This window comes from Lonchura striata, chromosome 4, assembly GCF_050655825.1.
Source record: "Lonchura striata isolate lonStrDom1 chromosome 4, ASM5065582v1, whole genome shotgun sequence".
In the NCBI taxonomy this organism is placed as follows: domain Eukaryota; kingdom Metazoa; phylum Chordata; class Aves; order Passeriformes; family Estrildidae; genus Lonchura; species Lonchura striata.
The window spans coordinates 48,073,863-48,195,022 of record NC_140706.1 but is presented as its reverse complement, the minus strand read 5'-3'; the positions used below and the strand labels follow the sequence as shown (position 1 = coordinate 48,195,022).

The window sequence follows — 121,160 nt, the reverse complement described above, 5'->3', positions numbered from 1 at the left end:
GTGAACCTACTTCAGGTATCAGACAGGGAAAAAAAAAACTTATTCATTCCTACTTCTGCTGAAGTGCACATTTGTCACAAGACAAACTTGGCTGTTTTAAAGGCGTACTAAATCTTTTCAAAAGGGGATTTCATTCTGGAGAGAGGAAAATACAGGGCAATACAGCTGTAAGAGGCATAGAGCAGAGCATATAATGACTCACTATTTATCAACAAAGACACAGCCATGAGCAGGATGTGATGGTCTGGGATGGGCTGATGTCACAGCAAGGAGTGGGAAGACAAGACAATGAGACTATTATGACTATCTTTAACTACATAGTACAATCAGATACTTTAGTACTATTATTAGTCACTGCAATTCTGTAATTCTACAAACCCACTCTGTCCATGTACAAAGTTGTGAAAAAATTATATAGTAGATCATTAAATTTTCTTACAAATTCATTCTCATCTAGTTTTTCTAAGAGATGTCTAAACTGGGCAGAGAAGTTTTGGAAGAAAAGCTCTGAAGTTACCCCTTATGGAAGGAGGGAAAAAAAACCCCAAAAAACAAACAAACAAACAAACAAAAAAAACCCAAAAAACCCAAAATGGTATAACCAGTGCAATCCATTCAAAAGAATGAATCAGCCTCCTGGAGAAAAGAGTATTTCAAAACATAGGGCTAACTGAAAAAGCGTCCTCATATTCTTTTTATTTGCTTCTTTTGCTTTGCATGCTTTGGACTTAGACTTTCAACCTTTTCTTTGCAGTCACAGCAGCCAGAAATGTACTTTTTTACAATGGAAAATAAGAATCCAGTTTAATCACACAAATCCCAGAGCAAAAGCTTAAAGGAAAGTTATTTCCCCTTCAGTTTGTGATTTGGCATTGCTAAAGCTATAGCCAGACAGTTCTGAGACTTACAGGGACAGTCCATAAGAGGTAAGCATTTAATAAGCAATACTAATGGGCTCCATAGGTGCAAATTTTCATCCCTCTAAGAACAGCAAGCTGAGAAGTACAATCAAACTCTTTTTTCTTTTTCTTTTCAAATCATGTAGTAGAAAAATGAGGCAGACTGTAAGGCAGGCAGGTGGAGTATACACATATTGCAAGGCTTAGCCCTTAAAGAAAGAGGCAAAGGGCTGTCAAGGGCCACACCTGGGCCTTTGGGGAAAGGGCACCCTCTGTCTTTTGCTCATGCACCAAACCTGGCACACAGAGGTCCTAACACAGCTCCTCTCCTGCTTTTGCTGGGGATTAACACACTAATAAAGTCAGCATCTTCCAGGCCTTGCTCTCCCTTTACTGGGGATCAACAAACCAACAAAGTTCCCTCCAGGCTGTCACCTGGGTAGTACTCCTTTACCAGGGCCAAATCTTGGCTCATGCCCAAGTGAGCAGTCACACCACAGGGAAGGATGGGTCCTCCCAGTCTGTCAGTGACCTGACTCTTAAAGGCTTGTGGGTGTTTGTCTTCCAAGTGAGTGAGGTACAGTCTTTCTGATGAGAAACATTATTGGCTGTAAGTAATCTGTGCTGCCCACTGCAAAAGTCTAAATGAGGTTACTACAATTTGCTTTTCCAATTAATTTCTCCACAGTTTTTTTAGATTGCTTCTGTTATCTTTCATATTCATTTCTATAAGCTATTTCCAGTTAGGTGGCTGATATACATGAAGAAGTTAAAAACAAGTAACTCTTGAGAGGAAGTGGACACAGAAGGTCTACCAAATGCCACTGTGCAATAATCTTGATTGAAACAGAACAAAATCTTAGATGCTTTTTACCCAGTGAACTAGAAATTAGCAGCCCCATAAGCTTTAAAACATGGCTTGTCAATACAGCAAGTTTCTCCCTCTTACATTACCCCAATGACATCCCCAACAGGAAAATAAATCACAAGCCTAACCTTGGGGAAGCACTCTGAATTTAATGGTCAGTGCAGCGCATCAGGGAGGAAACAAAAACATCTAATTTTTCTCTTGCCTTTTCCTTCTGCAACCCCACATACCTTTCCATTCTTTCCTATCCTTGGGTATTATTTTCTGGAACAATAAAAATCTGTAAAACAGAAGCCATTTTTATTGACTTGTGGAGCCACATATTACATCTGCTCCAAACTCCTCAATTAATCAGCACATTTCTTTATCACACCCCCTTTAACTCTGCTTAGTAAGTCACTGGCAACAAAATCTGTTTTACCATGCCTTCTCCCAAACTTCCCTGTCCCATCCAATTGCATACTGGCACCATTAGCTCTGAGGAGACACTTAGGGCATTACATGGGGGGGAAGAGAGAACAGAGACATTTCCAGGCATTTTGAGTCTGCTTGATTTCAGCACAGGGAATGCTTTATGTCAGGGGTACCTGGTGACACTTTCTGTGCAGCTAACCTGTGCAAGCCATGGGAAGCTGTAGCAGTGCACCAAAGCAGGTCTGTCCCACTCCTCCCTGAAACACTTGGTCTGGTTGGCAGGGTGGGCATTCCCAGGACTGGGGGCAGTACAGGGATTGTCTGGCTCTGGTTTCAGCAAATTTTGTTTCATGAAGCACTGGGGCTTTTCTACAGCACACATTCCCATCCCTCATATCCTGTCCTGGCACCAGTAATGTGCCCAGCCAACAGTGAAAGCAGCAGGTTTTCTTCCCCCTGCAAAATTAGCACGTGGTGGCACAGCACACATCCCCGGGTAACAGCACTCCTGGCCTCTGCAAGGGCCATGATCTGCTGTGAGGGCACAAACTGCTGCCTGTGTCTGCTTTGCAGGAAAGCAGCAGACACACGAAATGAGGCTTTTCCTCCTTTTCAATTTAACAGTCTCTTGGTACTACTCAGGTAATTATACCAGTGTGTCTCTTTGTAAGCTTTTTTATGGTCTATAGTATTCCCCCTGGCACAGAACTAAGGAAAACATCAATTTTCTAAAAGCACTCTGGTTTAAGCTGACCGCCAGTGATGTAATGTGGCCATTGCCGAAGTCCAGAGTGTACAGCTATAACCAAAATTAAGTTATTTCTTGTTTCCAGAACAATTTCTTTAGCACTGCTAAGAAAGGTCTGTAGAATAGAAAATGTACACAGAACTGCTTTTCTTTTTTCTTTTTTCCCTCCATGAGTACAAGACAACATTTTTGAGGGTCTATTTTAAAAGGTATTTTAGTAAATTATTACCCAACAAAACTCAGTGCCTGCTATCTGGCCTCTATCAGTGAAAAAATGTATATTCTCAGCCTCAATGCTTCCAGCAGTAGCTTTGGATTGGTGATGAGGACATTATTTTCACCCCAACAAGTCATTCTAGCATTTATTTGCAAATGATGGACAAAAGGGTTTTGTAGTGAAAGAAGCACAGCAAAGCAGCGTTATTTAAGATTAAAGATAGCCAGTTTTGAGATGTCCAGTAAGATAATGATACAGGCATTTGTTTTGCTCATCTCTTAATAGATGTCTGAAATTTCAAGAATGAGTCCTTCCAGCACAGGTACTAATGCTAATGCTAAAGAATAAAATGCATCAAAGGGCTCTAGCTATTTGATTGCCAAAACATCTAATTTCACTCTTCTGAATGAAGCTTTTATTTCAGTTTTTAAACAAGCCAGACATCAAACTGATTAAGGTCAATATATTTGAATAAAAATTTTAAAATGTAACAGCTTAATGTGACCAGAAACAGTATCCTGCAGTACCAGTACATTCTTAATTATTTTTGGTTTTCCTTTTAATAAGCAGATTGCTCCTACTCTTATAGAGTGCAAATAACTCTGGTAAAGTGAAATGAGCCTACTTCTCTTAATAGTACAGCCATATATTTGCAGTCTCTTTAATGCTCCCTCTGACTTTTAGAACTCTTCCTCTGAAGTCATCCTGTTCATTAAAACACTTCCCAAAAAGCCCAGGTAACTCCCACACCTCATCCTGTGGCATACGGAGTGGCTACTCTGAGGGTTACTGACGTTTTTAATAGTTCCTTGGGTATCTTCACCATCAAATCATTTTGGAAGACTAGCTGGGAGATGTGAATTCCCCGCTTCTCAAAACTTCTTTGAGTGAATCTTACAGTGTAGGAATTGGGTATCGACCCATTTGTAAATGAGGATTCACAGTGACTTTGTAGTTCCCACAAATCCTTACCCAGTCTTGGGAGCACGCATGGCTGGTGTGGCTGCTGCCCTGGAATCTGCAGGTGAAATTACAGCCAGCCTCTGCAATCCATCCCACTGCTCCTCTGATGTATCCCACCGCCTCTCCGCAGCCTCCCTGCCCTACACAAACGGCACCAGTCTCACCCAGAGCAACTGAGAAGTGGCGTCCCCGGCTCCTCCAGCCTTCCCGTTGCACCACTTAGGAAACAAATGTCTGCCTTACATAGGGCTCTACTTTTTAACTCCTGCACCCCCCTCCCTGGCAAGTCTCCAGGGTGCTGCTCTTTGGTCTGGTTTACACTTAAGTACATTGTCACTTTCTGCCTATGGGCAGGACACTGTCTCCTTAAGTCCCAGTTAACCCTAAGGGCACAGGGGTACATGGAAAGTTACCGTGATAACAAAAAAAACCCTAAAACTCCTTCTTTCCCCTTTCTGGGATACCTTAACAACCAGTTAATTTCCTTCACACTTACTCAAGAAATTTTTCTTTCCTAGCCTCCCAGGCTTAAAGACACATGGTTTGTTTTCACAGTAACAGGATAGATACAGACGAACTCAGCCCATCCCATCCATGCCAGTAAAGGGGCTTGGGCCCTTCAACTTTTACTCTAAGGAGCACCCTCATTCTGAGCCACGCTCATCCAAGGCCTCTCCCACCTACCCTCTCCCAAAGGCTTTTCTAGATGGTGGAGCTCCCTCTGATAGTGATACCATCTTATTCATCACGTGCAATGAGTTTCCAGCATCATTCAGTACAGAAGGACCTGGATGAGGCTGGGTCCACACTGCACAGCAATGTTGTACTTTGGCTTTCCTCTAGGACACATAAAGCACCACCTGATCAAAGTTACATTGCAACGAAAGTATCTCCTGTGGCAGCCCTCAGGGCTGGATTGTGCTGTGCAAGCATACACTATTTTTCCTGGTGTTCTACTCCATAAACAAATTTGGGGTTGACTCAATTTAAAAACAACAAACAAACAACAAACTAGCAAGGAAGAAACACTATTTAGGTTTGTTAAGGGCTCAGTAGTGTTTCCTTCTCCTAGCTGATTCTTAGATTTTTAAAAAAAGAAACCTCTGGTAGGTATAATGGGTTTAAATGCTCATTTACTCCTTTATGTTCTTTCTCACCAAGTTCTTGTGGAAAATATTAGTCTTTATGTACTCAAAATGCTTTCCAGACAACAGTTGGAAAACAGCCTTTGCTGAGCTGTATTTTCTGTAGCATTTGCATAAAAATACAGTTCAATTCTCACTATATGCTGCAAAAATCAGACTTTTTTATTTCCATTAAGTTGGAAACTGTCCATATTGCCATATGTAGCCATTTTATCTTTCCTTGTTCCTTTCTTATAAAGCACAGTCCTTGATGCCAGCTTGCTTTATATTTTTCCCATTCATAGGGAAGTGAAAAAAATCAGCATTATTCCTGAAGAGACAGCAGCAGAACAATAACTTAGCTTACAATCCAGAACAGCAGAAATTCAGCAAATCTAACCATTTAAGCCGCCTCATGACAAAAACAAGGTTCAAACTCTGTTTTTCTAGTGACTGCAGGTTTGCAAGTGGGCTCTTAAAATATAAGTGATAGCAGTTTCCCAATGCCTCACAAAGTGTGGTGTTTAAAATAAATACTTGATATTCAGTAATTTAACAAAACAGAGCTTCATATTTCTGATCTTATGTGATACATTGTACTTAAAATTGGTGTGACAGTGATGCACTTCTGGCAGCAAAGTGGAATATCTGCAAACATTTGCAATAATCAAGTATAAAGTTGTTTTCCTTGCTGTTCAGGCTGATTTCATTCATACAGACATAGATCATAGCCTCAGCTTTAGCAAAGTTACAGGAAAGATAAATTCAGCCCTTTTAGTTTGTGTTTACAGAGTCATACATTTTTTATAGTTCTACAGGTAGAGAGAAGACTACAGCACCATCACATGATTTCAAGGTGGTTATATATAAATGAAATAGATAATTTGGAAGGCAGCTCCTTGTACTTGTCACAATGAGTGGGTGGCAATGATACAGTGAGTGTTTGCAGAAATGTTGAGCTTGTGAGAAGAGCTGTTTTTACTAATTGCATTGATTTTGGCCTGAATGCCAATTTTGTGTCCAGCTTTACCATCAACAGACTGTACCAGCTCCCCAACTAGTCCCATTTTCCCTGGTTTTACACACCTACTGGTACTCAGGAATCATTAAGTCTAGTCCCATGTCAGCCCTTATGCCTTGTTTGCACTAAAAAAAATAATTATTTAAGCCTTAGAAACGTCTCACCTCTGATTTCTTTGCTTTGACCACACCTCGATGCTAGAGAACAGAGCTCAGAAGAAAACACTTTCATCTGACTCATTTCATTGTAACACCCTTTCTTTATCGCACAGAGGCAGGGTTGGGGGTGGGAAGGGGGGAAAGTGAGATTGGGGTTTTTTGCTGTTGGATTTCTGTTTGTTTGTTTTTAGGAAGGCAGAGAGATGCCTCCTGAACACAGCAGCCAAGTGTAGCTGGAAAATCGGGGGCTCAGTTCAGCGCTGTGTCCAGGTGTGGGGTGATGCTGATTCTGGCAGCATCAAACAGAGAAGTCTGCTTGGTTTTGGACAAGTCTCTGCCAAATGACTGTCGTGCCCCTTGCATGTCTGCAGGGGAGCCCCCAGCTCCTTGCTGCTGCCCTAGGCAAGCCACCAGCAGGCACGGGCAGGGAGGTAAGCTCCAGGCTGCCAGTATTCCCTTGTGCTGGGATGGAGAACAGCTGAGCAGAGAGGGCATCACCACTTTGGAAGAGTGGAATGGTTGGATGGGGAGGGAGGAAAGATGTTATTTCCTGAATGAGTCACCTCAAGTTAAAGTCTCTGGGTTGTGTACAGCAGCTGAAGCTGACGCTGTCACTCAGTGAGTAATAAAGGAGATGCCAACTCCCATCTGAACTCATTTTTTGTTCTGGCACTCAGGGAATTCACTCATCTCGGTAATTCTTTGCAGCTCTTGCTTGTCACACGTGCTGGGTGAGGAATGCCTGTCCCAGAAAGGCAGACACCTCCCCACCAAATGGGGAAGCAAAGCCAAGCCCAAAGGAGATAGGTTTAGCTGTGATGTTTGTTTTGGGATTTCCCATCTCAAGTGCCTGTACAGCAAACCCTTCCCTCCTAGACTTTCACGTAGGCACACTTACACACAGGAGGCAGGGGGGAAAGATAGCCATGACAACTCTAAATTCTCATTTGCAAGGAAAATAGCCATTTGCCCTCTCAGGCAATAAATGGCCATTATGTTTTGGGGTGTTCTCTTGCTGCTGTTCAGCAGCCACCTACTTTCTCTGTAGGCAAGAGCCAGCCCTGCTTTTTAACACTTCTCATTGTAAGAGCCAGCAATCTCACTCAGAACCTGTCCAGCTTCAGCAAATGATGCTTGGATCCAGTGGCACAGTGTGAACAGGGAGCTGCAACTGGTGCCATTTGGCTCCACTCATTTTGGCATTCTGGAGTCTCATGGGCAACGTTCCTGCTGCTGGTACATCTTTAATTTTTTAAATGAAAATGTAAGTGAAACAGTATTCAAACTGCAAAGCTTCCCAAGGAGGCACATTGCCAGTGCTCCTCATTGGCCAAATTGAGCAGAGGAGCAAGAATGTCCCTGCAGCAGCAAAGGCACTGAGACAGGCAGGGGCTGGATGAGGTGGATTTCCCTGAATAACAACAGGTGAAAATGGAGACTTGTAGAAAACAAAAAAGAAACAAGAAAACAAATCCCCCCAGCTAATCAACCAAGAAATACCCCAAACAAAAACCCTAAAACCAAACAGAAACAGGACCAAGGATAAAGTATATGAGCGAAGCTGTGAGAAGAATTACACTGAAATTCTGTCTCACTAATGCCATCATCTTAATTATCCTTTCTGCTTCCTTCAAAACCTGTCAGTCATCACATCCTCTGGCTGACTTCTGATCTTCAGCTGCTCATCTTCCAGCAAATTCTCATGTGATTAACTACTGGGAACAATCCCATCCCAGTAAAACAGAGCTATTAATCTTAGTAAGAGTTAGCACCTAAATTACTATTTCAGGACTAGGGCCCTGGCACATGAAGCTTTCCAGGCAGCAGCTGCCATAAAACTGTTCAGCATCTAAAGAGACCTATACAAGATGTTTAAGCAATGTTAAAACCAACCAACAATAACCCACTGGATTTGTGCCTAGTTGCACAATGAGCCCTTACCCCGGCCGAGCCTCCAGCCCCACTGCAGCCCTTGGGCTTGGGGAGCACCAGCCCTTCCCAGGGATTAATTGATGGAGCTTTTGAACTTTGCCTTTATCATCAAACACCTTGGCTGGGGGTTAAATGTGTTAATATCTTGTGTGTTGTAATTGCAGCACAGCTACAAGCTCGTCTTGGATTTCTGCCACACTGCTGCTCAGGCTTACCTGCATGCTGCATGCTGCCCCGCTCCTGAGACTGAGTGGGTAATGTGAACTTCAGCACAAAGGAGTCAAAGAGGCTTTCTGATCACTCAAAAGTGATCAGAAAACATTTTAAGAGTATTTTGAATCTGCATTTTCAGGAAAATGAGCAAGATCCATAGGTGTACTATACCAACAGAATTGAAGTGGTCTTAAAAGAGGTTAAGTTATGCCAGACAGATCACTAACCCTGGACTCCAAATAAACACAATATAAAAGTACAGAAATCATTCACAGAGAGAGCGACAGAGTGAGCTCATCTTGGGTGCTCATACATGCTTGTGCCCCACAGAAGTTAAGTCAGTCACCCCACTGTGTTGAGGGGGCTGTCTCACATGCTGAGAAACAGTTCACCATTTCCATACTGGCAAAGGGACAAAGTCCTTCCTGGATGAGACTTGGAGTGATTGTACAGCCTCAGAGACAAAAAGCAGCTAAACCACATTTTGCCACAGGGCTAAACAACAAAGATCAGTGTTTAGCAAGTAACTTAGGCAACAGCATCATCCGTATTTCTTTTTCACATGACAGAAGTGAACTCAGAAGAGTGAAGAAATCTACACTGAATAATTTCTCCAGCTGTAGTGTGCTGACTTTGTCAGCCATGCTCTAAATCCCTGAAACCTCCATGCAGAGTGTTTCAAGCTTGTTCCCTTGACAGCATGAGCACACAAGGGATGCCATTGGCAAAGAGGGGTGAAGGAGGCAGGTGAGGGATGCTACTCTGCTGCTGTGATGAGCCTGCAGCTCCCCATGCTGCTGCCACAGCTCCAGCCTGCACCACAGATGCTCACATGCTTTCCTCCACACCGCCCTGGCCTGCCAGGCTTACATCTCATCTCCAGCACTTAAGGGTGGGAGAAGCTCCTTTCTTCACCTCAGGGTGAGCTCTGGTCTCCTTTGCTTGTGTGTCATACTCCCACCACCTAAGTGTGGGCTGGGCAATGGCCTGGCAGCTTGGGGAAGCACACGTCTACTATGAAAGGCACTGGGGTGAAATGCTGTTTTGTTATCCTTCCTTCAGATGAGGATATTTTTAAAGTTTGGGAAAGGATTCAAGTCAGATTAGAAAAAAACCCAACCACTTCTAGGCTTTTTTTTTTTTTTTTTTTTTTTTTTGCCTACTGGTTTATTTTTTGCACAGGCTGTGCTTTCATAATGGGATCTTTTTCTTGTTCTGAAGGATTGTTTTGTTGTCTTTTTTTTTTTCTTTAAAAAGAAACCAATGAAAAAAAAAAATCATCATCCTAGTGGTTAGCAATTTTCAGGTCAGATATGAGGTAAAATTAGAAGCAATGACACAACTTTCTGGAGGGTGTACAGAAACAGAAGTGCTGCTCATTTCAGCTGCTGCATGGTTGAGCATCTGTGGCAGGCTGTGGTCTCGCAGACCGCATGCAGACCTAACAGCCTGTATTTTTGGTATGTAACTGTAGATCATACTCTAATGCTCTGCCTTCCCCTCCAGAGCTGCTAAATGGAGCCAAGAGGATTTTTCCGCCACAGTCTGGACTCATCAGCAAATGGGCAAGATGTGCTTGGGATAAAGACTAAAATTCCCACTCCAGTTTTTTATGTTGGTCCCTCCAGAGCGTTCAATGCACAAACCTGCTTTTCTGAGAGCCTTGCTGATGAGCAGATTTTCTGCCCCAGCCTTAAAGCACACCTGACAGCAAGGACCTACAGCCCTGCAGTCCCCGGGGGGATGCCAAATGATGGCCCAGCCCTTACTCAGATTATTTCACCAAACTAGCCAGTCGTCCCTTTTTGTGGCTTTGCCCCCATCTGAAGCAGCTGCACAGGACACCCCAAGCCCATCGCTCAGGGGGTGTCCTCAGCCACCACACTGTACCTGGCTCCTGCCACCCTAAACACACTGTCAAGGCTTGGGGCAACCTTTAACTGTCTTTGATGAACATTACACATATTTTCAGGCAATGAATCCCTGCTGTGACAAAAAATACAAAACAAGGGAAATAAAATTGCATAGGTTGTTGTTTCAGCTCAAGGTAATGACTCCAGCAGCATCTGCAGGCTGACACTCCGCTTAGATTAATGTCGCTTTCAAGAATGTGACTTGATTTTTCTTCTTAACATTTGTCTTTACCAACAAGCCCCTCACCTTAGCACCAAATAATTGACTCTGCCTTGAAGATACTAGAGCTTGTCACAATGCTTTAAATATTGAGCTGCAGCTCTCCCAAAGCCAAGGAAAACAGCCAGGGAGACAACAAGGCCTCATGTGCGTGTGCCATGGTGTGTTTGGGTGTGCTGGACCACCAGATGCCCTGGTGAGGGCAAGCAGCTCCTCACCACTGCTACCAGACTTGACTGCTAGGCTTTCCAAAACATATCAAAACTCAGGGGTTTCCCCCAGATCTGCCTGGTGAAAGGTACACATGGGATGCACTGCTTGTCCTCCAATCCCTCCCAGTGCTAGGCCAGACAGCTCTTCATTGCTTTCTTCCTTTCTAAAACCTTTAAATATTTTAATTAATTATTTTAATACACTTTTCATTCACTGGTAAAAATGACCAAGTGCAATCACTGTATAACAGAGCCTCATGTTCATTTTCAACCACATATCAACCATCTTCCTGCGTGGAAGAGAACACACAGCAACAAAAATCTTGTCTACAAATCACCTCACCACCTTCTCCAAATAAATGTTTTTCAGTGGTATTTTAAGCACCAAAAAGGAAAAAAGAGAGGAAACTCTTTAAAGGCAACAACAGAAAGGTAAGATCTGTTCAGAGAAACATAAATGTGATGGCACAATTTTCTTTTGTCTTCTTTCTATCAAATCTAAAAAATTATTTTTAATTGATTCTTGAGGCAGTTTTTGAAGTTCAATAAATGCTTCAGAAATCAGTTGGGAGTCCACAAATGTTAATAGTATTTAGCTCATTTCAATAAAAATGGCCTCATTAACATGCCAGCTGCTAAAATGTGTGATACCAACTGTGTCCTTCTGCCAGCCTGCAGGGAAGCATTCCTACTTACTACTCAGTTTTGCTTTAAGAGACCATTTAGAAAACATACCCATTTTACGGTGTGTATGCGTTCAGACAATAATTACTTCACTAGTGCCCTACCCCCAGTAATGGCTTTAAAAGTCCTTGGCAGCTCTTCCAACAAGCTGAGCTCGGGCTGGCTTTCTTTGAGAATATTTTTTCCACAGGCAAGTAAAACCTCATTTGCTTTCTCATCCATCAGCACAGAAGGAGCCAGGTGAGCACCGTGCCTGTCTGAGGCAAGAAGTTTTTTATTATGGCTCTGCTCGGTGGAAATAAATAATCTTTGCTCAGCTCTGCTGCTGTCAAGCCACAACCATTGGCTGCAGCTCCCTGGACTGTGTGGAAGCAGCCAACCTCCAGCTCCAAAATTTGAAAGTCACATTGCAGTTACCATGAGAGGCAAGTGCCTGCTGCCTTAACCCAACACAAACTAAGGATGACCCACATTTTGGCTTTAGAAACATCTTTTGGACTAGTGTTTATGCATTGTGGTTGGATTTCTGAGACTCTTGGAATGAAAGCCATTAGGAGCTTTCAGGAGTGGGGTGTTGCCTCTGTTTGAATGGGCACATCATCCAACCAAGGTTCAGGGCAGAAATAACATTTGGAAGCTCATTTTGAAGCTTAATTTTCTGCTTTAAGGTCCTTAGGTCAGCTACTGCTGCTGCCACCTTTCTGCCCAGCCATGGCACACTGAGGGCTTGAGACACTGCTGTGGTGCTTTGAGGACACACTAACAGTAGCAGCATTAATGATGTGCCAAATTAAAACATGTCATTAGGCCACAAGGTAAGTAGCACTGTATGAGTATTTCCAGAGAAAATGCAGGACACTAATCAATAAAGCACTGATCAAGTCAAAGGCATTGGCAAAAACAGCTCAAAAATGTCACCAACAAGTGGTAACACCAAAAATTTCCACATCTAATGCGTATCTCCAGCATAAAGCTGCCTTAATAACTGAAGATCCCAGCTCAGGAAAAACAACACAGGCCTTTAAGAGTTGGGGTTTGATTCTTGGATGATATGAATGCCTCTTGTGCATACATTTTTAGGTGTGCTTCCAGCTGGCGCTGTACCTGTCAGCACGCTGTTCACACAGTTAAATGGCACTGGAGGTGCCAAACAATAGCCATTTCACCCAAACCAGCTTGGATAGCAACACACGTGCCAACCTGCCTGCAAAGCCCGGTCCCCTCTCCATGGCAGAAAAAAGTAGCGTGTGACTGGCTGTGCCACATGTGTCCCCCAGTGCAAGACCAGAGGAGAGGCCAGCAACCATGCCAAGAAACCCTTTTCTCACTGTTTTAGAGTATCCCAAATGCCTTACTGTGACCATTCTGTCCCATAAGAGCCAGCATAGAGGCTGTGAAATCTTCATCACATTCAGATACACCTTTGCTGGGGAATCACAGAAGGAACTCAGCCCCCCATGGCTGAAGAGCAGCTGTGCAGGGTGCAACCCTAAAACGCAGGCCAGAGTCTGCAAAAGGCAGAGAAATTATAAGCAAAACAAAGCAGCAATGAGGAGCCACTGCAGCAGCAGGTCCTACATGTGGCTATCCTGAAGCTGGGCCCACAAATCCTTGTCATCCTGCAGCTCTTACCCTGGATGCAGCAGGATGCAGATCAGACACTTTGGTGCAAGGATCTGAGTCCATATTGCCAATGAAAGTGGACTTAAACTAAAACACAAGTCACCAAAGGGCCGATTTGGCTCTGCTACTTCATGCTGCAATGGCAAAAAGGAAAAACAGAAAGCAGGACTGTCTGAAGCAGCACAATCCATTTGACTATCTCCCAAGCCCCTTGTGCAAGCAGAAACAGTGTCATACATCTGCCTTCATCCTTTTTTTTACCTACTCCTTCCCAAATGCCATCTAGGACTGTTAAAAAGGTAATGGATTTTCCACTGCTCACATTAGCACCCTGCTGGGTCAGAGGCACAAGAAAAACTTCCCACTCGTGCACCCTCAGACCCATCACAGTTTCAGGCTCTGGCAAACACCAGAGAGACAATCCATCCTACCTGCATCCCAGATGTGCCCCAGCCTCTGAGGAACCTTGCCACTGAAAAGACAAAGTAAGTGCTTCAGCTCAGTGCGCTGCCAAAATCTAGGCAAAGTACAGTGCTCTAAAGCACAGGGGGGGCTGGAAAGGAAAACACGTTCTGCAGCCATGGTGAGTACACAGCCAGCAAATCCTGTCTGTGACTCTATGAGGACCCAAATGCTTGGTGCCTTTCAGTGGAGATCTGACTGCTATTTCCCCTTGTGCAAAATAAACCTCACAGTCCTGTGGCAGGCAGAGTGACCTCCTAGTGTCTGTCACCACCCTGGGCACCCTGTGCAAGGGAGATGGAGGTGTCAGCCCCTCCCATAGTGATCAGAGATTCCAAAATTCCTGCACTGCCTGTCAGTAATCAGTCTCAGGGCATCTCAAAAAGTATAACTAAAGAGAAAGTCAGACAGACCACAGGCAGAAAAAGCCACAAGAAGGCTGAACAGGATATAAGTGCACAGTTCTTCTGAATTCACTGTGAGATGCTGAGCACAAAGCCTGGCAAAGATCCTCCAATGTCACACAAGGAATCAGAGTAAAACCATGGGGTAAAATTACAGGGTCTACTTAAGGCAAAGTTTAAAACACAAACAGCTTCAGAAAGTGATTGGAGATATTCACAGGAGGTCAGCCTGCCTGAGACCATGGGGTTCAATTACTTCTGTGCTGCCCTTGAGGACATCTTTGATGACCAGAACATGGCCACAGGTGCATGTGCAAACACTGGGACCTCTACCATAACACTGGGCAGTGGCAGCCCTTGAAGGCAGGCGAGAGGACACTGGAGAGGCCCCTCTGCCTCTGGCCACCCAAACAGAGGCAAAAGGTGCCCTCCTGGAGAGCGTGGTGGTGTGTGGAGCACATCAGGGTCTACATAGTCCAACCAGGAATTTCAGCCACAAAGGACAATTTTGAAGAGCTATAAACATTTTGCTCAACAACTAAGTATATATCTTTTTTTTAATTTCACTTACCAGCCTCTGTGAAAAGGCATCTCAATAGCTGCAGTATTTTCAAATTTCTCAGCTAAGCTTCTTTTAAAGTGCAGTTATGGGGATTTTTGGCATTACAGACTGGAAGGTGCAGGCAGCAGGTTGGTATTCTCCAGACCTACATGTTCACAGACTATTTATTCCCTGTAAATCATTAAATTATTGCTCCCCCTCCCCGGTGGGATTAGGTGCCCCAGCCACCCCCTTCCTCTCTTGGTTTTATTTTGGGTCACCCGTATTTCACTGGAGAGGTCAGAGTGTGGCAGCACAGCCGCGGCTGAGGCCCTTCCCGGAGGGAGGAAGGGAGCACACAGAGCTTTTGAAGCAATGATAACAGAGAACATCGCAATTAGGGGTTTATAGTTTCTCCAGCAAATTTGCATTTTAAATTACAATTTAGCATAATTGTGTTTCATCTTTCTTTTTAGTCTGACTTCTGTAACTTTTATTATTTCCTAAGTATGGTTTGAAACGCTGTATAAGACCACAACTAAAAAAAAAAAAAAAAGAAACTATTCTATATACATTTTTTTTCCTCAAAAATATTCATTTGAGATTAACCATTGTAGGGGGTGGGGGAGGGGGGGGAAGGCAAGAAAGTAATTTGAGATGAGGAGGTGCAAAATAAGATTCACTCTGAGAAAGGAGCTGGGGGTTCTGGCTCGTTACCCCAAGCTCAGCAGAAAGCACAGGGGACTTTAGCAAGTATTTCACCCCAGCTACCTTCTGGCCAGGCAGACACCCTGACCCCACCATGGGGAATAATCTCAATTACCAGCCCCTTCACTCCAGAAGTTCACAGCTTGGCCCTGAGTGCTAAATCAAATTATCTCTAGGTCCCATTATGCAAAGATACCTTGACAGCTCTGCTGTCAGGATAGATTAACCCATGGCCACAGACCCCTGCATCCCCTCCATGCTGCTGCTGATTGTGTGAAGAGTCAAACAGCACCAGTGTGGCCAATCTGCTGCTCCTTCATTTCCCATCCCTTCCTTACAGCTCTTTGCCACTCACCAAATACTCAGTGCTGCCCTTGAACTGGGAGTGGGAGGCTTGGCCCCTGACAGGGCTACAAACATGCCAAACCCCCACAGCTGGCTGCCCATGCCATGGGGAAGATGTGGGAATTAAGAGAATCGCCTCAGTTCCCTCAATACACAAAACAAAAAAGGATATCTAGATCTCTCCAGCATGCTCTGAAGGGCAAAGAAAAGCCAGTCAGGATACACTTCAATCCATAATAAAACAACACTGCTGCTATTGTCAGTCATCTGAATGGAGACGTGAAGGTTAGATGAGCCTGTGTTATATTTAATGCTGTCAAATACTGTTGGAACACAAAGTCTGGTTTGTGTTATTGCTGCACTCCCTGCCTGCAAGGCTCTCCTGCAGTCTGAAAGAACCTCCAGCAAGTAATGGGCTCATTTTTTCATAATTGCAGAATTCTAGTCAAGAAAATGATGGGGACTTTGTATTTGAATGTCACCTCCAATACGTCATGTTAATTTTCCTTTTTTAAGACCCTCATCTGGATGCTAATGCCAGATGATTATGTTGGTATATGAAACCAATGAAAGCAGGTCTAAGTAAAAGGCCACCAATTCATATCCCATCAGGACAGTGGTTGTGGGTTTATTGGCACAATGGTCCCAATTTTGATCTGAGTTAAGCCAATCTAAATTAAAATTTAAAAAAAAAAATGATGGCTGGTGGGGGAAGGTCCATGGCTGGTATTAATCTGCACATCTCCTCCAAAAGCAGTGCTTTTGCAGAGACTGACCCTGAGTGGACTTGTCCATCGCAGCCAGCGAGGCCACACAGGACATCCCCAGGGGTTGTTGCTGAGGCAGGGGTGAATGCTGCTTTCAGCCTTGTTTGCAGAGCTTTTCTCTGTAAGCTACTTTAGCTGTTTTATGCACACTGTATTTCTGACAGAATGGGAAACAAAATGAGGGTTTCCTCCCTCAACCCCATCCTCCAGCCCATGCAGCAGTTTCACTATGTCCAGATTTTGCCACTATAAAATACTTCCGGGGTTTGGTTTTTTGGGTGAGGTTTTTCTGGGAGGGGAGAGTGTTTTTCAGTCTTTTAAGGCAGAGGAAAGAAACAATTCAATAAATCAGTGCTCTATTTTACTGCATTGGATTAAGACAATATCCTTAGGATACCACTATTAATTAATGATCCAATCCTTATAGCTTCTCCACAGTAGGATATACACTGGCAGAACAGAGAAGCTCCAGATGGAGGAAAACTTCTGCATCAGATAAGGCTTTATGAGTGACAAGTCCCTGCCACTCATGTTTAGGGCCACAGACATAAGCTGCTTGTTATGCTTCAGATCAGCTAAAAATACCATAAATAGAAACATTTTGGTTCTCAAAACCAGCTGTTACATCAGAGGCATTCAGAACATTCTGATTTGTGTGTAAGAAACACCTTGTTTTTTCTAATGAAAGAAAAAGTTTAGAGCAGTAAACAGTAAGAGGGAAAAAGCATGAACTGCAGCCACAGCCCATGTTCAAATGCATCCCACTAAAAGTTCATGGAATAAAAATAACATAGAACTAGCAGACCACCTGCAAGCTCCCACTGGGTGAAATTAAAACTGATTGACTTGCCTTTTTTATTTTCTTCCTGTAAAAACTGGAATTTATTCTCACTTTTTTTGAGAAAGCAGCTCATGTGGGTTTGATGCCAAGTGTGCTGCAATAATTACAGCCCTAATCCAGAAGCCATAGGCAGGAGCACAGAGCTCTTAACAAGAGTTCCAGTTCATGGGCAAGAGACCTCTAAGCCAGCACCTGAAAGGATTCTTGAACCAGTAAAATTGGCTGCAAAACCTTTCCAGAAGTACTATTTTTAGCAGATTAAATGAGGACAGTGAAATGCAATACAGACTGTGACCAGCAATCCATTCCCATAGGAGCAGTACCAGCCAAGCCACCACTCCAGCCTTTGCTTCAGCATCACAAGGACATGCACAGCTGGTCCTGCTCCTTTGAGTTGTTCAAACATTTTGGACTTTTCCTGCGTAAGAGGGGCCCTGGGTGAGCCAGGATCTCAACTTTCACAGTCAGGTCAAGAATTCACATGCACTGACCTCCCAACAGTGATTCAAACACAAACCCCCCACTCAAATGCCCTGTTCCCAGCTCCCACAATCCTGGTTTTCTTAGGCTGTAGTAACCACTTAAACCCTCTCCTCAAAGTTACATAATCTTCTGTATTACTGAAGTGGCTTTTTTTAAACTGATGAAGATTAAGTATTTCATTTTGCCTCTTAAAATCTGTGCACTGTATCATCACATGGTTTTAAAATGCCTGGTAGGATTAAACTCAAGACCTTTCTCCATTAGGACCACTAAAGCTTTTTCAATTTGAATCTGTATTTTTTTTTATAAGACAAGAGGATACCATATAAATCACTGTTATTTTTAAACAGTGTCCCCCATCCCATCTTTAGAAAGGAAAGGATAATTTGAATTTCAGATTTTAAACACTGATCTCACTTGAGACTCCTTCTATCCCAGATAGTGATGCTATGCTTGCTGTCTAATTAGAAGAGATGGATTAAGTGATAGATTTATTGTCTACCTTGGAAATTACCATAACCATTATTATAATAGTAATGTCTACATCCTGCAGGATCCAGAAGTGCTTAACCAGATAAAGAAATCCTGTTTTCATTGGGCACATGTAACAGCACTGGCATCTGGAACATCTGCAAGCTAAAAAAAAGCAAACCAAGACAGGATTCCATCTAGTATGTGTTTGTGCTAGGTATAAAGTACATCTGAGGAGTCCTCACTCTTATTAGTTTTCAGTATAATTCATAAGTTTAAAAATAAATGTGTACAGAAGAAACAATAGCCATCCAACCTCCACAAAGTAAAAGGAAATTAAAAAATAACCTTGCTTGAGATTGGTTTAATCACACAGTCGACTCTAAAATTTCTGGTTTAGATGTTGTGGAAGTTTGTATGTATCGCTTTAAAAAAAAATCAGGGCTCCTAACAAGTCTTCTGGAGAGACAGAAGTATTTCAGCCATGGCAGAGATCATGGTTAGATATTACAAAAAGGTTCTTCACCCAGAGGGTGGTTGGGCACCAGAACAGGCTCCCCAGGGTGGTCAGACAGCATGGAGACTGTTTAAGAAGCATTTGGACACACACTCAGGCCCATGGTGTGACCCTTGGGGATGTTCCAGTGCAGAGGCAGGAGCTGGAATCAATAATCCCTGTGGGTCACTTCAGCTTATTCTGTGATGTTCGTATCCTATGTACACCAAGGCCCAAACAGGGTAACAAAAGTAATAGCAGATAAATACTCACGTACTCAAAGGTGTTGGCTGAGTATAGCCTGTAAAGCAAAAAAAAGCCAGTGCTGGTAGCTGCTGTGGCAAGGAAGGGACCCTGCAAGGGTTTCTCACTAACCTCATCGTTGCTTATCCTTCAGACCACAACACAGCTGCAGAAATACACCACCTTTACCTGCTGTTTTACTTTTCAAAGCCTGCATTCCCATATAATTTCCAAAGATCGTTTCAGAGACTCCTAAAGGCAGCAACTATAAAACTCCCCACCTTTAGAGCAACAAACATCTCGATAACAGCAGGCTGGAAGACAGCACAGGCAGGATGAGGTTTACAGGGCAAGTCCAGGCTGCTTTCATGAGGCTGAGACAACTCTCCACCAGAAGAGCAATGCCTAAAAACTGCTGTCTGCACCTGGAAGGTGGGTGCTCTATGGGTGTCTGTTGTAATGAAGAGGGAGAACCTAAATGTTGCACTTAATCCTCTTAATTCAGAGGAACGTGACAGTGATGGTAGTTTTCAGCCGAGCATGTAAATCAGGGCAGTTTGCAATTGTAGCTGGCTTTATAGAATCGTGTGCTCAAATCAGTAATTCTTCCTGGCCAGGAGGAAGATTATCATCTGTTGTAAATTGTCATACTTCAAAATAGCACATTAATTGCTGTGATAATTTACACCAGCTGAGAATCTCCCCTGGGGACTGTGTTTATTACTCAGCTTTGTGTCTCAGACAATAGCGGTCCCTATCAGGGATGGGGTCCTGTGGTACTTTCATCATACTCATAATAATGGAAAGAGATAGAGACCTTCAGTCTTTCCATTTTGGGTAATAATACATCAACTAAATTGGATTTAATTGCATAACAGTGGAAGTGAAGCCTGGAAGCACTGATGGAAATCATCTTTGGGGGTTTTCTTCCCCTTTGCCCCCCCCTCCCCCGGTTACCTTTTACTAAATGATCATCCACATATTTATAACACTGCAGAAAACACACACTTATGTTTCAGGGCATAAATAGTCAAGGTACATTTTTCCTTTACAAAACCAATTTTAAAATACATGTAGGTAGCAGATGAAGAGGGTGCATTGGGGTTAAACTGTTCAGCACTTGAATTTACCCAAATAAATAGTGAAAACGTTTTTGGCTCACTTCCTCGAAATATGACCTGTCAGTTGTGTTCAACTTGATAAGGTCTTTCAAAGCTAAAAGTAGTTGAGTGGGTAGGGCTGGCAACACCCTGCAAACTTACTTTGGCTTTTCTTTTAAAAGCAGAGCCCTGTGAAACATTTTTTATTAATGCAGTAAATGTTTTACAGAAAAAAATTTTTGACCCAAATAACCAACCTACACTGATACCCCAAGAAAAATGCACTGGGGGGTGTTGCTGAGCTGCCTTTCCATGCATCCTTCCTTCTGGGTCCCACATTGGCCTCACAGTAGGCAGGGGTAGGACCAGCTCAAGGAGAGATGCTGGCAGGGCTGGCAACTCCTGTAGAGCCCTTTCATGTCCCAGGCACCACAGCAGCTGCTCCCCCGTGCTTTTAGGCACACAAGGTTTTCTGTAACCAGTTCTCCTGAAGCTGGAGAACACTAGAAGATATGCAGGAGCTTTTTTTGTTCACTGCATGGCCCCTTTTCCCCTCTCCTAATGCAAACAAGCTCTTAACGATCTAAACAGCAGCTCAGAAATGTTTAGAGCACATGTATTCCCAGTGGCTGGCAGAGCTGTCACTGCCTGCCAGGCAGCTGTTGGAAGCAGGGAAAGGAGCCAGGAGGGGCTCCCAAGGATGGTCAGCATCTCTAGCTTTTAAACATTTCCAGCTTTTCTGGAAATATGGATGGAGCTGCTTTTTTGCAACTTTTTTGCATGAAATTAGAAAAAAAAATCAGAGGAAGTTTGAGGCATGCTATAAAATGCCTGATATCAAGAATATCTCCTTCCAAATTCAGAAAGATAGTAGAAGCCATAATTTGGCCCACCCTCAGTTCCCTTCACTACCATGGTAAAAAACCTTCTCCACCTCCCCAGCATTTGGAAGATTTGTTCTTGAGGCAGACTGGGGGAAAGGACCCCACGGGGCAGTGTTCACTGCTCCCATGTCTGTAAAAAAACAACATTTCACTTGGAAAACACACTGCAAGGGACCTTTGCTTTTAAAAAATTCAAGACAAACAAATTAGCCAGTACCCCTAAGAGAGTAATCATCTCCAGAGACACCAACTACCCCAGAATGGCTGATGCAAAGTCACTTTTAAATTGGGAATTAATATTCAGGGGAAGCAGCACACTACATTCACCCACTTGCTATAGAGCAAGCCATTCCATAAATCCTAATGTCATTCTGCTGCTGATAATCTGTCACCTTCCATTGCAAGTGACAAGGACTAAGTTGCCCCGTGCCTTTGTTTTCAGGAAGAATCAGGTAATTATTAGAAGTTTCACTTACTGTTTTCAGTGCAGCCCAGCATGACAAGAAAATTGGAAATACTGGTGACATTCCAAAGTTTAAAACTTCTAATTTCCAATGCCACCTGCACCAGCTGGTATGATCAACTTCCCCAGTAAAAAGGCTGAGTTGTTCAGAAATAACATTTTGGGGCATGGGAACAGGGAAAGAGTAAGGTGTGAAATAGATTTCACTCCCAGGAGCTACACCATAGGGTAAAGACAGACTTCACCCAAAAATACCTCTGTTAGGGATCCCCTGCCTCCTTGCACCAGCACAGACTCTTCTAGTTAATCTAAGTGACAAGAAGGGGCAGTGTCATCTCTTCTCCCAGCGCAGCACCACCAGTGCCCGTGGTGCTTTGCTGTTAGGAATGGCAGATCCCAGATACCAGTGGAGCAGCTACCACCAGTTCTCACTGCTGGAGCAAGGAGGGCTGAGGCTGATGAGAGATGCAAAGGGCAGAAAAAGCATCACCACCTCCCCTGCCACTTCCAGCTGAGCATGAGGCTGTGGGAACAGCCATTCCCTCAGGTTTGTACATGCCTAGTAACTAGTAGGCTGTGGTACTCAGCAAATTGTTGGTCTCAGGCTTTTTACTTTCTCTTTTTTTTTTTTTTTTTTTTTTTTTTTTTTTTTTTTTTTGAAGCACAAATCATTCCCTGTGAAAACAGGTGATTTTGTTCTCAACCTGTTGGTTCAGGAGGTTTCTACTCCCAGCACTGCCTTAGCAAAAGGCTAGGAGGGAAGGAGAGAAGTGGGTATTAAGCTGCAGAGGCCTTTGATCTGGTCTATTATGTTTTACGAGGCTTTAAAGCTGGACAGAAGTTAGGGCCTGCACGTCTCATCATCTTGAGAGGTAGAGCAGCAACAAATGCAGCTGGACAAGCTCCCCCAGCCTATCCTATGGGCATCCTTTGGCATCCTTAAGTTTCTTTAGAATGCACTACAGTCAGCCTGGGGACACACATTAGCTCCGGGAGGGCAGGGCAGATGATAACTCTACTCCATCCCAGCAATGCAGCATTTCTGGCAGGACACTCTCATCACCTCCGCAGAGGAAGCTTTTGGGGGCTGCAAGGGAAGGAAGCTCAGGACAAGGCAGCAGTGCTGCCAACAAGCCTCCCTCTGGCTTTTTTTGCTTGGGAGGACTTTTCCACCACATGACTTGTCTTGAAGCTTGGTTCAAAGACAGCATGTCTGACCTTGCCCGGATGCAGCCCAGCCATCTCATGGGGTTGATGACACACTTTAATACAAACTGAGTTAGGAATTCTGAATGCATGGCAGGGTTTCATTCTGTACATACCTCTACAACACAAATCTCTTTAGGAAAACTTACTTTCTATTTAGCAGAAAGTTATTTTCAGGAGACTACGTGGCAGAGAAAAAAAATAACAGAAAGGTGTCTTCAAAATAGCCCTGACTACTGGGACAGCACTTTAGAAAACATGACCTCCTGTGGGCCAGGAGAAATAATATGGTGAGCACATTGCAGCAAAGAGGTCAGAGAATGTGTCTTTTTTCCTTCCCTTTTGTTTGGAACACCTACAAAAGCAGCTGCTGGTTTTTCTCACACATTGCTGTGGTGTGCTCAGCCCACGGGCGTGTTCCAGAGCTGCAGAGGATCCCGCCAGGGCCTGTGGGAAATCAGAGCTCCGCACCTCTGCGAGCCAGCGCCAGAATAACCGGCCTGATGCACACAGCAGCCCTGTTAGAGGCGGCTCCTGAAGGTGTGGGACTAAGGGATGAGGCTCTCTGCCACAGGGAGCCATAAAGTCACAACGAGCTTGGAATGTATTATAGTGGCCTCATCAAAAAAAAAAAAACAAAAACTCCACTTTTCTGTACAGGAAAGACAAGGCAAGCCCTCTCTGCTCCAGGGAGATGCTTACACAGAGAAAACTCAATCTCTAACATAACATGCTCACAGAGTTTAAGTGAGTTTTGTAGCATGCAAAAATACCCCAACTATGGTTATGTTAAAAACACCTGCAAAAGCAGATTCGATCAGTCTGATAAAAGGCTTAAATAATGCCCCAAGTTAATTTTAGTGCAATTACAATTTCCTGCAGCAGCTCATTAATGGAGATGTCAGTGACACTCCACTGCATGGCATGTCTTGCAACAGCTCTCGGTGACCCTCACTGCCCCTTCTCACACCAGTCTTTGCAGCAGCAGCAAGTCTGCATTGAAGCATCCATTCCCCTGTTTTGGATTCCACTAAATAACAAGGACAGCATCTGAAAAAGGCCTGAGTTCTCTTCTACTTGACAGTCTCATGCTAACATTATTGAGGATGACTCTTGCTCAGACTGTAAACTAAGCCAATAAGATGTGAGGTTTAGCTGGGGTAAAGCATGTCCTACAAACAATAAAAATCCCAGCCAGCTGTCAATTAAACAGAGCAATAAAAAAAAACAGTCCCTTTCCAACATTAAGCATATTAGTCCTGCCTCATCAAAAAGCATTACTGATCTTGGAAAAGGGAAAACATCCTGTGGCTGTACCTGCCCTGGCTGATTTCATTGGCAGGGAAATCCTCTGCATGTCCCTAAGGTGCCCATCCCCAGAAAGGCAGAACAGGTGCCTGTCTGCAGTCAGCCCTGCTTCCTTGCACTGCAGTGCCTTGATGAGAGTGTCCCCATCCACTCCTCTTCTGTGGCCTCATTTTCCCATGCTGGAGAAAACCAGACCAGCACCCAGCTTGACATCCCTACCCATGCCCAGCACTCAGCTCAACTCTCCCAATGTCTCAGGGGAAAACTCCTACTCCAGTGCTGGCCTGAATAAACCCATTTGTCTTCTCCCTATTTAATAATAAGGCAAAGGACATATTCCTTGATTGAAGGCCACGGATATTGAAAGCCTTGCCATACATCCCAGGAAGGAGAGGTGAACTCTGTCCATTTTCCATCTGAATTGCATCCACCAGAGCCAACTCTGTTGCCTTGGAGGTGGGGGTGAGTGGTACTGCTTCTTTGTTACTGCTTGGTGTCAGTGAAAAGAAAACTCTCATATAAAAAAAGAACATTTCCCCATGTACAAATAAAGACTTGGCTGAAGTCTCCGGGTAAGATACATCTGTGGAAGTCTTTCCAGCGGATGTAGAAATTTGTTAAACATTTCCATCTGCTGAGAAGTCCGGCCATCAATTTGTCCTTCTAAATTCCTAAGTGGCATTGGTTTGCCAACATTGAAAAATGGGAAATTTTATTTGTGGGAATATCTAAACCAATAGATATTGCACAAACATGCACACATGAACACAGGGGGACACAAAAAAAAGGGTGGCAGGTAATGCACAGGCTTGCTCTTGCCAATTAGTATGAGAGGTTTAGGAGTACTCACAAACTCTTCATGAAAATGGCCTTTTAGGGAGGCTGACATCACCCAGATGTTTTTAATTACAATGACTGTGGGACTAATTTCTCTGCTTATCTGTCACTGCCCTCCAGCACTGGTTCCTGTTGATTAAATCTGCCTCAGCAACAGAGTACAACGCTGGCTGGAGACATTCAGTTTCCTGGTGATTGGGTGTCAAGGCTTCACTGCGTTTCCACATAAGTGAACACATACACGGGAGAGCAGATCCATAGCAAGCTGCCTCCTTTGCCCTGATGTATGTTCGGAGCATGTTCCTGTCCCTCTCTCCACAAAACTAGCCCTATTTGTCCTCACAACACCTCAGGCCAGAAGCCAGTGGACATGAATTCCAGAGGGGCCCAGGACCCACAGCTTCATGTTGAAGGGAAAGATCATCTTTGAGCACAAGGTCCTCTGCCCTCGGTGGTAGAAAGAGTTCATCCCACAAGCCCGTCTCCCTTCCACAACAGGAACCTCACAGGGATACGTGAGATTCCACAGTCTGAGACCAAGCATGTCATGCCACTCCAGCCAGTGAAGGTGTCACCATTGGACTCAGCAGGGTGAGAGAAGGTTTAGGGACTGAGGCCCCAGCTCCAAACTGGAATAAAGCAGCTGTGCCAACACAGCCTGGTGAGAAAGCAAAAGCAACATGAATCACTAGCAGCCCAGTGTCCCAGCAGCAGTAGTTTTTCTTCTAAACCCTTAGAGATTCTCCAAGTTTCAGAGCACTTTAAAAAGCCCTTATGAGTGTAGAGCAGGATTTGCGCTTATTAAATTAAGTGCAATTTATTTTTTGCAAATCTCTGGGAGGACTTCACATCAAAGCCTGGTCTTGAGAGATATTTTCAGTCATTAATTTTCATTGGCTTCGCTGGAGAGGTGTATACTGCATACAGCTTTAACTGTTTCTCTGAGCCACTTAAAGAAGCTACAGGGAAGAAAAGCCTCTCCTGTGGTCACCACACAGGTGACCCCTTATTTGATACCCCTATTACATGGAATCCAGAGTAGTCTGTATCTCTGTTTTGGTCCAAGAAGCCCCTTATCAGGGCAACACTATTAGCTTTTATTAACTTCTCTTTACATATTTAAAGTGACCATAGTTCCACTAATGGCTATAATTGTTCCAGACACCCATTAATTTTGATTTATTAACTTATTCAATTTCCCATATTGTAGTCTTGCCCACACTGTAAGTAATTTACTGTTTTAATATTGTGGGTCAATACTAATCATATCATCTGTAAGTTTTTTAATTAATAACAATTAGCACCTCCCATCAAGAGCTCATTTTTCTCAATGAGCACTGTTAATGTGATTTTTCAGAATCATTACCTGTACCCACTCCCAACTGACTATTCAACATGTTTCACCAGTAAAGACAGTTTAAGCAGCTACAATAGCTTGCCATCTCCCATGATTTTATCAAGAATCTTGTCATATTTACTTTTCTTAATGCCTTGGCCCTTCAACTGAGTAATATCATGTGCACCTCATTTTCCATGTAATAAAAAAATATTGATACAGCATGGGTGTAGGAAAATAGCTTACCAACACAAACAGCAGCTCAAAAGCCAAAGGGTAAATAAGAACTAAAATGGCCTCTCCATAGATGTTTATGAGTGTATATTCCTTTCCTTCTTATGATTTTCACCTGGCATCTCTTTTTTTTTTGAGCCCACCATTACTTTTTAATACCAGCCACTGGCATTACTGTGGTGTTTAACAAGGAATGCATGGGTATATCAGTATTCAAGTCCCTTTAATAAAAATCTCTCTAACCCCTCTATGGTGTGGCCACTTAGTCTTTCATGTCAGCAATAAACACAGAAATTAATATTCAAATTAGTCAATACCTATTTGCAGACCAAATACTCATCTTCTATCAGTTTTTCACCAGGAAAAAAAAAATTTCTAGTTTCTGAATTTAAACTGAAATTAACCCCCCAAAACCTTCACATTAGTATGCAATGGCTTGCCCAGTGACATAGCAAAGGCAATGAGCTGTCATGCATCAACAGACATGGATTGGTCACACTCACTTTAACATAGGAGCTAAGCAGGAATGGAAAACAACTAACAGGCAGTGTGCTGGAGATGGGAAAGAAACTCTTCTGCACAGTGGTTGGCCAATCCTGGCAGCACAGTCTCTTGGGTACTGGAAGCTTACATAGGTTTGAAAGAGGTTTAGATGAGCTCCTACAAAAGAAATCCCTCCAGCACCATTATGACATTAATGGGGAAGTTTTGCTGGAAAACCCCACCACAGTGGGCTTTCCCCTGGGTGCCCATCAGTGCTTTGGCCACAAGACAAAGCAGAGCCAGAAGCTACTACACCCTACCTATTCCTGGGCATGTGATTCCCACCAGCAGGCTTCCCCTGCAGGGCTTTTAAATCCAGAAGTGAAGGCAAGGGATCAAAAATCCTGTCAGAGGATGCTACCTGAAGGGCTCAGAAAAGCACTGCTAGCACAAAACCCTCCAGCACCAATGGAGCAAAATAAAAGACAAAATATACACACAGCAAATTTATATGGCATGATCGTAACCCAAATGATTGCTTCTCATCAGACTTCCTACTCGATTTCACTATGACGAAGGTATCTGCTAGGTGTAACCAGCTTAAGTCACTCACAAACCACACATTGCTTTTTTGCCACATTAGCACAAACCCATACTTTCCATGTGGTCAGCAGAAATGCACACACAGGACAGCAGCTCTTGTGTTCTCACTACCTTCCAAACCACCCCAGGAAATGTGGTTAACCCCACATGAAGTACGGCAATGCTAGCAGTGACATACCAAATGTGACATGGGGAAAAAATATCAATATTACTATTTTTACACAGATAAATAATGCAAAGAGAGGTGAGGGAGACCTTGAGTAGAATGGGAAAACCCCACAACAGACCTGAGCCAGGTCCTTCATCCATTCTTCTTCTCTGTGGTTCCCGGCATGGGATGGTCACCACTCTGCACCGCATCCTCACATTTCCTCCCCTGAAACTGGCTCTGTCGTGACAGGTGCCCATTCCAAGTCTGCTCTTTCCCAAAGGAAAGGGAGGCAAGGTAACAATTAATACAAATACAAAGTTTCAGAAAAATACCAGACATGGGGGGGTAACATGTCAAATGCTGTCAAAAGATATTTACCCCAACATTGCTGAAAAAGGTGTTGCAATGCAATCCTTGACAGTCACTTTATCTTAATCTTCTGTGTTAAAAATTAAAGACTGTATTAACACAATGTCAGGCTAACTTAATAGTACTCTTTTATCAAGTTGATATGATGGTAGCTAATTATTAAATGAGTTAATGTATGTCTTGTTATTTAATCTACCATGACTGATAGAGGACTGTGTCAAATATTAGACACTCATTCCCTTTACACCTAGCTGACACTAACATAGCCCACAATTAAACACCCGTGCTCCCTCACTGACAGGCACAATCACACTACCCAACATGAGCCCATTAGATATTCCTTGGTCCAAAATGGGAGTCTCATTCTCCATTTGCCTTATACTGACATTTCTTTATGTGGTTCAACATCAGCCTTTTCATTAAGGTGGTGGCAGTAATTCAGAAACAGACAAGATCCTTAAGAAACTCTAGGGTTCATCAGGCTCTAGAAACTTAATTGGAACATGCTTGAAGCTTCATTGCAAGAAGCTGAGCTGGAATCCATTCAGATGTGGCTTTTGGTCACAGTGCTACCAAGGGAGATGATTCTTTTGACCACAAGAGGTGTTGCGCTGCCAAAGGACGATTTTGGAGACAGCTGCCAAAAGACCACAAGGTATTGCTCAGAGCAAGCAAATTTCTTCCCCATCCCTGGAAGTGTTCGTGTTCAAGGTAGACAGGGTGTTGAGCAGCCTGGAAGGTATCTCTGCCCATGGCAGAGAGAAGGGTTGGAACTCTGAGATTTTCACGTTTACTTCCAACACAAACCATTCTATGATTCTTTGGCCACACTCTCATTGCTTTTCTGCACTGTTATTCCATCCATCCAGCATCAGCATTCAGCTGGATGCAAAAAACCCCAAAAGGAAGCCACCTACCTACTCTCTTCTTCTGCCAGATCCACTGACCACTCCTTTTGGGGTTACTGTTAGGGTCAAACTAAGCCTCAAAGTAGGAGTGGAGAATGCTGTTGTACTGGATCAAGGCTACTGCTCTTGGGACTTGGGAGTGGAGAGGAGGAGGAGGAGCAAGATTCAGAACTCAACATACCTAGTTTGCTTTAGGTTTTCTCAAAGTGCTGCTCTTCCACCACTAAAAGAACAATTGCCTGTCAAACCAATAATCAACCTAATACTGCATTCACTTCAGACATCAAAAAATACACCCTTCCTTAGCAGAAACTTCTCACAATCACCTAAAGCCACCAACAGAGTGGGGCGATTTCAGACAGACAAGCACTTTCTAAACACCTGCATGAGCCATCCTGCTAACGGCCCAGCCTGCCCCCTCACTTTGGCTTTGTTTCAGGAAGCTGAAGATGGGATAGCAAATGCTTGGCTTTATCACTCCTTTATGGAGCTGGCTTCAGCTCATGTCCGCTTTCAAACCTCCTGGCCAGGACAGTGTGTCTGCAAGCAGCCCTGAAGCTCTGACTGCATGTGTGCTTGCGAATGGGATTTAGGAAAGCGCCTCTGTGTCTGTTCATACCTCTGGAAAACATCCCAGTGGGCTTTCAGAGGAATCTGAAGGCTAGGAAAATGAATGCTTTGAGTTACTCACACACTACTCTCACTTCTCTGGAGAAGTTTTCATAACTTCTAGCAGGCTTAGGACAAATCTTCGCCTGGGATTTTGGCTTCTGTATTGTAAGGTGGCCTTGCAACATGCCAGGGCATTTTGAAGTTCTCTCTACTAGAAAAATCAAGTGTGAAGCAACTGGGTATTTTATTTTACTTGCTGACTTACTTGGAGGAAAGGGCAGAAGTCAGAAAGTATAATATTAAAAACCTGTCACAACTCAGTTCATATACAGTCTCAGGAAAAGGCTTAGTCCTAAAAATGGAAGAAAGTTTGCTCATAAACAAGTCAATTGAAAATAGATTAAAATATAGACTGTATAGAAGAGCTTCCCACCTGCCTGTGAATGCCTAAGGGAAATTACCTGCAAATGCAGAAACTGTTATACAGATCAAACAAAAGCACTTATCTATAATTACTGGACTTATCTGTTTGTCTCGGGACTAGCAGCAACAGCTCCCATTGTCAGAAATAAATATGGTGCCGTGATTTGTATTCTCTTCTTCTATCTTTTCCTCCAAGATCACTCAGGAAGAACTTGGTTTATAAAAAAAAAAAAAGTTTCCTCAACTTCACTAAATAAAGGCAGATTGAAGAGATTTGGCCAGATAAATAAGGGAGGAAAAGAGAGCAAGAAGAATAGCCAAAAGCTCTTTAGAGAGGATTTTCTTTCCTTTTATTAACTTTAGAGCTGGACCTGCTAGTATCTCAAAGACTTTGTAAAGTCACCTGGGAAACTCCTCACATTTCTGCTATGTCCTGGCTCTCATCCTACTTATTCAATAAATAATTATTAAAGTTTTAAGTATTCACAGAGGAAACTTCCTGTTCCTTAGACTGAACCGGCTCCTGCCAACTTGACAAGCCAACACTGCACTGATGATACCGAAGCCAAAGGATAATTATCCGGTTTATATGAAGCTGAAGGAAGTGAGTGCCCTGCTGGTTTGTAATCATTCGCTGTTGGCCAGTAGCCATAGGGACTTGTCTCCATCACACGCCCTCAAGTTTACAGCTTTCTTCTGGGAAAAGGTGTGCCTGTGCAGCTCCCACTCAAAGGTGAAAGTGGTCAACGATGCCCTACTATTACAGTTGAAGAGGCAATTTAAAATACAATATAATAGAATACCAGAAATGTGTCTATTATGTCCTAGGTATGCCCAAAATGCATCTCAGTGGACAACACTGACATCCAGACAATCTGTGCCACGTTTGACCCCACACGTAGATGGAGACCCTTCCTCCATGAGCAGTCACACCTCCAACTGCAAACTCTCACCACCCTATGGCTGCTGCAGGACAAGTCTCTCCTGCCTGAGCTACTGCCCAGCACCGCTGCATTCCTAGTGTCACCAAATGCTGAGGTTCCAGATGAGAAACGGGACACCTGTGCCCCAATTCCTGCACCCCTGCATCTTCCAACACCTCCCTTCCAGCCCCCCAGGCTTCAGTGCCCAACAAGAGACCAGCCTTTGTGCCAGGGCCTGTTGGGAGGGACAGGTGGAAGCTGTTTGCCATCTCTAGGTCACATTTACAGTGTTGGCAGGAGGGTCTCATGTGCAAGTGGGCAACGCAGAGCATGGGGCTCAAGCTGTGGAGACAGACAAAGCTGAAAGGATGGGGATGTTGGAGGGATGAGGTGGGACTGCCCCAGGGGCGTAAACTGCGCAGGCTTGGTGATCAGAGCAGCTCCCAGTAACTTCTAAGCCATAAAACTGTCATTTCAGAGAGGATGTAATTGCTAGAGGAATTACTTAGTTAATCATCAGGGGATATATCTATTATAAAAAAAGAAAAGCTCTATCCACAGGGCTCCCAAAAAAATCAATTACTGGAAATGGTCTGCTGGGGCTCCCTGGAACCACTATTGGCTTAACTGATTATTTCTAATTTAATACAAATCGCACACTCCCCCTCACACTTTCATCCACCCACTTCCTGGCAGCCAACCTGATGCCTGTGCCTGAACAAAATATTCAATGAATTCTGAACCAGTGTTGCTGCAGCCTTTTAGAGACGAGAATATAACTGTTAGATATTTTTGAGGACTTGACTGTGCCTTTAGGTGCAGCACTGAGCTCCTCCTCCAGCCCTCTGGACAAGAGCAGGTCCCAGAAAATGCTGAGCCATTTCCAAGGACAGCTCCTCCCTCTTTCTTTCTTTTTCTCCAAAGATGATAGAAAATTGGTACTATTGGTGCACCGACAGCAAACTGTGGTGCTCTTCCATGGAGAAAAGTCCAAGCTCTGGTCATCTTCCTACCACTTTCTTCCCAGAAGAAAGGTGTAAGCAGACAAACACATGTCTGGGCACTGCAAGTCTTCAGACGAGGGTTAGGATGAATTTCTGAATCAAACACACTTCCGGGAAAAAATTAGGTCTCCCACCAAGCAACTTTTTGCAAGCCTTTGGCAGCTTGCTTTTTCAATAAACCATCTAAAATCAGAATCCTTGGACAAGGAGGAGGAAGAAAGTAAGAAATTTTGGCTATAAAGGTTTGTGTTTTGAATCTCTCTCTCCCAGCAGTCCCTCTCATGCTCCCTGGACAGATTTTCCATCATAAACTATCCCACACATCCCACCAGTAACCCCAGAGGTGATGCACCTGCTTAGCAACACAGCGCTGTACCACCTAAGCACAGGAGCCTGTGCAGAGAGGGAGGTGAACCCCACAGGTCCCTTTAAGGAACCCCAGTTTGCCAGGCTGCAGCCACCATCTCCTCCTGCCTCCACCAGCTCTGAGCCCAGCCTTGGCTGCTGAGGAGGAGCATTTCATCATGCACCACAATCAAGGAGCTGACAGGGAAAAAAACATATGGGAAGAAAATCTGGATCCTCGTAGCTCTGGAGACTTTCTAAGCAAGTATTTTTGTATTTGTAAGGAAACCAGCTTCTGTCTGCAGCAGCTGTAATGGGTATTTGGGCCAAGTTGTGGCAGATGGAAAAGCCATCAGTTTGCCTCTGCACTCTCCCATCCAATGGTACCCAGCCACTCACCCTGCTTTCTCCAGCTTCACTGCAGCTCCTTACAAGTGCTGCACACTATGAGACAAATTATCAAAATTTAGCCTTTTCTGTTTTGTTTTTTTTAAACAATGGCTACATTCAGAGGCCAGGTGTATTTGTATGGTGAGAGAGCCATAGGCTCTGTGATGTCAATGTTTTCCCTTTCAAAAGCAAATGAGACTGAAATTAACCTCTTCTTAACTTCATCTATTTTTTGCTAGCTTTGGGGTTTTCTTAATATGCAACAGGGAGTCCTTTAGGAAATGTGTTCTCTTCACAGCTTTTTTTTTTTTTTGTCCTACAGTTACCCTTTTTAAAATGCTGAGTATATGCTTGCTCAGATAAATGTGTATCTGAACACACAAGCAATTATCCTATTTTCATATAATTAATTTTTTTCAAGCTTCTATATGCATTTCCTGCTCATTTGACCATGCAATAATTAATTAGCATTAATTATCTTAGATTATACCTCCTCCATCTACACACAAATTCAATTAGAAAGGCAGGCTTTTTACAGCCCACTTCAGAGGGAATACCACAAGCAGTGAAAACATATCCATGGTGAGGACATATTTCACACCTGCCAGATTATTCTGAGAAACTATTACTATTTTTCAAGGAACACTAAAATCAAAATCAAACCCAGAAACCCACATGGTCTCTGCTGCATCCATGCCACAGACAGGACCTTCCCCCTTATCCTTCACTGTCCCGCTTTTCCACAACCATGGGAATATTTTCTTCCTGGGAGAAAGGGTATTTCCTTCCTCTACATAGATATATCTATACTTTGAAAGTTCTCTCGCTGTCTGGACCAACCTCATAGCTCTTTGATGTTCTCTTGTCCATCTCCAGCTGGTGCTTGCTAACACCCAATTTAGAGCCCTTGTGCCCCCCACTCTCATCACTTCCAGCAGCTCTTTCTCTCCACTTCAGGAGCCAGCAATTACAACTGAGGACTCATATTAAACATTGCTGGCAAATTAAGGGGTTTCACCTCTGTGCTGCTAAAAGCTGAATATGTATTTTTCTACACTGGGTGAGCATTCTGGTTTCCTTCAAGAGGGACATGCCCACTCAGTCCAGGGAGAGGCAGCTGGGGAGACTTTTCTGGTAGTGTAAGACATTTTCAGCCAAACCATTTCACCACCTTTAGACCAAGTCCTGCAGGAGTAAGACTGGAGGATGCTGTGGTAATCACTGCCCTCCTAAATTATTAGGCATGAGGTGGAAGGGAAAATTATCACTCCTGGATAGCTAATGCTATCTGGATGCTACAAAAAGCCAACCATAAGTTAACATGAAAGGAAGGAGAAAAATGCAAAAACCCAGACAGCGGCTTAGCACAGAGAAAGGGAAGTGGTAGCAGTTTTCTTTACAAGACCAACCACATAACACAGTGCCCCTGGGACTGAAGCTTTTGAAGTACTAGCACAAGGAGATTAATCATCTTGCCATTAAAAAAAAAGAAAAATATAGAAAAAAACACATCTAACCTGAGACAGTGCAGATGAGCATCATACTGATGCAAGAGATGAATCATCTGCTACCTGTGCTGACTCAGAGCAGCACCATGGGAAGCAGCTGGTGCCAAAGGCAGTGCTGCTGAGCCCCTGAACCCCCACACTGGGTGAGAACCCCCTAAAGCTCCCAGGGGGGAGGGAGGGAGCCAGGGATAGTGGGGAACATGTGCCATGACATCTCTGTGCCACTGAGTCAGACCCCGTTCCCTGATAAAAGCTTTGGGTGCATGTGCCACACACATGCATATGTGCACGCATGTAAATCTGCATATATATGCACATATATATGCATGACTGCCTATGCAGTCACATGTATATATGGAAAGAGTACACATAATTTGGCAGCTGTTGGCACTGAGGGATGTTTGTGACTTCTGAGAAACTGAGCATCCTTCAGCCACATGTCATAAACCTGTCACCTGGAAAAGGGAAAGGAGTTTCTCCTCAGGGCATGTAAGCAACTTCTTATCCTAGCCTTCCTAGCAGGGCTTGGTCCTGTCACCATCCCCTGTGCAGTATGTGAGTAGAGGATTAAGTTCCCTGGAAGTGTTTGGTGTTGCTTCTGAGATCTCTGCTTCTTTGGAGGGGAGATGGCAGAGACATAATGGCCCTTTGCCCCCCACTTATGAAGCCCCTTTCTGTGGCAGGAGCCAATTCCTCCCGAACAGATGCTACAGGGAACAAACGTGGTCTCCAGGGACGGTGGCAGGTGTGCAATCACCACACCTGCCCACACAACTGGAGGCTCAGCTGTGGCAGGGAGAGCACCACCACCACTCTTTCCCAACAAAGCCATGAGGAGACGGGAAGGGAGGCTACATGCAGCAGCCTCTTTTCCTGTGTTTTGGTCTGGTCCCTTGCAGAGCCCGGTGAGGACGCAAGAGATTTATGGGCTGCCTGAAAAGAGCATGTTGAGGCTGTATTTTGGAGTGCTGAGCCTGCTGTTCAACTGGTGGTCCTAGATTTGCCCCTGGAGCACTTCAGAGCATCTACCAAAATGCCCCTTGGTTCTCCTAGCCTGAGGATTTTTAGCATGTTATTCCCTGGCAGTGCAGTCATTAGGCAAGCCTGGCACTCATTTATCTCCTCAGACTCCCTTGAGCTTGTTTTTGGCAGAAGAGATTAAACCAAACTGCCCCAAAGCACCCAGCAGTTCTTCCCACCACACACATGGGGACCAGCCCCTAGGCCAAGCCTACCCCTGTGCACAGAAGTGAAGGAATGAGGAAGGATGGTTTTCACATGTCGGCGGAAAGCAGGTCAAGGGATGTGCCATCATCAGCTGGCATGTATCTGCATTTTGTGGCTTCCCAGCCCACTCCAAAAAAAGTATCTTCCATGGAGGAAATATGCTCACCAAAGCATCCCTCAAGTCCTTGAGCACAGCTTAGGCACATGTGATGATGCTCCTCAACTGGGGATGTGTGCAGCCCTCTCTCAGGAGGCAGACAACAGGACAGCTGTGGTTCATTACAGACAAAAATGAGGTTGTCAGGTTTTGTTTGCTTATAGAATTTAGTTGTGTAAAGCAGCACCAAGGAGCTAAACTTAGCTGGGAAAATTATTTTCCTCACACTAAGTTAATTATTTGTATACAGATAGATATGCCAGGACATGGTTACAGTTCATTATCTCATGGAGCCACGACCAAAAATTAGAAAATACTCTCTCAGAACAAAGTCTCCCAAATCCAGCAGCTGGGCAGATAGTGTTTGTAAGAACGTTTTCCACTTCTAAGATCCTTCCCACATAGCATACCTAAGGATGCAAAAGCTGCCCTCAGGGTCGGCATCGCAGCCAAATCCTACAGGAAACCTCCTGAACACCTTCACCGTTGTGCAAATGAGAGCCTTACACATAAGTATTCAGGAGGGGGAATTCATGTCCCTGCACATTTTAAATCCTGTGGAAATGCCTTGCCCGCAGCTAAATGGAATAAATGAATTAGTGTTTAATGCCACCGCAGGCTGTGCCAGTAGCTGGCATCCCCCGTGGTGTGTCACGCCGAGCAGCAGCAGCCGCTCACCTCGGGCACAGGGAACTCTTCCGTGAGACTGAAAGGCGGCCGCGGGCGCCAGCGCTGGCGGGTGTCTCCGGCAAGGAGCCTTCCATCCAGGCAGGGCGGAGGTGATGGCGGAGGGTGGGAGGCTCGGGAGGAGCCCTGCTCGCTCAGGCGCTGACTCCCGCAGCGCTGGGATGTGGCCCCGAGGGCCAGGATCGCACCAAGGGCTGCAGGAGGGTACGATGGCAAGAGGGGGCTCTCCCTGTTCCCCCGTGTTTTCTGTCGGGAGGAGGAGGAGGAACCTCCTGTTCACGTTAGAACAACAACTTCTCCTCAGTCTCCCGAGGAAGACTTAAGTTTATCCTTGTGCCCAGCCCAAACCCCAGCTCCATGACACCTAGCACCCGTGTTCCTTGTGCTGTCTCCTTGCAGCACAAAACCCTGAAAAAGGGCTTTTGCCTCTCTGGGCTGTGGCATCACCTTCTCCCATGTCTCCTCGGAAAATAAATCCAATAAGGGACAGGGACAGAGGATGAGGGCGGAGGTGGGAGCAGCACAGTGACATCTCCCACACTTAACAAGGCTCACCTTTCCTCTCAGCTATGGAGTATACCAGCCCAAAAGCAAGCTGTTGCTGTTCAGCCCCAAGGGAGATCAAGCCCTTCCCCAAGCTGCCCTCTGGTACCATAACATTTTGTCAGAACAGGAAAAAAAGCCAGAGAAAAACCCAAATGTCCCAAACCAAGCACTCTCAGATTTCTCTAAATGACAATTTAAATGTCTGCCAGTCTATCAACCAATAGCAGAAAGCAGATTGCAAGTGTAACAGGATGCAATTGAGTCAGATAATTCCAGGAAGAGCACCAGAAGGCTTAATATTAGGACTACTGGCATTCACAGTCTTTGCTAATGCTTAACGATTATTTGTGCTGATTTGGGCTGGCTTTGCAGTGCAGGGTGCAACACTTTCTGTTCAAAGCTGAGAGAGAACATCAAAGCTTGATGGTCTGACTATCTTGGTGGCTGCTTTCTTGTAAATATATTTTTTCCACACCTTAATGTGAAATAAATATGTCGACAAAATTAACAAACAAAAGTCAACTCCCCAGATTGTAATCTCAAAGAATGGACATTTTGTAGGCAATTTTCCAACCAACACCATTACCTCAGGAGAAAAAAACACACCTGCAGGACTCAAAGGGATTTAAAGCCATTGAAATCCTGCAAAAAGCACCAAAAGAAGACTAGAGGTTTCTGCTGCCTAGGGCTACCCTTTTCTTTAGGGAAATCCATCTCTAAATTGCCCCTGTTGCAACTGGGAGCTGTGCTGCTCTCTTCAATTTGGTGTGTTAAAGCCCAGGCAGGCTGGGTCACACTGTCACTGCCTAGGATTGCTTCCCTGACTTTGAAGTGCCTGTGCATTTAAATGGAAAATATTTCTCCATGCTTTGGAGGTGAGTTTGGCTGCTCACTGAGCTGCACCGGTTGGTGCCCATCTCTCCTCAGGATGCTCTGCCCTTGAGGTTCATCCTGTACAGAACAGGGGTACTTTGGAAAGATGTCCCAAGCTCTCACCTCTGGAGAAGGGGCACCAAACAGAGCAGGCATGTGGGGTGGCCAGCACACACAGGACTCCCCAGCCACACGTGTGAGACTAATCAGCATGTGCAGACAGCTCAGTGCCTATTGCTGAGCACCTAACAGCAGGGAGAGTGTCAACACCTTTTTGGTGGCTTGGAAATAGATGTTAATCGTTAAATCTCATTTAGTGCTTCCCATGGGATGAGGCCTGGCATACTGTGAGTGTTTTTTCTAAATCCACTGGCAGAAGGAAAGTCCAACAGTTAAGTAGGAAAAAGTGGGGGGATATTTTTTTTTTACCTGAATTATCTTGAAAGCCACACAACAACCAATTAATCTATTAGAAGAAATAGCCCCATACCCTCAGCAGCCTGTAACATCCTTTCCAGAGCAAACCAAGGTTTGCTTCTTCCTTCATTGGGCAGTAGTAGCACTGGCAGCATCCTGCAACTTGCTTTCCCCACACTCAGGCCAGCCAAAATTTGTGATACCTTAAAACAGGGCTGGTTTTACAGCATGAGGAAAAGGAGATGAATGCAGGCCTCCTGCCCTGGGGAGAGGGAGGATGTACCTTAAAGAGAAGCTTTCCATGGCTGCATTCTGTGGATGCTGCTACAGCCGTGGTGATGGGGATGCCAATCAGTTCCCTGCAGAAAGAAAAGTCTGTTGCTTTCCTGTGGGACCACAGGGTGGACTGAACAGGTGACTGAAAAAAGGGATGGGAAGGAGGAAGGAGGAAGGATGAGGGGAAGGATGAGAGGAAGATGAGCCCAGGACAAGCCCTTTACCTGGCAGGTTTCATTACATGTCTCATTTTATACCTCAGTGCTCTGCTGAGGGGCAGCTTCCTGCCTTCACCACTGCCATACCTAAAGACAGAAAGCAAACCAGGAAAGCAAGACAGGGGACAGGCAATGAGGGCATTGTTCAAAAATGCCAACTCCTTGCAGCTGCTGGATCAACCGAATATGCATACAAGGTCTCTGCACTCCCATGCTGCTCTTCTCCACTCTTCCCCACCCACAGACACCACCCAGGTGTGCACGGGCCAAAAGGGCCTGGAGGCATCATTAAAACAGGCTGTCACCTCCATGCACAGGTGAGGCACGTCAGGTACAGCGAAGCCATGAGGAGGCTTCAGATGGGGATTTTAATCTCCCCGTCACTGCTGATTTGCACATAGCAAAACCATGGAGTTGGGAGAAATGTATCAAGGAGTTTAAATGGACTGAAATGCCAAAACCATCAATTCTAGGTGATATTCAGCTCCCAGATCAGATCTTGCTCTCCTTGCCTCAGGAAAGTTTGTCCTTAGCAAGACTCAGACTCTGACCTGCAGTTAAGCCTCAATGACACAATTCATTGCTCAAAAGCTTGGCCAGAGAAGAAGAGTCTGAAAGAGCCAGCACATTGTGGGAGAACATAATAAATATTATCTGGTGGGAAAACATCACGTTCAAAGTGCAAGAGGAGCAAATGAGAAATTAAGAGATTGTTTTTCAACATGCAAAGTGGGGGTCTCATCTAAGTTTGGAGTGAAGGGGCATTATATTCATCCAACTTTTAAGCTATGTTTCCTGAGAGTATTTATGCATACATAGGTTTACATCCCTGTCACTAATCTAGTACAGACACAATCTAGTACAGGCACTGTCTACCTTCACTTGGGATCAGCATCTTTGCCCTCAGTGCAGCTGACCTGGTGAAATCTCCCAGCAGATGCCCAGAGCTGTTACAAACATCAGCCTCCGCAAACATCAGCTCTGCTGCCTGTTCATTCTCTCTAATGCAATTAGGACAGATTAACATGGGTGACTAGATGTGAAAGACAACTGCACCTCACCATCTCCATCCCACCCACATTTATTAATTTGAGTCCTGCCCTTTCTATAAACTTGTTGCTCTCTTGACCTCCCTCAGATGGAGCACCCTTATTTTTTTGTGGCTTGAAAATTAAGAAAGTCTCTGGCAGGGAAGCACAGCCAGCAGAAACAGTCAAAGCCACAGGAGCCCCACAGCAACAGCCCACAAAATTTCTTTGATAATCAGGACACATGTGGGAGCTTCACAAGCTCTCTAGGGGGCTAGCAGTCACCTCTCTTGATTACTCTCTCAGTCCCTGGTTTCAAAAGTCCTGGAAGGACTGTGAAATTAATACCATTACAACTCTTTTGCATAAGACATCTTGATTTTATCTGTTCACTTTGGAATGCCAGGCATCTGCTCTCTGCATAGACCTCCAGCAACAGGGTAGACATCTTCAGGTTTGTGTCATGCTTTAGTCACAGTAACAGCACAAATGGCTTAAAAGTGTGATCCATTGACTAAACTGGACCACACAATCATCTTTTCTGACTTTTCACACAGAACAGCCTTTAGGTGACCAACAAAAGTACCATAATGTATATTTTTGACGAACCCTCTGGCACTTCCCCTGCTAAATTATTCCACAATTTAAGAAAAAAATGGCACTTGCTCTTAAAAATGAGAACCTTTCAGGCTGAATTTCTCTAGCTTTAGGCCTTATCTACGGTGTTTTGTTTTGTCTTTGTCTGATTCCAGGTTCAGTCCATGCCCTGGCATCCTAGCAAAGAGCAATGTAAGGTGTGCCCCCTCCTTCACTTGTGACAATGTGTTCTGTAACTCTCTAGGTGTGGACAGCCTAGCAAATGGCACCTCTCCACTATCTTACTCCAAGCACCCAGATTTTATTTTCTGCATGGTCTCCAACTGGGACATTATTGTTCTTCCTGAGTCTCATAAAAAAAGTCCGTCATTTTCTTGACATGATGCAAGCCTGGGTCTCTGAAGAACTGCAGATGGTTTCTGGGCCATCCTTGGCCTGTGTGGATGTTTCCTGACAGGCCTTACCCTGATGAGCCTCTGGCATAATATCCTTTCCAGGCAACCTTTTTAAGTGCAGAACAATCTTTACAGTCAGAATTATTGTCCTGGCAATAGATGTGCATTGCTGCCAGTTAGCCCAGGTTTTTCTTGCTTTATTTCCAGAGGATGTGAAGGGCAGTTGATGCTCAGCATTTTAACAGAATTTGACATGGAGCAGATGACTTACCATGTCCTCACAGCTGCCAAAATCCCAATTCAGCAACTCCAAACCCTTCTGCTTGGGGGAGAGCTTTGCTGTATAAGCTGTCATTCCTGTAGATCACCTCTGAACTCCCTCATCTAATATATTGCTGGAAGCTCTCCAGCTGGCTGCATTTCTCCATCCAAAGCTTCACCAAGCTGTGAACACCAGAGGATACCTCCCTGTGGGGCACATTTTGCCCTTGGACAGAACCACGGGGCTGCTGGCTCCAGGCAGCCTGTTCTGCTGATGCCAAGCCTGTGCCCCTCCTGGGGACCTGTGGGCAGGGGGCAGGTGTCCTTCCCTGCCAGGGGGAGACTGCTCAGCAGCTGCTTGTGCAGCACCTTCCTAAACATCTCCCATCCCACCAAGAGGGCTATAACAACTCTCCTCTTGACACCCTCCTCTCTTTCCTCTTTATCTGTCTCCAAAGTCATTCAATAAATCTTCCTCTTGCTTCCTCACGAATGTCAGATGAAAAACAGCCTTTCCTGGTATTTGTCACAAAATTTAACCCGTTTTCTCTGCTTAGTTTTCCTAAATCAGCCATGCCCTTCGATATCTGTCTTTCCAAGCTGTAATCTGTCTGCCAGAGTCTCTGTGGTGCCTGGTAAATCCTGGTTTGCTTCTGTGCTAAGTATTCAAATACTTCCTGTTTATTTTCTGTACTTCTGGCATGATTTCTGAAGGAATTAAAACCAAATCTGTTTATCTTTGCTAAATCCCTCTGCTGATAAGGATATTAGTGTTCTTATTTACAAATGGAAGAGTAAGGCAAAGTAGGACTGGAAGTAAAAATCTCATAAAGTGAGTCCCTAATTTGAGATGTCCTGAAAACATCTAGTAGTTGAATTTTTTGAAAAATGACATAAAATATCCTCTACAATTTGTGCCCCTTAAGGTGCTTCAATTTAAGGGCCTCAAATCAGTGGCATCCCTACTCCCTCAGTACTGAAGAAAACTGAGGATCCTGCCACTGAGGTGGAGAGCTCATCCACAGCTTTTTTTGGTGGAAGGAAATAAGATAAGTACATTGCAGGCTATGTGGCAGTCAGAGTCCTCAGTCACAGATAACCTTCTTCTATTAGAGCAATTACTTTTTAATATGTCTCCTAATTTTTCAGAGATGGAGTTTGCAAGGCAGACATCATCCCAAAAGCTATATATTTTTTTTTTTAACTTTTTACCAGGTTCATAAAATCATTCTTCTCCTTGTCTCTCAACACCTTATTAAGGGAAGCAGAAGACAGGGCATGTTGCCACCACCAAGAAGCAGTACAGCTATTTTTCAATTTGACAGTGGCATACTACATAGGAGGCAGTGGCTGCATGCAAAGTGCCTATTGCCAGTTTAAGGCTGACCTCTGAACATGTTTTGGACTCCAGGCCTCAGCCCTGCCTGAAGTACCTGCTGATGGCAGGGACCAAAAGCAAATCCCACCTGCATCACCCTGCTGCCAGCCAGAAAGGGGCACATATTGTTACATTTTGATGACAGAGGAGACATTGTGATAATGAAAGCTGCCCCAGTGAGCCAGGAGGGCAGCTGCCTTTTCCTGAAAGAAGAGAGAATTTGTGGGGTTTTTAAGCTGCTCAGGGTGGCAAGGGCTTCTGCTGGTGCCTTACAGCTACTGAGCTCTGACAGTCTACTCTTCTCACTCTTCAAATCCTGAGATAAAAATGTACCTTTTAATATAATGCAGTGACTGTGACTCTGATGTATGCTTGTATCTTTCAGCAGAGCTTCTCAACAGCTCTTTGAAGAAGGGCAGAAGGGCAACTGTATATAACATCCCCACTTTCACCCAAAGAAACAAGATTGAATGCACAGCTCTTTCCTCGAGCTGCAACACCCTAGGCTACTGCCAGTTCATGTCCAAATGGGTGTTCCTTGTGTGTCTTGCCCCTGAGGAGATATGGTGCTGACTCCCTGCCTAAATCAGTAGCAGGCATGTAAGAAAAAATCAAAGCAAGCTGACAGCTCAGCTAGGACCACAGACAAACTGCTCTGCCAGAGAATGAAATCAAAAGAGACAAAGACAGCTACAACATTTACCTTCTTTATACATTGCTTCTAGATTAGAAAATCCACGCTAAAGAGATCACCGGCACACGCACATTTACATTGATTTTGAATACCATTTAGCTGCTTAAATGCATGCTGCAAAGCAGTTAGCTTTGCATATAGCTTTCATTTACAGGGTAAAATTGATTTAGGCAGAATTTAACTCAATATAATTGTGCCTGCACTAAGGATATGAACAAACATGACACTTCTGCTCAAGGGCTGAGAATTTTTGAGTCACAGGGTAATGGCAACCCCATTAAAAGGTTTCGGTTTTTCATCTGGATGCACTGGGAGAACGGCAACCAACAAGTAAAGTCCTTCTGAGCTTGTTAAAATGACTAATGATTAAAAATGAAAAAGTAAAGCTCTTTGAGTCACACAACCTTGCAGCCCCTGCCTTTCCCAGCTCCTGCCCAGACACACAACTAAGGCTCCTTCCAAAGGCTGCCATTTGCTGTATCACATCCCAGGTGTCTGTATATCAGCCTGTTTAACTGTTTCATCAGTCCCTTCTAGTTTTCCCTTGGCACTTCTCCCTTTGCAAGACTTTCTTAGGAGCCAGCTTTCATTATATGCCAGGAAATCACAGGCTACACTGCAAAAAGTGGCACATATCCTTGACTTCTCTCAGTTAACAGCAAAACCTCTTCCTTCCTAATTGGGAGATGAACTGTAGAAAATTACCAAATTCCTGATACCTAAAGCTGTATGTTAAAATATATACATTGGAAAATATCTAACTGAAAGGGACCAGTACTGATTACTGAGACTGTCACTAGTGTCACCAGCGGACATCAAGCTCACCTGGAACAGAGACACCTTTCTTCAGTGCTACAGACACGGGGAGCCTGTTTTCAAACATTTTCAAACCTAATTTGGAAATGTGGTTTCAGGAGATCAGTGCCCAGTCCCTCCTTCATTTTCTACCATGATGTTCTAAGGCACAGTGAACACTACTGATTTCCAGCAGCAGAAGCACCAAGCCTGCACCCTGCTTCACACAGGCTCTTCTCACACTGCTGCTGAAGGCTCATCATACAAAAGGGATTCCCCTCCATCACTGTCACCAGCAGAAGCCAGGAGGAGCACACAGGAGACTCCATGGCCTCCTCCACCTGCTTGCCCCCTTAACGCTGCTGCGGAGCCTCAGGGCCAGAGCTGCCAGCAAGCGAGGGGATGCTGAGCAGTGCAGCAGACCCCATGGGCAGCATGGAAGGATCCATGCCAGGATGCCACCCACAAGGCTGTGGAAGGCTTTGAAGATAAGGAGAAAACCAAACATCAGTAGAGAAGGCAGGGGGAAAAAAATCAGTAGAGGATTTGGCAGCTGTAGCATGCCTTTCCTGCCCAGTCCACTCAAACCCCAAGCTATTCATGCAGCTGCAAAATGCTCACAGTTCAGGAGTTATCAAAGGATTTTAATTCCTCCAACAATCAGAGAATGGATGGATACAGCTACCAAATGTTGCTCTAACCCAGAAATTCAGTGAGAGATGTACACTGTCACATACAGAACCTGACACTAGTGCAGCAGTCCTGGTCGCACGTCATTGCTCAACGATTCTGAGGAGGGTTAAAAGCACAGTTTTCCTCCCCAGAGCTGGATTGACTGACGGTGTAGCTTCAAGCCACCTGATGGCTGCGTAGTGCACTCCACAGAAACAGCACAGCTCACCACACTTTGCTGTGACAGTCATTTGCCTGTGGGAGAACATTCCACATTAAGCGTGATTGATGGAGTGAGACTGGTTGCTCTCTCACAAGGAGGTGTTTTGAGGAAGGGCAACTGTCCCACTGTGTATGTTAGTCTGTGGTACTGGGTTTTCACACTTGTTTTCCCAGCTTTGCTGCCTTTCCCAAAGGTGCTGCAGTCCAGGAGGGAACACAAATGAGCAATGCTGGCAGGCTGGGGAGGGGGATGAGCAGAGCAGGAAGAATTTATTTTGATCCTGAATGTTACCAACTCAGTCACATCTATGATCTAGACACACTGCTGAGTGCTCTTCCTTTGCAGGTCAGCTTCTGGCTCATTCTTGGAAGGTTATTACCAGAAGTCAACAAAGTAAAGTGCCACTCCTCAGGACTAACCACAGACCTGGTTGTCCATCCCTCAGCCCAGACTTTTCCCTTCATCCCCTAAGTAGAACTTCTTGTGTAGAGGATTCAAGATTTTACTTCTACAATGATGAGAAAGCAAGCTTGGGATCCCAAAAGGACAAGCTACACCTTCAGGAAGGGTCCTCCCGCTTCACCTCTGTTTAAGCCTCCCTTATCCCTTCTCTTCTGCCAGGGGCTTCCTTCCCCTAGGACATTCATCCCAACCATGATCCTGGGGGAAGAAATTGCATAGCAGATGTCTAGGGTGCCAAAATTCAGGCTTTCCAGACATAAATGCCTTAGCAATCACAAGGCTACAGCCACCTCAGAGCCACACACACTGAAGAGTACCACAATGACATCTACACCCACTGGCAAAAGCCAAGGGTTTAAAAAGTGAGCCATTTACAGCTCTTAGGAAACACATATCTCCCACCAACAGAATGACAGCAGTGGGCAGGCAACTCATCACAGCATCCCTGCAGGCATTGCAGCCACTGGGCACCTCACTCCCAAACAGACAAACAGAACTCCTACGTGTCTTCTCTGCAGCAACGCATCTGTGCAGCCCTAGAAAAGCCCCTTCCTGTCAAGGGTAGGAATGTAAAGACATGACAAATAGTGATCTTTGATGAATTTAGGGGAAAAAAGTGAGGTGGCGTCCTGTTATCAACATGAGTCTGGCAGGGCCACCTCCTGCTGCCTGCTGGCACAGCTGCAGCCACAGCATCAGTGTGATCCCTCAGCTCTGAGGCTGGAATATCAAGCTCATGGATGAGCAGATGTCTCAGGACCTGAAAAAGCCCTGCTGAAAGTATAAACCAAAGCAAAACAACAGTTCCCTTTCCCTCACCTTGCCCCTCTAGGGCTTCTGGTGCATGCTGCTGTGATCCAGACATGGGCCCATGAGAAATCAGTGTCCCTCGGGACAGAGACAAATGTCTGTGTGGAGAAAGGACACAAGAGATTTTCTGCAGGACCATCATGTTACAGCAGACAGTCCTCTGGGTTCCAGAGGTTTGCTTGAGGAGGTGAAATGGGGTACGTAGCAAGTTTCTTTCCCTCACCTCGTGTAGCTGTTCACACTTTATTATGGGGGAAAGACAACATGAATAAAAACAACATGAAAATTTGAAGTCACAGAAACAATTGAATTATGGCTCTGAACTGGTTATTGCACAGAAATTCAGAGTTCAGTTTGTTCCTGAAAGCTATGTGCAGTGGGTAGCTAATACAAACCCACTTATTCTGCAATGTGGGGTACAGGATGAAATATTATCTGCACTGTACATCTCTCTGGATGTTTCATTTGGGGCTTTGAGGAGGCCACGTACATTACATTCCTTCAGAAAGTCAGGTTTGCTCACTGCAGTAGGAATCTGGCTGCAGCTCTCATCCTGGCCACCCCAACATCCTACACAGTGAGCAAGTTTTCCTCTAGGACAGGGGCAAAGCCCACACTCTTTGAAACCGCTGGATTAATTGTGTGCAATTACATGCTGTACACACAGATGCTTCATTGCAGGATGCTTTTCACCTGACATTTTGCCCGTGAAAAATGGTGTGGCTGAGATAGTTCTAGAAACAGCTCCAGAACATTGTTTGATCTAAGCACATTTCAGCACACTTCCAAAGAAGCTGCGTATCTGTTTCTTTACAGCAAATATTTGCTTTAAGGAATGCATACAGCTTAACTCAGGGAACAGCATGTTTGAGAGGTAAAAGACTTTTTGCCCCCAACTCTTTAAGGGTGAAAAGTGTGTGTGGGGGTGTTTTATGTCACTTCTCACTGTGGTCATGTTCAGTCATTTTTCTTCCTGTTTGATAGATACGGCAAAGCAAAATGGGGCAAAATGTCTCATTCAATAAATACATTGAAGCAAACAGAACTACTCCAAGGGAGAATTTAGGTTCATGTCCCTCCCATCAGGCTAACAGATACCAAGTAACATGTACTATAGAGCACACTATATTTGACAGGGGTATGCACAATGGAAAGCCATTGTCTTGGAAGGCAAAAGATCCTGGCTTGTCAAGATGCAGCAGGATGGCACTGGGTCACTTAGGAGGTTTGTTGGAGATAGCTGAGCACAAGCTGGTGGTGCAGAGGAGGCTCCAGTAAATGTGCCTTGTGCTCCGGCAGGCAAGACAGTACTGCTGGTTCAGCAGGACTGCAACTGAGTTTATTGAGCCTCGTGATTACAACAGGCTGTCATTAGGGCAGTAAAGTTTAGAGAGAGAGTGGGAGAGAGCAAAGAATAGCGAAGGGAACCACACCTATGTCAGGAAGCATTTAAAAAATGCATTTCTCACACTCATGTGTGCAGGTAAAACTTGCATGAGCAGTCCCTTATCTTCAGCACAGGAACACAGAAAACAAAAGAACCCCAGCTCAGTTTCAAACTCCTGCTTGTAGCTTTTGGGTTTGGTGGTTGTTGGAGAATCTTTTCTTTTTCTTTCTTTCTTTCTTTCTTTCTTTCTTTCTTTCTTTCTTTCTTTCTTTCTTTCTTTCTTTCTTTCTTTCTTTCTTTCTTTCTTTCTTTCTTTCTTTCTTTCTTTCTTTCTTTCTTTCTTTCTTTCTTTTCTTTCTTTTCTTTCTTTCTTTCTTTCTTTTCCTTCCTTCCTTCCTTCCTTCCTTCCTTCCTTCCTTCCTTCCTTCCTTCCTTCCTTCCTTCCTTCCTTCCTTCCTTCCTTCCTTCCTTCCTTCCTTCCTTCCTTCCTTCCTTCCTTCCTTCCTTCCTTCCTTCCTTCCTTCCTTCCTTCCTTCCTTCCTTCCTTCCTTCCTTCCTTCCTTCCTTCCTTCCTTTTCTTTCCCATTTTACTCTCTCCTGCCAAAACCAGCCACCTGCCTTTTCCAGCCACAAAGGGCTCACGGGCACGGGAGGGATCATGTAAAGGATGGTCACCTCTCCCAGCGCAATGCAAATTGCTGGAGAAAAGCACAGAGAGAGGCCCCGCCAAACCCTGTCAACGCCGAGCTCTGGTTGGGCAGAACAGGACGGTGCAGAGGATGGAGGTGTCTGCAGTTAGAGCCGCTTAGAGCAGCTTAGGGACGAGAAAGCTCTTTGAACCCACTGAGAGGCTGAGCATGTTCGTTCCTTGTCATGTCAGCTGGATGTGCCACACCAAGGGATAAAGCAACTCCAGGCTTTAATAAAACAGGCAAACCTAAAAGAGTTTTAAATGCTGATTAAAGCCTGCTGGAAATCAAGCAAGTTGCTGTGAAAGCACCAAAAAAATGGCAAAACTGACGCAGACCTTGAGCATTTTTTGCATCATTTACTTTTCCAAGAAAAGAGAGACCTGACTCTATTTGCACAAATTTAGGCTGAACGAAATGCTGCTGAAGTCAGCTCTGCAGAAGTAAACACAAAGGTCTTTGTCAGAAACCCCATGTATTTTCCTACAGGATAGGGCTAGCCAGCTCCAGCACGTTTCCAAAGGCTGAGGAGAGCGAGCCTTCGCAAAGGTACAGAAGTGACACTCTGCTACCAGCTATTTTAGCAAGTTGTAAGGGGCAAACTTTTATCTCTAGTGTACTTCTGAAACGTTTCACAGAAATTAAAGTAAAACCAAGACTCAGAAAACAACCTGTGATATGAAAAACAAATTACTCAGTGATGATCTGAACTTCCTAGAAATCACTGATCTGCATCAAATGCACTGGATTTGTCATCTTTGTCATCTTGAAGCCCTTTTTCACCAGCCTGTCTTTGCCAGGCAAGGGACAGATGGAGATTCAGCATCTCTTGGGCACCACTGTTGAACACAGTGCTTGTAGACCTTCTCCTGGTACTCTCTGGGGTGAAGGACACATCGGAGATGGGGAGAGGGCCGGAAAGCGAATGGTCCCCTAAAATCCTCCCGAGCCCCGCACGCGTCCCGGACAAGCCAGAGGAAAGCAGCCTTGGAGCTGCTCTACTTGGCGCAGTGGGAAGCAGAGGGACCCGCTGGAGGGGCGGCCCCGGGATCCGTCCGGCGCTCGGAGCTCCGGGCGGTGTTTCGGCGGTGTGAAAGCCCAGCGCCGGTTCCCAGAGAGGCGATTTTGCATACTTTTACTTCTTGCTCCCCGCAGCTGCCCAGCTGGAAGGGCTCCAGCTCCGCCGGTGCAAGGCGGCGAGCGGCGCACGGAGGGGATGGCAGCGGGGAGCTGTCCCCCGCCGGCGGGGCTGGCAGGCTCGGGGGCACCAGCCTCCGCTCCCGGGGCTGCGGGGCTGGCACCGGCAGCCAGACCTCCTTCCGCGGCTCCATCTGTCGCGGGCACGACACCGTTTCTCCTGCGGCGAGCCACGAGCCCATAGTTTGGGAACGGTGCCGCTAGTCCCGCTCGTCACGCACCGAGCCGCGGGGCTGCGGGCGCTCCCGGGAATGAGTGTCCAGCTCACCCCGCGCTGAGCAATCCCCGCTGGCAGCCCGGTGTCTGCGGGCACAGGGCTTCATTTTGGGAAAGCCTGAGGAGATTTTATTTATTCCCCACCACCACCCACACTTTTCTTTCTTGGCTTTTCTTTTACTCTGTCAGCCGGCCACCGCGCACTACCAAGCCGCGCTCCCGAGCCTCCCGCCGCGGCCGGGGCAGAGCAGCCCGCCGCACCGCAGACGGGCTCCCGGGGCCGTGGGAAAGTGCCGCCGGTCCCCGCGGACGGGAGGGATGCGGGACGGGGGATGTCCCACGGGGGGCGGCGGGGGCTGGCGCTGGAGGGCGGCACCCTCCGCCCCGCCGCGTCCCGCGAACCCACCGGCGAAAGCAGAAAAGGCGGAGGGGTGCAAGAAGGCGGGGGTGGGAATCCCCAAAAGGCCAGAAGAGCGTCAGCAGCCGGGAAAAAAGCCCCGCGCGGTCGGGGACGGGGACGGCGCCGGTGACGGTGCTGGGGGCGCCCCCGCGCCGCGCGCTGGGGGGGACCGGGGGGAGCCGCGCCGCGCGCGCGGGGCGGTGCGCGGGGCGGGCACCGACGTCAGGGCGCCGCGCGCATATTGATGCGGGGGCCCGGCCGCGCTCGCCAAGGAGCAGAAGGAAGCAAGATGGCGGCGCTGTAGGAGCGGGGAGCGCGGCGCCCGGGCTGTGCGTGCTGGATGTCGGCGAGGCTGAGGGACGCGGCAGAGGTCAGAGCGGAATCCCCGCGCCGGCCGCCTTCCCCGCCCGGCACCGCCGGGAGGTGCCGCGGGGCAGCGCCGCGCCGCGCCGCCGGGGGTCGGCGAGGAGGGGGCGCCGCCGTGGGTCCCCAACATGGCTGATTGACAGAGGCTGCGGGGGCGCCGCCGCCCCCTCCCCGCGGGGCCGGACCCGGGCTTCGCCTCGCCGCCCCTCCCCGCGCCTTTGTCTGCGGACGGGGCACGGCGGCCGGAGGCGCCCCGGCTTTGTGCCGCTCCCCGGCCCCGGGCGGACACAAAGGCGGGCGCAGCCCGGGGAGAGAGGCGGGGGGCTGGCGGGGCCTGGGGAGGGCACCGGCGTGGCGAGCGGACCGCGCTGCCGGGGGGCTCGGGAGGGAGAAGTGCGTGCGGGCGAGGCGGGGGCTCGGAGCGGGGCCTCGCGTTTTCCGTGCACTGATCCACACGCGTGTTTCGCCCGCGTTGCTAAACCCCGCCGTCGGGGCACAATGTGGCCACGGGAGGAAAAGGAGGATCACTTTCCCGAGAGTGCTCCCCTAAAATAACGCTTTCGGCGAGGTCAGGCTCGTTCCCCGCCAGATGACAGACAAGAGCAACAACCTCGCCGCGCCCGAGTCGGACGCGCGGCAGTGTGCGCTCGCTCGCTCGCTCGCATCGCGGCGTTTATCGGCGCTAAATCACCCTCTTAGACACCAACACTGATTCTCTTGCCCAGAGTTAAAAGGGGGCTTTTCGGCTCGAGGTCTGAGTGTTGGAAATTCAGCAGACTCTTTTCTGCTAAGTAATTTTCCTTTTCGGAGTGAGGTGAAGGGAAAAGTGATGTGGTCTAGCGTGCTTTCACCGAAACGCTGCAGCTAAAGATCTCATCACAAGATTTGCTTTCCATGATGAGCAGCATGCCAATGTGCAGGCTTTGAGCAGTGATCGGCAGCTCTGAATATATGTTCAGCATAATTTTCTTTTCTTCTTCTTCTTTTCAATGTGAAGTCTAAGAGTTTCAGAGATGAGCAGATAACACTGTCCCTAGTGAAAGCAGGTCAGTGGGTGTTGTTTGTCGGCTAATGAGGCCGTCCTATTCGCGTGTTAATGGCAGGTTGACTTACTGCAGCAGGGGGTGAGTGCAGTCACACATTCACTTGTGTATCTGCATGTGTATTCCACTATAGCACTTTGGAGGTTGTAAAGTGCAAAACGGGACGTGGTTGCCGAAGATACTCAACAAGGAGATGTCAGTGGTCAATAGTTCTGTCTAAACTCGAGTTACAGCGGGATCTGACGGCTGCTGTTAACTCTCTGAAACAATGTACCCATCTTGGATTTTATCCCGCAGAAAACCACCATTTGGAACCAATGAAAAAAAAAAAAATCTCTGTTGGGCAGTATTTTGTCTCTCTCATGGAAAGCTTAGAATGAGCCCTGCCAGTTAAGTCAGGAAACATTTAAATCCAGAAGCCAGGGTGAGGGGAGGAGGGAAAAAAGGGAATGCAAAGCTGTGGAAAACAACAGTGTTTTGGTAGTGGCACTAAACTGCTGTTAATGTGACGTGAAAACTCAAAAGTTATCTTTCAGTGGAAAGCGTTTTTACATTTTGGGAAGTGGCATAAAAAAACTCTTTGTGAATGCATACAGGGAACCTCAGAAAGTGGTTTTGTATTGCCCATTCCGAACAAATCTTGAAAAGAAAACAAGGCTGAACAGGAGACACTGAGGCACCAGAATCTACAGAGGTATCACTGTTGGTAGTAAGGTTTTTATGAGAACTTTGGCATTGTGGTGATTCATTGTGGTGGCTTTTAGCCAGGAAAACTGGTATTGTTTTTATATAGTGCACATGGTCTTAGACTTTGGCATGTCAGCATTGTTTAAAGAACAAGAAACGTGCGCTTGTTGTGGAGTTATTGAGTTACTATGATGGACAGATTTCTGAGGTCTCTTGTTGGAACCAGTGCTGCACTGGGTAGCAGAAATACAAGGTTGTAAATGTTTTGGCTTTTGCATGCAGAATTGGGAGAACCTGTAGTTGCAGCTGAAATGGACATTTCAGCTGCCAGAGTTGGACGGGACTGTTCCTTCTTGCCCAAGCACTTCAGATGCTGCTGGTCTGTGTCTTCCACAGTGTTCTCTTAAATATTAACAAAAGCCAGACAGCCCTAAAGAAAAGGGGGGTGGGGGGAAACCCCCTAATCATATTTTGGAGCAAATCTGCTACTTGAAAATACATGAAGGTCAGGTTGGATCAATGCTACTGACCCTGGTCAGGTTTACAGGGAGTGCCTCAGTCCTACATTACTTGCATGGACAGTAGTGTTTTTATCAGTGTGCCTAAGCAGTGACTTTAAATCCCTTGTTCCATTTAGTTCCAAGTGGAAGATGTATTCTGTGTTTTGACAGAAGCCAAGTAAAGTCCTTTTTAAAAAGCCGACAATTTGTCAAGGTGGAATTCCAGAAGAGCTGTCATATTTGGCTGGTCACAGGGAGTGACCCCTCTACCTCTCTCACCGGGCTGCTGCACAGTAGTTCTAGACATGCTGCTCATGGTAGCAGCATCTGTAAGCTAGCTTCACAACTGGAGCTTGAAAGTGGTAGAACAAAGTTGCCAAGTTTCAAGTAGAGTCAGTGGTTATCTTGGAAACTGCACTGGAGAACACAACCACAAATTATTTTGGCAAATAATATACAGTATTTATTTAGTCCAGCTTTCTGATTGCTGTTAAGGCAGTCAGCCAGCAGCATTAAGTGTTGTGACATCATTTTGAAAGGCAATGTGCTGGTTCTGAAATGGAGTGGGATGTACTATGATTCATTATTTAAAAAAAAAAAAAGCTGTACTCTGACAGAGATAAAGCATATGACTGCATCATGGCTGAAAGCCAAAAAGAGAATTGTATGAATCAATCACACTTGCAGCATTATTCCCATCCCTTACTTCATAAGGCAGTGAGTACCATCTTACTCATTTAGTGACATTCTGCAGCAGAAATATGTTTTTGAACACTGAACAAGTAACTACTAACAAGTTGCCATAGTTCCAGTTGCTACTTTATCATCACTGCTTGCATGTTCAATTTGCATACCTCGTCCCAATAATCCTAGATAATAAAACTGTACAAATGGAAAGCACCGTGAGTAATCCTCTCAGTCACCCATTGAAAAGAAATCACTTCTGCTTACCTCAGGGTAGATAAGTTTGCTTTAAAAAAAATCTATGTGTGTGTGTGTGTATATATATATGTATGTATATGGAAAATCACCCATTTTGCCAAGGAACTGTTCAGTGGGTGGATGCAGAGATGATGGGGTTGAGGAACAAAATTCTGAACTTCCAGCATCAGTTGGACTAATTCCAAAGAGAACTGATGTTTTTTGGGTCAGATGACTGACCCAAAAATGTTGTTTGGATTAAAATACTGGGAATGTGCCTTGCATTACATGGCAGGGAGAAAAAAGGTAGAGAAAAACAAGGTCTGAGAAATAGAAAGAACAGCTAAGTAATCTTACTCGTGTATCTCACATTGTTTTTAAAATGAAGGAAAAAACATGTCCTAACTTATAGGTGGATCAGAAAGTTTTCTACTTGTTTTTCACAGTAAAGAATTTTAAATCTGAGGTCACTTTAAAGACAATTGCCATGCTTTGAAAAACACTTAAATAAAAGGCATAAAGATTTAGATTCCTCTCTGTCTTTTCAAGCAGGCTTGTTCATCTCTGTAAAACACCTTCCAGAATGCTGAATCATCTTAGTAACCTGAACAAAATTGAACTGTCTTTAAAAAGCTAAGTTTTCTGTGGAGGTGGGGATTCCAAGTTGGAGTGTTGTTGCCTTGTAGTATACATATGGCAAGAAATCCCAGAAGGATTACTCTTACAGACAAATAAAGGCTTGCAGTATTTGACCTAATTCTTCGTGTGTGTTTTTTTCCTCTTACTAAAACAAAAATAAAACGTTAAATACAGGAGACATTTCTGTTGCAGTGTGGAAAGGAATAGGCTTGTTCTATGCTCAACTTCAGCAAGAAAGGAAAATTCAGCATTTTAAGCCTAATCAAGTACGAAGTTTTGTTAAACCACAACAGACAGTTTTAAAGAAGTGAGAAGGTGAGTGTTTAGATAGCTAAGATAACCAGGAATAGCTCAATAACCAAATATCCCTTGGAAGTGTCTTCCCCAGGTCCAGGGCAGTACCATCCACACTCTGATTAAATACTATGGTGCAATTTAGACAACATGAAATAATCTTCACATGTTCTACAGCATTACCTCTAACCTCAAATATATTCCACATGTTTTCCCAGCATAGGAATATTTGTTTTACCAGGTGTATGCATGGGGGAGGGGAAGTCTCCAAGTTTAAGTTGAATTTTTGCAGCTGTATAAAGGACATCTTCAGCGCTCTACATGAGCTACCCTGTCCTTAAACTCACATTTCAGTGACTGAAATTTAAACAACTCTTCTGCCTAATCTCCTTTCCAATAATGCATCAGCAGTCCAAGTTTGTGTTCCAGTGTCCTGGCGTGAGCTACTCTAAATCACAATGTGTTGGGAAAGGATTTGGCTCCATTGCAGCAAACCCCGGCTTACCAAGTGGGTAGGTTTAGGTCAGGACGATGACTCTCCATGTGGTTGCGTGCACGTGGTTTGAGTGTTTACAAACAGTGTCCCAGCATCCTCGGCAGCTGCCTTGACGCAGCAGTGAGGACAGAGTTCTAGGAATGTCCCTAGTCCTCATGGACAGCGGGGGACAGAAATAAAAAAATGCAGAGTTTTAAGAACTCATATCGTAGCTGGGTTTTGGCTGAGCTTTCTGCATCTGTATTGCATTCTAGACTGCGGGATCCTTTGTTGAACGCCGTTGTTTTTTTCCTCTGCTCTTGAGCGCAGTCTGAGCTGTGTTGATGGATTTGTCTGGAACAGACTGACCTGAAGTATGAGATGGGGGTTAAGGGAGTTGTTGCAAAGGTTTCAAATTATTTTTGTGCCCCTCCTCCCCTTTTAAAAATGTATAATTAATTCAAGTCCCAAAAGCTTTTATGGCAAAACAGCTCTTTACAATATAAGAATCCCACTGTAAATGGTTATATATTTTTTCCTTAATTAAGCATGATTCACTGCCTGTTAGAATACTAGAACAATTCCCTTTTTAAAGAACAAGAAAGAAATCGTGAATCTAACTTTATGAGTAAAATCAAATAGCTGAAAGTCTTTATTACTTCATGAGACATGTTGACACAAAGAGGCGTTGCCGTTACGAAAGCTTATACCACTGCAAGGCAAGTTTAATTCCATTAGATGTAAGACGCTTGGTGGAATTTTCTGCATTTACTCAACCAAATGAATAATGCCACCAATCTGTTGCTCAAAAAAAAAAAAAAAAAAGGAGGGGGGAGAAGTGGTGTTAATTATTTGGGATACCTTCCAGAGAAAAATTTTGTGATTCTGTGAAAATGCACTGTAGCTGGTCAGAAGCACCCAACTGACAATGTGTTTCATACTCTTATCTGTGGACCTAAACCAAACCTGTCAGGCCAGTTCTGGTCTTCAGAGACACTTGAAGCCTATGACCTGCATGTGCTGTAGGACCTTATTATCAGAGGTTCTAACGCTCCGTATCTGGTCCCATGCACAGTTCCCTGACTTTCTTAGGCAGTTTTAGAGGAAGCACTCAGAACCTTGTGCAAAGCGCATTACTTGCTTTACAAAATGAATCCTAAGATCTGTTTTCTCCCCATAGCGAGGAAGCAGTTGGTACAAATGCCTCTTCCAAGTTCTGAGTTTGTCTGGATGAGTCATGGTGTTCACTGCAACAGAGTAGGAAGGCTGATCACAGATCTTGTTATACACACGGCTTCTGCTAGCAGTTGTATGTTCACATTGGTCGCTCCCATTTTATGTTGATGTCTATTACACCACTGTAATTTTGTAATTACACTGCAGTGGTGTCTTCTCATTTGCAGGATAAAATTATTTGTGTCATATCCAGAATCTGCTTCTGTTTCAGTAAGCTCTTTGCCACCTTTCATTTTCTTTTCTGGCCTTTTTTTTTGACCTGCAGTTCCCATTACTCTTGCACTGGCTGGGTAGCAGAAGGTAGCAAGCAAGAGTAAATAATGTGAGAGAATACGTGACAAAGGCATTCCTGAGTTTGTGCTGACTATTTGTTCCTTCTCTTGCCACTTCTAGCACTGTTATAGAGATCAAGGGTAAACATTAACCCTGGGCCTGATTGTGGCGAGAGAGTTTTGCCCTCATCTTCTGTGTCCTTTAGTATTTTTCCATATTTGTCTCTTTGAATGAAAGACAACTGTTCATGCAACACTCACCCCCATTTCATGCTCCTGATGCTTTTTTTTCATCTTTGTTTAATCTGTTTGTTCTTTCAGTGCTACTTCACTTGTGTTTGAAGTCACATTCTTTGAAGTTATAAAATTTTTATACTTGCCAAAGGACACAAAACTCTTTTAGCTCTTATGTAAGCAAAAATGAGAAAAGAATGATTGCATATTTTCTCTTGTGTGAAAGTAGCATTGGACTCTCCTGCTCACAGTAAAATGAGGAAAAGGAATTGTTGCAGTGAACAGGAGTTTCTACAGTTTTCCCAAAGTTAAAGACCACAGAAGTGAGGTATTTCCATGAAGCTCCAAGTGCATGTACAGCTTGATACAACAAATGCAATTTATCCCTAAAAGAGAACATATGAAAGCTGGCAAATACATGGACTCAACTCTTCCTGGGATATGGAGCAGTGGCAGTATGTGTGCACACATATTACAGATTTTAACATACTTTCTGGTTACCAAGTTTCTGTTCCCTCTGCACTCCTTTGCTTACTTTTCTATTTAATTTCAAGTTTGTCTGCCCAAAACGGCTCTGAAGTATTATTTAAATGGCAACAGTAAAAACCAAAAACATGAAAGCTGAACAATAGGAAAGGGCCAGATTTAATACTTCTTTCATTTTGTGTATCTAGTAGACATTTTGTGGGAGGGAAAATGTATGCTAGTGTGTTTCCCATTCCATGCACAGGTAGTTGCAAATGTACACATCACGTACCTAGAAGCAAGTGAAAATACAGACTAAATGGGAGAAAACATTCCTGATATTCATAAAGATGAAAACCACACAAAGCAGAAAAATACAGCCTTTCAGTTCTCTGTTGTTTCTATGGTGCTTTTCATACTTCACATGGAACATTTATTTTTCCTAAATAACTTCAGACTCATACTTTTCTGCTTCCCTGTAATCCTTAATGCAGAGAAGCTTCTGTAGGTGTGAGAAAGCAATAAGAAAACCAAGAACTGTGCTGATCTGTTTTCTTTCTATTACACTGTGTACTGCCTGAGATGTGAGAAATCAGGCAGGAAAATACAGATTTCTGTCTATTTTTCCACTGTGTCTATGTTGTACAGTTGACAATACATTAAGTATAGGTGGGTTTTTTTCCCCAGTTGTCAGCTGACTTGTGATCCTGCAAACTGCCATTTTCACAAAGCCTTATTCATTTTTCTTGGGCTCGCCAAGCTGTACCAGAGACACTTGGAGCAGTGAGGGGCCTAGTCAGTCATATACTTTGTATGAAAAATTAAAAAGAAAAGTAGTTTTGGGACTTTTTTTCGGGACAAGGAGAAGAAATGGATGGAAAGATTACAGGTATAGAAGCTAAAAACCAAATTTTTACTTGAAAGCACCAACTTTTCAAAGCAGTTGTAATTTAACATGTATTTTGGTATAAAATGTAGACTCTAGCTGATGAATAAGAAGTTAGGCTTCTGGAAGAGTGCGTCTAGCTACTAACAGAATAGCTGCTTTTTCTTGAAACAATGAGCTGGTTAGAGATACTTTGTTGGACAAGCTGGAGCATGAGTCTAATTCAGGATGGCATCTCTGATGCTTCTAAATATAAGGAAAGTGGATAAAGTGAAATTAATAATTGCACATTAGGAGGTACCTCATATCCCAGCCACAAAACAGAATCCCACTGTGCTTGGGCCTGTATAAACATAAGCCATTTTTGTTCTGTCTTACTATTTAATTCAGCAAAAGAGGCAGAGAAAAGGGGTCTGGCAGCACACAAGAGGCCAGAGTGTTAGTAACTCTTGTTTATAGCAGAGGCAAGCAGTTCCCTTTCAAAAACCTAAATATTTGCAGTAAATAAAGCAAAGCTGCTATTAGTGCCTGTTCTGTGTGTGTCTGTGTGTGTGTGTGTGTGTGTGTGTGTGTGTGTGTGTCAGAGGAGTTCCTAAGCAGAATTGCTGCAGCCTTTTCCCCAGGGTGCTGATGTTAATGAGCAGGCAAAACATGCAAAGGAGGAGAGAAAGGGTATAAAATTAATAAGCAACAACTGAGAGCCAAAGCACATAGAGATCATGCAATGCAGTACAAATCCTGCTGGAGTCATTCATTTCTGTGCCTTTTTTTTTTTCTTAACCCTAGAAGACCTACAGGAAAGCTGTGGTATAGCTGGGAACTGAACCCATATCTCCTAAACACCAGAACTTTACCCATGATACCCTCCTTCCTGCTCATTCAGAAGTTTACTGATCATTTTCTCTGCTTACTAAGATAACAGAAGTATCAATTTTAAGAAACAGAAACTAGACGCTTTTCACTTTTTTATAGAATTTGGTTTTCAGTACCATTTTCTGTTGATTGACAACATGTTCTTGTTTTACTTCACAACCCTTTGGACCTCTAAATCAGCAGTGCTTATCCAAAACAACTCAGCAAATTAAATAAATCTTCTCAAGAAAAAGGATGACTTTTTGCTTTGTGGCACTGTTTAAACCCTCCACTCCAGTTGAGAAAGAATGCAGGGAAGAATGTTATCTCCATTTTACTGGCATTGTAGGCGTCTCCATGTACCTCCAAACAAATAATTAAAATAACAATAATTAAAAGTATTAGGTTGTGTCAGTCAATCACAGTATGTGAAACAGTTATGACATTTATATAAGTAGGTACTCCAGTTAACTCCCTTTAATACCCTTGATCCTCCTATTCATTCAGGCAAGATTTTCCACAGTCTGCAAGCCTTTAATGTACATCAACTCCAATCTACCACACAATTCCCATTTGATCCGTTTTATCAATTAAATGTTTGTCACAGTCCACAAACCATCATGTTGACATAACACTTAGTAGCAGAGCTCAAAGGAGGGAAAAAAAACCAAAATAAAACCAATTTTAATTTGTTGTAAGAATTTTCTTTGCTGGAGATGGGATGCACAAACCTGTATTAACTTGACATTGACCATAGCAGCATTCATAGCTTTCTGTTCAAGAGAAAAGGACATCTTTGAACTGCTCTCATCTCCTCGACCTGAATTGGAGATGGTAATCTTGAATGACTCTGGCCTTTGGGAATTCCTTTGCTGTGGGTCATAGTCATAGCTCAGCCTGCCTGGTTATATAGTGAATTTAACCAAGAGCCCACCCTATTTAACTTCAGTATATTCATGGACTTGTGATACAATCCATGATGAACTGCATTTGGAAATAAAATCCAATAAGTAATTTAGCTCATGCAGCATCTCTGGATGCTGGCAGATGCAGCTGACTGTGAAGGACACATAGATTTTTCCCTGCCATGGTCAGAGATACAATACCACTGCAAATACTTTGGAAAAAGATGAAGCGGAGCAGAGCATTCGGACTTGCTTCCCGCAGTTGCTCCTGTCCCCACAGCAGTTTGGAGGTTCAGCCAGCCCAGCCCCACGTGGCTCACGTGCACGTGGCCATGCTGTTTGCAAACACCCTCCTAGGTCCCCGGGCACCACTGGGTGCCACACTGCAGCTTGTGAGAGCTCCCGTTTTTCACCACAGTCTTGGCTGCTTGTAGCAGTTGTGGCTGAGGGCAGGGCTATGATGGGCTGTGGAGCCTGCTAGCTTGTTCAGGTTTGCTCATTTTACATTGAAGCAATATTCAGGCCAGGGGTTTAGAGCAAGGTCGTCCACAGTGAGTCAAAAATAGAAACTTCATTGCTCGATAGCATAGTAGCACTGGAGAGTGCTAGCTAGATGTACACACAACAGTGAGGAAGGTACTTTTCTGCTTTCCAGAAACACTACCAAGGAATTGGGTAACATTTACAGTAGGGCAGGATTTGAAAAAGCCTGTGGAAATGAATGAACACTTATTTTTTCATTTCCTACTAACAAACCAGGGACCAATTCTTGTCCAGTTTTAAGAGATGGGGCTCAACAAAACACAAGTAATTTGGAGCAGCTAGTATTTAAAACCAAAGTTGCATTATCACTCAGAGAAGACTGCCTTAGTTCTGCTTTGTTTTAGCACGCCACTGGCGTACAGTAAGAAAGAGGTTTGAACAGCTGTGTGTTGCAGCGTTAAATGGCCTCCCATAGCGGAGGCACAAAAAGACAAAGCATGTTTCTTTCCAGCTGCTCGGCTAAAATTGTATTCACTTACTTTTGCTACTCTCCTCACCAGTTCAGAGTTCAAGGACTCATATATCTACCATACATTGAGTTCAGATAACAAGATACAACTACATGGAGGGAAACAAACAGAAAATTTCCCGTTCTTCAAAGACAAGCACTTTTTCTGTACTTGTTCCCCTGTTTTGTTTCGGGGTGTGCACAGTTTATTTTTCTCCTTTTGTTTTACTCCCTCCCCGCACCCTCTCCCGCTCACCCTCTGCTGCTTGCACACCCTCTCCCAGCCGCCTCTCCGGCTTGCCTGGCCGAGAAGTGCAGACTCAGCAGAGACTGGTAACACTTTAACTCTTTGTCCTATTCTCAGCTCTCCCAAGAAAGGTCAAAGCAAATGAGACTTAGAGCTGCGCTTGAAACAGAGCCCCTATAATGGAGAGGGACATTGACTGTCCCTCCCGGTCACATGTTTTATTGGTTTTATTTTTTCTTGAAGCATATAAATATGTGGTCAGCACAAGATGAAACTTTGCATAAGTTTCGGTGGCTGGACCTGCTTATTTCTCGTTAAGAGGAAATTGAAGATTTGTGACTTTTGTTTGTACTGGCCGTATCATGCAACTTCTACTGATAAACAGAAATAATTTAGGAGCTACTTCCTCAAATGCCTGAAACGTGGTCTTAATTTCATCAGTGCAAAGCCAGCAAAAAGCTATTACAGACACGAAGTCTCTGTTATGTGCCTTTGAAGTAATTTTGGAAACTTTGGCAATGTGCCCTTATACAGTTCTTTTCCCTAAGAGTCACAATTTTGCATTGTGTTCTGGGACCATGTGGGCTCCAATTTTAGTGACTTAGGGCAGAAAAGAGTTCCATTTTTCTTAAGAACAATTCAGCACTGCCATTTGCTTACACTGACAGACAAACCTGCGGGGCCCCGCCATCAACATTACACATGTCCACCTGTGCCACGTACAGGGAAAAGGTTCCCACTTGTCCTTCAAACACCCCGCCGTGGTGTCTCACAGGGCTGCGAGCAGTGTGCACCGGCCGGGACGCTGGCACTGGTTGGCTTAGCGACATCACACTGGCGCCAAGCTTTACCTCTTGGTGTTGGCACTCCAGGTCATGCTGGTGTCTCGCCACGTGCTTACGCGCACATGGCAGCAGTGTTTACAAACATGACCCCAGAACTCTTACTGGCAGTTATGAAAGAGGCAGCGAATGCCACATCCCACGCGCCAGGCTGACCTAGATCGCCAGCGCTAGGAACGGATAGCGAGGCGCTCGTACCCACACCGGCTCTGACAGACGTTCAGAGCAGATGATTTTGCTCCCAAACTCTTTTGAAATATCACTGCCACCATGAGAGCGTTTTCCACCATAAACTAAAAATAGATACTATTAGCTAGCAGGAACAGTGGGTAAGTGATTCAGCAACTCAGGGATAGAAGTGACTGTATTCTTCGGCACTCTGAGTCTGTTTCTGCATTGAACTAACTCAGCACATAAAATTCTCACAATGGGAAAGAAATGCAAAGCTGGATTATTTTGGCTAAAAGAAAAGGACACTGCATGATCTTGTAGTTCCTGACTGACAGTTCCTTTTTTATTCCTTTATTAACACTTGCACTCAGGCACTAATGAATGCTTTGTAGTCAGACTATGACCATCCATTTAGGAAAAAGATGCCTTAGTAATTTCAAATTAAACACTTCCATCTACAAAACATGAATACCACTACATGGCTGATTTGGTTTTTTGACATGGGCCTCAAGAAAAAAAAGCATATGAAAAATGCTGCTTCAGCAAACTAAGCACTCAGTGTTCAACTGTCTATTCAGTGTCCATGTTCTATCTTCATATGTATATTTTTTACAGTACACATCTACTGGAAAAAAAGAAACATTCCTTCCTCATTGTTGAAGCTCTTGAAAGAAGTTTGTATTGTATGCCAAAATACTCCAAAGTAGCTTGCTTTCTAGAAGTTAGCAGTTTATAGTAGAGTGAAGTACCTGATCCAACAACTCATTTTTGACAGATTCTAGCATTCTTGAAATTGTCTCAGAAATAGCCGTATGTGGAGGAAGACAGGTACTATAATTGTGAGTGATTGCTTAAGATAATCAGAGTTTTCTTGAAAAAGCTGTGAAATGAGCAAAAATAACCCATCCTTATTAAAAATAATTTCCAGTTTTCACTTTTGGAATTGAAGAATTTAATCTTGGCTTTGCAGACTTCTCCTAAATTATGAAAAATTATTTTCCTCCTCCCAAATAGAAAGTTTGACTTTTCAGAAGCAGATGAGATGGTAATAAGATGGTAGTTCTCTTGCAATACATTGCAGTGTTTGTAAATATCATTATAATAAAGCCTATAGGAAAGACAAGTTATGAGCTTCTCCATGACTCTTCTGCAATACAGTTCAATCCCACTATTGAATAAAATTCTTCTAAACATAGATGTCATCTTTTCCAACCATACCCATGGCAGCTCTACATTAGAATTGTCAAAATTCCTGCAAAGTTTCTTTGCTATGTAAGCAAAATGAAATAAGAAAGGGTGACACATGTTCACTCTGGCTTGGTCACTAGCTCATTTCATGTGGTCTCTGACAGCTCTAACCTGAGCTGGGGAACCACTCTGCTGGTCAGCCCCTGACCCATTGCCAGTTTTGTCCAGTCTCCTAACTATTTTTAATCTTGTATTTACAATGTGAGCAAATGTACTTGGTACTGACCAAGTAAAAGTATTGCTGTCTTTTCACTGCTGAATGTTCATTACGATGTTGATTTCACTGTATATAACAGACATAGAAATAAGAATGGAAGTACTGAAAATAGGTCAATGCTATGTTCTTATTTTAAGAGTTTTTTGTAGTATTTCTCCTACCTGAGGAAAGCAAATCCACCTTACTGTGAAACTGTACAGGTATGGGCAGAGTGGGAGAATGGAGAATTAGAGCCTTGATGTAAAATAATTCCTTAATGTATATAGCTTTCCTCTTGGGTACATCATTGTACATCCTCTGGATTCTTTCTTCAGAAACCCTAAAGCACTTTTTAAATTGTTCTGAATCAGAGAGTTCTGAGGTTTACAGGGACTAGTTTATTAGTATTTATGATGTCTGTGGGCTTTACCAGTATGTTTTACTTGACCAGTGTAATGACTATACAGATACACAAATTCTATAGGGTGAAATCTCTTACTCAGAGAATGTTCTTATTGTTTTTTTCTTACACTATATGAAGAGCTTCTTCTAGTCACCCAATGAAGAGAATATAAGGGAAGAAATGCTGCTTATGATAAAAATTATTTTATTCAATGCTTTTAGCTGGGGGCAAGGGGTAAGGCAACAGTGTAAGATTACCTTTGTATGCTACAGGGTGAATACCACCATTGTGTCAGTTTAGATGAGTATCTCAAAATAAATACAGACTCTGTCATGGGTTTGTCCTCTAGGTAAAAAAGGAGTGGAAATCTTGTTTAACAAGTTCAGCAAAAGGCACACCTAAAGTTTAATTATGTCTTCAGATGCACAGGTACTTCAGATGCAAGTCTTACTAAAGAGTGTTACTCAACTCCCAGAGAACACTTAGGACTTTTGATTTTTCTTATACTTAGATGGATTGATCTACAGTCATGACAGTGCACAGTTTGGGGAAGAAAATCCCTTGGCATAATAAACAACTATTCCTAGCCACAGCTCTCTGCCACCTAGGTGTTGGGGAGAGAGCAAGAGATTATTCAACAGTTCATTTTTTTCAGTCAATACTCCTCTTTTCTCACCACTCTGAAAAACCTACCTACCAATAAAAAAAGCAGGGGAAGATGGAGAAGAGATGAAACAACAGTTCTGGTATTTACCTGAAGGTTTTGTATTAATGTTTCTTGGAGTTGGGAATCTTGGATAGGATCTGAATTGCACATCAATTGTGCTCTGAATGAAGCAGTGAGAAGACTTCCTGACCTAGGAGGTAGACGAATGAGTCAAATTGTTCCTCTGTCTCTCTTGCTTATTGTTTTCTCTGCAGAAGATGGTTCTTTGATAGACCAACTGCTTATTGATTTTGTGCATAGAGAATAAAATGTACAGAACACCTGCTGTACAGTGCATTAAGTTACACTAACAACTGCTTGCAGCACTCAAAGGCAAGGTGGGAATATGCAATGGGCCTCCTAAATACATGTTCAGCATAAACCACTGGCAGAAAGTGTTTCCCATCACCCTACTTAAAAACATAACAAGTCCTGTAAATTCAAGAGTCACAAGAATGTGAATATGTGAATAAGAGAACAAAAACAATGAAAGGAACAAGGAGCATTTCAGATTTTTTACAGTACTGGGGAAAAGTGCCTGAAGATGTTCTTAGGAAACCAAGAAAATCCCCCCTTATAGAGTGAGGTTAAAAAACAAAAGATGGCTAAGCCATACCAGCAATGGCTCTCTTCATATACACAGGATTAAACCAGTGAGGTGCTGAGGTATCTTCCCATGTCTTTCAGTCCTACAATACTACTGTGCTTTGCCCACCAGCCTGACTTTGGCCACGGCCAACCTCCAAAGCTTCAAAATATGACAAAAGCCCTATTTCTAGTAGTCAAGTTATATATCAATGAAAGAAAGCAGCTGCATGTATTTAACAACCAAGCTGCAGAAACCCTGATTCATTCATTCAACAGAGATACACCAAGAGCGGCAAAATCAGACCTTCTTTTCTACTCATGTTTCAGTATCCTGGCAGCCTTTTTTTTCCCCTGATTTTTATCCTTGCTGCAGGTTCATAAATGTGGAATATGCTTGTCTCAAGAATGGCAATTTTCATGAAACTCCATGCAAAAGAATGTCATACTTCAGTGTAAAGTTCTGATGTGGACAATTTGGGTTTGTTTAATTTTGAGGGGAAGAGTGATCAGTATCTTTCCTTTGTGAAGTCCTTTTTGGCCTGTTCAAACTTGTTTGCATACTTATCCAGGAAAATTCTCATCAGGATATACTAAATTTCCCTCTACCAGTACACAGCAGTAAGAGAAATGGACAAGCTGTTTCTAAAAGTTGTATGAAATACTTATGGAAGAGATTATTTGTTCTGTCATCTTTTCCCAAGTCAGCCAAATCATAAAACTGGCACTTCTGATAAATAGGTAGATAATCTGCTCTAGAAGACCTCTACTAATAGTGATTCTGTACTCTTCCAAGTTTTCTCATTTTGATGAACATTTTTGCCTTTCAGACAGATAAAGCATTCCAGTTAAAGCCCTGCCAAAGCTTAAGAAGAAAAGTAATTTAATGTCTGACAAAGCCACAAAAAAGAGCCTTTGCAAAAATTGCTTTTTGTTTCTCAAAAAAATGTGACATAACCACTCAGTTTCATGTTCACTCTAACTCCAGGAACTCTTGTTCCTCATTCAGTGTTTTTGCTCATGACTGTTCCTGCCTTGAGACATTGCCCTCAGGCTACCAATACAATAAACACCCTAAGAAATTCATAAAAAGAGCTAGTGTGTGAAACAGAGAAATTGGTGTCATCAAGAAGGAGGAACTGCGTAGTGGGGGGATCTTAAATAATTATACATTTTTGTGAGGGTCTGGTGATCCATTAGAATGTGCATTTCTTGGCCAAGGACTGTGCTCCATCTGGGCACACTGCTGCTTTTCTGTGCATGATGCAAAGAGTTCTTTGCCATAGAAGAAGATCTGGACAATACAGTAAACAGCTTAAGTGTAGGCACTTGCTCAATGTGGCAGTAAAGAGAAGTAGGAAAAACAGATTAACATAGTACTTAATCTTAGCAGTATGTATGCCTTTGTTAAGCTGCAGTGAATGAAGACAGAAACATGATTCAGAGAATGCAAAACACTAGAAAATATTTCTCTTGAGCTATAGTGCCAGAGGTATATGGTTTGACCATGGGAAGATCTGAATTTTTCCCCTTCTTTCTTGTCCCAGTGGGATTTTCAGATGAAATTTGCAAATTATGAGTGTTCCCATGTATTCTGACTCCAAATACAATAGCTTGTGCTGGGTCAGGGCCTCAAAACAGGCAGCACAGAATGAGGGACCAGGAAGTAAAGTGCAGTGAAAGTAACTCTGGCGTGTGAGCTAGATAACATACACTGAAGACAGAGAAGGGCTCTGAGGAGCTGACTTTGACTTTCTAGTGGAATTTGAAGAAAGACGGTATTTAAAGAAGATAGCAGCCAGCTTATTTCAAATTGCTGAAAGGAAACAAAGACAGTGGGTGTGCTTAATCTAAAGACCTTGCCATCACAGCCTGTCACTTAAGCAGGTTCCTTTGTAAGTAGCAGACATTTCTGTGAATTAAGACCATGGCTAGGGTTCTGCTCCTTAAGAATACAGTCTGTAGGGGGTTTAAGTCTCATGGTTTTGGCTATCAGATGGAGGTTGGCTGAATGTATTACTGAGTGATTATACATTTCTCTGAGGCATTTGCCCTTTAGCAGACCATGATAAAGGCAGACAGTTGTTTGCTTCAGCGTGGCACTTCTCAGCTGCTACTGGCTGTTTCCCTGTGTGCTCCTTCCTCTAAAGATTTCACCACAGTATGCCTGAGACTACTGCTGCAAAAACAGGGTCCAGAAAATCTCTTTATCAGGAACATGTACAGACTGTCCGCCTACCCCAAGAAGCTATTTTCTTCATTTGTTCGTTTTTTCAACATCCCAGAAAGTTGTCGTTTATGTCACCAGCAGCAAGCGTGACCACTTCCACAGTTCTTTGCAAAGCAGTTGAACTGCTTTAAATTAAAACTGTTAAATTATCTAAAAAGAGCAAACAAGTGTTGGGTTTTTTCAAAGATTAGATTGAAAGAACAGGAAAAAGCTCTCTCCTTTAGTTCTTTTCTTTTGTTTCTAGTTTTAATATTTAATGAACATGTGATATCGTTTTAAGCTAGTCCTGATGGTCTTGTGAAGTTAGTATTTAAAGCAGATGGCTGCAGTGCTTTAATAAGGTGGTTACTATAGAAACATAGCACTGTGAAAGCAAGAGCTACTGTAATGCATAGTTCCCTCACTAAACATTTTAAAGACTCTTGATCTACATGTAGCAGGCCCAAAGAATACTAACCAAGAAATGGAAAAGAGAGATAATATGCCTGGAGTACTTCAGCTGGAGTCCACTTAAACCTAGCTGGATAGCTAACATTTTTGTGGCTTGCTAAAGAGCTGCTTGAAACAACATGAAACATGCAAGAGAAATAAGCAAAAATATTGATGGAGGACATGACTGTGAGCAGGAGAAAGATCATTTCAGTTCTCTTTTTTCAGAAGGCATGTTGAACTCAAACCTTAACACAAACAAATTTAAAAATGCAAAACACCCCCAAAGAGTTAGCTAATACACCCAAATATTTACTTCATAATTCTTGGACTTTTTGTTTACTTCATCCTTGCATATATAATGTTTACTCCATCCTTGCATATCTAATATCTATCAACACACTTGTTGCAGCCTAATGGATGGGGAAGGACACATCATGTGCTTTCAAAGATCTGGGCTTTTTATTAATGCCTCTGGTTTTCTTTCTTTTGCCAAAATTGTTTTAACCTGAAAGCACCTAAATTCCTCTGCATGTGCCTAAGCATTTTACAGGCTATGACACAGACTTTAGAAATCCTTTTAAAATGTTAATTATATATATATTAATATGATTTGAAAGTAAATCAGGATATTCAAGGGGGTAAATGGCAGTCCTTTTGGAAGGGTTACAGGTTCTGTATTCAGAACTGAGCAGGAAAGTGCTACTTCTGATTATGTCTTTCCCTCCAGGGAATTTAGAAGTAGTTTTCAGCAGTCTCAGAGGGTGAATACATGGAGATATTGGTTGGAGAACTGTAGAGACTATGAAGCAAAGAAGGTTTAAAAGCAACACTGGATGTAAAGATAGCACTTGTGAGAAATAAACATCCTTTCATATAATCTGGGCATCCTGCAGAAACTCCTATCTTGCACTATAGTCAGCAACAGTGCTGACCTGGACATGGTTCAGAGGGAACTGGAAACAACCAAGGCCTTTTCTTTGTTTTATTCCTTCTTTTGTTTCTTTCTATTCTCCTAAACTCAGCAGGTATTTGTGCTTGCTTGTTTTCTGCTTCCCTCTGTACCTTAAAACACCTAAACTGTGCAGGTTCAGTTGCAGAGGTTGCCTCTGTTAGGGAGCTGAACATCATTTTAAAAGCAAAAAAAGAAAAAAAAACCTGTGAAAAACACTCAACTTACTTTTTCTATGACTTAAAACTTTCAGAGAAGGAAAACCACATGTGATCTAAAACGCCTCTCACTATTCTGCTTTGTCACTGTGACCCTTGCCACTGTCATCCTCTACACACCAGTCAAGGTACATCTTACCTACTTTGCTCTGTCCTTTAGTTTCTGTCCTTCCAAACATCCCTGTTGTATACCCCATCTCACTTATGAGGCTTAGCCTGCTTCATTGGTCTTTGTATTTCTCTCATGCCTGAGAATTATTATTGAGAGCATCACTGCCCACAGCTTTGCAAGTTTAGCAAATCTTGAAGTCAGAGGTATTCCCTGCTCTACTTTACATACTGTCTGCCTTTTACAGCGCAGCAGTAAAGCTATAGACAGATACTCAGAAACAGGTATCAAGCCCTTATCATGATGCTCACTGTTTTAAATAATCCTTCAGTACAGCATTTGCTCTCTAAGGATGACAAAGCTCACCCTCAGACTATCTCCACGTGCCCTTTACAGGTACATTAAACACACAGGCACAGCACACAAAAACAGAGATCTCTGTCTCTATTTTCATAACAGGAATATTTTTAGGCATGACAGATACTATGAAGGAACTCTGCCTGGCTGCACTCAGGATAGATGGGGCAGGGTATTTTAGGTTATTACATAGCAGTTCTTAAAAAAGAAAGCTTTGTAATTTGCAGGCAAAAGCTGAGGGAAATCTGTCCCTCAGACACCAGCAAAAGGAGCCCTAGTGGAATGGGTAGCCCTGTGGTCTGTATGTAGACTTAGCCCTGGACCCATTTGGTGACCTCAGGAGGACCTGTATGATCCATGACCACCTGTTTCCAGTTCTAGTCTTTGACTGCTGGTCCATGTAGGACTGTAGTCTCTGTACTGAAAAGCTTCTTCCCCTTTCATTAAAAAGAACATGAACATGAGTGCTTTTCCACAGTGGCAATTATTTAATCTCACAAATAATGTCACTGACTGCAGTGAGATCACATGTGAGAACTTACGTGCATTCATGGAAGAACTCACTCTATAACCCTTTGGGAAGAAACATGTAACCGTGAGGGGAGTCAAAAGGATATTTTATATTCTTCCAGTATCTAACAGGAGGCCCCCTAGCTCAGCAGATGCATGAAGACATGCCTAGGATACATAAATAGCACATAAATATTTTTTCTGTATAACTTCTTTATTATTTTTAAGTGCAAATATTGGGTAGAGGTGTAAAGCTTGGAAGTGTATTGAGTGAGATGGTGTAAAGTTGGGAAAATCCTTGCACCCTAGACTTTAAAGTTCTGCTTTTATGATAGAATATGAGACAGAAGAGGCAGAAAGCTCTTTGTAGGAAGATAACAAAAAAAAAAAAACAAAACAAAAAAACCCCAAACGAACAAACAAAAAACGACAAAAAAAACCCCCATGCTTAGTATGACTTGCAATAGAAACATTCTGTCATTGTCTGTGGTGGCAGTGGCTTATCTTTCACACAAGCAGAAGTAGAAAAAAGTCTGGTGATCACAGCCTCTGGGAGATTAGCTCATAGCACTATCTGAGTTATTCCTAAAGGGCTGGAAACCTTTTACGTTGATGCAGTCATAATTAAATGTGATCCAATTGCATTTGTGGAATTAACTAATCACTGGTATGAGTAAGGGGCTCACAAGTCAGCCAGAAGTTACTGTGGGAAAACCTCTGTGGGTTAAACCAAAAGCTGTTGAGAAATGCTGATATTTAAATGGCAAACACAGTAGCTCAACAACATGGGGAATAAGCAACTCTGCATCTAACATTTCCTGGCATATGACAGTTTTGTAAAGGGGATTACTCTAAACAAAATTCTCAGTCTCACGTATGTTCATAGCTTTAATTAGACCAAGCATAGATGGAAATTCACAGTCTACTTAACCTATTTAAATCTCTCTGATATGTTCCCTTTGCACACCTGTTTGAAATAAAGTGTGAGTGGAAAGAATAACCTCACGGTGCTCTTTCAGGCTTTTATTGTACAAGATAGGTGGCTTTGTCTGCCTGAGTTGCCTCAGTTCCTTACTATTTAGAGTATTTTTTGGTAGACAACTGGGATCTGTGTGTGGAGAATGCTTGTTGGTGAGTGCAGCAGGAAACTGCAAGGAGCAGGCTACAGGAGGATACTGTAACCTAAGTAGCATGAAGACTCCACTAGCTAAGTCTCATAAATGGCCATGATCATGTGCAACTAATACATAATCCTGTCCCAGTTCTGCCTATAAATTATATTTTCTTCAGTAAAACTATATTGTTCACTCTTTCAAAATCACAAATTTGAATGCTACAAGCTAAGGGAGGGGGCTACTGCTAGTCAGCAGAAGCTACCCTCATAGGTTAAAGTGTGAATATCAAGTCTCTATATGTGATTTTACATCAGCTTTTCAAAATATTTTGTGTTTGCTAAAGGGGATGTTAGGTCTGTTTCATTTTGAAAAAAACATATGTAAAGGGGCTGAAGATCCTGACTGCAAAATAAAAAATCACTATTGTGTGGTAAAATTAAAGTGGCAGCTGACAGATGCCAGCCTCATAAGGATTACTCAGCTATACCCATCACACCTATCAGTCTGACTCAGGAGACCACAACCTGCAAACTATGTTCTGAATTACAGGGTTGCATATGTGCTGACACTCTTTTTAAACCAAAATTCTAAAAAGATCTTCTCACAAGAAGATGTAACCACATAAGAAGACTCTAGATTTTTTTAAAAAAATTAAAAAGTATGCTCTGTGAAAGTCCCTGCCACACCCTCATTGAAATGGTGCTTTTTTTGAACTTCATTCTAAACTCACTGAAGTGAGTGAAACAAATCTAATTTCAGTGATCTTGGGATCATATCTTTAAGTTTAATTAAACAAATGCTGATCAAGTGCCCAGATGCAAGGCTATGAAGAGCTACATCAACTTTTCATTAGAAAGCTTTCATTAAATTCACACCAAATTGGATTGTATTTCTAAAGAGTACACCAACCTTTGGGATCAAAGTTCCTGATGATTTATATTATAGCAGCACGCTTGCCTGAACACTTGAGTATTCTGGGGTTTTTGCCTGCTGACTTCTCCCCTTCTCTCTCCCCCTTATTTACTCTGTTCTTTTCCTATCAGTATGAACCACTGTGCTGTACACAGTGCAGTTACATTAGGATTTATCTGGTGGGGCTGAAAGTCTAGATCTTTCTCTGTAACTTTTGTGAGCCAAATTTTAAAAGCTTCTCCTTCTTTTCCCCCTCCCAGATCCCTGCAGGGAAGAAGCAATATGAACAAGAGCACGCACAGATCTCTCAAGAATACAAATTATGTTCTGAACAGAAAGTTGGCTCATGCATGTCAATTACTTGTTATAAAGAATAAAACATTCACCTATAGTTAACCTTTAGAGGGAATGGAAAACACAAAGTTAGTGCTTGCTATATGCATTTTACTGAAGTGGCAACTGGCAGAATGAACTGTGAAGGGGGCAAAAAAAGTTGCTCTAGAGGATTCCGGGAGAGTAATTTTGAGGCAGCAGAGAGAAAGTCTTGCAGCAAAGGACTAAATTGATTTGTTGCCAGGATGTGCAACATGGGAAGAAGAGACATGCTCAGCAGTGGTGCTCAATTGCCCTTTTTATACTCATTGCACTGTGTATAGTCAGAAAATAAAAAACAGAAAGCCCAATCCTGAGTCAGATAATGGAAATGCAAAGGAGTTTGGCCTGCCAGATCCAATGGACCTCCTTAAGCTCCTTGCTTATGTGATACTAAAACACCTGTGGTCACTAGAAGATGTGCCATGAATTATTTACCATGCTTGTTTCTGGTGTATCTATTAGTAGGTGCCTTTTCAAAATGCTTTTGCTTTTTCATTTTTGCCCTCTATTACATGTTCTCAAAGCAATAGGGTCTTCAGGAGAAGACTGCATTGGACTGTAGTGGCACAGTTGTAAACCTGTCACTCTCATTAGACAGGATCAGCATACTCTATGACTTACTAATGTAAATGTATGGAAAAGTATAATTAGCAGGGCAGGAGGAATAGAAATTGCTTGGCCAGAGTGAAAGCATCAGAGCTGATGGACAAGGTAGTGAAACAAACTACTGAAATCAAATAATTTTTATGGATATGCAAAACCACAACTAGAGTACCTAAGTTTGATTATTTTTTTGTCCTCCAATATTAATAATAAACTGGACCTCACTCACTTCTACCCTTGCCTCAAGTCCATGCTGCTCCACACTATTAGGGAGAACAGACTCACACCCTTCACACTGAAGTGTTGTGCTAGAGACTTCTTCATACATTGCAAGGACCAAAATATCCACTACTGTTTAGTGGATAAAATAAACTTCTTAGGGCACTCCAGAAGCTACAGATTAATACTGTTTTTCTTTAAATAATAGAAATATTTCCTTGGGATCTCTCTGGTGCCTGCGTATGGGTAAAAAGTCTAGTTTCATAGCATAAGCCAAAGCTTCTCTGTTCACAGTTCAGATCCAAGTAGGAAGTTGACGTGTGAGGTAATTCAGTAGTCTAGATCCTGACCTGATGATGTGTACCTCAAAAGCCACGAGGAGTAATTCATCTCCACACTTGCTCCAGACACTCACATTCCTGACAGAGAGAGGCTGGTGCATACCTGTAATACTATCCTTGCTGACAGTCAGGTGATGGGGTTGCGGCTGGGATTTCTCAGGTCTTTATATTACTCTTGACTTATGGTCACCTTCTGGAGGTGAAAACAGAGCACTTAAGCCAGGCATCCAACGAGACCATCAGGATATAAAGGGGTACTAACTACATTAAGTCATTCCTGGTTTGTTTGGGGTGGAAGGTGTTAATCAAGGGCATTTCCTTCTTTGGGAAATGGGCACTTGCAATAGAAAGCTATTTTTAGTCACTCTGTGCTCCAGGAGTTGATACACAGAGCCTTGACCTGTCTGCTGATAACACATTACCTCATTTGCAGCTTCACTGCTGACGTGTGCTCCAGCATGTCCTTGCTTGAACCTGGCAGGCACAGAGTGGTACAGTTGTCATGGCATCGTCTGAAGCATTAAGCTGCAGCAAGGAGGTTGCTACCTTTCAAACCGATGCAAATTCTCAGTAGCAACATATCTTAACAGGAATACTTGAGGGACAGGCTGACATCTGTGTTATACCAGGAATATCTGGAAACACACCATTTTACAGGAGCGCAGTAAAGCCTCACTGTGTAATGCCATTGCTCAGACCTTGAGCCAAAACTCAACCAATATGACTGCTGAATTCAGGGGAGCTACCCTGACCCACAGTAGTGCAACACCTGCCCTCGTCTCCACTATTTCTTGCAAAATACCAGATATTTTTGGGCAAAGCTAACAGGGCACCCTCAGCAAGTGTTCAGTCTCTGTAAAAAGCTTGTCACAAACAGTGAGTGGCTACCCAACAGATTCTCTTCCTCCTCTCTGCCAGGTTTTTACTGCTGCCAGCACAACGCCACATCCATCTGGACAGGCTGACAAGTCACACTTCTTTGGAGGCAGCCCGACTGCCTTTCCATGAATTGGCGCGGGGACGGCATGGCGGTGTGCCGATGGACTGGAAGCCTTCCGCCGGGAGCGCGCGCGTCACCTCTGTGGCACGCTCGACATCCCTTGGCCTGAGGCCCGTGGCCTGCAATCATGAGTCAATGCTCACACTGAGCTTGTCACCCAGCTGACAGTGTAGTGACCTTATTCCAGGACACAGATTTGGTTCCATGTGCTGTATAAACCATTTTGAATGGGGCGTTCACAGCACATCTTGTGAACTTAACTAGATAGGTAAATTCATCCTCCTGTATTTTTGCCACACCAGAGACCTTTTTCTCATCATGTCCATCATTGTTACCACTTGGTCACACCACAAGAGCTCTTAGAAGGAAAGAACAACTTGCATTCACAGAAAGCTGAAATCCACAATTCTGTTAGATTAGTTTTAAAAAACAACAGAAAATCCTATTTCTTATCTCATTTCTTGCCTCTATAAACTCTTTTTCACCTTTTGCTCGCTCTGTTCACTTTCTGCAAGTTGAAAAATATCACTGCTTTATTTCAAAACATACTTTTGTAAGCTTTTTCTTCCACTATCCAGAACCTCTTTTTTATATCTAACCTTCTCCATTTCACATTCTCACTCATCCCTTTTTGTCCTTCTTTAGGATCCTTCCTTTGATCTCACTGCTGTTTTTCCCATAGAAGGCCAGACATCTGGATAATCTAACCAAGGTCTGCATCTGTATCTGGATATATACAGCACTCCCCTTACTCAATTCTTGGCAGCTGCATGCTCCCAAAGCACCTACACATTTTCTGCCTGCACTGACTACCCTGCTTCCCTTCACATCCTTTAAACTTCTCTCTTCAGTTCCTGTGACAAAACTTTGCAACTACCTTCAACTGTTTCCAAAACAGCTCCCTTCCCAAATTAAAAAATAGGAAGAGACTTCTTCTAGCACATTCCCAGCTTTCTGTCCTCTTTAGTTCTGAGGCTCTCCAGCCTTTCATGTGTGTGTCACTTTACTGTGTGTGAAATGTTCTCTGGGAAAACTTGTTGACTGGCACAAATTTTGTGCAGTTGCATGAATTAGTATGCATTAAAACAGCACAGAATTTTTCTGAACTGTACCACCTGTCTGCCCGACCCCTTTCTGAAGCATTACTCCAGGCTTTATTTCTGACTTACCTTCCCCAAAACATTACTTATCAAGCTTCTCTTCATAAAAGACAAAACAATTGTAAATCCAAAGTACTGTCCTCTACCCAAATTATGGCAAGTCTGTTGCTTAAAAAAAGCCTGGTCAGTTTTACTTCTTATCTTCTCACCTCGCTCTGTGATCCCAAACACAGAGTGTCTTCCTGTGAAAAGCTTCCTGAGAAAAGCTTCCTGTGAAGCAGGAGAGTTTCACTGCTGAAACTCTCAGTCACCCAAGAAAAGTAAACCCAGGGTAATTTTAATCTTCCCAAGGCTTTGTGCTCCTGAAACTACCTGCTTGGAAAGCATGCCATGAGTCCCAAATCAAGAATAGTTCCCACTCCAGCGATAATAATTTAGTTAATAATAAATATTAATATTAAATATTAATAAATAATAATATTAATTTCAGGAGTACCAAATATTGGTTCACAGCATGTGTTCTTCATGCTCAAAACACAAGTAACAGTAACGGTACTGAAATCCCTGGAAAACGCCTTACCTTGTAGGTTTGCATTTGGTTCTAAAAAGCTCTGTAAGTAACTCAGGATAATGACAGGTATGTACTGATTCTGGAGCTGGATTCAGTCTGTTGGGGTTATTGATCTACTAATCCTCATGTTGTAGCACTTCTACTTCTTCAGCAATGAGGTTTCATTATAACCTGCTCACTGCAGAATTATCTACTCCAATGGGCTAGAGGTACAGCTTTATAGGATCCTAAATAGAAGTGTTTATTCAGGTGAAACTTCAAGACAAACTGTGAGGTCTTGAGGAAGTCTCAGATTACATAGTATTCATGCTGAAATATCTACCATAAAAGGCAAGAAAAAATTCTTTTACATAGTGCTAAAGTGATTTAGAATAACCTATGCAAAGCTATAGGGAAGAAAGAAAACATATGGCTGAAAACATTCAGGAGTATTCTGGCTTGCACACAGTGTCATGCTCACACAGTTATTCATATTTCTATATATAGCTCTGTGTATCCCCAAGATTGTCAAAGTATTCTGGATAGTTTACATAAATAAAAACACAACATGTAAAGATCACTCTTTCCAGTTCCCGCCCTTTCCTTACTCTGAAAGCAAATGTAGTTAATTATTTCAGAGGAAGACTGACTTTTGTGCCTGCAAATCAGACTACTTCATCTTTCTGTGTTGAGGGTTTGGAGCTCACATAAAGGGAAGGTGGATTTACGTGTGGAAATACAAATCCTACTTCCTGTAGCATTTGGCTTTTCCTTCTAACTAAGTTTATATACCTGCTTAGCAAGGGAGGCCCAGTATCAAGGTAAAATTGCTACTGCACTTTGACCTCAGCTTCATAAGGCTGATTCTGGCAACTGTCCACATATTGTCAGGATCTTGTGGAGGTCAGCAGCAGTTCTACAAACTACATGTGGGACTGCTAACTGAATGGCACAGGCTGGTGTTATGGAGAGTGGGCTAGCAAAACACCAGCAATCTACCGCAGAGCTTAGGTATCCTGTGGGATAGTTGCATTCACAAGGATTCTGTGGTCACCAAACCTGCATACGTGATTTCTCATCAAACAGGCCCTAAGGACCATCTCTCCATCAGCATTCAGATGTTTGGATAGTCAGACTGGTATTTCTGTAATTCCATAGAGTTTCTATTTATGTTTGTAAATCCCCAGGACATGTCCATCTGCATGTCTGTTTCCTTAAACACCACTGCACGCTTTGGCCCATCTTTCGCTCAGTTCTTCAGTCTTGCACTCAAGTTTTGCTGAGTGCCATGCCGCCATCTCTTCATAGCCTCAGCAGGAATAACCACGGCTTCCCCTCCGTGTCCTGTGCACTGCGGGCACTCACCCAGCAGTCTGGCTGTGCGTGGAGAGCTGCTTCCTCAGCAGCTGGCTCACACCCAGCGAGCAGGCTGCCTCAGAAAGCACGTGGATGCACATGCAGCTTTTTCCAGCACAGCAAAGCTGTTCCTCTCCAAGTCTTGAGATCAAGGTCCTCAGAAGGTGCCAGCTTGTTTCTCCCTTAGGAGTTTTTCCATTCTGCCTACAGGAAAACTCTTACATATTTGTAAGTTTCACAGCAATTATTCCCAAGTTTAGACAACAATGAACACACGTGCAGTAGAGTAGCACTGAAAGCAGTTCTCAGTGTTTCATGCACACACAGAGCTGATGTTAGTCACGCACAGCAGCCAGATAAAAATCCAGCCTGTTGCATCATGATCTCTGATCACTCTGGAAATCATTCTGTTGCCTGCTTTGCAGCAGTCACCTCACCACTGCATTCTCCTCCTGCATTTGCTGGTTTTCCCCATTACACAACCCACTTAACTATTTTTCCTGAATTAAAGTTACTCCCATTCCTTGCATGTTTCCATGATTACTCTATCATTATCTATGATGTAATTAAGAGCTCTGCCATTTGGCATGGTGTATGATTTCTGGAGTAATGTAGCACTCTGCACTCCTACTTAGTGTCTTCTGGTTTCCAAGTAAGGCCATGGGAGGACAGACAGTCAGCTGAGCAGCAGAAGCCAAAGGGTTTCTCACTGAGACCTAACCCTCCTGGCTTCATGGAAAATCTGTTTGTTCTCCTCACAAATACCCAATAACAGAATATTATTGTTTTGGAATAACAGAATTTTTCAGCTTAAGCATATTTCCTCCTTTTTCACTATAATTAAGAATTGCCTGGAGTGACTCACCTTTCCCCATACACCCCCTCTTGATCTTCTTCCTGGACTGTATCCTCCCAGCAATGCTGGCAGCCATCGGGGTGTGAGAGAAAAAAGGGACAACCACCCTTGGTATTTTCTTCAGGCAAAATTGTTCCTGAAGTGTTCTTATTTCATTATTGTTGTCCATAAAATAATGAAAGGAAAAACATGACTATGTTAGCCTGTCAAGGGGAGGAAGCAGGGCAAGAGGCGTGTTTTTAATTAATCATTTTGTGAACATTTGTGCAAGGACAGAGATTGCTGCCAAACAGCATCTCAATTAGCATGTCCCTGTGGGCAGACCTTGCTTGGATTGATCTGTGACTTACAAAGGTGACAGAGAAAACATGCAGAAAGGATTCATTTGCTTTATTATTACCACCCTCTTTTTTGTTGCTAGGAGAGGAGACTGGTACAATCTAACTGGGAGTAGTACCCAGTTCAATAAACTTGGCTTGGCTCCTGTTGGATTGGAGTGAGACAGTGCAGAAGAGCAGGCTGGGACCACACCAGGCACAGAGCAAGAAGCTGTTTCTAGTGCTTTATTAGGGAAGAGAGGTGAAACATGAAGCAGTAAGGCAAGGATGAGGAAGAGTTTGAGAAAGTAAAAGTACACTGAGCAAAGACACACAAACCCAGAGAGCAGTTTTTGTCACTGGTTGGTAATTCTTTGCGAAGTATTTACCAAGTTCTCCAAACTTTGAGAAGATTTTGGGGAGGGCTGGAGAAGAATTGAAGGAAAGGAATACTTTTTTCTTAAGAAAAAGTTAATGAAGAGTATTTTTTCCTACTGAAAACAAGGTGTGTATCCAGGCTTTAAAAACCCATGATATCTCACCAGAAAGATATTTTAAAGGTTTTGGTGTTTTTGTCACACAGCAGAACAGTGTTTTGCATCACTGAAACTCCCTGAGGAGTGCAGCAGCATTTCTCAGCATGTTAATTATCACATAGTGCAGTGGATAGCTTCTGCTCAGGAGAGGGGGGTGGCAGTGAAGAGATTAAAATGATGATTCAATCAGGAGACTCTCAGAAATCTGCCTAGTGACAATTTTTTTTCTTTTAAAGACTCAGGCTCTGTGGCATAGTTACAAAGGAGGAGTCTTAATTAAAATTAGCAGGCAGATGAAGCATTTGAATGGGCATCTTTCAGTTATTTTTCCCTTTCAGCTCACAGTAAACCCTCTTCTCCTTTTTTGTCTTTTCTCACAACAGCTTAAGTTTGCTTGAACAGTTTTGCTTGTCCATTTTCTTTCCATCACAAAAAGAAAAAAAAAAAATCCTTTAAATTGTGCTCTCTCTAGAGTGCCACACAAATAACTTGCATTTCTATGACTCCTTTCAGCCAGGAACAATTTAGAGGCAGTTCTGCTTATGGGCCCGTGAGTTAGTCTGTATATCACTCACTATCCCGCTGTAGTTTGTGAAACAGGCACAGAAATTAACTTAGGATCTGCATCACAAATAGCTTTTGCTGGATGTCCATAACAGGAGTTACACATGGTTTATTTTCAAGTGTAGCAGATCAGAACAGAAATGTTGTTCAACTCTGGCTCCAGCTGCTTCTGTTTCTGACACCTGTTGACAGTTAGGGATAAAATTTAATGCACTATGACAGACAAGCAGAAACTCCAACTGTGGAGATCCTGAAACTAACATGAGTCCTTGAGCTTTCATATACATACATACACACACACATACATATATACCATGCATGATTTCACTGCTACTAGCAAAAGTCATGTCATACTGCATGAATTCAGATATAGGTGTTACAAATTACAGTAATCAACAATTTAATTTGCACCTCCTGTTTCACTACCCTGTCATCATGCAGGAAAAGCAGGCAAAGCTCTCTTACATGCTTTCACCAGAGAAATTAAAACCCAAACCCATTTCATATCCTTAAACCAAATTTTTCTGACCAAGCAGATAGGAAATAAAGTGTGTACACTTGCGTAAGTAACAACATTTAAAGGACAGACACATGAAATTATATTTTATTATCATCATCATATGGTTAAACAGAGCACAAGGCCAGGTAAATTGGCTTTTAAGTTTGTTACATTCCTAGATTCTGGAGCAGCTTTCAGCTCAGCAACTTGCTGTGTATTTACTTTGCCAGGCAGAACAAGCCAGCTTGCTGTATTTCTTGCTAGGGTTTGGAATTAAATGTAGATTCAAAGCAGATGGAGATGTTTCTGCAGCAGCTGAATAGAAATACACAGAAAATGAGAAAACTCGTCCCTCCCCTCCCCCTCCCAAACAAAGTTAGCTATCATCTCCTTCTGACAAAGGCCTATTCTTCTGCAGACCACATAAAATTATCTATCTGGTGAAGATCTGAATTTATGTACTATCAGGGCCCTTTGTGAAGTGCTGGTGAGCCCTTGGGCCAGCAGAGCCTCACTGCTCGCAAGGCCGCTCTTGGAGAGGAGCAGAGCGACTCTGTTCAGGAACTCCTTCAACGCTCGTTTTACATACAAAGGGAAGGGAAAACAAAACAACGAGAACCAAAATCAGCGAAACAGAAAATGATTTCCTAGATGGCTGGTACCTCCTCGGCACTCAGTCTAACCTGCTCTGTATTGGAGCAGCACATCAAAGCCATCCTCCTGGATTAGAGGCTAGTAAGCACAGACAGCTGGTCTCCCGTTGGATCTCTCCCCTACACTGACCTTGCACAGGGAATCCCTCCCTCCTTTATCCTTAGATAAACTCCTGTCATCCCTGAAACCTGAATAACTGTGCCATCTCACAGTCACATTGTCTCTTGCATCTGTCAGGCATCATTGTGAATCACCTTTTTTTTCAGCAGGGAGTTTCAAGTCATTACCTGCCTGAAACAGGATTCAATCATTGTGTTAGTGACTGAGAGTTTTCTTTACCAAGGCACAGGAAGATTTCTTGTATTTGGATTTTTCTTTTCTTGGCTATGAACTAAGCATTTCATCAGATGATGACTTAAAAAAATAAAAAAAGAACAAATCCAAAAAACACCTCCCCCCCCTCTTTTTTTCTCTAGAAAGTCAGTAAATCAATTCAGTTTCAAATCCGAATGCTAATCTCTGGCATTTTACCCTCGGTGGGTGCATTTTACTTCTACAAGCTTTGGATTCCCCTCTTCACTGTTGTGGTTTTTTTTCTTAGTCTTTTCAGTGTAATTAGTCTCAGCTGTGATACTACATATTTCCTTCTTCCCCTGGGCAAAATTTTCCCCCCCAAACAGTTTCTGTCTGTTCTTTCCCTCCCTCTTTAAATAGTAATTTACCTTTTAAGAAACACAACTGCCTCCCTCTGTGACACTGTCCTTATCTCCATGCACAGCAAGAACAAGAATTTCTACTTCTTGAGAAAACACCCATAAACTCAAGGAGAGAAAAGGTCAACTGTGACAATAATTATGCATTTCTGAAACTCCTGCTAGCTACAAAGATTCCTGTTTTATATCTGAACTACAGAATTAGGGTTTATCTTGCAAAACCAAAAATCTTGCTATATCACTTGTATCACCTTATACAAGGTGATGATACTGTTCTTCATTTTTCAAACAAAAGCTTGTTTTTCTGAATTGCTAAAATGCCATTTAAAGCTAGGAAATAATCCCTTTTCTTTACCCCTAAAGATAGCCAAGAAAAATTTTAGTTCTGTTTTACAACTGGAAGAAATAAAAGAAGAAGGAATATAGAACTTTTTCTGTGAGACAAGAAGTATAAGCACAAGATTTTCCTAGATTTTCTTTCTTCCTCAGCAGCTCTCAAATACAGCTAAAGTTGAAATGAAGTCAATAAAAGCAACCAGCTGTGAGGACTGTAGAAGAACTGAGGAAAGAAAGATTTCTTCCCATCCAACACTGATTCAGTTTTCCTCTGCGAAGAATTTCTCAGTTCTGCTTGTAAGACAGACTGAACAAGGATCGAAGTCAGATGGGGCATTAATTTACATACTCCTGGGTGTGGGGAATCTTTCAGAAATATCCCTCTTATCTAACACCTTCTGCTGTCATTTTGACTTTTTGGGGCTCTGCCTCAAATGCTCAGATGCTAAATATGCATTCAGGATTAGGGCAGGAACCTAATGCATCTACTTTGTGCATTTAAAATCACCAAAAAATTTGTGTGAAGAAGCACAGTTTCCCATTTTTCATCTGGATGACTTGATTTTAACTAAGCTTTCTGTCATGAGTGGAGATAAGAAGTGAGAGAACTGTGTAAATCTTCCCAGCAGATGATCTATTTGACAGCCTAACTTTGTCAAATGCACTGTCTAATATAACATTGAAAGAGAAAGCTGATGATCTTTGCTCTTTTGAGGTGTCAGTTACTTAATATCATCTGTCTTCTTCATTCAAATACTATAAATCTATTTTTTCCTCTTTAAGAAAAGACAATATTAGGATGAGATGAGAAGATGGGAAATACAGAAACTAGAGTTTAAAAATAAAGGGGGTTTTGGTTATTTTTTAAATGGCTTACAGAAGATCTTCCCTTCAAGCAAAAAATACAAAGAATGCAAAAAAAACATTGTCAAGCCATGAAACACGCAGTGTTACAACAGAAGAGCACTGTGGGAGTTACTGGGGCATGACAAATATACAAAATACCACCACTACTTTTCCTGTAATCAATGGTAGCGCCTTTAAGTTACTAGAATCTGTAATGTTTCAGCATAAAAAATCTGATATCTGGCCTAGACAACTGCAATTTTTCCATCCATGCAGCAGATGCAAAAGTTTATGGTCCTCTTTTCCATGTATAGTCCACAGAAATGAAAATATTAATAAAGTAATAAATAATTTTGCAGTTATGTAAGTTCTTGTACCTAAAACTAAATCTAAATGATGATAAGGCCACAAATGAGAAAAAAAAGTTAATAACAGATTGTTACAGCTGCTCCTCTTTTCAGTCTGCTTACTAAAAACCTAGTAAGTCTCAACTCAAGCAAGTTCATTTAAAACTAAATGGCTTAGCTCTTTGTTTTACAATTCCTATGAATAGTTCATTCCTGAGTTTCTGGTCAGAAAAAACACCCTATATCCTCTCCTGTGTGTTCAACATTTTTCCATGTGATGATGTACACAGTTCATGGCCTATGACCACTATTTTACAGTGTCTGGCCACACCGAATCCTTCAGGGAGAGTTACTCAGGTATGCTCAGCATAACATGCATTAGTTACTGTTCATGTTTTCATGTGTGAAATCTGTGGTTGTGATCTATATAAATAACTGGCAAAGGCTGCTGCCCTGTTCCAGCTGGAGCATAAAGGAAGTGGTGTCAGTGCGAGCCCCAGCACCATTTGGTAATCTCTGTGGGGAGTAGGAGGGCTCTCCAGAGAGCCTCAAAGAAGTGGCTTCAAAAATCCTGCAGGTGGGATCTCAGTGTGTGTGCCAGTGCCAGGCTAGATGGGAGGAGAGTACTCCAGTGCAAATTGGCAGAACCGGGAAGGTCTATAGAGCTGCTCTGCACTGGGAGGGGTCAGAAGGTTGCACGGGCCAGTTCCTATAAAGACTGATTAGAATCCAAGTTATTGCAGTTACTTGGAAATGAGTGGCATAGTTGCAAAGCAGGAGCTTAAACTTTCAAATAAGTCAGTGTAAATTCTGCAGTATGTTCCCAGCGAGCCAGATCCAGGGGGAAGCCTCTGTAATTAACACCCAGCAAACATCACTGCCTGCTGATTCCAGGGTTCACAGGCCAACCCCCACAGGTGCTGCAGGGGCATCCCAACAATGGAAACTTGAAGACTGTTGGTTGGCAATCCTTTGTAATTTCATCTCTAAAAACTACTGTCAATGTTTTTAGTCATCAAAAGTTTTAGCCACAGTCTCTAGTTGCTGCAATGCCTTCCTCCAGCTTCAGATTCCTGCAGTTCTGTGGAGCACATTCCCTCATCCCCATCCACTTCCTCTTGTTAACCTTGTAATGGAAAATCTCTCTCAAAATCTCTTTCTCTCTCTTCCTTGTTGCTATCTGAAGTACACCAATCTTTCCTCCAACACAAATACAATCTGACACAACAAACAGAGAAAGAGTTATTAATGCAGACCACATATTTAATCTTGCATAGCAATTGCCTCTGTAATCCTGATTGAGCTTTTCAGTATTCAGTAGACACAAACTCTTCCCAGTGTGTCTCTTGTAAAGGGGACTGCAAATCCTTGAGCTTTGTATTTCCCTCTTTTAATTTAAAACTACAGCAGTAGTTACCAGCATCTAGTTATTTCCATGATAGTCTATGTGACCAAGTCAGGATTTAAAACCAAATTTCAAAGAAGCATCTTCTATATCATGGAGGTTTGATTAATTTATAAGGCTGTGCACATTTTTACAAAGCAGTTCCTCAGCCATTAGCCCACAATACCAGACTGGTTTTAGCATAATCTCAGGATCTTTTCTCTAACTCATTGGCAGCAGCACCACTAGAGTTAAAATGTTTTGGTGTTCTGTTAGCTTGAACATCTTTTTGCTGATTTCTGAGTATCTTGTTTTACAATAGCCTCCTTCAGGCAATAGAGTCCAGAGCAAAATTTAATCTTCTGCAAGCATAACAAAAGGAATCAGCCTTAGTTACCAAAAGATCATTAAGTAGTACCAGCTGTTTTCAAGACATTGAATTTTTTCAATGAAGACAGAAAAACTGAAGTGCAGAGTAAGACTTTTGCGGTGCCTGGTTATATTGCAGCGTATGAGAAAACATCTAACAACTCTGAAGACATCTCTGCCTCCACAGCTCCAGGAACAAGGGTTGGGTCAGGGAGCTCAGGCAGGGGGAGATTGAGAGCTGCTTGAATCCCCATCAATTTGCAGGATGGGACTGGGGCCCTGCTGGATGATGCTGACATATGCCCTGTATACACTGCTTGCTCAGCTGGCCCCTCTACTCAGAGAGAGGAGCATGGTTTTGTTGGGACCTATTGGTGACAGGACTTTAAAAGTGCTAGAGGGAAAAGGCAGGAAATAGGATGGGCTTGGAGCCATCAGCATCCCTGAACATAGAGTCCAAACTTCTTTGTGATATAATTTCTCTCTGTCATGCTGCACAGTTGATGCACAGCAGTATGGGGACACGTTCTGTCTCTAGCACTCACCTGATTTGCTGAAGTCCTTCACATGCTTTTTTAAAGGTTAACTGCAGGTACTCCAGGACATTTTTTTTTTCCTATCTTGTTTTCAGTTCTAATTGTAGGTGCAACTAACTTTTTGGAACATTTGCTTAATCACCAATACCTACCAAAGACTTTTAAGGCAATTTTGGTTTGGAAAGCTGAGACACACATCTGATTTATTAAATACCATTTCTGCAGAAGCTTTTGTGAACCCGATGAGGCTGTTAGGAAGGTTTGTTTGCTGGGGAGTGTAATAAGCAGATAAAGTTTGCCATTCATCCTTGTCCCCCACCCTTCCCACAGTAAAAATATTAGCTCATTTTCTCATAATCAACCTGGCTGACCCTCAAAGGTTAACAAACCAAAGATAAAGTACCCTTACATGCATTTGACAGTGGCATTCATATTAGCTTAGCTGACAGCATTAGACATTGAGTATTCTGATGGATGTCTCCTCTCTTCTCCCAACTCCTCCTTCATTTTTGTAATGAAAAAGCAGCTGTTCACTGTCCCCAGAGGTTGTATAGAAGTAACACTACCAATCACAGTCTGCGCTGTATTTCTTCTGAGTAAAACCAGTTGCATTATATCAGAGCTTAATCCTTGCCTATAATCCTTGCTTTGCCCCTAAAACTGTTCTCTTCCTGCTGTGTTTTGGGGGAGCACGGGTGACAGAGGGACCATAGGTTTGTGTTGGCAAGAAAAGCAGAGACTGTGCTGTGCAATCCACTTGGCGCATGAGGACGTGCACACACTTACTCAAGCACACAATGCAGGGCGTTCTCTCCTACACCTGCATTCTTGAGCTCAAGACCACCACAGCTATGAGGCTGCTGGCTGAAGGACTAGCCTGGCAAACACTCTGCATAACCTTGCCAGGTAGGAGCAGTTCTGCAGGGCTTGTGGGATCAAGTCTTCATTGCTGGAGGTGTGGATTTAAAGAATGAAAAGTCACCTGATCCTTTTGAGGAGACTTCCCCTGCTTAGGTCCTCTTAGGAAGACTAAAGAGAGGCATTTAAAAGGCATCCATTAACTTTCACTGTCTGTAGGAAAGATGTTTACTTAAGCTGAAAAAGTCTCAGCTATGATTTATGAGTTTCATTCAAAGTAGTCTCACATCTTAGATTTATCTGTAGTTCCCAGCTTTCTAAATCCAGTTGAGTGTGTACTTTACAATGGTGAGCCTTTCATCCACACTGCTTCTTTGTGCAGTAAGAGCATGGCTGTGTTGGGGACAGACAATAATCAATTAGTGAAACGGTATCTCATGACTGAGAATATGAAGTGGGCTTTGCAGAGGCTGACAACAGCTCTTTTAACTCACCCATTTCTGTATGTCTCTTAAATATCCCGAAATATCAAAGGTCTTTCATTAGAGCTTCAAACTCTCTCAAATCCATGCAGGCCACTAGATACCTCAGACGACCATGAACTCATGTGAGCCAGCAGCAAGTGGCAAGTTGCCAGAGCAAAGAACAACCGACTGTTTTCAAAGCTTTGAAAATATTTGAAAAGGAAGGACAGAGAGAGAAGTGTTGCACTTCCCTTCAGGACTGCTCAAATGCTGCTCTTCCAAGTGTCAGCTGTGTGAGTCTAAAAGTCTTAGTGAGAGTTAAATCACAATCTGCCAGTTTCCCTGTCTCCTTTTAGCTTGGCAGTGAATTTTCTGCCTCTTCATGTTGCATCCCGCCACAAAAAGAAAAATTTCAACAGGAGAAACAGTGTTCCTTTGAATTACTGGAAATTAAAGAAAAGCAGGAGTGCCAGCTTGTTCTCAGGTCCCAACTGTTTCTCAGCACAGCAATTCCAAATTTTATCCAGTCTTTTAATTTGGTTAAAGGGAGAAACTTTCATGTTAGAGCTGTGTTTTAGGCAATCATCTCATTCACAAAATCTAGACTTGTTACTGGTTTCCAGTTTCTCTGGAATACCTAAATGATATTCCACAGAAAGAAAAAAGCCTGTATCCTTGTAATAATCTTTTTTTTTCTAGTAGTTTTCTTAAATGTTTCTTGTCACAAAATACATAGAACTCCCCATATACTGCCCATTTGTGCTTAAATACTAAGAAGTTTTAAATGGCTATACATAAAACCCACATCCTTTGTAAGTGGGGATAGAACAAGATAAGAAGTAACTGACAAATGGCCTTGGTTGTGTGGAAGCGCAAACTGGAGCCTATCGCTTGATCCTCAGAACAAGATTAACAGCAACCTTCTAAAGAAAAACCTAAATACTGTCTTGGAAAGGGATATAAAACTAAACTTAGAAAGGGAAGGAAAATACTGTAGCCAAGATGGTAACTACAGAAAATATGCTTTTCAAGCCAGGCTTAAGAAGCTAGGCTGCAACTCCTCAATAAATGCTGCCATGATGTGAAGTTGGTTTGGGTCCTGAGCCCTTTTATCTAGGAAGATCAATGACCAAGTTCTTCCCAAGCTTCTATATTGAGTATTCAACATGAAAACACCGTCCTACATCTTCATCTCAAACCTAAAGCTGAAGGGGATGGTAACAGTACCCATGCCAAGCTGTTTTGTGGGCTTGGAACTGTGGTACGGCAGCACTAGCTCACATTTTGTTTCTCTCCCAGAGTTTTGCTTTTATCAGGATTAGACCTCAACTGTTCTGTTCAGAACCAACTGTTGTCAGCTGGCTCTGGTCATCAAAACCAACTTGTCTTTCATCTCTGGTACATCTGGAGAGGTAACTGTTTTCTCAGATTTGGATTTCAACCCAATAATCCATGCCATTGTTCTGTGTAGATTGCAGTAACCCACATGAATACTGCTCCTGAAGACCACACACAAATGCAGAAAAGCTGAGTGGCAACCATAGCTTCAGGGAGCATCTTCTCAATAGATCTCTAAAAATGCATCAGATTCTTATCTTCTGTGCTGCCTCAGCAACAGTGGAAGTCAGAAGAGATGTTTGTGTGAGTAGATTGAAGACTTTAGCACACTGAAAGGTTTTAAGGAAACAACCTTTTCTATAAAGCTCTGCTAGGAGTAACAAGCCTATTCTGCTGAATTCAGTGTGATTTATACAGTGAGGGAATAAAACTGCTTAGTTACTGAGGGGAAAGTCAAGGTAATTCCTACAGGTTTTTGGAAGATTATACAGATACACGTTATAGCTGCTTATATATCAAGCATCTGAATTTGGAGAAAATCTAGCAGAGTGTAGCATGTGCATTATGTCTCCAGAGAACAGACTGTGGATTTGCTGTGTGACCTCCATGCATTTGGTCAGGGAACAAGCGGTATGGATATAGATCCACCCAGGGAGGAGATTGGATGTCATGAACTGGGTTGTTTATTCTGTCTAAGGGAGGAGCATTAATGACATCTTCAATTACATGGGGAGAAAGAAGCCATAGCACAGAAGGAAAAAAACCTGTTCTGCATGTCTGTGGCAGATGGGATGAGCTGATCTAAGGTGATGTTTTAAATGGTACAAGCTTTCTAATGAGTTAGATTAATTACTGCATGTAACTGTGTGTTATTATGTAACCCTCAGCATCAGAGACTTTTGAAAACAGGTTGGAGTGGACTGGCACAGGTCTGGCTGGTGTTTCCCTGAAGCCAAGGAACAGGGCACCAACAAACCTATTTTACCCATGTGTTTATGAGAAATTGGTCTGGTTTGTAAGTCACGAAAGGCACAAATTGGGAGGAATAAAGCTAAATCACAGGTGGAAATTAAAACACATTTTGAAATTAAATCATGCAACAATTAAAACAGTGTAAGATGTTTCCAAAGCAAGTACCCTTGTTTTGGCTCAACTCCTCCAGCTCCACTGTGTGGAAGTGGAGCCCCAGCAGGACATGCAGGGGCAGACAGCATCTCTCACAGGGACACAGGGCATCTCAAGGCTCACTGGCCCTGGAAGGGATCCCCAGAACCTGCCCCTTGGCTATATCGGCACGCACACAGCATGCTGTGTAGTGTGGGAGCTGCCTCTTTGGCTGCCTCTCATTTCTCAAAACACAGCAGCCAAAAGTTGAGTTCACTACAACATCCCAGCCTAGGTGTGGCAGAGCCATGAGAAAAACAAAGGAAGAATGTGTAGAGGGGTGTAAAGGCTACTGTAGTGAGGCCAGTGAAGGGACTGAAAGTTCTGCTTTACCATCTGGACATGCAGGAGCACCAGTCAGAGCACACACAACCTGGAGCCATCAACCTTCTCTTTGCATTCTCCCCACTCTCCTCTCAGTATGACCTTCAACTTTTAAAAAGAAATTTAAGAAAACTGCATTTTGTAAAAAATACTGGTTTCAACAGAGCTGTGAGACCAACAGGATTTTCTACATAAAGTTCAAAGGATAATGGAAGCCAGAGCTGTGTAAATAGGTTTCCTGAAGACAATGCAGCCCACAAGGTTTTATTCTCTTTTATCAGTTCTTCCGCTCATACATCTATTTTCTAGTGTTACTGACCCAACAAAATGAAACCTTGAAATTTTTAGCTTGCCAGTGTTTCTTTTTTCCATCCAGTGGTTTTTCACTCTGCCAAAAGCTGTGATGAAATCATCATGGATAACTGACCTTTGAATGGTGCTAGGAAGTCATCAACCGAAGAAATCCGTGCTATATCCAGGTCTGAAGCCAAATGGACAAAGATCACAGAAACTGGAAGATAATGATGACAGTGACCTCTTGGTAACCCTCCCTAAACAGCAGGTTGATAACATCAAGTGTGCCTTGAGGAACTGTTCAGCCACCAACGCTTGCTTATCCTGGCGTGCTCACAAGAGGCTGCACTGCAGAGCTTGGCCAGAAGAGCAAGAGAAGTCAGCTGTTGCTCTCAGGGAGCTGATTTTAATCAGCAGCCTATATCACCATTGCCATTTGACACATGGAGTAGCTGAAGTACTGAGAGGAAAATCATCCCTCAAATAACATCCTTTCTCTAGACATCAAAAATGGGTCAAAGCACCAGCTGTGCACCTGATTAACACTGATCAACACACCTAGCCTAGCATAATGGACTGAGATGAAGAAAAAGAGACTGTTCTGTTTTCCAACACAAACATCTTTGCCAGTGTTTAATTCACAGGCACTGCGAAATTACTGAATTATGTCCTGTGTGGGTCACAGTTTGAAATAATTTTGCTGGTCCAGACTTCACAGAGAATTCTCTCATTATGCAAAAGCATCTCACTGAACACACACTTATTTGAACATCCCTGAGATTTAAGGCTATAACTCTGTCTGTCGGATACAAAGATTCTTGAAAAAACAGCAAAGATGAAAGGATGCTTTAGTTCAGCTTCCCTGTATTTGTTAAAGACATCTAATAGTTAGGGTGGTGCTCAAGAAATTGAGCAATACTGGTCTTAGAGTATGTTGGCATCCCAGCACCCAAGGTAGTACCAAACAAGCTAACCTGGGGAGCACTGCAGCTCTGTGGAATGGTCTGTCCATACAAACCACCTGGATCTGCCATACACCAAACCTAAACTACAGAAAAGAGCTCATAACTGGCAAGAACAGACAGAGATGGCAACCTCACCTTGAATGATCTGGTTATTGCAACAGGAGGGTCCTTTTGTTTCTTAAATTCAATCTGATTTTGAAGTTTGACTTTTAGGGAAATATTTCTTATCTGGTCATACTATGGTGGCATTTAAAGCAACCACTTTAGGGCTGTAGTGTTTTGCTAGAAGAACTACAGAGTACAATTAGGTACAAAGTTTGTATGGAACACAAATCACAAAAAATAGGAACTGGAGAGCTGTGTGATACAACAGTATAATTTCTGTTTACTCATATTTTATAATCCTGAATTCATTTCCTTTGCATAATTGGTTTTTTCCACCCTTATTGTAGAGGCATTTAATTTTTACTTCCCTTGAATTTATACAATTGTTAAAATAGTACACTTTTTCCACATCTGGGTAGAAATTATGCAGTATCCAGTCTTATTGATGGTTATGTAATGTAGCAAGGAGAAATCACTATTTAGCTTTACTATCATGCCCTCTGCATTGAGTTCAAAAATCAAATTGATTCAAGTGCTTTTGCAATTATACCATTGTATCACTGAAATGGAGGAACTGGTGTCAGTAAATTGAGGGGGGTTTAGCACTAGTTGATTTTAAAAATGCATGAATTTTGAAGCGTCTGGCTTGGAGAAGATTTAATGAATTATTAATCCTCATATGTCACAAATCCCATGCTCTTCATTCCTGTATGTCTGCTTGTGTGTATATTCGCTAGTCACCATTTTCCCTGTAAATTAAGGGTGAATTAGCTATAAATTAGGCAACAAATCTTATCCATCCCACATTTTCTTTTGTTTGACACAGAATATCATAGATTTAAATGCCAGAGAAGACAATTATATTCATGTAATATGAGCTTCTGCAGAATACAGGCACAGTGTCATTGAGGAGTTTCTAGATTAACCCCTTAACTGCTCTTTAAAGTTACAATAAGAAAGCAGTATGCATATTTTAGGAAGAAATATAGATTTAACTAAAAAAATTCAAGGGACAGGCAAGGCATGGCATCCTTACTCAAGTTTTTTCCAAAGCATTGCTAATGCCCTAAATAAATAAACTATCCAAATGAAGAGAGTTGAATGTAGTGCAAAAAGACCCTATTGTAAGCCACAGATCTCAGCTAACAACAGAGTGTCCTTGTCCTTCTGGGCCCTCCTTTACATCTGCCTTGAAGTTTCACTGTGTTTTGCTCAGCCATCACATGTGCAGTGGGGCAGCACAGCAGTGCTGCTGGTAAGGAGCAGAGCAAATCCTTAGGGGATGTTGTGTTTTGAGCTTCAGTTCACCTTGGGTATGAATGCAATCTCTCTTGAATCTGTCCTGTCTTGCCTCTCCTCTAAGTTTCCATATGGAAGTTCACATTGTTTCTCTCTGTATAAACGACAGTACCTTAAGTGCAAAACATGTAAGAAATCCTTAAACTATACCACACATGTTCAACTTTTTATCCCAGCAATAATGGAAATGTCTCACCAATAAGGAGTTTTGATGTGTTAGCTATCACTCCTTAGCCATCTGAGTTCACTGCACGTCTTTTCTCCTCTAGGGACACTGGCAGTTGCTTACAGGTTTGTTAACCAAGGGCACAGCTGCAAATTGGTCTTTAGCTATGCCAGGGAAACACATCCCATAATATCAAATCCTGGTGTTAAGCGTCTCTATAACTGCTTACACACCTTGTTCCAATATTAAAAAAGTGAAAGCTTTGTCAAAGGGTTAATCAGAAACAATTTTGTTTGTAAGCAAGTCCAGAAGATTTCAGGTTTTAGAACAGAAATTGAACTTTCTGACAATGTTATGCATCAGTGCCCTTACCTAAGTAATAACCACTCGTGCCTCTTCTCATATTTTCATTTTTTAGTGAAATAGGAAAAAACCCAAACCCCTAACTTCAAGAGCTTTTTCACGTGTTGGAAGTTCAGTATTTGGAATTCTGCCAGATGCATGAGCTTCAGAGGAGAGATGCAACTGAACAACAGCACATAAGGATAGGTAGCCAAAAGTGAAGCCAGCTACCGTACACAGACAACAGGAGCAGGAGAGTGTAAGCAGAAAGTACAACTTACCAAACTGGAGTTTGGCAAGGCATACGGGCAAATTCACCTCCTGTCAAGAAAGTGCTAGAGGGGTTTCTTGTCTGGGAGCAATTTAAACCTCTGTGTCATCTGGCAGTGGCAGAAGGGTGCCAGCAGGATGGAGGCTGTGGCAACACCCCTGGAACAACCCAGTGAGCCATCAACAAGCTTCTGGGTATCTGACTTCTGCTTTCCCGAGTCTCATAGCAATAATCAGTTGAGCACAAGTCAGCTGAGGCTATGATCTGAGGATGTGTATTTCTCCTGGGGAAAAAATCTTCTGAGGAGATAAACGTCTATCTCAGCTAATGCCAGAAGGGGAAACAACCCATCTGACCTCGCACCTTTTGGTCCTTTTAGGTCCGCGAGTGCTCTACCACAGCTATTCCCCCACCTACATTTTCTTCTGGGAATCTTGCCCAGTTTTGCAGAAGGCTGTACTCCCCTGCAGTGGGTGTATTTATTCATTCATTCATCTGAGCTGCTTTGCATTCACAAACTCTCCAGATACAGGTGCTATAGAAAATAAGCTATGAACCTTCAGACCTGGCTAAAACTAAAGAAAGATTTTCTGTGAAAGAAAATGACACAGCTTCTGTTGGTGCAGAAATGTCTCTTCTCCTTGTAACAATACCTTTCACAGTATATTGATAAGAGGTGGCAGGAATATGCCAAACTTGTCCATAAAACAAACAACAAGAAAATCTCAGGCTCTCATTCAGTGCCTAGTTTCCAGTTTGTGCCCTGTGTGCAGCAAGAAATAAATGTACTTACATCGATTGCATCTGAAAAAGTCAAACAGTGGTAATCTGAATTATAACTTGAATGCATATTGGTGGGATGAGATGCTGATCCATTTGCACAGTAATGTGCTATATTTAAGTCATGCATCGTGGCATCTTCAAAGAGTCCAGTCATTATGATGGATTAGACTGCAGAGTCAGTCCTAGATGCAGTAATTGTTTCACAGATGCTGATGATGTGACTTGAATTTCTAATGAATTATAGCTGAAGAAAAATATGTGGAGCTTCTAAATGGTCTGGATAAAATACAGCTATGGGAAAGACAAAAAAGTCTAAATGCTGCGCTTGTGGGAAGGTAGATTTACTTTTAGAGGTAGAGTGTTCACCTCTGTAAGGACAACCACAAAGACTTTTTAAGATGCAAACAAGTAGGAGTACTACTTCATGGTGCTCCAGGTAAAAACAATAATAAAGATATTGTGGCCATTTATTTTTTGCCAGTTCTACATTACAAATCATGTTACTTTAGATTTGCTGTGATTTGTAGTTGCTTGAGGAAGATTTTTACTCAGTTGTGACTTGAGGATAGTGAATAACTTGAGTGTAGACAGTGAGAGAAATAAGTATAATGCAAAGTTACCCCCATCCTAGATGCATTTCAAAGAATGCAAATCTGGCACTTTTAATGCATGAATTAACTTTGTATTTTGAAGAACCAAATGATTCCCATGTTCTTTGCAATGTCTAACACCAGTGTCTTTTACACTGAAAGTGGTCTGAATTTGGGACAACATACTATAAGATCTTTGAGAATGCATGAACAATAATTCATCTCACAAGAGAACCTCATGAGTTTGGAGAACAGCATGAACTTAAGACTCTTTTCTGACCACAGATGTGCTCATTTGAGGGGTTTGCAAGCTAAGTTTAAAGAAATCAGGGAGGCCTCACTTCTAAAGAAAATGGTGGGTTTATCTGACAGATAGTAAGGAGTTGAGAAGAAAGATTGCCTGGGAAATCCCAGAAGGAATTTGGTTGTAACCCACAAAGTACACCAGAAAAAAAGCTGCAAGGCAGATTTTGAGGGCCAGACAAAGTTTCTCACAGCTTAGTTGCACAGACTAAAACTTTTTTAAAAAGAAATAAATCTTTTAGAAGCAGCTTGACAGCACAGTGTTAATCACTATGGTGCCCTTTATTTAATTTCATTTCATACTTATGAAAATCAGCAGCCTATACACTCATGTCTGTGATTCACCTGCAGTTTTTAGGAATGAAACTTGTGGAGGCAAAGAATGGCTTCCAAATTAGTCTGGCATTTTATTTTTGAGACACTCTGGGAGCATCTTTCTGCTGCCTGGCCTAGAATGACACATCAGAGGAATCTTTTCCACACAGATTTCTGCTACGCGTAGAACATCGTCTCTCTGGGAAAGCTGCAAAGGCTCATGTCTTGTGGTACTATAAAGCTAGGGTGGGAAATACCTCTAGAAGGGAATAAGCCTACACTACCATGTTAAAAAACCCAGGCAAGACTGACAAACATTTTTTTCCATCTTTCTGTTCTTAGTTTTCCCTGCAAAAATTCTTTTTTAAAGTATCATTACCTGCAGCAAGAACTTATCTACTTCTGTCATAAAAAACCATAAATTGAGTAAAGAAAGAAAAAAAATCAAACTTCAAGAGTAAATCTAAAAACAAGTATGGCATTCAGAGGAAATGAATACAAGTTATCATATAGATGCTTGCTGGTCAAAATGTGCATTTGAATTGTCCTGCTACTGAATTCAGAGCTGCAAGCAGAGAGAATTCTGCTGGATGCAATGTATTTAATGGATTACTATTATTTATAAAAGCATTTTAGGATCATATTATTAAACTGAGTAAGGTAATACAGCACTGAAAACTAGATAAATTACATTGAAATAATATTTTAAATTACATTTTAATAATATAAAAATAATAATGTAGGATAAATACATAAGCAGAGCAATCATGATGGGAGAATTTTTCCAGTATAATAGTTCTTCCTATGTAGTGACAATACCAGCCACGTGTAATGCCTCTCCTGACTCTGCAATCTGAGCAGAGCTGACCTGGTAATAGAGAACCCTTCAGATTCTCCTTTATGAAAACCGAAAATAAAAGCTTCAGAGCAGACGTGCATATATATCCAAATTTTCTCTGTGCAACTGCAAATCTGTAAGACCCACTGTCAGTCTGCCTTCTGTCATTTGTGACGAGTTGAGAACCATAAACCAACAAAGAATAAATTATAAGCAGAGTCAAACAAGGGCTTTATCTGTGTTAACTGGGTCTGTGAATTCTGGGAAGATGCATGTGAACAGGATTAGCTTGTTATTGTACGGAATTTGCTCACTGCACATTGTCAGTACTTTTATCCAGCTAAAATCTTCACTTTGTAAATAAAGAGTATATGAGAAAATGGGATTTCCCACCCCAACAAAGAAGAAAAAAATCCAAGCTCCAAAGCTGCAGAGCTCAATTCAAACCCCAAAGCATGGTTAAGCCATGCTTGGTGTCTATATGTAAATCTGAAAGGATATTGATACCTGAAAAAAACCATTTCCATCAAACCTTTCAAAAATCACCCTATTTCTGTCAACTTTACCGATCTGATGATGAACTGTAAGAGTTCCTGTAGACAGCAGTCAACCATGGCTTTGTCCTGTGTATTGTGCCACTTGCATGGTCTTCAGGAATGCCAGTTTTAAAAGACCCTGTTAGACAGCTGAGGACAGAAAAAAAATGTTTTCCCCTCTAATTGGAAACTTGGTGGCAATACTCCTTCAAGTCAGACAAAAGAGGTTTGGCACACTTGATCAAATTACAGGATTAGCACCAAGTCTGGGAACCACAGTTTCAACATGACTTTCTGCCTTACCAAGGGCAAAATGTAATGACAGAGGAGTTTATGCAAATCATTCAAAAGCAGAGAATACTTTTTGCTCCACTATGAGAGATTTCTTCTGGTAAAATATCTTATTGTGTTAAATGGGAGTAAGGAAGTCACTCTGTATTGTCACTCTCTTTTCATCTCGAAGAACAAACCTTTAAGAAAAAGGGAGACCTGGAGGTGCAAGATGCACCAGGATAGTGAAACACCCCTTGGGTGCACTTGCAGGCTCATGCTGTGTGGTAGCTGTCAGGGCAAGGGGTGTTTGAGTGCTGCAGGAATTGTCAGTAACTGGCTGTCCTTCAATGGAAACTAAAACTGACTTAAATTCTCTCCCATTTCTTTTCTCTTTCAGATACGTTCAGAGGGTAGCCTTGTGGATGGCCTCAGAGCAGGCCAGATGGAACAGGACAGAACCAACCATGTTGACGGCAATAGATTGAGTCCATTTCTAATACCACAGTCTTCTCACATTTGCCAGGCAGAGCCTTCTGCAGTGAAGCTACAGAATGGGAGTCCAGCAACAGAGAGATCTGAAGTGGAAGTAAATGGAGACCATAAGCCACTATTCAATAAAAGCAACTTTGGAGTGCCCCACCAGAAGGGAAGTCCAAACAACTGTGTTAACCCAGACCCTTTACAAGAAAAGAAAGTATATTCCAAATATATGCAAAATGGTGGGATCAAACGCACTTTTAGCGAGCCCTCTCTGTATGGACTTCATGAGAGCAAGAAAGTGAAACAAGACAAAGAGGTAAATGGAGAAAAAGCTGAGCCAGAGGATAACAGTGAAAAACCAAGTGTCTCCAATTGTTACAGTGAGAAGAAATCTGAGAGTTTTAAAAGACAAGAAAATGAAGCTTCAGATTTGATACTGTCTACAAGATACAATAGTGTTGGTTCAGAAAACCCTCATGACCTTCTGATTCAGGATGAGCAGGAGCAGGAAAATATTCATTGCCATAACAGGGACATTGTCTTACTACTTAAGAACAAGGCAGTGCCAATGCCTAATGGTGCTACAGTTTCTGCCTCTTCCATGGAAAGCATGCATGGTGAACTCCTGGAGAAAACACTGTCTCAATATTATCCAGAACATGTTTCCATAGCAATGCAGAAGAACACATCTCATATCAATGCCATTACCAGTCAGGCTACTAATGAGTTGTCCTACGAGACAACGCATTCATCCCATACCTCAGGGCAGATCACTTCTCCACAGACCTCAAACTCTGAGCTGCCTCAAGTGCCAGCTGTAGTGGTTACTGAGGTCTACAACACAAAAGACTCCAGTAAACCACCTGTATTGCCAGGTAGCTGTTCACTTCAGAAGCCAGATCTACAGCTACAGCAACAGATTCCAGGCTATGATCCTCAGCAGTTACCTATAGGAAACAGTAATATTCATGGAAGCATAGGGCAGATTCCCAACCAAGACCTCTCTCTAAGTTCCAGCAGTATCCTGCAAGCTCAGAGCACTGCTCTGGAAAGGTACTCTGAGCAAGCAGAAAATAATGGTGCTTTCTTTACACAGAACTCAACTTTTCACCAAGATTCCTCCACTGCTCCTGCTCCAGAAATGAACAGTGCACTGTCTGCCGCGGTGCGAGAAGGACACCACTCCTATAACAATAGGTGTGATGAAACTCTTCCTGGGGAGATAAAAAATGAAGGGCAACAGGAGGGACCAATGTCAGAAAGTCCCAGCCTCAGCCAACAACAACTTCAACCTCAGCAGAGCCTTCTGCAACAGGCACAAACATCACAAGATGTCAGTGAAAGCAACCTGCAAGCTGCTGTGGCCGCCTCGATTCCGCAGCGCCCTGAAGGAGTGATGCTGGCGTCAGAATCTCCCCTCCAAAACCTGCACGCACATGGAAGCGGGGGTGAGTTGCAACAACACTATGAGCATTTCCCAGGACAGAGAGAACCTGAGACTCCTCCTGACAAAGAAAAGGACCAAGTGAAAGAGCCTGTACAACAGGCTCAACATTATTCAAAACCAGCCTGGATAGAACTGGTTTCCACCCAGTTACGCCAGGGAGAGCCTCCCCAGAAGCCCAGCGAAGCATTATTGCGGTCAATTCTTCAGTACCAGGCAAGCACAGCCCAAACAGTTTATACAAAACAGTATGCTGGAAGTCCTGATTCTTTAAAGGGGCCTTCAGGACAGGCCCAGAGCCAGAAGATAATGCAACAGGAACAATTTCCTGCACTGTACAAAAGCGAGAGCTCTCAGCTGCAGCCACATCCTCCAGCTGACCAGCAGCTGCCATTCCAGAAACACTCACCACAGCTCACAAAGGTGGATTCCCTTCTCAAGTCCCAAGTGCAGCAACACCCTCCACAGCAGCTCCACTTCCAGCCAAGATCAGAACAACAAGGTGAACAGCCTTCAGGGGCCCCCTTGAAACAGCAGCACTTGAATCCCCAGCCAGGGGAAAATGGGCAATTCTTGCATTCACACATCTTGCAACAGATGCTGCAAAACCAGGCACATCCAGTGCAACTGCCATGCAGTCCACAGCTAACCCCAAACCAGCAGCCGGCTTCACAAATGAAAACTAAAGATCTGTCCCAAGCCATATCCCACCCCCAAAGCAATGCTGAGCAGCCTGTAGACAGGACATCCTTCAATCAACTTAAAGTAGATGAATGTTTCCAAACTACGACTAAGTATACTAAATCAGCTGCATTCCCACTGCCTAACCCTCAGCTAGGCCTAGAGCAGGTACAGGCCATGAACAACAAAGCTCCCCTTTACACTCAGAAGGCAAATGCCAGTCTCCAGCACCCTTGCCCAAACAACAGACACCTGATTTCCGAGAAGAAAGGGAACGCCGCAAATATGGAATGCTTTGGATCCAACAAAATGCAGGATTTGCAGCATGTGCAGTATTTTTCAAATAACTTGACCGCAAAGCAAGATGTGAATCATTGTTTTCAAGAACAAGAGCAACAGACAGAACAAGCCTCAGTTCTGCAGTTGCCACCCCTCCAGCCCTCACAGGGCTATGGTGCTAGTCTGAACCAAGACCTCCCAAGCAAACAAGCTCCACAGATCCCTCAGCAGTACTTACCACACAGCCAAACTGCCCCCCACAGCCAAGACCAGAGAGGCTGTCATTTGCAGTCCCAGACCCCTAAGGATTTTCAAAAGCATGCTGCTCTGCGGTGGCATCTTTTGCAAAAACAGGAGCAACAAGCATACCAGCAACCCAAAACTGAGATTGGTCCCAGTGCAGCACGCAAGCCTATAAAAACTGAGGCTGGCACAAAGTCTAATGCCTGCATGCGCCCATCGGCTGGACAGCTGGAAAACAAAATGTGGAAAAAAACAATTAAACAAGAGAATCAGCACTTTGGCTGTGAGAACATGCAACAAAAGAGCATCATTGAGACAATGGAGCAGCAGCTAAAACAGATACAGGTCAAATCACTGTTTGATCATAAGACTTTTACTCTCAAATCACCCAAACATGTGAAGGTTGAAACAGCAGGCCCTATTACCATCCTATCACGAAATACCAGTGCTGCAGATTTTGAGACTCAAACCCCAATCTCAGATCAGCAAGCAAACTTGTCTTCTGAGAAAACCCCGACCAAAAGAACAGCTGGAACTGTTCTCAATAATTTTTTAGACTCACCTTCCAAGTTATTGGATACGCCTGTAAAGAATTTATTGGACACACCTGCCAAAACCCAGTATGATTTCCCATCTTGCAGCTGTGTTGGTAAGTGCTGAGATGCATTAAAAACATAATAGTTCACAGGAAGGAAATGAGCCTTCAGGTTGGGATCACAGGGTTAGTTGGATGTTTTTGTTGGAAGATTTTCTTGGGGTTTTTTAAGAACAGTAATTAGTGAAGACTTATAAAACTGGGGTTTTACACACTTAGGCCTACTGCACATACCAACCCTACACATGGCCCCTTTCTCATTATTCCATAAAGCAATTACCTATTTGATTTTTCAGTCAGAATGCTTATGGCTTCAGATCCATTCTCCTTGAGCAGCAGACATGTAACAACAACATACTGATAAAAAGTAGGTCATAGCTTTATGACCTGATTTATTTGTCAAGGTTAGATACAGCTTTTAAAAAAACTATCCCGGTCCAAAACTTTAGAGTCTTATGCCCATTTTTTGCTCTAACAGTGAAATTGTTGAAGTTTCCCTTAGTAAAGACTAAGCAAAAACAGATGTCAGATTATTCTTTACTTGTTGCAAGAGTTTATCCTCCTTTTCAGGCATTTGTCTTCTGTAAGGCTAAAGAGATCCACATTTTCAAAAAAGAAGCTACACAAGCAGTACTAAAAAAAGCAGTGGGGGGATCCTTGTTGCTGCTTGGTGGCAAACCCTGTCTCCAAGAGCTGGAAAAATAGAGCAGAGGGGAGCAGTGACAGGCATGGTCCCCTAGCCCAAGCTTTCATACAGTACTGACACTGCACATAGCAGTGTAACAGGCACTTTCAGACTCTACTGGATAAATTATTCAGGCTGAAACAAAAGGTCCAGCACCAAAAATGAGAAGAAGAAAATAAAAATTCTTGTTAAAGTTTTAGTTACTAGGATTTTGTATCAACTATAAAAGAGGGCAGTTGAATCAATGCTCTTCCAAAATGCAAAATGGACCTTTTTGCCTTTTTGAATGTTGGGGCTGTGTCTCAGAGATGATATGTGGGAACAAAACCAGGAAGTAGTGTATTTCTAGAGCTCCCAGGAAGAACTGGGGAAGCTGCTCCTTGTTTTATAAGAAACAACCTTCAAATGTAGTTGTTTGGGTTTTTTTTGAAAACACAGTTATCATTTGTTGGGTTTTTTTTAATATTGTTTCTTCCATATAGTTAGCACAAGTTTTTCTAGCAATTACTTCCTTATCCTCACTTTTTTCCTTACTGAAGCCACTAAGCAAACTTAAGAACTTATTCTCCATTTACATTTTAAATCTTCAGTCCTAACAGACACTAGGAAATACAAGAGTATGAAACTCCCTCTGAAGAACCCAGCACCAGAGCATAATCTATAGGTTTATGGCTCTTGCTTACCAATATTGTCCTTAAGAAGATTAAATTAAGCCATTCCCCACTGACACATTCATATTCATTGTGCTTCCAGAGGCTGGCTGTCAAGAGCAGCACCACCCATCCAGCCTGTGGAGTTAGCATGGCAGAAAGCATCAAGTCAGCATTCAGATATCAGCCAGCACAGCTCCACCATCTCCTGAACCCAGTCGGGGCTTGGCCATTTCTTTAACACAGCTGGAGCCTGCTTCCTGGTGTCAAACCAAACATACAGCATGTATTGTGACTGCTGATATGGTCCTACCTACACACAGAAAACTCAGGCCACGTTCTTGGCATACAAGGGTTTTTACCAGGCCCTGGGCATTATTTTTTTTCAGCAAATTTGTTTTTTTTTTTTTTTCTTTTCACAGTCTTTCTGTGAGTGGCAGGAATTCTCTGTGTAACCTTAGTGGCCAGTTTTTCAAGCTGTAAGTTCCTGCACTGTCAAAAACAAGTATGATATAGCTCCCTAACATCAATATTTACTGCTATTATCCCATTTATCCTCCTTTCTACATACTGGGAGAGGAGGAAGTGGGAGAAGGAGAAACAATTGTTCGCTGATAACAGGAAAATGCCAATTTGAACGTCAGTGTAGAGCCTGAGATGTGGAATAATTGTTTGTTCTAGGGAAAGGCACACAATCCCTATCACAGCTGTTTGCAGGATTAGCCATTGCTTTGCATGTTTAGTACAAAGTGTGTGGGCAAATACCTTAGATGTAAGTGTTTGAAAACTGACCCCAGGCCCATACAGCATCTTCTAACAAGCTAGAGGTAAGCTTTGCAATGTGACATTTTACATGAAAGAATTAAGCTTCAAAGTAATAACCTTTATTTTGTTTTAAACAGAGCAAATTATTGAAAAAGATGAAGGTCCCTTCTATACCCATCTAGGAGCCGGTCCTAATGTGGCAGCTATTAGAGAAATCATGGAAGAAAGGTAATTAGTGCAAAGGCACAGAGCAGATTAACTTTATCCTTTTGTGGATGTCAGAATTTTTCCAGCTTTTGCACATAAAGAAATAAACAACTGCAAATCAAGTAATTACTTGTAGGCTTAGCTACTCCAGTGTTGCCAACATTACGCACCCTGCTATTCACCAGAGAGTCACAGTATTTGACAGGGCTAATAGTCTGCTGGCTGGCACGGGCTGTGCCCTGGGAGACAGATGCCAGCAAACCCAAGCCAGAACAAGTTCTCACCAGCCTGCCAAGCAAGGCTGCTGGCAGTGGCTGCAAAGGCAGGCATGGAGCTGGTGTTCCCTCTGGCTAGGAGAATGCCAGCGGAGAAGGAAGAGGAGGAAGAGCAGAATACCAAATTTCAACATTAGTTTCCCCTCACAAAATTACTAAATGTCTGAATCTCATTCATTCATGTCTAGAGGAGTGCCACAGAATTGCTGGGTGGGATTTCAGCCCAAGAATCGATAAGTAGTGTTGTGAGAAAACATTCCCCTGCCTTGGAGTATTGCACAAGTCCAGTCTTATCTTGATTATGGACAATCCCTGTCATCATGTTGCATCCTGTGGTATACTTATTACATCAAAGCCAACCAAACCAGGATTTTTTAAAGGCACAGAAAAGATATATGATATGTGCTGTTTAAAAATATGTGTAAGCACAAACCCCACCAGCCTACCTAAGATGTACAAATTAAAAGCTGTCACAAAAGTGATTTCTGCACTGTGAATTCTGCATTACTTGTAGCCAATAATGACCAGATTATTAGAGGTATGTGAGAATTCAGTTCCCCCCTGAACAAAGAAACAAAATAAAAACTCTTCAGTTAAGTCAGGGACAGATGGGAATTTGGTTTGTTCGTACCTTAAAAATCTGGACTCCAGAACAGCAGTTAAGCTCTAGCTAGTTGCAGAACCAAAAGCAAGTTGGCATTATTGCAGTACTGGGTCTGAGCTGAGGAGCACCATTTCTTAGTAAGGTCTGTTAGCTTGGGCTCATCACTGCACAACCATGGGGCACTTGTAGCCTATTAAACCCTTCAGATTAAATCTTAAGGTGCTTTCTCTTTCTTAGCACCTCTTTCCCTGTGACACTTGTGCATGGCTTGCCCCAGTAATTTTCAGCTTTGGGAGCAGCTTGAGTACATGTAAACTACACAAATCAGCTGCCTTCTGGGAAGGGAGAGTGATCACTGATTCTCTGAAGAAATTATTTACCATATGTTTTCTCCAGAGCGTTCATCAACTGATACATCTATTTAGTATTTACAAATAATAAATAAAAGAGGAAAGTTATTCATGTTGTAATGTCAATTATAGAGATGAATTTTTTTCTTTTTTTTTTTTTTTTTTTTTTTTTACGTTGGAAAGTAGTTTTTCATTCTTAATATTGACCTTACCTTTTTTCTTTTCTTTCTTGAATTTAATTTCTTTTAATGTTAGCAGAAGGAAAGTATGTGATATCATAGGTAATGTGCAACTAACTAATCTGCCAGGTTCAGCAGAGTATAGCAGGAGCCACGTGAACAATGGCTAGTGTTCAACTGTATGGTATGAACTATGAAATTCTCTGAACTCCAGAACTCATTAGTTAATTTTGTATCCCTAAGTAAAAAAGAACCAAACCCTTCGCTATAAAGATACTCTCAAGCATACATGTGCAGTTGGTGACATAAATCACAACTCAAGCACTTTTAACCTGGCTTCCAATGCATATGGATTGACTGTTAAGATATCAGCACTGCTAAAGAAGCCAGGACTTGGATTTAGACTTAGAATTAATATTTTATCTACATTAGAACTAATTTCTTGCAGAATCCGCAGTGGATACAGACATTTTACCTCTTCTTTCTCCCAATTCCTACTTCATGCTCAGTGAGATTTGCTCTAGTTTTAAAGCCAATCAGCTTTGGTCTGAAAGCAAGCATGACAAACATCAGGCACTAATTCCCTTGTGAATTGAAAAAAATTGGGATGAAGACCATTTAATTTCCAGTGTGTAGTACACAACATACTTCTATAGAGGCATCCACACAGTTGTCCTTCAATCCAGATTAGAAAACTGATAGAAAACATTAAGATCTAAAAATGTTTTTTGAATGTGGTTAATTAAAGAAACAAATAAATACTAATATCCAAGCTTAAGCAGGAAAAAGTGACCTAACAGTTGCCTGCAGAACATGTGTAGTACAACTTCATTTTGTTTATATCATTTCCTGTGACACTGAAACTTCACAATGAGATCACATCTAAAAATAAGCATTTTTCATTTCCTTTACAGGACAAAAGTTTAAATACAGATACTGGCCCTTAAATATATCACCAAGATTTTAATGCAAAAACAAGAGGAAAAAGGGTCAAAAGTCCTTAAGGCATCATTAAATGGCTGCATAAGAGGAATATACCTTGATTATTCTGTCAATAAAGGCAAAGAATAAGGAGACTGATTTAGTTAGTTCTCACTCTTGGGTATTAAAAGTTAACTGAAGTGAGAGTGGCAGCATTCCAGAAATGGTGATGGAAGTGCAGTTTGCCCAGTGCCCAAGGAGCAGCCAAGTGGCCAGGGTGGTTCAGTCTCTAACACTGTGGCCACTGTTGGTTCTGCCCTGGCCTCCCCTCAGCCCTGGTGTGCTCCTGGGCTCAGCAGGTGGGCAATCCCAGAGAAATGCCTAGAAATGGCTCAACACATCCAGCACTTTTTATTGAGTCAAGATATCCTTCATGTGGCATTTGCCACATATCTCCATCTGGAAAGTGGATCCTCTTTGCTCTGGTAAGAGCACTGCTTGCATATCGAGCTAGAGCCTGCCTTGAGACCATCATCCCCTTGTTTAAATCCTTCAGCAAGGGCTGAGCTTGCCCACCTTAGCTGCAAAAGGCACACAAATGGTGCTGACAGCACCTTGTGATCCTATCTGAAGTATAGAAGTCAAGTAGAAGTAAATAAGTTACAATTTATGAGCAGATTATAAAGGTAAAAAAATAGATATGAAACAAATTAATCCTGACTTAACTGATTCACACTAAGCCAGAAACAAGCACAGAAAATTAATAAAGTGAATGTTACATGCCAGCTGTTCCATGACAACTTAATTATGTACATTTCACAGAAACAACTTCAACCCAGAAATTAAAAGGAAAATATAAAATTCTTCACCAAAATAAAGAGACTTCTTAAAAAAAAAATCACTTTCAAAATGTCATCTATAACAAATGCTCTAAAGAAATGGCTAAAATATTTGGTAATATTACTGTGATAATGATAATTTTTACCCATCTGGGATGTATTAAAGATGTTTGCCTCTCTTAATATATCATTCCACCTCTGTAATAAAATCATGAAGACAAATGACATTGCACATCTTTCCCTGTAATGAATTTATTTTTATAAGATAAGATTGGCAAATGTACTCCATCTTTTCAGTGCTCACACATAACCACATGAATCTGCTTACTGTACATATTTTTGTTTTGTTTAAGATTTGGACAGAAGGGTAAAGCTATAAGGATTGAGAGGGTTGTCTACACTGGGAAAGAAGGCAAAAGTTCTCAAGGATGTCCAATTGCTAAATGGGTAAGTGATGTAAACAGATTAATGTAGTTTGGTATGATGGTTCATGTAGCTGACAGCAGTGACATGTGCTGTTAACTGACACTAGGAAACTTCAAATAGCTCAACAGCAGCAGTATAAGGGGTGCCTGTAGCCTGCTCCCACCCTTTTCTCACTCCATTGACTTGTTGCATGGAGAATAGCAAGAATAAAATTTAATTCAAAAGTATGAAAACCTAAGAAGAAGGGCATGTTTACTTAAAGTTTCGCACTGCCTGACATTTTCATTGCTGTTTAATTTTAGCCTACAAATAAGTCCAGTAAGTGCACCACTGTGATGTCTTTAAAATATCCTCCCAGTCTGAGAAAAGTGCTAAGACACCCTCCTAGCAAACACTGTTGTACTTTGGAACAAATTACTGAGTGGTTTGGATTGCTGGGGCAAGACAGCATGAGGAAAAACGAATACATTATAGTTTTTATGCATGCCAGACTGCACCTTTTTTAGGAAATGCTTCTCAGTGCTTATACTACTGGAAGGATACTGTTTTATTGGAAAAACATCTACTGCTTTCCTCCCAGCACTGTAATGTTTGTATGTAACAAGAGGAGGTCACAAAACTGTGAGGCTGGTTATGACTATAGCTGCTTAAGTTTGGAAGGGAAGGGGAGAGAGCTCCCAGTTATTTAGTCCCTTCCTTACTGCCGGCCTTTCTCTGCATGCTTTCTGCCCAAAGACAGGTGTCCACTACTCAGCTCAGTGCAGGGAGACGCCTCACTGCTCACTTCCTCTTACTCATCAGTCAGTCTGGGCCACAATCGTAACACAGATTCAGGAGAGGAATCCTGCTGAATCAGAGCATGGAAGCTACTTTTATAAAGTTGGTTTTCACCACCACAGCTTTCCATGCCATCAGTCAACCTCTTAGAGTCAGCTTCATTAAACACAATGGGTAGCCTTGCCATATCACAGTGAGAAAAACAGACTGAATTGCCAGAAGAGAGGATACAAGAAGAAGTACAAGAAAAAAGAGGATACAAGTAGAAGTAACCTCCCCACACACACAGTAATGCTGAGGTTTCCTACTCTCTTGCTCTTCACATTAAGAACGGCACCGTTTGTGTTGGGGCTCTGGGGTGTGTGTTGCTGTACATGCAGGTAGTCCGCAGAAGCAGTCAGGAGGAGAAGCTGCTCTGCTTGGTGCGCGAGCGAGCAGGACACACGTGTGAGACGGCTGTCATCGTGATTCTCATCCTGGTCTGGGAGGGAATCCCAACCAGCCTGGCCGACAGGCTCTACTCGGAACTCACCGACACCCTGAGGAAGTACGGCACGCTCACCAACCGCCGCTGCGCCCTGAACGAAGAGTAAGTGGAGCAAAGGCTGTGCTCACCAAACCTGCAGCCCCATCTTCAGACCCAGCACCTCTACACATGCTGTTTACCCTGAAACATCTACAACCTTCCTAGCTGTTTCCTGTGGTTTGAAAACCCACGAATTTTGTAGGAAACCCAAAGTAAACACTCTTGTAAATAGTTGGAAGCATCTCAATATATTTAAAAGAAGAGATCTCAGCAGGGGCCAGGATAGCTCATACCTCAACATTGAAATAAAAGCTGGGTGCACTAAATCATACTTGTGAAATCTGACACAGACTAGCCTCAGTCTAAAGAAATTGCACTGTATCTCTTTCCCATTCCCTTCTGAGAGACAAGAACATTTAGACCAAAATTACCACAGCTATCATTGTATGTTACTTTGGCTTCATGGGTAGAATCATATTTCAGGAATTATTGCTTAGCCCCTGTCAGAGTGCTCCAACATTCCTGCAGGGCTGTCAGCACAAGCCCTGAGGCACTATGAATATCAGTACCTAACAAGGCACCACACAAACATACCCTCACCCGTGCAAAGCCATGTTTCTCACACAAGTGTAGAACCCCCAAAGATCCTGCTCTATAACCATGAAATTATTCACTCTGATAAATTCTTCTGTTATGATGTGTATGTCTCCCTCTTGCATTTCTTCATTGTTTACTGGTGGAAGATTATCCACACCGCTGATTCCCTGAAGCACTGGCAGAACGCTGATGGCCACTGCCAGAGCACCACAGGAGGACCTGCCTGCTGCTAACAGCTGTGCTCTCTTATCTTTTAGACGGAATTGTGCATGCCAAGGGCTGGACCCTGAAACTTGTGGTGCTTCATTTTCCTTTGGTTGCTCCTGGAGCATGTATTACAATGGTTGTAAGTTTGCCAGAAGCAAGATTCCAAGAAAGTTTAAGCTGATGGGAGATGACCCAAAAGAGGTTGGTGTCCATTTCGGAAATGAGCTTCATTTGCAAAGAAATGTTTTCTGTCACTCTGTAAATAGAGATATAGTACAAGAGAGCAGGGCCCGAGGCCTCCCTGAGTGCTGTACATGTAGGGTAATTAAATAACTGCCAGTCAAAACCGATTGATTCCAGTCACTGAGCCAGCTGAATCGACTGTCCAAATTCTGACAGCTGGTAAAAGCCCTGAGACTTGAAACCATGTTTTCAGGCTTTCACAATTAGAGGAGAAGGCATGGCCTGAATAATTCTGCCTGCATTAGGCCTGCATTTGAGCATTCCCCAGTGGCACAATGGAAGGTTTACCAGCTAATGGCACATAACACTGCAACTGGGAACCAGAGCAGACTGGTTCAATGGAGAAAAACATGATGAAACTCTGAGATGACAATAGGAAGAGAATAGGAAGACTCATTCTACATACAGTCCTGCCCCACTGAATGTTTCCAGACTGGGCTCTGTGTTACAACAAAGTGGCAAATGTTGAAAATGAGCCTTAGCCTGGACACAAAATACCTTGAAGTTATGACTGCAGTGAGTCCTGGACACCTCCAGCAAGTCATGTGAAGCTCCAGTGGCCCGGTCTGCTTTCTGGCAAGGATGTGCAGATTTAGTCCCTTGCCTGTGTACTGGCATGTTGGTGCAGTTTCACAGTATTCTGATGTCTTACACAAATCCAAGCATTACTGTCTCATCATCAGAGACAGGTAATTCCACATCCTATAGCCTGTGCTGAAAAGAGTGCACTGTTCAGAATATCATAACTAACATACAGGTTTTCCTGACCAGTGCTCTTCTGCAGCACCAAGAACTACAGAATAGCTCTCCTTCATACATGCTGTGGCACAAAGCTTTGCTTATCACAACCTGCAGTCCTAAACTATCTACATTTCTAAGATGGATACCTGGCCAGAGCACACCAGGGCACTCTTCCAACTTGCATTCTTGGATTTACTTCCTATGGAAGCCAGATTTGTGCAGGAAAGATGGCTTTACCCTCTAGTCCTGGTCCCAAAGTTGGGGGCAGCCAAAGCATGCATCCAGACCAGGGGCTGGGTTCCATAGCACAGTCACAATTTATATGCAGCACAAACAGAATCCTCACCAATAAAAACTAGAAGATACACTAACAAACGCTAACTTACAGGCCATACAAAAATCCACATTCTGGCAGCAGGCATGAGGTCACAGCAAGATATTTTTTGACAATTTAATGTCAAACCAAACTAGGATATTGTCCCGTAGTAGGGAACACAAACTTTCAACTCACCCAATGCATTCCTCCCTGAAACCTGTTTTTTCACAGCTCTTCACATCTTCTTTAAATACAAAAACTCCTAAAAACAAATACATCACTCCAGTATGCCACCATTCTGTATGCAGAATGATAAGGGCCTGTATGCAAAATGAAAGATAAGGGCCTCATATACAAGGGAGGTTTTGAATTTGGGATTCTCAGCCTTAGATGATGGGGAACAACTCTGGAGTATGTTATTAGATTATTTTTTTTTAAACGCTTTATTTTTATAGTGTACAATTTATAGAAAAAAGGAAGTGTGGTCATTCCCACCTCCATATCACCAATTACTAGACACATCCATTCATTGCTTAAGGATTGGGAACTTTTTGAAGGCTGCAATATTTAAATTTCTGCATGTAAAAATATTTCAGTATGTCAACGTGTTGTCATTGCAATGTGCAAACCCAATTAGCCATATTTACTTGGGCCATTCTGATGTTATTTCTCTCAAGCTTCCTGAAGAATATTATTTTCTCACAACTCCAAAAAGGAAAATAATGAGGATATCATATTTAGATCTAAAATATATCCATGCTGAAGAATATGATTTTTCTTAATATAAAACAAATTAAGTGTATAGTATATGATGTTCTATTTCAGGCCTTCCGCTACACTGCTATAACTGTTTCATTCCTTTAAAGGCCTTGGAACAGTGACATTAAAAGGAGATTCACAACAGTCACTGTCTAAACACCAGTGATACTGGTTTATGCCTTTACACAACTGTCAGTGTAAAGCAAATTGTGTAAAGACCCTAACTTGTTGGATTCCATATGTACAGTATGGAAGTGTTATTGAACCCTATTTCATCTCTAACAGGAAGAAAAACTAGAATCCCATTTGCAGAATCTATCAACCCTGATGGCACCTACCTACAAGAAGCTTGCACCCGATGCATATAACAACCAGGTATGATGAGGAAAAAAGGAATATGAGCAGTCATGGAAATAACCTGATTTTTAAGATACTTTCCAATCCTTCAGCCTTGCACCAAACCATTATATACATTTCATGCTGACTTTTCTTTGATATCAACATGAAGACAAATAGAAATGAACAATTTCACTTCAAATGCTCTCACAAGTAAAACTAGCAGTATTTGGTCCACTAAATAAAATTAACCTTTCAGCTACATCAACATGATAAAATTATTTCACTCTTCAGCTCCAAAATATAAATTCTCAATTTAGTGTGAATTATCATCCAAACCAACAAAGCTGTCATGTATATGGTGTGAGATTGGCAACAGTTTCCACTCAAGTCCTGAAGCCACAGTTTCAGTTCTGCTCTCTCAAGCAGCAGATGAATTTAGTTTTCACCAAAACTGCCTTTATGAACGTGCTCTTAAAGTGAAGTTCTATATTTGAACACACTTAGCCCTGTGTATGCACACAACTGCCTGCACCAGCCTTCTTGCATGAGGGGATCCGTTCTCAGACATGTTCAGAGCTCTGATGAGGTTCCGAGTGTGGCTGTGTCTTGTCTACATCTCATTACAAAATGTCTTTCAGATAGTTACACCAAAATTTGACAGCACTCCACTTGCAAACATGTAACTGTTGACCTTACTTTCATTGCTCAGGTTTACTTCTATTAGGAACATTCACAGAACTTGCAGTCCCCAAACTTTCAGCATCTACTGCAAACTGTGACATCACAGTTTCATAATTTTCAGCTTTAACAGAAACAGTAAATTAATACAAAACCATCCATCATTATCTGCTGCAAAATTCACTCCTTTACTGTGTATTTAGTAGCAGCTAGACAGGGTAAGCAGACTCAGTGCAGATGTACCCAGTTCCACTTACCTGATCAGATAATGTTTGGAGACTCATTATGGAGAAAACTGTGGCCATGTGCCCACTAGCTGTAGTTATCTGTTCAAATATCTGAGAGACATTCACAAGAGAAAATAGGAAGAGAAAGAAAATAAAAATGAGGTGGTGAACAACAAATTGTTTCTTTGTTTGGGCTGCTTTTCTTTTCCCACAAAAATTCACTTAAGAACTTTTCTCCAAGTAAACTGTGGTGCTACCAAACATTTGTTGAAAATACATGATTTTACAAGTTTCAATTTTTACCTTCTGTAATAAAGCATGCATATAGCTTGGCTTATTTTAGGAGTTTCATGTAGACCTTGTATTTGTGGAGAAACTGTATTTGAGCTACTGTCAGTGGCTTTAAAGGGGGATGATTGAGTTCTAATTTGTATGATATTGTAAAAGGTTTGAAAACCAAAAAAGCACTAAAATCAAATTTCAAATTCCCAGATTTATTCTAATTCAGATCTGGACCATTTCTTCGATTACAACCAAGAACTGGAAAGGGACTGTTTCCCAACTGGACCAAACAGAACATTTCAGAGAACAGCTAAACCTGTATAGTTTGATCAGACAATTATAGTCTGGCTAACATTTCAGACCACTCACATTTAATTCCAAAGAAGTTTACACAGTTTTCAAGGTTTTTTCTCCTTTTGTTTTCAGATTCCAGGGAAGTAAATAATCCAGATTTGAAAAATAAATGTCTGTGAGCAGACTAGACATATTTTTAGTGATTTTGAATGTAGACTTGGCAAAGCATTTAATTTGACCTTAACTTAAAAAGAGATCCATTAAGTTCCATTAAGTGTGGATTTTCTGTGCATTCACTTGGAAAGGTTCAGGATTTTCAGCAAGGCATTTTATAAATGTGGTTTCATTTTTAATTTTCGAAATAAAATTGAAATAATAATTTTCTTAAGGCTTTATCTTCCATTACAGAATCCTTTCTTTTTGTATAAGGTGTGTTGTTGCATTATGAGTTCTTTGTAAAGCTCCTTAATAATGACTGCATGGGTACAAATTACTGTCTTGACTGAATTCTCTCTTGTTGTAGTCAGGGGTTAGATTTGTACTTAACATAATGAAATACATGTTTAACATGCCAAAATATTACAAATCAAAAAGTAAATTATTATTTTTCATTAAGTCATTCTGAAGTCAGTTTTCTAAAGCCACTTTCCCTTAATAGCTTGGTATACTTCCAGTCTACACAAACATATCGCTCTCAGAGTGCCAGTCACGGAAACCATGCACTGCATTTGTCATGTAAAAACACCAACCCCTGGCAGAAAACCAGGAGTAATACACAAAGAAAAGTATTAGTGACTAATTTCACGGTCACGCCAGAGACTGAAGGTACCAGGGAACAAAGCAACTAGGAATGAAGCATGGATACAAAACGGCCATCGAATTGCTGTAGTTTATTTGCTTTCAAGATGTGTTTGTTGTCACCTCCAAGAGATGAGGAAGGCCTGCCCTTTGTCACAGCAGAGCATTCCTTGTGCACTCAGTGTCCTGGAGCACCCAGTGAAACCTGTCCTGTCTCTCCAGATCGAGTACGAGCACAGAGCACCTGAGTGTCGCCTGGGTTTGAAGGAAGGTCGCCCATTCTCAGGGGTCACTGCCTGCCTCGACTTCTGTGCTCATGCTCACAGAGACTTGCACAATATGCAAAATGGGAGTACTCTGGTAAGTCTGGGGTGTGTAACAGCCTCCTCACTTCAGCACTCAGCTCCAGGCTTTGATTCATTATCTCCTTTCTGTTTACATTTATACTGCATAATGCAAATCAGTAAAAAAAAACCCATTAGGCAGTAACTGAGCTAACTTACTACCCCCTACACATTCTTCTTCCAAATGAATGAGATTATGGTGTATTAAAGAAAGGTTTAACACAGACTTAGTAAAAGAGAGACTGTGGACACCATGGAAAGAAGGTCCCAGCAGCACTGAAATGCCTGCTTCAGTGTTCCTGGCACAAAATGGCTCATTTTTATCCTCTTGAAACCCTTCTTCTTCTAACAACTTTGGACTATATCTTCTAACAAAATAAAAGTAGAAACAAATAACTTCTCTCTAAGAGAGTTTTGGAAAATTCTGATTTTATTCCTTCTTTGGATGAGCAGAAGGTCTGCAAGTCCATGTACCCTTGACTTTCCTCAGTTCTGATTTCTGGCAGGTACAGCAGAAGTTCTGTAGAAGATACTAGAAAAACAAGCTGGTTTTGAATGGGTATTGGATTATTTCTGTGACAAAACAGTTGGGCCAAACATAGGGAAGAATACTCCTAAGGCTGTAGTTAAAAGCAACTCCCTAGATTCACAGTGCAGCTCTTAATTATGACCGAAGAGAGTATCTGTCTTTTTAATTCAAATTGAATTTTTCCTGTTTCCAGGGTCTGACTTAATTCACAAGTTAATAACCACCAACACAATGGACATTTCCAGTGGAGCTTTCTTCCCAAAGCTGGGACAATGATTTTGCTGCAGTATATGTCCCTTTCAGCACCTTTTTCCACAAAGATCCTCCCAATACCTGTTCTAGCTAGAACTAATACAACAGGCTTGCTGCATTACAACTTCCCTAAATCTTGTTATTAACATTACAGTTACACTGTAAAGGTGGTGTGAAGTACAACACCAGTGTGTTATATTGCACACTCTCTCTAATAGGTATGTATTGTAGTGAAAGAATCTTCAGGTGAGTACAAAGTCCCAGATTCCACTGCTTTAGCTCTCTGGCCACAGTACAATGGATCACAGAGTTTTTTCACATGAGGGTAATCCCTAACTATACTGTTCATTTCAGCACAAGAAATAGATATCTATATGCCTTCTGTTTCTTCTAACGCTGTCCAACAAAGTAATGAAGAAATTACATTTGTAGGCTTGTTGTGATATGTAAAAATTGCAAAGAGACTTACAGTTTACAAAGAGATTGCCAGATGTCACTGCTGACAGTGTCAGGGCAAGACACAATGCAGATGTAGAGTCTCAGATCTCTAATACACTTTTCTAACAGGTTTGCACGCTGACTAGAGAAGACAATCGCGAAATTGGCCAAACACCAGAAGATGAGCAGCTCCACGTGCTCCCATTATACAAAGTCTCTGATGTGGATGAGTTTGGAAGCACTGAGGGCCAGGAGGAGAAGAAGAGGAATGGCAGCATCCAGGTCCTTACCTCCTTTCGACGAAAAGTACGGATGTTAGCAGAGCCCGTTAAGACCTGTCGGCAGAGGAAGCTAGAAGCAAAGAAAGCAGCTGCAGAAAAGCTTTCCTCCTTGGAGAATGGGTCTAGCAAAGCTGAGAGAGAGAAGTCTGCTGCAGCACGCAACAAGCAAGGCACCTCTGAAGCAGCAGGTCATGCAAAGCAGCTGGCAGGTAAACACAGGAATCTGAGCGGGGTCAGCAGTGGTAAGCATCCCACAAATCAGGGCCAGTTATACTCAGCCTCAAGAAAACCATTATTTTCAGCCCAAGAATGTATTGAAGTAAAAAGGCAAGAGATTTCTTGAAAGCGAATATCAATATTATATAAATACTAGAGTGCCAAATTTGGTACAACTCCAGAGAAGAAAAAAATAAAAAAAAAGTTGCAATGAGAAATCCTTTACTGTTGGATAGTTAACACTTGTAGAAATCTAGAAACAAACTCTGCTTGTCATCCAGCGTATCGTAAAGTATCTTTAAAGGACAAGTAGTGCTAGAACCCATGAAGAGAAGTGTGTGGTTCTGCTGCCAAAGAATGACCTACGCATCACTCAATGTCTGCCACTGTTACAGAGCACCTCCTAATTTCAGGAGATACAAGTATAACCTCTTTACCACTACTTATATTCTCTGTCTCAAGACCAAAAGCAAAGCAGGTTTTCCATAGTGGATTAAGAGTTTATGGCAGATTTGAGAGTCCTGAGCAAAGGAGTTATCAGAACTATTTTACTGTTGCAGCAGTATTCCCAGAGAGGAAAAAAGTGATACATCCAGGGCCACCCAGAAGGTCACTGAAATACCTAAGAATAGAAGTCAGCTGTCCCATGACCCAGGCAAGGGTTATGAACATTAAATTACGCCATTGCACTTTAATGAATGTTATTTCTGCTCTTATGTCTTCAGTTAATCTCACTTATTACTGCACTGTTCTGTCTATCAGTGAACATTGGTTTTAACATACTGCTAGGAACATTTCTTGGAGTCAGTTCTATTCATGTAGATTAGAAGAATTATTTATTCTTGGGAGAAGAAAGTCACTTTGTGCATGGCTGTTTTGGGAGCACTTTGACACTTCATTTCATGGGCTACTTAAAAGATTATTCAACTCTTTGGATTTTGTGCATGTGACTGAACAGACTGCACTGTCCTCTTTTCCCCACTACCACTAGCACCTGATCTTGTTGGACACATGCCAAAAAGGAAGAGTAGCCTTAGTATTCATTCAGCTTCTTAAAGGATGATGTTTGAGATATGAGAAAGGGAGTGTCTGTTAATGAGTCTATTTTTCTTAGAAATTTCATATAAAGTATGTAGTTTGTTGGGTGGTTGGTTGGTTTGGGGCCTTTTTTTTAAAAGCCTGTTTGTTGTGTGGTTGTTTTTTTTTTTTTTTTTTCCTTTTTACGTCTACAGATCTTTTACGTCTTTCAGGACCAGCCACACAACAACAGCAGCAGCAGCAACAACATCCACAGCGTTCTCTCCCTAACAACCCTCAATCAAGTCCCATTAACTCTTACTCGGGTTCAGGTTCTGCAAATCTCTATGGAAGGTTGCCTAATCCAGCCAGTGCTTATCCAAACTCTTCATACACTTCAGATCCATATGGAGGGTCCAATCCCGTGAACCTCTATCCAACCTCATCACAGTCTGCGGGGTCTTATTTGAATTCTTCCAGTCCCATGAACCCTTATTCTGGATCTTTAAGTCAAAATAACCAATATCCCCCCTACCAATGCAATGGAAACATAGCTATGGACAACTGCCCCTCTTACTTGGGCTCCTACTCTTCCCAGCATCAGCACATGGACTTGTATAGTTGCCAGAGCCAAGACCATATGTCTAAACTAAGCCTACCACCCATTCAAACATTATACCAGCACAGGTTTGGGAATAACCAGAGTTTTGGTCCTAAGTACTTGAATTACGGAAACCAAAATATGCAGGTAGACTCCTTCAGTAATTGCACCATTAGACCAAATTTACACCACGTAGGGTCATTTTCCTCTTTCTCAACCCATGAGGCCAATGGCCATTTTATGGAGGTTGCCTCAAGGTTAAAATCTAATCTGAGTAATCCCAGCATGGATTATGCCTCCATGAGTAAAACAGGTGAACATCATCACACGCAACCCCCTCCACATTTATCACATGACTACCATTCTGCTCCGAGTATATTTAGTGGTTCTCCTAATTCACTGCATCTCCAAAATAAAGATAATGAAATTATTTCACATGCAGTTAATGGTTTGTCTAACATGCTTCCAGGTCAAAACCATGACAGGACTACTCCCCAGGGTGGTTTAGATAAAACTGACGTGCTGAATCCAGAAAAAGCAGAGGATCCCGATGAAGTCTGGTCAGATAGTGAGCAGAACTTTCTGGATCCAGAAATTGGAGGAGTGGCAGTTGCTCCATCTCATGGGTCAATTCTCATAGAGTGTGCAAAACGCGAGCTCCACGCAACGACTCCCTTAAAAAATCCCAACAGGAACCATCCCACCAGAATATCCCTTGTATTTTACCAGCACAAGAGCATGAATGAGCCAAAACATGGTCTGGCTCTGTGGGAGGCAAAGATGGCTGAGAAGGCAAGAGAGAAAGAAGAGGAATGCGAGAAGTACGGCCCAGACTACGTGCCTCAGAAATCCTACGGCAAAAAAGCCAAGCGGGAGCCTGTGGAGCCCCACGAGCCCTCTGAGCCAACGTACCTGCGCTTCATCAAGTCCCTGGCACAAAGGACACTGTCAGTCACCACGGACTCCACCGTCACCACATCTCCATATGCCTTTACACGGGTTACAGGGCCTTACAACCGATATATCTGACTTCACACCTTGGTTGGTTACCTCATTTGAAAAAACACCTTGTCACTAGGGCAGTGGTGCTTTAGGTTTTGTGGAAGGCAAGGGTGGAGAAGAAAACTTTTTACGGAGCTCATCGGTGGAAAAAGCCTCGGCACACCAGCAAAAAGAGGTAAATCTCACAAGAGCACTTGTTTTCCACTGATTTCTAAGTGGTCACAGATGGCATGTAGGAAACAGACCAAAGCATCCTATGCAAAAAAAAAAAAAAAAATTAAAAAAATAGAAGAAGGATATAAAAGGAAAGAAGGAGAGAACACAACAAAAAAGTGTTTCACAATTTATATTGGAAAACACTGGCTGTATTACCGAAAGAGATAATCTGCAAATGGATTTTTTTTTCCTTACAGCTTTTCACATCTGTGGCCACTTTTAATGTCATCAAGTTTGCATAGTCATGGAACAGGAGCAAAAACAACCCTAAAAAATAATACTGTAGTATTACAGCTGCAGGAATCTTAAAATAACATCTGGTGCTGAATCTATGATGTACTGAAATACTGGAATTATGGCTTTTTAACATGTAGTTTTTACTGTACTCTTAATAGGTTTTTGATTTTATTTAACAAAGTAGATAAGACAAATAGCAAAACACTGAATTTGTTTGATTATTCTAAAATCATGGTGCTATCCAAAAGAATGGTGTCTTTATTTTATCAGTGAAACAGTTAATGCCTTTATAACAAAATGTCAATGATGTAGTCAAATGTTCTTCAGCAACAGGGAGGACCTTTTCATTCATGTATGTATTGAAGTTACCTGGTGTTAAAATAAGCTTACTTTTTAACATATGGGAATTACAAAGACCTCTGGATTTTGCTCATCCAGTCAAGTCCTAGAAAAGGACAATAAAATAGAGAGATATTTTTTTTAAATAGTGTTTCAAAAGCACTTTGTCTACCTAAGCTTGGCAACTTGAACAATGCTAAGGTACTAAGACATTAAAAAAAAAAAAGAAAAAGAGTTTACTTTGATTTTAAAATGCAAATATAATTTTTTTAAACTAAAAAAGCTTTTAAGTACTTTTGGTTTAGCCATGCATCAGCTAGTGGGCTACATATCCATTTTTAATACAGTCAGTTATGGTAAAAATGGGGCTTACTGGATATAAGGGAATATTTTAGTACACAAAACACATTTTTTTCTGGTGCTCATCTCACACAGCTATACTGTAAACTGTTTTCTACAATTATTATGACAAGTTCATTGCTCAAATATGTACAGTTTTAAGGAAAGAATTTTATATTAACCACAGGTAATAATTAGCAGCATGCAACAGACTACACCTAGTTAGCTTGGGCTTCTGCTGTTTCTAGAGATCTGTGCGCTCCCACTATGGAATGGCAGAACTGCTTTTGTGTTGATAATTATGTACATTGTGGTGCAAGTCATTTCTTGGTGCAAGTGGCCTCTTTTCCAGAAAGACTGAGCAGACCGATGCCTACACAAGATGAATGAAACAGGGTTAGTTCTGTGCGATTCCTTTGATTAACAGAAAAAAAAAAAAATAGGCAGCTGGCTTGCTGTGGTGGTTTTAAATCATTAATTTCTATTAAAAAAATTTAAAAAGCAGGAGAGTTGTATAGTAAATTAAATTGTAAACAAAACTTTTTTTAATGCAATGCTTTAGTATTTTAGTACTGTAAAAATATTAAATCTATATATATTTGGGTTTTGAGCTGAATTCACATCATGGTGCTACTCAGCCTGCTACAAATATATCATAATGTGAGCTAAAAATACATTAAAAGGTTTGAGTGATGTTCCTACTTGTCATATACCTCAACACTAGTTTGGCAATAGGATATTGAACTGAGTGTGAAAGTTTATATATTATATACCATCTTTTTCCCCCAATAGCCTTTGAAAAAAACAAAAAAAAAAAGTAAACAAAAAACTCTCAATACTTGACATTTTAGCAAGTATAACTTGAACTTCAACTTTTTTTTTTTTTTGGTTCTAAAAATTCAGGGATATTTCAGCTCATGTTCTCCTATGCCAACGTGTCACCTGTGTGTATGTAAAGCTGTTGTAGGTTAAATATATTATTCTTGGGTTTTTTGTTTTTGTTTTGTTGTTTTTTGTTTTTTTTTTTTAGGGATTTAATGTTTTTCTTTTGAATCCCTTCTCTTATTTTTCTTGTACATGTATTGTGTAACTAAAACTAATTTTGTAAATTTGTTAGCTCTTTTTATTGTAACAGAAGTGTTTAAGAGATTTAGAATGTTTTGACTGTTTCAAATGATTAAACAAAAAGAAAGTAGAATGCACTGAGTTGATTAAAGGGAAAAATTAAGGCAGGGGTTTGGCAAGTGACTGTTTGCTAGAGTTGTTCAAGTCACTCTCTAAACAAGGTTTCTTGGATACTGTAATGAATAAAATAAAATATAAAAAGGTACAGTCAGTACAAGGGCTTCCCTAAACATGCAAACCTCCATGTCCCAGCTATATCTTGTGCAATATACTGTAAGATTAAGTTTGGTCAAAAGAAATTCTATCCAACAGAACCACAACCTAACTCAAATAAATCAAAGGAGGCCTTTGGGTTTAACGGTCAAATATTTATTACGGCAATTTTGGTTTTTCTCAGTCTGTGACTTTATCCACTCATTGAAACAAAAGTTTCGCCTTTTTGGTAAAAAAATGATGGTTATATGTCAGATTAAGTAAATCATTATATACCTTCATCTTTTGGTGATTTTTCTTTTAAAAATCCTATCTAATTCATGTAATCCATAGTAGATGTTTGGTTAATATGCCGTGCACCGTCATTTGCCAAACTGCTGGCAGCAGGAGCAGGAAGTTTAATTGGCGAATCAGTTTTGTATTGTAAATACCTGAGCTATAATTTTTGGTGTACAGAACCCTGCCTCAGTTGGAACGAATGACAAAGCAGACAGAGTTGCTTGTATAGGATTATCAGGTCGATTATAGCCATACTTGAAGATGCTTCTGAGAGTTGTCAACTTTACTTGAATGAATTTTTCATCTTGATTGACGCACAGCAGTATAAAGTTCACTTCTAAAGCTAGCGGTTAACTTGTGTAGGAAACTTTAGCAGTTTGACACTAAGGTAATGAACTTCTGTGTGCATTTTCTATGCTTATGTTCTACTTTTTTTTTACTTTAGTTTCATTCATTTTCATGAGATGTTTGGTATGTCTATAAAAAGAATCCAAGGATGGTTATAAATACTGTAAGTATTGTAATGTAATGCAGGTTATTTGAAAGCTGTTTATTATTATATCATTCCTGATAACGCTGAGATGTGGGTGTTTTTAATAAAATTTATATTTATTTAATGCACTCTAAGTCTGTCTTGCAGAAACTTGTCTTTCCTTGTCATTTTTACCAGCTAGCAGCAAAGCAGGCATAACGCTCAAACAAAGTGCATCACCAGGGACTTCAAAACAGGAAGCCAAGACATCACATTTATTCCTAGTGCTGCTTTGACTCTTACCTCTAACAGTTTGGGACGCAGGCTGCTGAGCCCACACTACTGCTCCATAAAATCTGTGTTTACAGGGAAGGAGGGAGGCTTTTTTATGGACAGGAAGAGACAGTAGAGCTTAACTGCTGTTTTTCCACTGGTGTTTGTGTACACAAATGAATATAGCATATTC

The 121,160-nt window shown here is 42.5% G+C and overlaps 1 protein-coding gene and 1 long non-coding RNA gene across 4 annotated transcripts; one reads left to right on the top strand and one right to left on the bottom strand.

The window, feature by feature from the left end:
* Positions 1 to 22,023: 22,023 nt before the first annotated feature.
* LOC146767622 (uncharacterized) lies at positions 22,024 to 41,760 on the bottom strand. Its single transcript, XR_014954868.1, has 3 exons — positions 38,465 to 41,760; positions 38,248 to 38,323; positions 22,024 to 27,839 (listed from the first exon to the last, which is right to left on the bottom strand). It is a non-coding gene; the product is annotated as an uncharacterized LOC146767622 (long non-coding RNA).
* An 8,176-nt stretch (positions 41,761 to 49,936) lies between these two features.
* TET2 (tet methylcytosine dioxygenase 2) lies at positions 49,937 to 120,843 on the top strand. 3 transcript variants are annotated; one of them, XM_085578133.1, is made up of 11 exons: positions 49,937 to 50,032; positions 92,555 to 92,737; positions 96,785 to 100,163; positions 102,347 to 102,437; positions 105,938 to 106,031; positions 107,168 to 107,376; positions 108,168 to 108,318; positions 110,462 to 110,551; positions 113,017 to 113,154; positions 114,487 to 114,847; positions 116,087 to 120,843. In XM_085578133.1, exons 3-11 carry the CDS (start codon positions 96,830 to 96,832, stop codon positions 117,499 to 117,501), a joined length of 5,883 nt encoding a protein of 1,960 aa, XP_085434259.1. In that variant the 5' UTR covers positions 49,937 to 50,032; positions 92,555 to 92,737; positions 96,785 to 96,829; the 3' UTR covers positions 117,502 to 120,843. The 3 variants fall into 3 exon arrangements, with proteins under 3 accessions (XP_085434259.1, XP_021387135.3, XP_021387134.3); XM_021531460.4 differs by lacking the exon at positions 92,555 to 92,737 and having other exon boundaries at positions 116,105 to 120,843; XM_021531459.4 differs by lacking the exon at positions 92,555 to 92,737.
* The last annotated feature ends 317 nt before the right edge of the window (positions 120,844 to 121,160 follow it).

Bases quoted from the DNA above. Each gene is read 5' to 3' on its own strand.
- TET2 (XM_021531459.4), top strand. From the start codon at position 50,003: ATGTCGGCGAGGCTGAGGGACGCGGCAGAG. The intron at 106,032-107,167 runs GTAAGTGATGTA...CTGTACATGCAG, and splicing joins GATGTCCAATTGCTAAATGG to GTAGTCCGCAGAAGCAGTCA. The intron at 107,377-108,167 runs GTAAGTGGAGCA...CTTATCTTTTAG, and splicing joins CGCTGCGCCCTGAACGAAGA to ACGGAATTGTGCATGCCAAG.